The sequence below is a fragment of the Schistocerca gregaria genome, chromosome 7 (genome assembly GCF_023897955.1).
Source record: "Schistocerca gregaria isolate iqSchGreg1 chromosome 7, iqSchGreg1.2, whole genome shotgun sequence".
Classification (NCBI taxonomy): domain Eukaryota; kingdom Metazoa; phylum Arthropoda; class Insecta; order Orthoptera; family Acrididae; genus Schistocerca; species Schistocerca gregaria.
The window spans coordinates 396,223,529-396,345,424 of record NC_064926.1 but is presented as its reverse complement, the minus strand read 5'-3'; the positions used below and the strand labels follow the sequence as shown (position 1 = coordinate 396,345,424).

General features: G+C 43.6%; 1 protein-coding gene across 1 annotated transcript; it reads right to left on the bottom strand.

Annotated features, from left to right (window-relative positions):
- Window positions 1-6,359: 6,359 nt before the first annotated feature.
- On the bottom strand, window positions 6,360-92,129 carry LOC126281237 (endochitinase-like). The gene is made up of 10 exons (XM_049980009.1): window positions 91,933-92,129; window positions 70,879-71,020; window positions 51,550-51,719; window positions 50,044-50,209; window positions 42,755-42,977; window positions 33,492-33,615; window positions 33,226-33,399; window positions 11,683-11,761; window positions 11,364-11,575; window positions 6,360-6,900 (listed from the first exon to the last, which is right to left on the bottom strand). The coding sequence occupies exons 1-10, from the start codon at window positions 92,002-92,004 to the stop codon at window positions 6,730-6,732; spliced, it is 1,533 nt and encodes a 510-aa protein (XP_049835966.1). The 5' UTR covers window positions 92,005-92,129; the 3' UTR covers window positions 6,360-6,729.
- Window positions 92,130-121,896: the final 29,767 nt, after the last annotated feature.

The window sequence follows — 121,896 nt, the reverse complement described above, 5'->3', positions numbered from 1 at the left end:
AATCCAGAGCTGATAGAGAGCATCATGACTGATACAGGGATTAGTGATCACAAGGTTGTTGTAGCTAGGCTCAATACCATTTCTTCCAAATCCATCAGAAAAAAACGCAAAATAATTTTATTTAAAAAAGCGGATAAAGTGTCACTAGAAGCCTTCCTAAAAGACAATTTCCATTCCTTCCGAACTGACTATGCGAATGTAGACGAGATGTGGCTCAAATTCAAAGATATAGTAGCAACAGCAATTGAGATATTCATACCTCATAAATTGGTAAGAGATGGAACGGATCCCCCATGGTACACAAAAAAGGTCCGAACGCTGTTGCAGAGGCAACGGAAAAAGCATGCGAAGTTCAGAAGAACGCTAAATCCCGAAGATGGGCTAAAATTTACAGACGCGCGAAATTTGGCACGTACTTCGATGTGAGATGCCTTTAATAGGTTCCACAACGAAACATTGTCTCGAAATTTGGTAGAAAATCCGAAGAAATTCTGGTCATATGTAAAGTACACAAGCAGCAAGACGCAGTCAATACCTTCTCTGCGCAGTGCCGATGGTATTGTTATCGACGACTGTGCCGCTAAAGCGGAGTTATTGAACGCAGTTTTCCGAAATTCCTTCATCAGGGAAGACGAATGGAATATTCCAGAATTTGAAACACGAACATCTGCTAGCATGAGTTTCTTAGAAGTAGATACCTTAGGGGTTGCGAAGCAACTCAAATCACTTGATACGGGCAAGTCTTCAGGTCCAGATTGTATACCGATTAGGTTCCTTTCAGATTACGCTGATACTATAGCTCCCTACTTAGCACTCATATACAACCACTCGCTCACCGATAGATCTGTACCTACAGATTGGAAAATTGTGCAGGTCGCACCAGTGTTCAAGAAGGGTAGTAGGAGTAATCCATTTAACTACAGACCTATATCATTGATGTTGGTTTGCAGTAGGGTTTTGGAGCATATACTGTATTCAAACATTATGAATCACCTCGAAGGGAATGATCTATTGACACGTAATCAGCATGGCTTCAGAAAACATCACTCTTGTGCAACGCAGCTAGCTCTTTATTCGCACGAAGTAATGGCCGCTATCGACAGGGGATCTCAAGTTGATTCCGTATTTCTAGATTTCCGGAAAGCTTTTGACACCGTTCCTCACAAGCAACTTCTAATCAAGCTGCGGAGCTATGGGGTATCATCTCAGTTGTGCGACTGGATTCGTGATTTCCTGTCAGGAAGGTCGGAGTTCGTAGTAATAGACGGCAAATCATCGAGTAAAACTGAAGTGATATCAGGTGTTCCCCAGGGAAGCGTCCTGGGACCTCTGCTGTTCCTGATCTATATAAATGACCTGGGTGACAATCTGAGAAGTTCTCTTAGATTGTTCGAAGATGATGCTGTAATTTACCGTCTAGTAAGGTCATCCGAAGACCAGTATCAGTTGCAAAGCGATTTAGAGAAGATTGCTGTATGGTGTGTCAGGTGGCAGTTGACACTAAATAACGAAAAGTGTGAGATGATCCACATGAGTTCCAAAAGAAATCCGTTGGAATTCGATTACTCGATAAATAGTACAATTCTCAAGGCTGTCAATTCAACTAAGTACCTGGGTGTTAAAATTACGAACAACTTCAGTTGGAAGGACCACACAGATAATATTGTTGGGAAGGCGAGCCAAAAGTTGTGTTTCATTGGCAGGACACTTAGAAGATGCAACAAGTCCACTAAAGAGACAGCTTACACTACACTCGTTCGTCCTCTGTTAGAATATTGCTGCGCGGTGTGGGATCCTTACCAGGTGGGACTGACGGAGGACACCGAAAGGGTGCAAAAAAGGGCAGCTCGTTTTGTATTATCACGTTATAGGGGAGAGAGTGTGGCAGATATGATACACGAGTTGGGATGGAAGTCATTACAGCATAGACGTTTTTCGTCGCGGCGAGACCTTTTTACGAAATTTCAGTCACCAACTTTCTCTTCCGAATGCGAAAATATTTTGTTGAGCCCAAAAAAATAAAATAAGAGAAATTAGAGCTCGAACAGAAAGGTTTAGGTGTTCGTTTTTCCCGCTCGCTGTTCGGGAGTGGAATAGTAGAGAGATAGTATGATTGTGGTTCGATGAACCCTCTGCCAAGCACTTAAATGTGAATTGCAGAGTAGTCATGTAGATGTAGATGTAGATGTAGATGTATATTCCAGAATATTTAGCGCTTACTATATTCATAGCTTATGGAAAGACCTTGTGAGTTAAACCATTTCTCTGCTGTTGTCATAGTGGTATAACTTCCTCCACTTTCTATTATTATCATATGGTAACAGAGCTAAAATTATTCTTATTCTTGTCTTTTCATATTCTACCTGTACATCATACATCTTTAAAATTTTCTTTGAAATGTTAATTTAGAGTTAAGTTTATTAACTAAGCTCATGGCTATCTTTGCAAACATACCAATGCAATTATTATTAAATAAACTCTAGACTACAAGATGTTGGTGTCATATTTCTTTTTTTAGTTTTATTTCTGGAAGAAGTGGTAGCAGAAGGTATAATATTAATAAAAGATAATACAATAGTCAAAAAAGATAGAAATTGTCCCAAAGAAACTTATGCAGAAATACAGAAGCAATTTAACTGGGACAGCTGGTTGTCATTTGTCCACCGAATTCACAAAGGATGCAAACTCTTCTGTGGGCTTAAATCTTTTAATCATATCTATATTGTATAAACTTTAATCTTGCCCTGTATCAGGGTCTCATTTCCTTCTTTAAATTCGAGTTATGATGAAAATCCCAATATAATACCAAATCCTTTATTTGAAAGTTTGGCACAGTAGCCTAAAGTTCTGACTCTTTTTTGTGTGCCTGTGCAATCAAATTCTCTTCTACCTTCTCGTGCAACCTTGTAACATTTCCTAGGCCAATTTGCCACATTTTAACATCCCCTCTGCAGAATGACAAACCCTAACTTATAATGTACTGGACCCCTTGGACTGTCTGGCACGGTAAGCAGTAGATTTACAGGTGTGCATGATAGGTCCTCTATGTGACTTAACTGTGCAGTGGCAGTGTAGTCAGCCTCCGCACTTTCTCTACCTGTAATCTTACATGCCCTTACTTGCAGTTCAGCTGATCGTATGTTACTTTGTTCCCTATGGATTCTGGATTAAATACCACTGTCAGATGCCAACTGCATTCGATCTTTGTCACTATCAGGTTAATCGCATTTGTGATTGTATTATTATAATTCACTCAGCTGCTACATGAGTCTTTTAGTGCACAGGGCCAGGATCTTGTATTACTGATGCCAGGGAATTCAATTTTTTACTTACACTTGCTGCGTGGGATTAGCTGAGTGGTCTAAGGCGCTGCAGACATGGACTGTGAGGCTGATCCCGGCAGAAGTTCGAGTCCTCCCTCAGGCAAGGGTGTGTGTGTTTGTCCTTAGGATAATTTAGGTTAAGTAGTGTGTAAGCTTAGGGGCTGATGACTTTAGCTGTTAAGTCCCATAAGACTTCACAGACATTTGAACATTTTTACTTACATTTGATACCCCACATAAAAAAAAGCATGATCATAACCATGTGGTTATAAGTATCATTGGCAGAAAGCAAAAACAGAATTGCAACAGCAGGAGCGAGCACAGCAGCTAACTTACTGTATTCAATAACTGTAGTGTTGTTGCACACAATAAGCTCTGCTCTGTTACCTTTTTGCATATATGCCTCAGTTATTGTGACATATTAAGATAAACATTCATTCACAGTCAAAATAACTTCATTACCTAGGCGAACGTTACTTTGCCTTGGTCTTATTCAGATGTAGCCAAAAAGCAAAGCTTACTTTCTAAGCTTGCAGGAGCACAACTGCCAGCCATCCGTACTGTTCCCCGGTTGAGTAGCTAGCCCTCGACTATGGCGTGCTGTGTGCCCTTCTCCCCCACTAAACCGCTAGTGACATCAGCCACCATCTTTTCCCTTAAAACAGACACATGTTACTTTATACTTTCCCTGATGATTTTTGCACATTTGATTACACTTTCCTGCAAATTTTACTCTGTCTCTCTGCTCCAAATTAAAGTTTTTTCAACCAAATTACTTTTTTACCCTTCAGCAGCCTCTGGTCAGACCAGTACACCTTCTCCATCCCCAAGGGGTGTCCACCTGTGGATGCTGCGTCATATTTCTAAGCTATGACTGAATTTTCTGTGTCCTTCCACCTTCACATTCTTGCAAGTCACCGTGCTGGCCTACTGCACCCAACTCTGCTTGTATCATAACCCTTCAGCACAATACATCCGAATACATTATGGGTATGAACAGTGATCATGTGTTACAAATATTTACTATTAAAAACTGCCTTGATCACAATTTATTTATTACGGTGCCACATCAACATTTGTATAGTCATGTGGGACTAATTCCATGGGAGCTCAGCATGCAGACAAGGGAGACAATTCATGAGTAACAGTGTTTCGGGAATGATCTTAGGCTTGTTAACTAAGTGGAGGTGCTGAAGGATTTATGAGTGTTATATGTTGGTCCACCAATGACAGTAATCTGTGCATGCAATGCATTTCTGACTTGGTAGGTTGCACTATCAGCTGGTCTCACAGGGCACCAAATCAGCCAGACTGCGGCTGGCTTGCGATGTCACATGCCTCTGAAGTGGCTGAAGGCTCAAGCTGTGAACTGTTAGGGTGAATTGTGTGGGTTGCTGGTAATTGAGGAGCCTGTGAACAGTCCCTCTTTGTAAGCAAAACCACAATTGGAGGTCATGGTAGTTGAAAGGTGGGGTGGGAGAGGAGTGTAAGCATCAAGACCGCTGTGATCCCTTTGTGTTGCTTGCCTGTTTAAGATTTGTTTCTAGGAAGGAATGGAAGTACTGTTCTTTCCTTGTAGATGTAATGTTGCCTGTATTAAATTTGGACCTACTCATTCCTTGTCTGCTGTGTGTCAGAGACCTGTTTTAGTTGCAATAAGAGATTTTTGATGAAAGTAACAATGTTGTAAGAGATACTATTTTATTATATACTTTTTATACATTGTTAATACAGCTTGAGATGAATAAGGCATTATCATTAAAATACATTCTTTTCTTTTTTTTCCTAGATCAGTTATACTTAGACCTGCTCTTAATGTGATAACAATGATTACACTGTGACCTCAACACCTCCTGACTGCATTGAAAAATCGTGAATTTTTGTTGTTGATACTAAGGGTTGACAGACAGTAGAACTGTTCTGACTATGTGTCCAGTCTTCCATGAGGTTAACAAAAGTACTCTATTGTGGGATGAAATGAAGTTCTTTTTAAGACCTGTGCTATACAGTTCCATATGTTTCAGTAATAAGTGCCTTGCAACATGTACACAACACTACCCTAGTATTAACTAGATTCTGCATTGGCCTGTATGCAGGGTGAAAAAGGCAATCTGAGCGCTGCCTATTGCCATGCATCTTATCAGTTTAGCAAAAACCATTACACAGCAAATGTAATCGGAATTGGTGGTAGAGGATGCTTGGTTTCGTAATGTATAAACTATAAGTTGGGTGGAAGGATTATGTCATATCAGCACTTCAATAGGGAGAAGTCTATGCACTCTAGAGACATTGTACCAATTCTCACAGTCAATGGCAGGAAGCATATTTAAAAAACTGATATGGATGCAGTGGGGACATAAGAAACCCACCTAAAGTAGATCTGTTTGACATTGAAATGTACCAGCAGCCTGCACTCTTGCAATGGCCTTCTGTAGGTGACTCGACTACATAATAGCTAATGGATTCAGCTAAAACTTTTTTTTTAACAGAATGGAAATGTGTAACTATCTAACATCTGGCAGCAATGTTTAAATCTTCTTCAGCTAAAAAGAACCTGCAAGTTCGAATTGAGTGACGTAACCACTGTAACACTTCACTTAGTAATGTTCTTGAATCATTGACTGATGACACAGGTAATTCAATGTAGAGGATTCAAAGCTTCCTTTGTGATTAGCACACAGTTTTAATAATTTCAGTAGGTATCCTTAATTTAAACAGCTAGTTAAACTATAGTAGTAACTGTATAACATCATAATGCACATATGCTGCCTTGATACTAAGAAAATGAGATATGAGATGATACCTTTGTAATTAGTGTTCATGTCACATCAGAGTTATTGATTCTACTTCAAAGATGTGCAGTGATTTCACTTTCATTTGACTCTTTTCTCATTAATCAAATTTTTATTTGTCTGTTGTGATTGTGGTAACATGGAGGAAAAGGATCAATTATATATGTAATGAAGGTGTCATCTTGACACTCATATGAAGGGTAATAGGGAAAAAATATAAATCTAAGAGTGTTGTTCCACCAAGTACCTCAATATGATTTCATTGTTTCAGAATTGTTCCATTTTATAAAATGTGACTGAAATGGACTGAATTACTCATAATTTATAATCTGATTTAAATGTTTGGTTTTGACTTACATAATATGCACATGCATACTCAAAACTATGGCTATTGTCCTTATAATATATATAATATACTGAAACAATGTTCATTTATTGACATTTTAAAGCACTGAAATACAGTGAAATTGGAAGTTTAATTTGATTCACATTTTTCAGAACTGGCAACAGCACTTTAACTGCTATCATTGTCTAGTTTCATTGAGAGATATCATTCCTAAACTGTTTCAAAGTAAATATTTTTTGTTGGCGCATGTTTTTTGAAACTACACATTTTATGCTGTAGTGGACAAGTTTAATTCTTCATTACGTTCTGTTGTGGCATTACAACTGAGTGCCTCCTGAGTTTCATTTGCAGTGCTTTCAGAAACCTCAAGTGAACCATTCTGTGAAAGTTTTGGCTGCTGTCGTTTCCTTTTGCAGTTGAGATCCAGCATCATGTCAGACTGAAAAATTTAACACAATTTTAATAAAATTTTGTAACAATGTATAGACTGTTTACCATGTGCATGAGAGAATGTTTTAGTAAATGAAAGAATATGTTACTCAGAGAGCAAAGAGGAAAACTGAACAATACGTTATGACCAATTTTTTATGGTGTTTTCTTCATTTCTATCTTCCTGGTAAACAATGAATATGAATTAAATATCATTAAAAGCTTTATCAGTGGGATAATGAAGGCGCTTGAGTGCAGCTGATGGCATGTTGTGATTGATGAGGTGACCTTTTATGATGACTGAAGCTCCCTTGGATTGTAGATGCATACCTCCTTGTGATGCCCAGTGCATTGTTTATTGACTTAGTGTGAAACTCTTAATGATATGAAATATGCAACAGCATGCTTATAAGACAATGAGAAAACAGTAAAGTATTTACAATAATATCAGGAAAATGATAGACCACTACTCACTGTATAGATGACACACTGAGTTGCAGCCAGGCACAACGAAAAGACTTTTACATGTTATAGCTTTTGGCCAAATCCTTCTTCAGCAAAGAAAATACACAGACATTTACACAAGCAAGCACATTTTCTGCACATCTGGCTACTACCATGAGCAGCTCCAACCAGTGGGTGCAGATCAAAGGCAAACTTCTTGTTTTCCACTGATACTTTTGTCTTTGCACCTTGTTGGCTCATATTATGATATACCTGGACACTTAAGAATGAGATAAAGTTACTTTTACTTTAATTTTGCAATGCATTAAACCTGCATTTCCTCATTCTTGTAGCCATCTCCTCCAATTATAAATTGTGTTCATGTTTAAAGGTTACTTGATTCACGATATTTTAGCTGATCTGTTATTCATGACACTTTTTACAGTGACAGTAGGAGGAGGAGTTTAGTGTTTAACGTCTGTCAACAATGAGGTCTTTGGAGATGGAGCACAAGCTCGGATTAGGAAAGGATGGTGAAGGAAATTGACTGTGCCATTTCAAAGGAACTGGCTCAGCATTGGCCTTACGTAATTTAGGGAAATCATGGAAAACCTAAATCAGGATTGCTGAATGCTGGTTTGAAGAGTCATCCTCCCGAATTCAAGCCCAGAGTGCTAACCACTGCAATATCTTGCTCGGCAGAGTGATAGGCATTATTCTTTTATTTAGGGGTTCTTAGAGGACTACAACTATTTACTTTTCCAGTTTTGTATCATTCATGACATACTAAGTTAGTACAGCAAGATACTTGCACATGTTTAACACTTCACAAGGAAACTTAAGGCCTAACCTACCATGTATTATGTGAATAAGTGGCATAAAGACACTTGATCTGACATAATTACATTTTCTTGGAGACGTATGAGTCTCAACTTCATCTCTGGTAAGGATAGAAGGTGATCTAATAAATTAAAATTTGTGACACAGCCGAGACTTGAACCGAGGTCTCCTGCTTGCTAGGCAGATGGGCTAACCACTACAACATCATAGCACTGGGACTACCACTGCTGTACATACTACTGTAGCCTAGTGCCCTCCCTGAAGATATGAACTGAAGTTTGTGTTAAGGAGAACACTGGACTAAGGTAGTTCATGCAGTAGTGGTAGCCACAATGCTGTGGTGGTGTAGTGGTTAGCACATCTGCTTACTAAGTAGAAGACGTGGCTTCGGCCGAGGCACAAATTTCAATTCATTGCTCCTATCCTTATCAAAAACAGATATACCACATGCACCACACTCTGGTGTGTTCTCTAACTGGAGAAAAAATTGATACACTAAAGAACAGTGCAGTATCCGAATGCATGTTAAGAACACTACAATTCAGGTTTGTGCATGGGAGGAACTACTGCATAGCTGAGCAGTAGATTTTTACCAGCTGAAATTTTTTCTCCTTTCTTTCATCTGCTCCTCCTTCCATCGAGGGTACATTTAAAAAATCTCATTGTTTGCCATGTCATGCGTTCAGTATGTTTGGAAATGTGCTTTTTAGTTTTTATGGCTGTCTGTAGTGTCAATATATTCCATCTTCTTAAAAAATGGAATGCAGTTTTTTTGAAAAAGTCTCTATATATAAAAGGACGTGACTGACTGATTTAACTCATCATAGCCCAGTCCAAATTGTTAAGGATTGAAACTTGAAATTTGGGAAGGAAGTTGACCTTATACTGTAGGCATTATTTAGGATGGGATTTTTCAATTTTATACCCCTAAGGGGGTGAAAAGGGATGAAAGTTTTTTGAAAATACATCACAATTAACCCAGTTTTGAAGCTAGAACTATGAAATATGGGATTTGGTTTCTCAAAAAGAAATAAAAAATACCTGTTTCATCATATTTCTAATTCAGCCCCTAAGGGGGTGAAATAGTGGCTGATTTTTTAAAAATAAATCATTATTAAATAACCACTGAAGCATGTTTTAAGCTACATCTATGAAAATAGGTGTCTGAGTTCTTGGTAGGAATACTTGTTTCAGTGTTTTTTGAATCTCAAAAAAGTGTGTGTGTGTGTGTGGGGGGGGGGGGGGGGGTAGGAGGCTACAGGGCCTGACTGATTCACTGGCTCATCATCGCCCAGCCCAAACTGCTAAGGACAGAAACTAGAAATTTAGAGAAAGTGTTACCTTTTATTGTAAACATTGTTTGTGCATCTACATCTATATCTACATACATACTCTGCTAGCCACTGTACAGCAAATGGCAGAGGGTACCCTGTATCACATTAGTCATTTCCTTTCTTGTTCCACTCACTTAGTGAGGGAAAAATGGCTATCTCTATGCCTTCATATGAGCCCTAATTTCTCATATCTTATCTTCATGGCCCTTATGCAAAATGTATGTTGATGGCAATAGAATCGTTTTGCAGCCAGCTTCAAATGCTAGTTCTCTAAATTTTCTCTATAGTGTTTCTTGAAGAGAATGTCACCTTCCCTCCAGGGATTCTCATTTGAGTTCCCGAAGCATGTCCATAATTCTTGTATGTTGTTTGATCCTACTGGAAACAAATAGAGCAGCTTGCCTCAGAATCATTTTGATGTCTTCCTTATATCCAACTTGGTACAGTTCCCAGACACTTGAGTAGCACTCAAGAATAGGCACATTAGCACCATATATGCAGTCTCCTTTAAAAATGGACCACAGTTTACCAAAATTCTCCCAAAAAACTGAAGTTGACCATTCGTCTTCGCTGCCACAATCCTCATATGCTCATTCCGTTTCATAGTGCCCTGCAACATTATGCCCAGACATTTAAATGATGTGACTGTGTCAAGCAGAATACTACTACTGCTGTGTCCGAACATTACAGATTTATCTTTCCTACACAACCATGTCATCTTTTCTACATTTAGAGCTAGTTCCCATTTGTTAAACCAACTACAAATGTGCGCTGCTGATATGTGGGCATAAGTTTCTTCATCTCAAGAAAATTTATTACATTTGAACTGAGAATGAGTTCAAGGATTCTGCAGCAAACTAATGTTTGGGATATTGGTCTGTAATTTTGTAGGTCCATTCTTTTATCTCATTACATGCAGAATCACCTGTGCTATTTCCAATCTCTTGGGACTTTATGCTGGGTGAGAGGTTTGCAGTAAATGCAAGCTAAATAAGTCACCAAAGCTATAGAGCAGTCTTTGTAAAACCAAACTGGGATTCCATCCAAACCCAACAACTTATTTTTTTCAGCTCTTTCAGTTATTTCTCTGTATCAGGGATGATTATTACTATGTCATCCGTATGGGAGTTCAATGGTCCAATGGCAGTACACTTGTAGAATTCTCGTGCATGAACTATTTTTCAAATGTGAAATTTAAAACTTTGGCTGTCATTTTGCTTTCTTCACCTGCCACACCAGATTGGTCAGTGAGTGACTGGATGAAAGCCTTAGACCTGCTTAGCAATTTTACATACTGTAGGAGCAGAATTTTCTCAGGTTCTCAGCCAGGGCTTTTGCTAAGGTGTGATGGTGGTGGTAGTAGTTGTATGCATTGCACTTATGTCTTTACACAGATGCATGAACCTCTGCTAAGCTCAAGAAGGGGCTTTTTGAAATTACACTCCTAAAAGGGGAGGAAAAAGGCGATGAAAGGTTTTTTTTAAAAATATGCATTATTAAGGCAAATTTGGAGCTATAACTAAGAAAATTGATTTTTGGTTTCACAGTGATTGCGCACACTGGAGCAATGGGCATAACAACATAAACATTTCATTAAATAAAAACAAAAAAAAAAACTGTGCAGATCATAAAGTCAATGTCAATGAAGCAACAGCACTAAACTAGACTGATTATAAAATAAATTATGAGTTTACCGTAACTGTGTTTGGTGAATCTTTGTAATAGACTTAGGAGAGGGGAATGAATCTTTCTGTAACAGTAATTGTCCCCAGTAGAGCAAAGAAGGAAAGAGAAAGGTATGAAAGCAAACAATTATACAGTAAGAATTATAGGAAGAAGAAAATGTATTACATACTTCCATAGTATTTGTTTTCTTTGATTCTGGAACCACATATTCCTTCATGTTGTTATGGAGAACACTAAGAAGAGGATTTGGTTCACCACATAGCCCTTGAAAATCATCTTCATCTATAGCCCACATCATAGCACCTGCATAGCCTTTATGTTTTATGAAGTTCATCTTTATTTGAAGGCTGTGGGGATTCTCATAGCCTACCCATGTTCTTCCTGCAATAGATGAATGAGCAATATGTAAAAATATGTTTTCTTCAAGTTACTACAGATAATGAAAAATCAATTTAATTACAAGAACTACCATTTAATGTTCAAATTACCTTTGTAAGCATATGGAACCATGCCATATTTGTCCCATTTCACAGTCCATTCACCAACATTCTGAATTTCATTACATATCTGAAATTTTAAACAGACAGTGAATAAAATTTGTGAAGGCATACTGTCCATTGTGGATACAGATTAAAATTTGGATGAATTTATGATAATGGTATAAAAGTGAAGCAATCAAAGAGTCAGTCTGAAGCATCTTTATTTAGGAAATTAATAATATAATAACTGCGTTGGACATGTTAACGCGCGCACCTTTGTGCCTGTGCCTGTGTGCTTTGCATGTGTTTACGGGTGCCACCAGTCCTTCTACCTAGTATTCTGAAAGTGTCTATGCGCAGACACAGCATAGATGTCTGCATGTAGACACGTTCAGAGTACCAGGTAGAAGAACTGGTGGCAGGCATAAACACGTTCAGAGCACACAGGGACAGATACAAAGATACGCACGTTAACACATCCAGAGCAGTTAAAGGTTTAAATAAGTAAAAATTATTTCTGAAAATACTTGGTGCATTTTCTTGAGCTGATTTCTGGCTTAATGTACTTTTATTAATTTAAATTTACAAAGGAGACACATAAGTTGAGAGGAAAGGGATATTAATGGTAATTGATCTGTTGAAAGTTTCAGTTTTCCTTACTGCATGATGCTCACAATTTGGAACACTGCACCATCAGCCATTGCTAGGTTCAGAACACATTCATGAATCAGATTGACAGGAATTATTTGTTACTCAGCACATTCATAAACAATACTTTCTCACACATGTTAAGTCTATTTTGAGTTGAGATCAGAGAGTACAATGCTTATTGGTGCCCTTTCTCCTGTTAATTAAATGTCTTATTTGTTTTCACATTAGCTCCAGGGGACAGGGCCCCACACAGGGTGTCCATTTTAACTGAAGACATTGAAATATCTCAAAAAATACACATTGAATCAAAAAGGTTATAATTCAAATTTGTTTGTCTCAGAGAGGGACATCCAATGGTTCCAGATTCAACCCCCAGTCCACCCCATGTGTAGGTGGTGGGAGGAAACTTTGAAATATTCAGTGGGAACCCCCACTATTTATTGCACGTAATGCTTCTACGGCAAAATCCGCAAATTTTTTGTCTGTAGCATTTTCTTCATTTCACCAAAGATGGCATTGTAATCAGAGAAATAGAAATGGGTACACAATCTTAATTTACAACTTGCTACTCAATGGCCCTTGCATAATCAGTGGCAATTGGACCCCACCTCGATGCTGCAAGGATAGGGCAGGGCAGTATTTCATAACTTCTAATTGGAAACCCCAATTGCAATGTTGTATTCCTCTGACAAATTGAACAGGGGGCTACTCAACGTGCCACTGTACCTGTGGCCCAATGTGAACGCTAATCTAATTTTCCAATTAGAGTATATGTTCAAATGTAGTACTGCCAACTTCAATACACTTGGTGATTTGCTTTTCAATTGACCACACTCAGGACAGAAGCTGATCAGCAGAATGCCATCACAGACGTTTCTGATGCAGTTGACCATATCTTCATGGCCTGTTGGCACTTACTGGAACACCTTATTGTTTAAATATCTCCACAGAAAGAAATCTGGCAATATCAAATCCAGTGACCTAGCATGCCAATTAATAGGGCCACCTCTGCCAATCTACTGACCAGTATAAACACGGTCTAAGTCCTTCCATGCTTAAATTGTGTAATGCTACCTTCATGCTGAAACTACATACATTGTCGAATGTCCAGAGCAACATCCTGAAGTAGTACCGGTAATTTCTATTCCAGAAATGTTCAATATTTGTGTCCATTCAGTGTGCTGTTGATAAAAATAGGACCAATGAGTTTGTTCCCCATGTTGCCACACTATATGTTAACCTATCAAGGAAGTTGATGATCAGCTTTCCATAACCAGTGGGGATTGTCTTCACTCTAGTAATGCATGTTATGCCACTTAATGCTACCATGGTCTGTGAATGTAGACTCATCAGAAAATAGTACCTCAGCAAAGAACTTCGGGTGTTGTTTGCATTTGTTGTTGTGCCTGTTCACAAAGCCCTACCCAGTTAAGGAAATTTGCACCATGAAGTTCTTGATGCAGTAACACAAGGTATGGCTGATACTTATGATGATGCAGTATTATGACGATTTTACCTATGGACATATCAGAATCACTTTGCAGTTGCTGGGCACTTATCCATGGGTTTTGATGCACTGCTGCTAGTACAGCCATTTCATTAGCTTATCCTGTAACATGTTTGCTTCATTTCCTATTGCTGGTCTGTTTGCTGCCATCAGTCATAGAGGCGTTCACAATCTTGTAAAATGACAAATGAGCTTTCTTTGGAAAATGCTCAGCATACAAGGCAACAGAAGCCTCAACATTTCTCCTACATTCTCCGTAAACCAGGATCATTTCATTGTTTTCCTCTGTGGTCCACTTTCAAGTCTGTTCTCCAACTGATAGGTAGGTGAGCAGGCAATGAACACAGTGCAAGTATTGTAATGTTTAGAGCCACTATCTGTTCTAAGTCTAAGCTCCAGTCACAGTGTACTGCCTAGTGTGATACATCTTAGTTTGCTACATGCGCATGGTGGTATGTTGAATAGTCAACTGTTTGATAGGATGCAATTTTGCCAATTGTGTTTCCAATTAGAAGTTATGAAATTCTGGCCTGTTCTACCCTCACAATGTGGAGGTGGAGTTCTACATGCCACTGGGTATTCATGAGCCATTGAGTAACATGTCTTAAATTACTATTGTGTACCCATTTCTGTTTCTCCGATTACATCACTATCTATGGTAAAATGAAGAAAATGTTTCGGACAAAACATATGTAGATGTTGCCTTGGATTTGACATTTGCAATAAAAAAATGAGGGTTCCCATTGATGATTTCGAAGTTGTCCCCCCTTCACACTACCAACGCACAGGGTGGAGTGGTGGGTTGAGTGTGGTGTCATTGGGTGTGCCCTTCGAGACAAACAAATTTGTTTGATCTGATGTGTAGTTTTCGATATATTTGTATTTCAATGTCTACAGTTAAAATTAACACCCTGTGTGTGTGTGTGTGTGTGTGTGTGTGTGTGTGTGTGTGTGTGTGTGTGTGTGTGTGTGTGTACTGACAGAAAGAAGTTGCAATACCAAAAGATTAATGTAGAGCGATAAAATTTCTGGAATACATTTCTCTTGGTAACATATTTAAGTGAGTAACATTGCAAGATTGCAGGATAATGCAAGTGCAAGATACACCTTTGCAAATATAAAATGCTGGTACTTTAATAACCAGTGTAACCACCAGAAAGTTGAATGCAAGCATGGAAATGCGCATGCATTGCATTGTAAAGGTGCCAGATGTCAGTTTGTGAGATGGAGTTCCAGGCCTGTTGCATCTGGTTAGTACAGGGACGGTTAATGCTATTTGTGGATGTTGCTGGTGTTGTTGTCCAATCATATTCTACATGTGCTTGATTGGAGACAAATCTGATCATCAAACAGGTCCAGTTGACATGTTGAGTCTCTGTAGATCATGGTAGGTTACAACAGCAATATGTGAGTGAGTGTTATCTTGTTGGAAAACACCCCCTGGTATGTTGTTCATGAATGGAAGAACAACAGGTCAGGTTACCAGATTGACATGCAGATTTGCAGTCAGTGTGTGAGGGATAACCACAAGAGTGCTCCTGCTCTAATATGAAAATGCACACCAGATCATAAATCCACGTGTAGGTCCATCATGCCTAGCACACAAACAGGTTGGATGCAGGCTCTCAACCAAGAAAAAGCCATCACTGGCACCGAGGCAAAACCAGATTATAGCAGAAAACACAACAGACCTCCACCCTGACCTCGAATAAGCTCTTGATTGACCACTGAAGTCGCAAATGATGGTGGTTTGAGGTTGGTGGAATTTACACTACAGGGCATCTGGCCTGGAATTGTTCTTGGAGTAACTGATTTGGGACAGTTTGTTGTCTCACTGTGGTGCTGACTGCTGCCCAAATTGCTGTTGCAGGTGTAGCAGGGTGCGCCAGATTCCTACTGTGTGACTTCCCTCTTGGTAGTGCCGTGTGACTTCCCTCTTGGTAGTGCCACGTGGCTGCCCAGAGTTCTTGCGGCCATACATTCTCCTGACCACTGCTGCGAGCAATTATGTACAGTGGGTACATCTGGCCAAGTCTTTCTGCAGTATCACAAAAGTTGCATTCAGCTTCTCATAGACCAATTATGTGACCCCATTCAAACTCTGTGGGTTGTTGATAATGGCGTCTTGGTCACCTTAAAGTTGTTCTTGACTAACATCAACTCATCATTCCAGTCTTATTCTAACCATAAGATCTTAGAAATTTCGAGAAATTAAAAACTGGATATTTTATATTGGATTACACATGGTCTGCAAACTTTTCTTGAGTGCATAGAGAGGGATGTGAGGAGTAAAGGAATCAAGCTTCATTCACCTGCTGTGGGGAGAAATGTGTCGTGGAGGGAGTGGGCCTTACATTCTTCAAACAATGCACTCATATTTTGCTCTGCATAGTGGCAATCTAACCTCATTTGGACGAGAGCTTTCTTTTTCCAAGAAGAAATAAGCCATTGCCCATGATGGTTCAGGAAGTATTTTAATATGCTTTCTAGCAGAGACAGAACAAAGCATTACAAAATGAAATGTTGTGTTCCAAAATGGCTACTGCAGTACTACTGCTTCTTTGATTGCTAACTTTGTTAGTGGATGGATTCAAAATGCTAGCAGCCTGATGTCTTCTAACTTTTAATGGTTTAGAATCAATGCACACATCATTCAAAAATGGTTTACAGATTTCATATACAGATAAGTATATTAGGTAAAATGTAGGAGTTCATTAGGGACTTCATAACATCTTGAATCATGTCTTTCGAACATCATTATCTGTCCTGAATGTACAGTCACCAAATTTGTGGAATACAATTTTGTAGTTACTACCCAGAGCGGTGGACGATACTGTTGCAGCGTTTCCCTACTCCCAAACATTTTACACTCATTTGCCACCTTTTCTTCTAATATTTTTGTTTAAGTAACCTAGTATATCTTCTAAAATATGTTAAAATCAGCCATCTTTGGTCGTTTAATGTCCTAATGCTTCATAGAGAACCAATAAATGCTGTCTGCTTTGCATCAACTGAGAACTGTTTCTCTCACTGTAGTTCCCCAGCGGAGGCATGCCTGCATCTCCCCTTGCGTGTTGGGTCCCACCCGCAAACCCACTATGAGGTAGTCGTTCCAAATGTTCTTGTTGTATTGCCATACTAATTTTCTCGCCTCCTGCAACGATAAATCGTTTCCACGCCACTAGCCAACGAGATTAACATCCTTGCCTCTAGGTTAGGCCGGTATTACACGATCAAATTTCTTTGTCAAAGATTTGATCAAAGATGTGATCAAATATTCTGTCAAATATATTTGACAAAGATCTTTGACGTAGCGCTAGAAGGGGTATTACACTTCATCAAATTTTTCGTCAAGGTTCAAGATGGCTGACAACAGCTTGTTATTAACCACAGCAGTTGCACGTACCGTAATTGCATTGTGTGCACATGCGGAAAAGAAGTGGGGGGAGGAACCGTACATACGAGGTTGACAGTCTAAAATTCCTGGGATTGCAACTTGATAATAAATTCAGTTGAGAGGAGCACACCACAGAACTGCAGAAACGCCTTAACAAATCTGTATTTGCAATTCGAGTGTTGGCAGACATAGGCAACATAAAAATGAAAAAGCTAGCATACTTTACCAACTTTCATTCCGTAATGTCATATAGTATAATATTTTGGGGTAAATCTTCAAGTCAAACAAAAGTTTTCAGAGTAAAAAAGCGTGTATTACGTATTATTTGTGAAGTAAACTCACGGACATCCTGCAGAAAACTTTTCAAAGAACTGGGTATACTAACTACTGCCTCTCAGTATATTTACTCCTTAATGAAATTTGTCCTAAATAATATATCTATTTTTCCAACAAACAACTCAGTTCGTACATACAATACCAGGAACAAAAATGATATGCACAAGGATTTAAAAGCACTTTTCTTTAGTTCAAAATGGGATCCACCCCTCAAGAACACGCATCTTCAATAATTTGCCAGCAAACATAAAAAAAATTTAGTTACAAATAAAGATCAGTTTAAAAGGAGCCTGAAAGACTTACTAGTGGCCAACTCCTTCTACTGCATTGACGATTTTTTTCATAGAAACAAATGATGTATTTATTCATACTATTAGTATTGTTATTTCAGCTTTAAAAAATTTGACATGTTCCACATTCACGAGGATATCCTCAGCACGGATCTATGGAACAAAAAACTAAAATAATCAGGGTGAAGCCGTGGGTTTTACGACGACACGATAAAAGCATTCAAGAAAACTTGTTAGGGGAGCTTACAGTGGAAGACGTCAAGTCGTACACCAGTTATTTAAGAATGGATGAGCATACATTTATGTATGTGCTCAGTGAAGTGTATCCTTATATCACGAAGCACAATATTCATTTAAGAACTGCTACATCTTCAGAAGACAGGCTCACTGTAACACTCCGATTATAGGTTATATATGTATTATCATCAGAAAAGTGACACTCTTCGTAAGCTATGATAAGTTAAATTTATTAGTAGGTAAACAGTCTGTAATAACACTTCAGTTATCGAAGTACACTACTGGCCAGTACAATTGCTACACCAAGAAGAAATGTCAATGATAAACAGGTATTCATTCGACAAATATATTATACTAGAACTGACACGTAATTACATTTTCACGCAATTTGGGTGCATAGATGCTGAGAAATCAGTACCCAGAATAACCACCTCTGGCCGTAATAACGGCCTTGATACGCCTGGGCATTGAGTCAAACAGAGCTTGAATGGCATGTACAGGTACAGCTGTCCATGCAGCTTCAACACGATACCACAGTTCATCAAGAGTAGTGACTGGCGTATTGAGACGAGCCAGTTGCTCGGTCACCATTGACCAGACGTTTTCAATTGGTGAGAGATCTGGAAAATGTGATGGCCAGGGCAGCAGTCGAACATTTTCTGTATCCAGAAAAGCCTGTACAGGACCTGCAACATGTAGTCGTGCATTATCCTACTGAAATGTAGGGTTTCGCAGGGAACGAATGAAGGGTAGAGCCACGGCTCGTAACACAGCTGAAATGTAACGTCCACTGTTCAAAGTGCCGTCAATGCGAACAAAAGGTGACCAAGACGTGTAACCAATGGCACCCCATACCATCACGCGGGGTGATACGCCAGAAAACGCTTCCAATTTGCGTTCACCGCGATGTCGCCAAACACGGATGCGACCATCATGATGCAGTAAACAGAAAAAATGACATTTTGCCATTCGTGCACCCAGGTTCGTCGTTTAGTACACCATCGCAGGCGCTCCTGTCTGTGATGCAGCGTCAAGGGTAATTGCAGCCATGGTCTCTGAGCTGATAGTCCATGCTGCTGCAAACTTCGTCGAACTGTTCGTGCAGATGGTTGTTGGCTTGCAAACGTCCCCATCTGTTGACTCAGGGATCGAGACGTGGCTGCACGATCCGTTACAGCGATGCGGATAAGATGATGCCTGTCATCTCGACTGCTAGTGATACGAGGCCGTAGGGATCCAGCACGGCGTTCCGTATTACCCTCCTGAACCCACCGATTCCCTATTCTGCTAACAGTCATTGGCTCTCGACCAACGCGAGCAGCAATGTCGCGATACGATAAACCGCAGTCACGATAGGCTACAATCCGACCTTTATCAAAGTCGGAAACGTGATGGTACGCATTTCTCCTCCTTACTCGAGGCATCACAAAAACGTTTCACCTGGCAACGCCGGTCAACTGCTGTTTGTGTATGAGAAAGCGGTTGGAATATTTCCTCATGTCAGCACGTTGCAGGTGTCGCTACCGGCGCCAACCTTGTGTGAATACTCTGAAAAGCTAATCATTTGCATATCCCAGCATCTTCTTTCTGCCGGTTAAATTTCGAGTCTGTAGCACGTCATCTTCGTGGTGTACCAATTTTAATGGCCAGTTGTGTACATGTCACTATACACTTCACGTCCTATACACCCGGAGTAAACTCTTCAACGCGACTGCTATGCTCGCAGGTTCGAATCCTGCCTCGGGCATGGATGTGTGTGATGTCCTTAGGTTAGTTAGGCTTAAGTAGTCCTACTTTCTAGGGGACTGATGACCCCAGAAGTTAAGTACCATAGTGCTCAGAGCCATTTGAATTAAACTCTTCAAACATTACTAACCCGCATTCTTTGTTCATATTACATTTAGAAATAATCGTCTTATCAGATCGCTTTTCAAATGGAAGCTGCCCTAATCTTTCGCTTGGTGCTGGTTAAGTAGTTGTAGCCCATACTGCTGGAGAAGTCTGGTATTTTCTCGAATGATGGCGATAGATCTAGAAGGTTCTTGCAGCGTCGAACAGGATACGCAACATGTTATGCCATCTGTGAGAATACCTGAGGCTGCACTTACATGTTGAGCTAACAGATGATGTTACTTCAGTACCTGAGTCAAGCTCGTAACAGTGTTTTGTGAAATCGGCACAAAATTGGGTCTTGTTGGTATTTCGAGACTAGAAGGTCCATAACGGTGACGTTCCCGATATATCTGGATGGAAGGCCACCCTACTTTTAGTACACATATGGATGACTAAACACATTTCCTTATTTAGTGTCAATTGCCACTTTTTGGAATGTACATGTATCTCCTCTAAATTATTTTACAGCTGGTTTTTTACATGTACATGGACGTCATTACTTTGCTATTCACAATAAAGTGCCTGGCACTGAACCACCTTCAAGCTGTCTCTCTACCGTTCCACTCTCGAACGGCGCATGGGAAAAACGAGCACTTCAGTTTTTCTGTTCGTGCCCCGATTTCTCTTATTTTATCATGATGATCATTTCTCCCTATGTAGGTGGGTGCCAAAAGAATGTTTTCACAATCGGAGGAGAATACTGGTGATTGAAATTTCATGAGAAGATCCTATCGCAACGAAAAACGCCTTTGTCTTACATCATACTGTCCGCTCACAGTGTTACCAACACTGATATTTTATCAACAGTCATGACCAATGTGGTTTGTCCAAAGAATTTTTACGGGGATAGAGTTTCGGAAGAAATTTTTCTCCTCGGGACAATTTCATGTTTTATTTTCGTCCACTGTAAATCGAGCTTAGTGTCAACATTGTGACAGATGGTAAATTGCCTCGACTGTAGTGACAGTGCACTGGTGGTGTTACTGTGGGTGCCATGTATTTGCTTATCACGTGTTATAAATTTTGTGGTGTTTCGAGGTGACAGTGTTATGGTGCTAGATAGTTTTCGAGGTACCGGTATTCTCGTATCTGCTTCATTATGGACTGTGAATAAGGCTTCATCACTGTAGTAGAGAATTAGTGAAAATGAATGTCGTAAATAGTTTACATGTTGGGGAGTTTTCCTAACGTTCAGGTGAGCAGAAACATACTGTAAAGGCACTCTGAAGACTATTACCATATTTGAATATTAAGCAAGTTATGAATGCCAGAAATCGATAGTTCAAGACAGCACTTGAAAGGGATCTACAGATGCATATATAAGATTACGCTGCAATTCACAATTAAATGCCTGGCAGATGGTTCATCGAACCACTTTCAAAATATTTCTGTAGCGCTCAACTCACGAACAATGAGCAGGAAAAACGAACTCTTACTTTTTTTTGCGAACTCTGATCTCTCTTATTTTATCGTGATGATAATTTATCCGTATGTAGGTGGACTCCAATAGAATACTTTCGCAGTCGGAGGAGAAAGTTCGTGATTGAAATTTCACGAGAAGCAACAAAAACCGCACTTGTTTTAATGATCTCCACTCCAGTTCACGATATTTCGCGTTAATACGAAACGAGCAGGGCTTCTTTGAACTTTTTCGATGTCCTCTGTCAGTCCCACTCTGCGGATCCCACACTACACAGCAGTAATTCAGAAGAGGGCGCAAAAGCGTAGTGTGAGGAGGCTTTTTAGTAGACGTTCTAAGTGTTCGGCTAATAAATCGCAGTTTTTGGTTTCCTTTGCCCACAACATTATCTGTGTGATAGTTCCAACTTAAGTTATTTGTAATTGTAGTCTCTTAAGTATTTAGTTGAATTTACAACCTTTAGATTTGTGTGATTTATCGTATAACCGAAATTTAGCAGATTCATTTTACTTAGAGATGCAGTACCTAACTGGGACCTCGTCGGGACACCCTGAGATGGGGTTGTAGAAATGAAGTAAAAAAAAGAATTTCATATAATTACTTTTATTTAGAACGCAATTAAATGGAACTTGTTGTGGCTCCCGCGCCTGGGTTCGATTCCCGGCGGGGTCAGGGATTTTCTCTGCCTCGTGATGACTTGGGTGTTGTGTGATGTCCTTAGGTTAGTTAGGTTTAAGTAGTTCTAAGGAGACTGATGACCATAGATGTTAAGTCCCATAGCCCTCAGAGCCTTGTTGTGGCAGAAGTGGTTGGTACACCATATTTTTCGGAAGATTTCACCTTTTTCAAAAAGCGTTTGCTTCCTTTTCAGCTATTTATAAAACTCCATTCAAGTCAACATGTAGTTAAGACTGGCATTGGGAGACTGTTCCCACAGTCCCTGGCAGCAGTGGCGCCGTGTGCGGAAATAGAAAACAAATACTTGAATAATTTTAGCAGTTGCCATTTCCGTTCAGGATTTTCGGTTTCCGTAAGAAAGTAAATCCGCCCTTCTTTCCCGAAGTGTTTAGAATTCCATTCTTCGGAGTCAAGCTTAGTTTTTAAAAAGCTCTTCGATACATATATTCCTGAAAACAATTTTCGCATGAAATCTTCACACCATTTTTAGTCAGGTACACAATCTATGGTTTCGGACAGTGTCATCCAATCAATACTTGATATTTATTAAAAGAAATGGCCCTTTTCTCTAGGTAATCAAACGATATGATTCAGATACCCGTTTTCTCTTTTTCAAATTTTGAAATCAAATTAATTACTTCTTGGTTAGGGTCCTTATTCTTTAATTTGTTCAAACTGGTTTTGTTTCGCATGGCAGTAAAATTGTCAGTCTTCCTTTCGCTGAGACATCTTTGAGTGTCGATTAATGTTTTCCTTATTGCAACTATCGAGACTTTATTCTACTCGACGCTATTCATATTTTCTTCAAACACAGCCAAGTTTGACTGCAGAAACACTATGTAAATTTCACTGATCGGAGTACTGAAAAAATCTGAAATTATTTTAGATGGCCTGTCTTTGGCGTCAAAAAATTGTTTTAGTGGAGTCCAGAGTTAAAAAATTTTCACGACACCGGGCATTAGTGACAACAACCTTGTTTCTGAATGCGGTAGAAGTGTCTGATGACTGACGTCAACGTATAAGCAGAACTCTTTCACCTTTTCTGTTCTTACCGTTTAAACTGAAAAACAATTTAATAATTTCCTTGATGATTACTTCAATGTCAACAGTTAAGACTCCAGCCGCGCTTGATGTAGTTTTGTGGAGAATATGGGCAGGGCATCCAACTCCAACATTTTTTCCTAGTTCTTCTTTAATTTGGTGATACACATTTCCTCTGGTCGTGTCGATGAAGCCCTTTAAAGTTGATATTTATTGTCTTCACAAAAAGGGAATAATTAATCTAATGGAATTTGCAGTTGTCTTAAAGTGTCTAGACAAAACTTTTCAATTGTCTCCGATGTTTCGTTATTCAGCGGTTCAAATTTAAACAGCTTGTGCTGGATTCTGTCAGTTTCAGTAAAGCACTGTAAAAGAACATCTTTTCAGCCTTGTGGTTCGATGCAGAGGTGCCTATGCCGCAAAATGAAACTTGCTGTATCTTCGTGAGTTGCTGAGATGAAACAGGTACAAGTGTCACACAAAAGACCACGCTTTTGTATAATCATCCGAAAAGTAACACTTTTCGTAAGCTATGATAAGATAAATTTATTAATCGGTAAACAGTCTACAATAACACATTAGTTACCGAAGTACATGTCACTATACACTTCACGTCCTATATACCCGGAGTAAACTCTTCAAACATTACTTTTTCAAATGGAAGCTGCCCGAATCTTCCGTGTAGCGCTGCTTAAATAGTTCTAGCCCCTACTACTGGAGAAGTCTGGTATTTTCTCGAATGATGGCGATAGATCTAGAAGGTGCTTGCAGCGTCGAACAAGATACGCAACATGTTATGCCATCTGTGAGAAGACCTGAGGCTGCACTTAAATGTTGAGCTAACAGATGGCGTTTCTTCAGTACCTGAGTCAATGTAGTAACAGTGTTTTGTGAAATCGGCACAGAATTGGGTCTTGTTAGTATTTCGGGACTAGAAGGTCCATAACCGTGACGTTCCCGATGTATCTGGATGGAAGGCAACCCTACTTATAGTACACATGTGGATGACTTCACACATTTCCTTATTTAGTGTCAATTGCCACTTTTTGCAATGTACATGTATCTCCTCTAAATTATTTTGCAGCTGGTTTTCTACATGTACATCTACGTTATTACTCTGCTATTCACAATAAAGTGCCTGGCACTGAACCACCTTCAAGCTGTCTCTCTACCGATCCACTTTCGAACGGCGCGTGGGAAAAACGAGCACTTCAGTTTTTCTGTGCGTGCCCCTATTTCTCTTATTTTATCATGATGTAGGTGGGTGCCAACAGAATGTTTTCGCAATCGGAGAAGAAAACTGGTAATTGAAATTTCATGAGAAGATCCCGTCGCAACGAGAAACGCATTTGTCTTAATAATAGCCATTCCAATTTATGTATCATGTCTGTGGCACTATCTCCCCTACTTCGCGATAACACAAAACGAGCTACCCTTCTTTGTACTTTTTCGATGTCGTCTGTCAAGCCCATCTGATGCGGATCCAACACTACGCAGCAATACTGCACAATAGAGCGAACAAGCGTGGCGTAAGCAGTGTCATTAGTAGTAGACCTGTTGCACCTTCTAAGTGTTCTGCCAATGAATCGCTGTCTTTGGTTGGCTCTACCCACAACATTATCTATGTGATCGTTCCAATTTAGGGTATTTGTAATTGTAATCCCTAAGTATTTAGTTGAATTTACAGCCTTCAGATTTCTGTGACTTATCGCGTAATCGAAATTTAGCGGATTTCTTTTAGTGTTCGTGTGAATAACTTCACATGTTTTTTTATTCAGAGTCAATTGCCTCACATGTTTCTTTATTCAGAGTCAATTGCCACTTCTCGCACCACACAAATATCTAAATCATTTTGCAATTCGTTTTGGTCATCTGATGACTTTAAAAGACGGTAAATGACAGTACTATCTGGAAACAATCTAAGACGGTTACTGAGATTGTCTCTTATGTCTTTAATATAGATCAGGAACAATAGAAGGCCTATAACACTTCCTTGGGGAACGCCGGATAGTATTTCTGTTTTACTCGATAACTTTCCGTCTATTACTACGAACTGTGACATTTCTGACAGGAAATCACGAATCCAGTCGCACAACTGAGGCGATATTCCACAGGCACGAAGTTTGGTTAGAAGACGCTTGTGAGCAACGGTGTCAAAGCCTTCTGGAAATCTAAAAATATGGAATCAATTTTACATCCCCTGTCGATAGCACTCATTACTTCATGAGTATAAAGAGCTAGTTGTGTTTCGCAAGAATGTTATTTTCTGAATCCGTGCTGACTACGTGTCAATAAATCGTTATCTTCGAGGTACTTCATAATGTTCGTATACAGTATATGTTCCAAAACCCTTCTGCAAATCGACGTTAGTGATATGGGCCTGTAATTCAATGGATTACTCCTACTTCCCTCTTTGGGTATTGATGTGACTTGATGGATGGATGGATATGGTGGAAATGGGCGCTCAACAGTGTAGTCTTTAGCGCCCGGACGGAAATAACAACGGACAAGTGTCACTAAAATGCAGCAAGTGCTAAAATAGGACTAAAATTAAAGGTGAAAGGCTACATAGGCAGTTTGCACGTCAACAGTTGCAAAGTGGAATGCAGCACATAAAGAGGATAACTGCAAGAGAAAGTAGGTGAAAGGGTTAAAATGAAACACATAGCACATGTTTGGAACTGGCTTATTACAAGTATAAAAGGAGTGGTAAGCCACTCGGCAACACACTAAAAATTCCAACCTAAAATTTTTGGCTGAAGGCCAGAAACATCACACTACCTTAAAACTTTCTTGACACTCGCCTCGTCATCGGCTAGAATCGAGGGCAGATCCCCACTGATATTAACTTCCGCCCTGACAGAACGATATAAATCACACTCAACTAAAATGTGGCGTACAGTGATTCGTACGCCACAGGCATCACACAGTGGGGGTTCTTCTCGCCGTAGTAAGAAGGCATGCGTAAGGGGACAGTGCCCTATGCGAAGACGTGTAAGGGTCACTTCGTCACGCCTAGGTGACCGGCACGAGGAACACAACGGCTGGATGGTGGGTTTCACCAATCGCAGCTTATTTTCCCTCACCGCCAGCCATTCCTCCTCTCACAATTGTATATACTTCCGCCGCAGCACAGAAACAATACCTTGCAAGGGAATAGAACATTTTGTCACTTCCGGTAATCTGCAGGCGTCCTTGGCAGCTCTATCAGCTTGTTCATTTCCCTGTATGCCCACATGCCCTGGCACCCAGCAAAAGGACACTTGCTTGCCCTGTCTTTGGAGGATGTACAGTCGGTCGTAAATCAGCTGTTCCAACTTCTCCGCTGGGTACAGATTCTGCAGTGACTGTAATGCGCTCATTGAGTCAGAGCAAATTATAAAGTTTTTGCCCTGAGTACACCGTATCTGCTCCAATGCCTTCAGGATCGCGTGAAGTTTTGCGGAAAAAACAGTGCATTCCTGGGGAAAGCGAATCCTGATGACACGTTCGGGGAACACTACTGAGCATCCAAGAGAGTCCCCCTGTTGGGATCCATCAGTGTATACAACTGTAAAATCATGATGCCTATCTAAAATGTTAAAAAATAAAGATTTGAAAGTAAAATCTGATGTACTATCTTTCTTAAAATTTGCCAAATCTAAAATCAGTCTGGGCCTCTGGAGGAGCCAAGGTGGGTATCTGCTCCAACCTCGACATAAAACATTAAAACCAGCCACACCCATCTCTAAAATGCAGTCCTTTGCACAAATCCCATAGGGCCTTGTTGCTCGTTGCCAGTTGCGAAAAAGCCTTTCCAGTGGAGGCTGAGCAACAGTGTGGTATGCAGGCGTGTATGGTGTGGATAATGTTTGATAGGCCTGGCGCACCATTAGTAGACGCCGCCGGAGGTGAAGTGGCGGTTCACCTGCCTCTGCACACAGACTCGGTATAGGGCTCGTTCTGAACGCCCCAGTGGCCAGCCGAATCCCCTCATGGTGCACCACATCCAACAGCTTCAAATAAGCGGGTCTTGCAGACCCATACACCGTGCATCCATAATCAAGCCGGGACCGCACGAAGGCTCTGTAAAACCGGAGCAGACAAGTCCTGTCTGCTCCCCATGTGAAGTGACTAAGACATTTTAAAATATACAGCGCCTTAAGAGACCGTTTTTTCAGTTCCTCAATGTGTGGCAGCCACGTAAGCTTAGAATCAAAAGTGAGGCCCAGAAACTTCACCGTGTCTTTAAAATTCAGAACGGTGTCCCTCATCCTCAACTCAGGCAAGTCAAAAATGGAACGAGAACGTTTAAAAAGAACACACACCGACTTATCAGTTGAAAACTGAAAACCACTCTTCTGTGCCATGTTGATGTGACTTGAGCAATTTTAGTTTTGATCATCCTATGACTTTACAAGACGGTAAACGACTGGATAATTGAAAATTATCTACGAGAGCAGGTCGGATTGTCTTCTATGTCATTAAATTAGACCAGGAGCAGCAGCGGGCCGATAACACTTCCTTGGAGAACGCCAGATATTATGTCTGTTGTTTCCATCAGTTATTACGAACTGTGATCTTTCTGAGAGGAAATTGCGAGTCCAGTCACACAATTGAGGCGATTCTCCACAGGCACGCAACTTTACTACAAGACGCTTGTAAGAAATGGTGTGGAAAGCCTTCTTGACATCTAAAAATATGGAATCAACTTCACATCCCTTGTCGATAGCAAAGATTGCTATTTTGTGAATCAGTGTTGACTGTACGCCAATGAATAGCTTTTTCGAGGTAATTCATAATGTTCGAAAACAGCATATATTCAAATCCTACTGCAAATCTACCTTAGTGATATGAGTCTGTAATTCAGCGGTTTATCCTTTTTCCTTTCTTGGGTATTTGTGTGACTGTGCACCTTTCAGATTATAGAAATTCTTCCAATCCATCTGTGGCATGACTCAGCAAACCAGTGTTTAATAGTATTAGTTAAAAACAGTCTTGGTTGCAATTTTAGTTTTTTTATTTATCAACTACGCGTTTCAAGTTATTTAAGCACCTTCAGGCTGATCTTAATTTGGTATTTAGGACAATCCATTAGAGAGTGTAGCTAAAGGGCATCGGCGAGTACATCAGGCCAACATCGCCTTCGTTAACCTCAGTAAATACTTTCCAGATGGACGTGAGTGACTCCAAGACTTGCATAACGCGTTCACGTTCACAGGAGCAAATAATAGAATATTCTTATTTTATCGCACAGTGAAGGTAATGACTGCATCTTGCCGCTGGTGTACTTTACATATGACCAAAATATTTTTTGGGTATTCTGACACATTTTGAGACAGAGTTTCGCTGTGGAAATCATTAAAAGCGTCTTTCATTGAAGTTTGCACTAAATTTCGAGCTTCTGCAAAACTTCGACAAACTTGGGGATTTTGAGTTCTTTTGAATTTGGCATGTTTTTTTCGATGCTTCTGCAATAGTTGTCTGACCCATTTTGCGTCCCTAGGGAGATCAGCACCATCTCTTATTAATTTATGTGGTATATATCTCTCAATTTCCGTTGATACTATTTCTTTGTATTCAAACCACAGCTGGTCTGTGCTTACATAGTTGGATCGGAAGGAGTGGGAATTGTTTCTTAGACAGGCGTCAAGCGAATTTGTATCTGCTTTTGAAATGGATTTACTTTGCGTTTATTTTTGGTGGTTTGGATGTTATGGTACTCAGTCTCGCAAGAACTGCCCTGTGGTCACTAATCCATGTATTCGTCTTGATGCCCTATTTGCTCACGATTATTTGGTGCTAAGAGGTTAAGTATACTTTCGCAACATTTACACTTTGAGTGAGATCCTTAACTAATTGTGGCCGGCCGGTGTGGCCTAGCGGTTCTAGGCACTACAGTCTGGAACCGCGCGACTGCTACGGTCGCAGGTTCGAATCCTGCCTCGGGCATGGATGTGTGTGATGTCCTTAGGTTAGTTAGGTTTAAGTAGTTCTAAGTTATAGGGAACTGATGACCTCCGAAGTTAAGTCCCATAGTGCTCAGAGCCATTTGAACCATTTTTTACCTAATTGTTTGACATAATTTTCTGAGAAAGCGTTAAATACAATTTCGGACGACGCTGTATGCCTACCGCCAGCTGCAAAACTGTATTTTGGCCTACATATCGAGGACAGATAGAAGTCATCACCGACTATAACTGTATGAGTGGAGTACCTATTTGAAATAAGACTCTGGTTTTCTTTGAACTTTTCAGCAAGAGTATCATTTGAGCGAGGGCATCGATAAAAAGAACCCATTAATTTATTCCACTTGTCATGTATAACCTCTACCCATACTAACTCACAGGAACACTACTTCAAATTCGCCACAAGATAAAGTACTTCCGACAACAATAACCACTCCCTACACCACCAACTGCATTTAATCTATCCTTCCTGATCATGCATAGGTTCTTTGAAAAAGTTTTGGCTGAAGTTACTTCTGGTCTTAGCAAGCTTTCCATACATGTAACAATTTGAGCTTCAGTGCCTTCTATTAGCGCTTGGAGCTCTGGTTCTTTCCAACACAGCTAAGACAGTTTACAAATTCAATACTAATTGTTGCCACATCTACCTTCGTATGTTTGCCCTGCACCCATTTAGACTGACGCCCTGTCTGTACTTTCCCGAGACCCTCTAACCTAAAAAAATCGCCCAGTCCCTTCCGCAGACCCCCTGCTGCCCGTACAGCTACTTCCTATTAAGTGGAACCCAGAAACACACCACCCAATCGCGCAGGTCAAAAATCTGTAGCCTACACTGTGCGCAGAACTGCCTGAGCCTATTATTCACAACCGCCACTAGGCTCTGTACAAAAGGACCACAGTTGGTTCTGTCGATAATGCTGCAATTGGTGAGCTTCGAATCCATCTCGTAAGTAAGACTGGCATTCCTTACACTTCAGCTAGCCACTCGCAACTGGAGAGAATCTCTTCAGATCTACAGCAGTACCAATGGTTGCTACTAACACAAGCCACTGTCCACAGTTTGCTGCACCCTGTGCTCTTCATGGCATCTGGAAGCGCCCTTTCCATGTGGAATGACCCCTCCTTCCTCCCAGTATGCACACAGAGTGCACACTGGTTTCCTTCCCCTCCTTGGCAGCCATAGCCCCAAGCGCTTAATGTTGGAGCTCCCAATTGCCACTAAACCTTGTGAGTGAGCAGACCTTGCAGGGTGAGGGGCTTCCTCTGGAACAGGGCTGCATCTGGCCCAGGGACTTCGTCAGCCAAAGATAGAGCCCGAAACCTGTTTGTCAGATTTCGAACACTAGAGAACGTAGCTACAGTGAAGGATGAAATCTGAGCCCTGTTTATCTGTGCAACTGGAAATTAAAACATCGTCGCGTCGAAATGTAATAAAAAAGACTCTGATCTGTATGTTGCTAATTTACTGTTGTGCATGAATTAAAGCGTCCAGACGGACTTTCGTGCTTAAATTTTTGATTGAAGTGGACTGGGGAATTTGTATCCTTAGGTTCAAAATGATCCAAATGTCTCTGAGCACAATGGAACTTAACATCTGAGGACAACAGTCCCCTAGAACTTAGAACTACTTAAACCTAACTAACATAAGGACATCACGCACATCCATGCCCTAGGCGACCGTAGTGGTCGCGCGGTTCCAGACTGAAGCACCTAGAACCGCTTGGCTATCCTTAGGTTTTCATTTCTTCAGATGAGGCCTGGTTCAGTCTGTCAATGTATATGGTCCCACAAAACATGCACCGTTATGCATCATAAAATACCCATCAGTACTTTGAAGAGCCGTTGCATAATCTCAAGACTGACGTTTGGTGCGCAGTGTGTGGTGTCCATATTGTAACATGACTCTTTCACCAAAATGTTAATGCTGACTGGTGTATCTAAAACCTGTTTAACCCTTATGTGGATCCACTAAAAAGTCATGAGCGACTGTATGGATATTTACAGCAAGGCGGGGCAACGGCACACACCGACTTGACAATATTGTCACACGTGCAAGAGGTGTTCGGTGAGGGGAGGACAATCAGAAGAGGCACTGCAATCTAGGGATGAGAAGAACCGACAGATGAAAACGGATACCGGTATTTTAGTTCTGAATAACGGGTATTTGTTTGGTCTCGGCTGTAACAGGCGTTTTTTAATTTTTTTTACTAATAACGAGGTAAATAAACGGAAATATCAATAGCCAGAGCACCAGTGTTAAAATTTTCAGATTTTTAGTAAATAATTTAAAAAAGTAATTTTTATTCCTAAAATTTCCATAGCCTTGAAATATTGCGTTATTGTGGTAAATAATGGCGACAGAAACAAACTACAAACATACGGCATAAGAGTTGGTATAGCACTGGACCAGTTGCCATGTGGCATGGCCTATTGGATCGTACGAATGTACATGCAGTGCGCCAGACTTTCCCGATCTGGTCTATATGGTAGTTTCACGGTGTCGACGTTGGGCGTTAGCTGTACCGCTGAGTCTGCAAGTATTTTACAAAGTGAGGTGCCAATGAAGTTCAATGCTTCATTTCCTTTAAAAGATTAAGAACGGGACGAGCAACAACTAAATTGCGACATCTGATAAGGAGAACACTTAAAGCTTAACATTTCATTCATGGTTTGCAATAAAAATAGGAAGTAGCTGATCTAATGCCTATAACTACGTAGAATGCCTGTATTTACTTGAAGCCGTTGAAAGCGGAGAAAGTCGCACGAAAATACGCTCTTCACTTAAAAGTTCTGGGCTTATAGGCCGTGGTCGGTGTGTAAAACTCTCCCCTGACGTTTCGTCTCCGTCTGCGGGATACATCCAGGAGGTAAAGCGGCGAACTGCAAAGAGAACTCGAGGAAGCGCTGATTATGTAGGCAGTATATGTAATTTACACGTCGATCACGGCCTATCAGCCCGGAAGTTTTAAGTGAAGACAATACCGACCGTGAAAGCCTACATTGAATCATGAATGAAAAATACAGGTTTTCAACCGTAGTTTTCACCTTTTAACGCTGACTGTAATGCCAAACGGTGGTATGATCTTCGACTGCAACATGATTTTTGAGTAGAGTTCCAAAACATTACAATCAATAGGAGAATACTGGTGATTTTTTGTGGTATTTAACCCCTCTCACTTTTCGAGAAAATCAGCAAATGGTCTTCTTTTATTTGCCTACGCATCTTGTAACTGAAAGAATCAAAAATTTTAATCTTTGTTCGATTTCTACGTTTATTGTAGGAAATAATTGAAATAAAAAACCGAAAATCAGTTATATCAGATACCGGCTATTTTGAGCGATTTTAACACTCAGGCTAAACTGGCGTTGAAAAAAACGATATAACCGAAACCCGATTTCTCAGCGATAATTTTTCAGTGCAATGTTCAATCTCCTGGCCACCTCGATCGCTGGCTATCCCCCCCCCCCCCTCCCGCTGCCACCCCCTTTTGTGATTTTTACCTGTGGGACGCAAATTGAAGGGTCAGCAGTACTCAAATGACACTCACACACTGGAAGAACAACAACAGACAACAGAATACTGAAAATGTTATTGCTGGCCGGCCTGAGTGGCCGAGTGGTTCTAGGCGCTACAGTCTGGAACTGCGCGACCGCTACGGTCGCAGGTTCAAATCCTTCCTCGGGCATGGATGCGTGTGTTGTCCTTAGGTTAGTTAGGTGTAAGTAGTTCCAAGTTCTAGGTGACTGATGACCTCCGAAGTTAAGTCCCATAGTGCTCTGAGCCATTTGAACCATTTTACTATTGCTGCTATTTCTCAGGCGCATCTCAGTTTGATGAAACGAGCACAGTGCCTCATCGACGTCAACAGAGGTCATTTTTATCTTCTGTCATGTTCATTAACAAAGGTCAGTCTCGCGTCAGTCTTACTGAAAATACTTTCTCGGCCAGTTTTATTAGTCCACCATGTACAATGACCGCGAAAAACTGTTTGTAGGATTAATTTGGGCTGTCTGCAGCGAAACAGCCCGTGGGCCACGGAGGGTAGCACTGAGCCCGATGCTTGCGTCTCACGAGGGTCGTCGCTAGTTCCTAATCAGTTCTGGTAACACTGTAACGTGACGTAGAGTGAAATGTGGAAGGTAGTGAAAATTACCTGGTAATAGCTCATTCCGCAGACGTCATTCCTGGTGCACGGAACGGTGCAAGCACCGGGAGAGTAGTCGGTGACGTTGGCACACAGTTTGTAGGCGTGGCCGTAGAATGGCACCCCCACGACGAGCTTGTCTGCAGGGCAGCCCAGTTGCTCCCACAGAAGTAAGCCGTCGTGCTGCAAGTTATCCATACATCCAGTACACTCAGGGCTTCACAAGAGCGAAGAATGAAAGCAAGAATGAAAGTGACCAAGAAGTATTCGCTTACCGTGTTTATTTTGGCGTAAGCTCCCGTGTCGTGGGGCCTCCGATAAAGAGGGCTGTGGACGTCAGCAAAGTGGTCCCACTCCCCACGTAAGTCGTAGGCCATGACGTGGACTGCGTCCACAATGCTATAAAGGAAGAGACAAGATGCTTGTATTTTGACGAGTGTAACTTTACAGCACAATCTAACTGAATATTTCTCGAATTCCTCCAGCCCCATTTCTGTATTAAAGAAACATAATAACCAGGATAGGGATAGAATTTTTAGGTGCGCCCCTTCTTCTTAGAGTAAATGAAAGCTCTTCGGAAATGCATCACACTATAAATTTTGCCTCTAGTTGCCCCTTTTCGCTTTTTTGGGACTTTTCTCCCTTTTCTCCACCAACCAAAACCACAATCCCTTTATTTTCCCAATTTTGTTTTACCGTAACTATTCAGTAATCTTCTTGAACGCATTTTATTATTTATGAGAGAAATGACTTGCGAATTTAGACATACTTGTAAGTGACTTCAAACCAGTATAAAATGTTTAACTTCCAATTAACGCCTCCTCAGCTTGCAGTGAAGTGCGAAAAGTAAGCCTCCCTATTTCAGTAAAAGTACACCAGCAACAATGGAGAATAACTATATTTACGTCAATGTTAATAGCCCGAAACACTGCAAATGACGATGAGTGCACTTCATTCCATCCTTCTAACTTCACCAGAATCAGATGCATGCGGTTCGTCAATGGATATCTGTTACTAAGTGGGTGTATTACTAGGTTTTTCCATTTTCTCAGTTCTCGATTTTTTTTATGGCTCAGGAACTCAAATAAGATTCCATAGAAACAGATGGAACTATTATGCGGTGAACTATTTGCGATTCAGGAATTTTGTTACATCAAAAGCACCAGCGAGATCGCATCCTGCTCTGAACATCGAAAGAACGAGACTCTTCAAACAAACAAACAAATCACAGGAACCTTTATTACGAAATGCATCTAAATAACGCTCTTCAAATATCCAAAATTTGAAGGAATTCAACATTGATTTGTATGCAGCTCTTACACAAGGAGAACTACCACTCAATAAGAGAAACCAACCAGCCTTGAAGGGATTTCTTCAAAAATGTCAAAGCTTGGTGAGAGTTCCGTAAGAAAAAAACTTAATGAAGCCCGTTTACCAAAAAACCATGGAAAGAGTCAAGGAGAAAGTGTCTGACTGCGATGCGAGAATCAGTCTGGATGAAACCATAGACTCAATGAAACTACAGGTTTTGAAAATTTTAGATTTCCCCTTGGCTGGGGACAAAATTAAGCCCGTGTTGTTAAAAATGTACGAGCTGCCAGTACAGTAATACAGCCAGTCTCGAACTTCCGTCAAAAACTGTGGGCTGTTGGTATCGAACCTATAAAAGTTCGTCTGGTGGTTACAGATCAGACTGTGTACATGGTTTCAGCTCTTAATCAACTGAAACCTTCATTTACTAAACTGAAGCATGGGCGTGATTGGTCCATGCCCTTCACAGGGTTTGTAAATCCAGCACGACATCGCAGAACAATTCATCCCTACCCTGAAGAATACTCTACTGAAAGCTCCGAGTCATGTTGTTGGTTACGGGCATATCACTGGTTTGCTCGTTGCAGTTTTCACGGTCATTACTCGCTGGGGAGCTGGGACTGAGTGTGATGCAACGCTGTGTGAGAATTTTGGCAAGATTAAAAAGATTGTGCTTCCTTTGGATCCAGACGATGCAGGTGTAATCTGAATGCCACAGAAACATCTGCTGTTGAAACAAATATTTAATTGCAGATAGCACTATTTTGCATTCATAGTTACAAGTAACTGAGTGCTGCTATTAAACTATTTGGAGGTCTTGAAAAGCAAAAACGATGGAAAATTTTTGCTTCCATGAGGGGGCAGTTAGATGGTTTTACCGAAGACGAACTTGCGTCTAGGCCTCAGAAAAATCCTGGTAATGAGGGAATTGCCTCATCTGTGGAGTTGCCATTCCGAGTGAATACAAATCCTCGCCCCACTAGCTTGTGTGTGTGTGTGTGTGTGTGTGTGTGTGTGTGTGTGTGTGTGTGTGTGTGTGTGTGTGCCTAAAGTACCTTTAGCATCTTCGAAGACATTCTATTTCCTAACAGAATCAGATTTCGCTTTAAAATGTAGAGATGCTTAATGTCTTGAAGTACAACAGCTTCGTGTTTTATTCCTTGTTCTAATGAGAGATGATCTGATGTACTAGTTTATAGCTCAATAAACCAGAATAGGAGAAAGAGAATTTGTTGAACTGATGGAGTAACTCAGCACCTTTTGTCCTTTTTTTACCTTATTTTAGTATCTCTTCCCTCCTTTTTTTCATCTGAAATTTGCAGCTAAAAATCCTAACTTGATTAATAACCACAGGTAGAGAAAGGCAATACCCAGGGAATTGCTTGAGTGGGTTGCGAATTTATAACGCCTGGATACAAGGTATCTGATAATACTAGGGTCCCAACTCCCTTAGGTCCGACCAATCTACACTGATGAGGAAATGAACCAAAACAGCAAATAATTAGTCACCCCCAAGAAGCATCGAATTAATGCCATGAAACACCGTTATCAGCCTTGCTTACGTTCTTAGTTTGGGAAGAAGCAGTTTCCACAAATTTCTTCATGTATGTAATATCCATCTGAAGCCAATCATTGGTGATTATATCTCGTATAGCTACAAAATCGCAGGGATGTCGATCGAACATTTGTCCTATGAATCCAAATAATCTGACACCTTCTGTAGGATAAAGACCGGCTGATTTAGAGAGCCAGTAGATGTTTGATTTGGGTGACTGAGTGAGTCTACCCAGCGTGTCTGGGCAGCGCTATGAAAACGTCTGTTACCGTGTTCGAGGACGGGAGTGTTCACAGCATACTCATCGTAAAGATGTAGTGGATTATTTGGTTGATTCGGGGGAGGGGACGAAACAGCGAGGTCATTGGTCCCATAGGATTAGGGAAGGACGGGGAAGGAAGTCGGCCGTGCTCTTTTATAGGAACCAACCCAGTACTTGCCTAAAGCGATTTAGGGAAATCACGGAAAACCTAAACCAGGATGCCGGTCGCGGGTTAGACACGTTATCCTCCCGAATGCGAGTCCAGTATGCTAACCACTGCGCCACCTCGCTCGATAAATATCTGCGAGAAAGGGCAACACTAGGTCACTGAAATCTTGAAATAGGCATTCTAGTTCATGTTCACGGTAACCTGAATGAATGCTCTCAAAATCTCACAACACCCCTCCACTCTGAACTGGACCGTTCACACTCGCTGGTCAAATTCCTCACTGAGCGTTCAGTACACTCGCCGCCCTGCGTACTCGTGGGGCCGCACACACCACGCATCTGTTCAGTTTCTGCATTTTTAGACACATTTAAGAGGTGCAGCATCATGTACCACTACGAGCAATAGCCATTTGGGAGGTAGGCAACTCTATATCTACACTACAATCTTCGGTAGGCAACTGGTTGAGATAGCGGTGCAGTCTGTTCCGAGACTGCATGGCAGATAATGTGACGATAGATCACTTGACTGCCTCTTTTCATGCGAACAGCCACTGGACCTTTGAACTTTCATTCTATCATAAATAACGAACGGTAAACAGTGCTGACACCACCATTCTACCAGCCTGAAAAATGTCGTACCGACCGCAATTCTGGTGAAATGTCGCGATGTACCGACTATTTCCGAGAATGACAAGCAAAACCGAGATGGGCCGATGCTAGCAGTTTTGCTGGCTGTGTCCGATCCTGATGCACTGTGTTCCAAAACGATAAGTGCACTCTTTGAAGGAACAACTGATATGAGAGGCGTCCGATAAGTAATGCATCACGTTTTTTTTTTTCTTAAAGCAGGTTGTTTTTATTCAGGATTGCTGTACACCATGTTATCACCCACTGTTTTGGCTAAAAAACCATATTTTTCTACATAAACTTCATTCAATGTGACGCCCTTACACCACGTTACTGGGAAAGCATGTATTCCCGCATGGTACCACACTACTAGTCGACTTCGGAACTAACGTTCCGCTGCTTCAGTAACCTCCCCATCGTCCACATACTGCCTCCCGTGGAGTGAAACAGTAATGGGGCTAAACAGATGGAAGTTGGAAGGTGCAACATCAGGGCTGTAGGGTGGATGAGGAAGAACAGTCCAACGAGGTTTCAGTTTCCTGAGGTTAACACAATTCACTTAAGACTTGATCGTTGCACCATGAGGGAAGACACCAAACAGAATAACTCCTTCAGAGTCCCAGAAGACCGTCGCCATAACTTTACCAACTGAGGGTGCGGCTTTGAAATTTTTCTTCGGAGGAGAGGTGATGGGGCGCTACTGCATGGAGTGCCGTTTTTTTCCGCTTCGAAGTCAGGAACCCATGTTTCATCACCTGGGACGATGTTCGAAAATAATTGTCACGATGAATGTCATAACGCGCAAGCAATTCCGCACAGATGATCCTTGCTTGCTCTTAATGGTCTTATGTTAGGCAGCGAGGAGTTCAACTGGTGGACGAGTGTATCAGCAGAACCAACAGACGCCCAGTTATGCAGCAAGATGTTTGATTGTGATTCAACAGTCACCTCGAAGGAGAGTGTCCGCACGTTCCAACACTGCAGAAATCGCAGCTGTGTGCGACCGGCTGGCATGCAGAAGATCGGACGGGTTTGCGCGACCTATTCGCGATGGTGTCACGCGCCTCGCCCAACAACTCACCGTGTTTTTATTCAGTGCCAGGTCTTCGTAGACAGTCTCAAAGTGTCTACGAATATCTGCGATGCTCTTGTTTGTCGACAGAAGAAATTCAATAACAGTTCTGCTTGAAACGCACCTCATTTACACAGGCCATTTGGAAGGCTACATAAGCGCCGCCCTCCATCTGAACTTAATGAGACTATATGGGCTGAAGCTGGGATATTCCACTATATCCCACAACAAATTCCGCATTTTGCAGCGGAAACTGATGGGGGAAAATATGTATTGCATTACTTATTGAAGGCCCCTCGTGTTTAGCCCAGTGGGCTTAATGACAGTGCAGAATACCAATTGCTTTGGTTTGGAATCACGATTTACAATTATTCGATTGAAATGGATTTGATACATGAAGGCTATTAGATGACATTTAGAACTAAAAACAAATCTTTCCTGTAAAATACAAGGTGTACAACTTTGCTCCCGCCGTTCTCTCGCCAACATTTGAGGCTTTAATGACACAAATTGGCTACACATGTATGATTCAAAGTATTTTCCATCGCTGGCCACTACTTTCTCCCATCTTACGGTCAGAGTACGAATCCCGCGTCGAAAAAATTGTTCATCTTTTGAAGCGATCCACGAATCGATCCAATTTGTGACCTCTTCACGAGATCGGAAGTGTTGGTCAGCGAGACCTTGCACCATTGATCTAAACAGGTGATAGAGGGACCAATATCTGGAGAATACGGCGGGTGGGGCAGGACTTCCTATTTTAAAGTTTCCAAATACGTTTTGACCTCTTTTGCAACGTGGGGTCGAGAGTTGTGCTCCAAAATCACTTTATCGTGTCTCTCGCTGTATTGCGGCCGTTTGTCTTTTAATACTCAAACGCATTAATTGCATTCAATAACGAGCACCTGTGATTGTTTCACTTTGTTTTAATACCTCACAGTACACGACTCCGGGCTGGTCCCACCAAATGCAGAGCATGATCTTGGAGCCGTGAATATATTCGGTTTGGCTGTCAACGTGGAAGCATGGCCGGGTTATCCCCATGATTTTTTGCGTTTGGGGTTATCGTAATGAACCCATTTTTCGTCCCAGGTTACAATGCGATGCAGAAATTCCTTCCGTTTTTGACTCTGGAGCAACTGTTCACAAACACAAAAAATGGTTCAAATGGCTCTGAGCACTACGGGACTTAACATCGATGGTCATCAGTCCTCTAGAACTTAGAACTACTTAAACTAAACTAACCTAAGGACAGCACATAACACCCAGCCATCACGAGGCAGAGAAAATCCCTGACCCCGCCGCGAATCGAACCTGGAAACCCGGGCGTGGGAAGCGAGAACGCTACCGCACGACCACGAGATGCGGGCTCACAAACACACAAACGCCGTTCAACGTCTGTTGGTTTCAGCTCACACGGGACCAAAGTTCCTTCTTTCTGAATCATGCCCACACCCTTTACACGTTTTGAAATGGCTTTTTGTGTCACTCCCACTAATCGTGCCAATTATTCTTGAGTTTGACGCGAGTCTTCACTCAGCAATGTCTCCAATTCTGCATCTTCGAAAACATTCTATCTTCCACCACTATTCCGGTCTACGACGTTAAAATCAACGTTCGTGTAGCGTTGAACCACTCACGACACGTTCTTTCACTAATAGCGTCCTTACCATACGTACTTGAGAGCATTCGATGAGACTCAGCCACTGTTTTCTTCATACTGAAACAAAACAGTAACACCTTGAGCAAATGACGAGAATAAGGCTCGTAAACTGGCAGTTTCAATCTAGAACAACTTTATGATGCAGACACAAATCGACTAATGTTTGAATGAGGTTATGTTGACCGAGGTCCAAGCTAACTGCCTGACGTCGGCGATCTGTTCCTTCCGACCTATCAGTTGTCCAATGAAAATCACGATATACCATGTGTGATGGATCAGTGAAACGAAGCACTCCCTCAGAGTGCTTTTACTGCACTATGACTGTTCGTAACGAGGTATTCCAATAAAAGATAATTTATTTTGTTTGTGCGTAAAACGTATTTTTGTTGTTGTGGTCTTCACTCCTGAGAGTGGTTTGACGCAGTTCTCCATGCTACTCTATCCTGTGCAAGCTTCTTCATCTCCCAGTACCTACTGCAACCTACATCCTTCTGAATCTGCTTAGTGTATTCATGTCTTGGTCTCCCTCTACGATTTTTGCCCTCCACGCTGCCCTCCAGTACTAAATTGATGCCTCAGAATATGTCCTACCAAGCGATTCTTTCTTCTAGTCAAGTTGTTCCCCAAATTTCTCTTCTCTCCAATTCTGTTCAATACCTCCTCATTAGTTATGTGATCTACCCATCTAATCTTCAGCATTCTTCTGTAGCACTACATTTCGAAAGCTTCTATTATCTTCTTGTCCAAACTATTTATCGTCCAAGTTTCACTTCCATATATGGCTACAATCCGTAAAACGTATACTGGCCATTAAAACTGCAATACCAGTAAGTCGTGCAAATATGGCCATTTTGTTTTGAATAAAATCATTATTAGGCCATGCATTATAAAACACTAAAGCAACTAAATTGCCGACGTCTCGGAAGACTTGCTGCGCTTCCATTCAGGACGGAATGCCCCATGCGTCTAGCTCTCACTACCATTCCGCGTTGAAAGTCTGTTGATTCCCGTCGTGCAGCCATAATCACATCGAAAACCTTTTCACAGGAATCAGCCGAGTACAAATGACAGCTCCATCAATGCACTGCCCTTTTGTACCTTGTGTGCGCGATTCTGCTCCCATCTGTATTTGTGCATATCGCTGTCCCATGACTCCTGTCATCTCACAAGGGAACCTCCCCATCGCACCCCCCTCAGATTTAGTTATAAGTTGGCACAGTGGATAGGCCTTGAAAAACTGAACACAGATCAATCGAGAAAACAGGAAGGAGGTGTGTGGAACTATGAAAAAATAAGCAAAATATACAAACTGAATAGTCCATGAGCAAGATAGGTAACATCAAGGATAATATGAACTCAGGAGCGCCGTGGTTAGCGTGAGCAGCTGCGGAAAGATAGGACCTTGGTTCAAGTCTTCCCTCGAGTGAAAAGTTTACTTTCTTTATTTTCGCAAAGTTATAATTTGTCCGTTTGTTCATTGACGTCTCTGTTCACTGTAATAAGTGTAGTGTATGTGTTTTGCGACCGCACCGCAAAACTGTGCCATTACAGACGAGAGGACGTGGCTCTCCAATGGGAACCGAAAACATTTGATCGCAACGTCATAGGTCAACTGATTCCTCCACAGGAAAACATGTCTGATATATTCTATACGACACTGGTGATGGCATGTGCGTCACATGACAGGAGTATGTTGTCGACCCACCTAACTAGAACACTTGGCGAATGGGTAAAAAGATTCTTCTACCTTGCCCGATTTAGGTTTTCTTGTGGATATGATAATCACTCCCAAAAAAAGTGACGAAGACGTAAGAGTTTGTCACATAAACTGCAACAAATGAATGCAACAGTTTCACAGTCGCGCAGTTTTCCCTGTGCTCTGTCAAAACGTACGATTTTAAAGTTTTCAAATTTTTCCGTGTGTAGACCGTCAAATCCTGCATGTCCAAGCAAATCTAAACATGTCACGGAATTTTGGAGAGCGAAGTTGATTATGTTTGAGTGCCTGAACTTTGATAATTGTCTGATAATAAAAAATATTAAACTTTTTACACGAGGGAAGACTTGAACCAAGGACCTCTCGTTCCACAGCTGCTCACGCTAAACATGTGACCACGGCACTCCTGAGCACACACCATCCTTAATGTTGCTTATTTTGCGTATGGACTACTCAGTTTGTATATTTTGCTTATTTTTTTCATAGTTCCACACAAATTCTTCCCGTTTTCTCGCTTGATCTGTGTTCAGTTTTTCAAGGCCTATCCACTGTGCCAACTTATAACTAAATCAGAGGGGGGGGGGGGGGTGCAATGGGGAGGTTCCCTTGTCAGTGTATACTCGCACGAGAATCGCAAGAACCTAACTGCCTCTGTCGGCTTGTGACATACGATGGCAGACATTTCATTTTACAGGAAGCACAACCAAATCGTCTGATACTAAAATGCTACTGCTGAATGAGAAAAGAGCTGCGTAATCTTGCCGTTCATAGGCAGTGCCGATGGCGTTCAAAATGGTTCAAATGGCTCTAAGCACTATGGGACTTAACATCTGAGGTCATCAGTCCCCTAGAACTTAGAACTGCTTAAACCTAACTTACCTAAGGACATCACACACACCCATGTCCGAGGCAGGATTCGAACCTGAGACCATAGCAGCAGCGCAGTTCCGGACTGAAGGGCCTAGAACCGCTCGGCCACAGCGGCCGGCTCGATGGCGTTACGCGTGTCTAGTTAGTAAGGGTGTGCTGAAATGCTGATCGTTTGCATTTCCAAGCAAGTAGTACGCCACATGTCAGATTGACGCTTGTTGCGTGCCACCTTCATGGCGCTGCAGTTTTGACGGCCAGCTAGGTACTAAGGCTGATAGCAGAGGAGAGAGAACCTGCAGAGCTGCGGCACGTGGAAGCCGTCGCGGAGTTTGTCCTCTGTGAGTGGCACCGCCATGGTCAGCTCCCAGCCCAGACCCTCCGCGTCGAAGGCGACCCGCAGCTCCTGCATGAAGCACAGGAAGTCGTCTTTGTCCTCTGGCACACCACCGCGCGGCGCATTGCCCGGGTACTCCCAGTCCACGTCGAAGCCGTCGAAGCCGTACCTGTGTAGGAAAGCTGAAACAACATGCGTGCTTCTCAAAAGCTGAACAGCGTAGATTCGTCGAAATACACTGACAGGAAAAAAAAAAAATCACAACATCAAAAACTAACTGAAGTGGAGTAACGTAATTTCGGGAGTTATTTGTCTAGGCAATATTCACTCATGCTCATAGATTAAGGATAATGCTGGTACATGGTGAAACAACGCTCTGGTGAGCGGTTTGCGGGTTTAAATCGCCTCGGGGTATGACCGTGCGGAGCATTTGACCTGCGGTCGTCGCACGGTGGCGCTGGCAGCAGTCCACATACGCAGAGGTGTGATGATGCATGTCAAGAGCACGGTGCAGCGAGTAATTGTACAGACGTGCTAACGGTGACTGTGTTTTCAAAATGGCTCAAAGAACGCAAATTGACGACGTTATGAGGGATAGAATACTAGGGCGAATGGAGGCTGGTCAAACACAGCAGGTCGTAGCACGGGCCCTCAGTGCCACAAAGTGTAATCTCAATATTGTGGCAACGATTCCAGCAGACAGGAAACGTATCCAGGTGCTACAGTACGGGACGTGAACCGTGTACAACACCACAAGAAGACCGGTATCTCACCATCAGTGCCCGCAGACGGTCACGGAGTACTGCAGGTAGCCTTGCTCGGGACCTTACCGCAGCCACTGGAACAGTTGTCTCCAGACACACAGTCTACAGACGACCAAACAGACATGGTTTATTCGCCCGGAGGCCTGCGAGGTGCATTCCACTGACCCCTGGTCACAGGAGAGCCCGTAGAGCCTGGTGTCAAGAACACAGTACATGGTCATTGGAATACTGGTCCCAGGTTATGTTCATGGACGTGTCCAGGTATAGTCTGAACAGTGATTCTCGCCGGGTTTTCATCTGCTGTGAACCACGAACCAGATACCAACCCCTTAATGTCCTTGAAAGGGACCTGTATGGAGGTCGTGGTTTGATGGTGGGGCCAGCTGGGGTGGCCAAGCGGTTCTAAGCGCTAGAGTCTGGAATCGCGCAACCACTACGGTCGCAGGTTCGAATCCTGCCTCGGGCATGGATGTGTGTGATGTCCTTAGGTTAGTTAGGTTTAAGTAGTTCTAAATTCTAGGGGACTGATGACCTCAGAAGTTAAATTCCATAGTGCTCAGAGCCATTGATGGTGTGGGGTGGGATTATGATTGGCGCGCATACACCCCTGCATGTCTTTGACAGAGGAACTGTAACAGGTCAGGTGTATCGGGATGTCATTTTGCACAAATATGTCCGCCTTTTCAGGGGTGAAATGGGTCCCACTTTCCTCCTGACAGCCCCACCGAGCTGCCGTCGTGGAGGAGTACCTTGAAACAGAAGATATCAGGCGAATGGAGTGGCCTGCCTGTTCTCCAAACCTAAACCCCATCGAGCACGTGTGGGATGCTCTCGGTAGATGTATCGCTGCACGTCTTCAAACCTCTAGGACAAATGGCTCTGAGCACTATGGGGCTTAACTTCTGAGGTCATCAATCCCCTAGGACTTAGAACTACTTAAACCTAACTAACCTAAGGACATCACACACATCCATGCCCGAGGCAGGATTCGAACCTGCGACCGTAGCGGTCGCGGGGTTCCAGACTGTAGCGCCTAGAGCCGCTCGGCCACTCCGGCAGGCCCCCTAGGACACTTCAGGAGCTCCGACAGGCACTGGTGCAAGAATGGAAGGCTATACCCCAGTAGTCCAGAGTATGCTAACCCGTTGTGCGGCCTGGGTATGTGTGCATGGTGATCATATCCCATATTGATGTTGGGGTATATGTGCAGAAAACAGTGGCGTTTTGTAACACATGTCTTTTGGGACGGTTTTATCAAGTTATCACCAATACTGTGGACTTTCAGATCTGTGTCGTGTGTGTTCCCCATGTGCCTATGCTATTAGCGCCAGTTTTGTGTAGTGCCACGTTAAGTGGCATTACATTCAGCAATTATCTTTAATTTATGAACACGAGTATTTAGTGATTTCGTCGTAAGACCACAGGTTAATGCAGGTGCAATATAAGCCATTGCAAATGTGAAATGTTGCTGCCTTAATAACCGATGTAAGCGCCAGAATATTGACTGCGAGCATGCAAACGTGCATGAGTTGTGTTGTACAGGTGCTGGATGTCAGTTTGGGGGATGGAGTTCCACGTCTGAACACTTAGTCGGTAAATACAGGGACGGTTAATGCCGCTTGTGGATGACTCTGGAGTTTTCTCCGATGATGTCCCATACGTGCTAGACTGGAGACAGATCTGGTGATCGATCAGGTCAAGGCAACATGTCGACAACGGTATGTGACAGTGTTATGATGTTGGTAAACACCCCATGGAATGCTATTCATGAATGGCAGAACAACACTAGACTGATGTAAAAATTTGCAGTCAGATTACGTGGCATAGTAACGAGAATGCTCCTGGTGTCATACGAAACTGCACTCCAAACCATAATTTCATAAATATGTCCAGTAACGCAGGGACAGGTTGGTGGCAGGCCCTTGAGCGGCCTCTTCCTGACCAACACATAACGATCACTGGCACAGAGGCAGAACCAGCTTTCATCATAAAACACAACGGACCTCCACGCTGCTCCCCAATGGTCTCTCGCTTGACTGCGCTGAAATAGCAAATGGCGGTAGTTTGGGTTCAGTGGAATGCACGCAACAGGGCGTCTAGCTCGAAGCTGTCCTTGAAGGAACCGATCTGTAACAGTTCGTTGTGTCATTGGTCCTTTAATAGCTGCTGCAGATGCAGTACGATGCGCCAGAGACATACGCCGAACATGATGGTCTTCCCAGTCGGTGGTGCAACGTAGTCGTCCAGAGCCCGGAGCCCTTGCGACCGTGCGTCCTCTTGACCTTCGCTACCAGCAACCATGTTCCGTGGGTACACGCCTGCCAAGTCTTTCTGCAATAATGCAGTGGGTATATCCTGCTTCTGATGTATTGCAAGCCCTCGTTCAAACTCAGTGGCGTCTTTGTGGACTTAAAGGCATTCTTGACTAACATCAGCTCACCACGTTCCATCTCATAGGTAACTAACGCTCACGACCGTTACAAGCGCGTATGTAAAGAAAACCTGAATTGCATCCTCATAGTGGCGATGCTTGCGCCACGTTTGTCACTAAAACGGAATAGACGTCAGCTTTCAGAAGTAGAACCATGCCTACGAACTTCCGTTTATGTCGCACAATTCCTCCTTAGTGTTGCAATTTTTTTCCGACAGTGTACTTAGTGCTTGAAAAAAAGTGCATCACTTTGCGTTATGAGTACTGCCCACCGCGGGACTGAATGTCACCTGGTGGTGTTGGAGGCATGTGGTGCGGTAAGGAAAATATATAAGCAGAGGAGGGACGGATAGAGAATCATTCCAGCGCCAATGTGGCATGAAATGGGAAAAATGCACTGATATACGTGACTTTAAGAAAAATGCAATTTGCAGTGTCCCGGTACCTAGTAAAAAGTCTCTCGGAATACGCGAAGCTAGCCTTTCGCATTCTATTGCCATGAGCACCTAAGATAAGTGGTTGAAAAGCACAGAAAACACGAGCTGGAGGCAACGTGTCGGATGTCTGCGCCTCATCACCGAACGTATAGGTGGGAGGCTTGCCGCCTCTCAGTTGTCGCGACAGAGTACAATGCTCGTGGAGACAAAAATGTGGTCTCGCGGTTCTAGGCGCGCAGTCCGGAACCGCGCGACTGCTACGGTCGCAGGTTCGAATCCTGCCTCGGGCATGGATGTGTGTGATGTCCTTAGGTTAGTTAGGTTTAAGTAGTTCTAAGTTCTAGGGAACTGATGACCACAGCTGTTAAGTCCCATAGTGCTCAGAGCCATTTGAACAAAAATGTTTTCGAGCACACCGTCCATTGCGCCTTGTGCACCGCAGCAGACGACCTGTACCTGTTCCCGAGTTGACCGAACGGCATCGTCAATACATCTACGTCCACATGGATACTCTGCAAATCACATTTAAGCGCCTGGCAGAGGGTTCATCGAACCACCTTCACAATTCTCTATTATTCCAATCTCGTATAGTGCGCAGAAAGAACGAACACCTATATCTCTCCGTACGAGCTCTGATTTCTCTTATTTTATCGTGGTGATTGCTTCTCCCTATGTAGGTCGGTGCCAACAAAATATTTTCGCATTCGGACGAGAAAGTTGGTGATTGCAATTTCGTAAGAAGATTCCGTCGAAACGAAAAACGCCTTTCTTTTAATGATGTCCAGCCCAAATCGTGTATCATTTCAGTGACACTCTCTCCCATATTTCGCTATAATACAGACGTGCTGCTCTTCTTTAAACTTTCTCGATGTACTCCGTCAGTCTTATCTGGTAAGGATCCCACACCGTGCAGCTGTATTCTAAAACAGGACGGACAAGCGTAGCGTAGGCAGTCTCCTTAGTAGATTTTCTAAGTGTCCTGCCAATAAAACGCCGTCTTTGGTTGGACTTCCCCCACAACATTTTCTATGTGTTCCTTCCATTTTCAGTTGTTCGTAATTGTAATACCTAGGTATTTAGTTGAATCTACTGCTTTTAGATTAAACTGATTTATCGTGTAACCGAAGTTTAACAGATTCCTTTTAGCACTGATGCCGATGACCTTACACTTTTCGTTATTTATGGTCAACTTCCAATTTTGGCACCATTCAGATATCTCTACTAAATCGTCTTGCAGTCTGTTTTGATATTCTGCTGACTTTATTAGTCGATAAACGACAGCATCATCTGCAAACAACCTAAGACGGCTGCTCAGATTGTCCCCGAAATCGTTTATATAGATGAGGAACAGCAAAGGGCTTATAACACTACATTGGGGAACACCAGAAAACACTTTTGTTTTACTCGATGACTTTCCGTCAATTACTACGAACTGTGACCTCTCTGACAGGAAGTTACAAATCCAGTCACATAACTGAGACGATATTCCGTAAACACCCAATTTCACTATAAGCCGCTTGTGTGGTACAATGTCAAAAGCCTTCAGGAAATCCAGAAATACGGAATCGATCTGAAATCCCTTTTCAATAGCACTCAACACTTCATGCCAATAAAGAGCTAGTTGTGTTTCACAAGAACGATGTTTTCTAAATCCATGTTGTCCAATAGACCGTTTTCTTCGAGGTAATTTATTATGTTCGAACACAATATATGTTCCAAAATCCTGCTGCTTTTCGACATTAACGATATTGGCCCGTAATTAAATGGATTACTCCTACAATCTTTCTTGAATATTGGTGTGACCTGTGTAACTTTCCAGTCTTTGGGTACGAATCTTTCGTCGAGCGAAGGGTTGTATATGATTGTTAAGCATGGAGCTAATGCATCAGCATACTATAAAAGGAACCTAATTGATGTACAGTCTGGACCAGAAGACCTGCTTTTATTAAGTGATTTAAGTTGCTTCACTACTCCGAGGGTATTTACTTCCTCGTTACTGATGTTGGCAGCTGTTCTTGATTCGAATTCTGGAATATTTACTTCGTCTTCTTTCGTGAACGCATTTCGGAAGGCTGCGTTTAGTAACTCTGCTTTGGCAGCACTGTCTTCGATAGTATCCCCATTTCTATCGTGCAGAAAAGGCACTGATTGTTTCTTACCGCTACATACTTCACATACGACCAGAATCTCTTTGGATTTTCTGCCAGGTTTCGACACAGTCAATTGCTAAGCAACTAACGCAGGATCATCGAGAATTGAGTATGTGTGGATCAACAGAAATGTCTCGGCAGGTAATATGAATCACATATCTTGTTATACCCAGCTGATGGATAAGTAAAAAAGGAAAAGAAGAAGAAGAAGAAGATTTGAGACATGCTGTGGGCGAGAAAGTAGCTTTAAATAAGCTTTAAGGACCCTCTCCTTCTCGACCATATATAAAATGTTATATTGGAGATTAACGTGTTTGGCTCTGGTCCTTCAAATGATATACTAGTCAGGGAAAGAGAAAGTCGTTGTTAACTTCTTTCTTCCTACATAAAAGAAGAAGGAAGACCCAAGCAGAAAAGATTGCAAGAGATTTTCATGTCGTCATTTTCACTAACAAATCATCGCCTCCAAACTATTCCTCTATTGTATTCAATACACAATGCTGCAAAATGTGCTCGTATCCTTCCGCTTTAGCGTTTTATTAAACTCAATAAGGGGAGCACACTTTAACCACTAAAACGCCCTCATACTCCTCCCACTCATCGACACTAAACTTTTGGCACTACTCGTGATGGGAGGTAACTTTCTCTAGGCCTTTGCTAAACCCGAACCCTTCAATCGGATTCGCACAGGTTATAGCGTGAGTCATCAAATCACTCGTTTCGAGTCATCCATTGTTCATGTGCGTAGCTCTTTACACCCCTACAAATGTTGCTTAGCCTTGACTTCACAAACGTTTGGCTCCCTTCCAGTGATTTCACGCGATGTTTTTTACAACCACCTAAGCATGCTCACCTGTCCCTGTCAGTCAGTGTAAGAAAACTGCCTGGTCTTAGTCCCCTCGTGTTCTCACTTCGCAATAACATCACCAAGAGCCGTCTTTATAAGGGTTGAAATGCCCCTGATAAATCTGTTATTCAGGCGATATCCAGTGACTAATCCTCGTTTGAAGGTACTGAGCTCTGCTGACTATCCCATTCTGCTGTTAACGCTTCTCTACTGACAATACAGTACTCCCTGTCCTTTTTCGCACTTGTGGGTCCGCCTCTCAACCTAGCAGTCAGTTCTGCATTACAAAGGGACGTCCAGATACTTTTGATCAGATATTGTACTAGTCTCCTTTAACTAAATCATCATTCAGTCCATTCTCTGATTCTCATTCCCCAACCCTCCACCCTCCCTTTTTGGCACAATAAGTCAAGGAAACCATTCGACTTCGGATAGGACATCAGTTGCATAGAGGGAGTGTACAACACGTCGTTACTTTCTGGATTGTATGACTGCAAAACAAATAAGTAGTGGCACAGGTAGTGGAATGCTCTCATCTGGCATCTGCCAACGATGGGCTGCTACTTCATTTGAAGGAAGACGGAATAAGTAAAGCGAGGAGAGACTCAGAACGGCTCACCGACGGCGCTGCGCACGAGGCTGGCCCTCCTGGCGGGGTCGCCCACCATGGCCGAGTAGTTGTGGCCGCCCTCGGCCCAACCTCCCAGCGCCACCTGCAGCCGCACGCCGGGAAACTCCTGCCTCAGCGCCGTGAAGTTCTCAAAGCCGCCGTCTTGCACGTCCAGCTGTTGGCAGACAAGCAAGCGCTTTGGGAAGTGCGGAGAAGTGCAGGCAGCACTTTAACTTAGCGCTATTCGCCATTTCAATTGCAATGTTGTTCAGAGCTTTCCTGATTTTACAACGAAAAAGAGAGGGGTTTCTGTAGCAAATGATTTCACAGCAATGAGACTAAACTAAATACCATGTTTCACGAAGTTTGGTGCTTCCACCCCCCACCCGTTGCCGCGCCTCTATCGCTGTATCCCTCCCTCTCTCCACCTCCACATCCTCCATCGTCAGGGCAATTTCTAGCACCTTCCCCTCCCGGATGTTGAACTTCACCATGACGTATACCCTTCCTTCCAACTCATACCTGAGGTTGTTCCACCCCCCCCCCCCTCCCCAGAGCCCTCCTTTTTCCTCTCCCCTCCTTCTCCCAGAGCGGATTTTTCTCCTTCCCTCCCTGAGACCCTACACCCCTTCCTCGACTGCTTCACTCCCATGTCCTTCCTTCCCTGGCCCTCTTCTGCGCACCCCCCCCCACCTGTCTCCCACATCCTCTCCCCTCCCTCCTTTCTTCTTCTCTCCTCCCTCACCTCCCCTACCTCCCTTCTTCCCTTCTCCCCTTCTCCTCCCCTCTGTTCATTCTTCCCTCCTCCCTCATCTGTATGCCCCTGGAGATCCTCTCTGTTTGCTCATTGTCATCAGTGTACTACATCAGTGTTGTGTTCAGTGCTGTTCTCCTGTTCGTCAAGTGCTGTGATTTTAATTGTGTGCTGGACTCGTACATAGTGTTATTCTCAGTGATTGTGATATTCCACGCCATCCGTCGATACTTTTATGATCCAGTGTGCGGTTTTGTTTTGTGTGTGCTAACTTTTTACGGTTTTTATCTCCATTTTAAAGACCCCCCTTTTTGGCTGTTCTCTTCCGTACTGTTGCCCATTTTTATACCTATTTTCTGCATCCTGTTATTTTAAATGCCTTCTTTGTATAATTACTGTCTTACGGCTGAAAAGCACCGCACATGTTGCTGCCATCCTGCTCCAGGGAAAAAAATAAAAAAGTTTGGTGCTATACTCGCTCTTGTTCTTGACCTGCATGAATGGTACAATAGACATTAGAGGCCTCTTCAACAACTCTGTTAAAGTGCCTAAATACTTCCATACCAAATATCACTAGCACAAAATAAACTCTGTCATCATTGGCTTTTGGTAACCCCTGTACTGTTCTGAATGGAAACTATTCTCGTGGCTTTTGGTGCTATGTTTTCGACCACTTCAGCTAAGTGAAGAACTTAACATAGACAGCGTGAAGATTTTGAGATTACCCATATGGGATGCTACTTTGCAGGCTGTGACCTTACCTTCTCGTCGAGTACTTGAAGCTCCCACGTGACGTTGTTGAGCCCGACGAACGAATAAATGATGTGTGTACACATATCTCCTGGAATGTCCTCGATGCCATACCGTAACCTCTTCCGGTACACAGCCCAGCTCTCGAAGTAGCAAGTGACGCGGCCACGGCGCTGACCACCTGGAAGTTACATGCCCTTATGTAATGGACGTGTAAGACAAAAACGTACTGGGAATAGACAAACACGATTCAGAGAGAACGAACTTAAAATTGGAGAGAGAGGTTCAGAAAATACGCTGCATAAAAACAGTTGCAACCAGAATAACAAGTCAAACTGCGATCATTGTTGTCAGGTAAGTAGTTGGTACCACAAATGTGAAATGATTAAACTTTCAACTTAGAGAGGACAAACATTTATTGTGCTGTACAACCACGAAACATATGTGTTGGCATGGCATTAGGCCCCCATAGTTGTGAATTCAGGCGTCCAGACGTCGCAGCATAGAACTGTAAAGGTCTGTGACGTAGTCCTGTGATGCTCCACCCCATGCTGCTTGCACCAGAGTACTCAGTTCTTGCAGATTGATGGGTGGACGTGGAGTCCCGTTGATACACTCCATGGCACTCTACAAATTCTCGATCGGCGAAAGATCAAGCGATGTGGCTGGCCATGGCAGAGAATCAACAGCTGGAAGGAAATCTCAGGATGTGGCAAAGGAATGATCAGCATTGCTCTGGTGAAATGGTGCGTGGGTGGGGGCGTTAACGAATGGCAGAGCCTCCTCCATGTACCATGCGGCTGTCACGGAGCCCATTAGGAACACTAACGGTGAATGGGCGCTGTTTATATCGCGTCTTACACCATCACACCAGGCTGGCAGCATGTGTTATGGAAGACTACAACCAGCTCTTCATAGCGCTTTCCACTGCACCTCCAAACAAGAAAATAGCGGTCGTCGCCTACAAACCTGAGATGGTACTCATGAGTAAAGATAACATGTTACCAATCTGGAGGCGCTATGTCCATCATACGCAACGCTGCAGGGTTGTAAATGGCAAGTGTCGTAATGGTTGGTACGCATCAAGCAACCACCTGCCAAAGATACTAGCACTTATGGGATGTTGCACAGCGGCAGGACAGACAGCTGAATGGCCTCTATCGTTGCTGTTGGATCTGTTCACTCATGGCACACGATCCGTCGGTCATCCCTCCTTGTGGTGCACATTAGACGTCCAGATCGTACATCTCATGCATGCGTTCCTTCCTGTATCCATTGGCGTTAACAGTGACCAATGGCTGTGTCCGTACGATTGGTGTGGTGCGCAATGCAAAATTGGAACACACAGCCTTCTACAGCCCCATCATGTGGGCCTTTAGGTCGTCTAACTCAGCAACCTGCTGTCGAACGTGTCACCTGGTCATAGCACTCGTTTAGGTGATGCTCTAGTGATGCTGGCCACTGTACTGGTAGCATGGCTGTTTGGGGCTCTCTTATATCAACCGTGGACACGATGTCACAGCTCCACTAACATTCACTGAGTGTGTGGCCAACTGTGCAAAAGTAATAATTGGCATATCTGATGGTGTACAACATGTCCACCCAGTTTTCAGTGGATCGGTCGTGTCCTTCTGTGTGCAGCTCTTATTATGACGGGCAGTGTAAGAGAACGAGATCCTTTCCAGAATAAAATTGGAAAAGTGACGCTAGTAGTTAAACATTCTGTTGACACATAAAAAGCGCTACAGTGTGTCAGGAAGTAAAGGAAAGACAATTATTCAGTTTCAAGCACTGGCGTCCCTTAACGCGTTTAATCCATCAAGAAGATTAGAAAGATCCATTTTATGTTCTTTCAGTGTTTCGCATAAACGTTCACTCTTTGCTCTGCCTGTGCCCTTAATGTTCAGTTGGGAAATTGATACTGAGGGTCCAATCTTACGATACTGGTGGACCTGAGAAGCACTTCTTCGAGTACCTTTCCTTTTTAATGCCTGACCCAGCTGTCTCTCTTAAACGGCGTTGCTCTCTTAGCACTACGTGGGTGACAGGTGCAGAGCAATAGAAGGTAAATGGTGTGGACATGTACAACAATGGCGAACGGCAAATCTAACATCACCTTTTGAGATCAGAGTCTTGAACCTTGCAGCACTCAAAAATAGCTAGATGCAATCCAACACGGGTTACTGACGTACAAAACTCAATTCCGGAATGTGGCAGCAAAATGAAAACTCGGAGCTATGCACTCCAGAAGAACTGCTTGGGACGCCAAAGACCTCATATCGTCAATTTTAGCTAATATGACAACGAAGTCTTTGGCGACGGAGTCCTTGCATAAAAAGTTCTCGGTTTACTTGCCGCATCAAATTAGGATAAATCCTGAGCTTTCGATGACTACCTCCGTATCTTCGTCAGGGGTAAAACGAAGATGATGGAGGTAGTCATAGAAAGCTCGGAATTTTATCCAAATTTGACGCGGCAAGTAAACCGAGAACTTTTTATGCATCAATTTTAGCTCTTTAATAGTCGGGAAACATTGCTGTTCAATTTGATTAAACAGTGCTCACACTAAAATAATTGGCACCCAGCTTCGTCAGGCAATGTGCATTATCACAGGGTGCATTCGTTCCACAAACAAGCAGTGGCTACCGGTTCTTGGTCATATTGTCGCATAAGAAGCTGAGTAGCACAGTCGCCGGAGTGTAGTGTATATGATACTAGGCTGTCGCATGTGAGTTCAAACCTCACCTAAACTGTGAAATTTTAATTTCTATACTCGATTCGAGTACATTCTAGAAGTATCCACAAATCGCAAGAATCATTGTCCCGGAATGTTCTATAGCAGTATATACAGGGTGATTCAAAAATGCATGTAAATATTTTAAGGGTGTATTTGTGAGGTAAATATAAGACAAAAATGTTCTATACAATTTTTGCTATACTTGGCTTATTACAGAGTTATGAACAAAACATGATAATACATTCAATACAACGTAAAGTATTTACTTCCCAGAGTTCACAGTTTAATTACAGTGCATTTGGACTAAAAACGCAAACTGGTAAATAAACGTGACGTAACAAACTGAAACAATTCCTCGCGAATACTGTATTACTTTAGTTCCTGTTGATTGAACTAAATCAATGCAAAATAACTAAGGAAAATACGTGAAGAATTTACAGACTGTACTGTACTGTATTTGCACAAATCTTAATGCAATGCATGTTCAAAATGCTGTCCCTGAACTTGCAGACAGACCCGTGCTCGTCGCCGCAATGATCTCTGTACATTACACAGTCCGTTCAACTCTCCACGAATAATTTCACAACCACCTTCAATTCTTTGTTGTAGCACTTCTCTGTTCGGTACTGCAGAAGAATACACCAATGTCTTTAGTCGGCCCCATAAATAAAAGTCTAAAGGGTTCAGGTCAGGTGATCTGGCTGGCCAAGCAATTGGTCCTCCGCGACCTATCCATCGATGTGGATACGCATCATTGAGGTACGCCCTTACGTTGCGGCTGTAATGGGCAGGAGCACCATCGTGCATAAACCACAAGGTGGCTCGTGTTGCAAGAGGGACATCCTGTAACAATCCAGGCAATTCCCCCTCCAAAAATTCGCGGTAAGCGTGCCCAGTCAGCCTTGGAGGTAGAACATGAGGTCCGAGTAAGTCATTCCCCACAATACCACACCAAATGTTTATGGAGAATTGATGTTGATATCCACGCACAATTCTCGCGCCAGGATTCTCGACAGCCCACTGGTGCATATTATGCGAATTGATTACACCCGAACGAGTAAACATGGCCTCATCTGTGAATAATATCCGCCGAATGAACATTGGATCATTCAAATGACGCTCTTGTAACCACTGGCAGAATTGCTGACGGCGAGGATAGTCTGCAGGTGTCAATTCGTGCACTTTGTGCAGGTGAAATGGATGCAACTGTTGTCTCCGAAGCAGCCGCCATTCAGTAGATTGTGGAAGTCGTACAGCTGCACTAATTTGTCTCGTACTGATGGCTGGATCTTGGTCTACCAGGTCCAAAACATGTTCCTCGACGTTCACTGCATGCTCAAGTGGTCGACCTGAATGTGGCCCAGGACGAATGCCATACTCCCGCATACGTGTGTCCACAGATACAAACGTCTGATGACTTGGTAACCGTCGTCTTGGAAACAGCTCACTGTACCTTCGTCTTGCTGCAAGTGCGTTTCCATCTGCTGCACCATACACAAGGTGCATATCAGCATACTCACTGTTTGAGTACATCATGTGCACGAAACCTGTAGCCTTCCGACGATGAATGAACGACAGGAAGTACGTTTCCGTTACCAACAACATCAGCGCCATCTTCTGTACAGTAGGAGTAAACAGCAATTGCAAACACAAGCAAACACTATTCATGCAGTTTCGAATCAACTGTTGGGAGATACGTATGTGCATTACGTACCAGAATATGGCATCCTGCTGCTTGCACTGACGTCGTTTTGATACGGACATGACTTTCGTATTTTAACGATAACTCTGGAATTAAACGTTTATGGAAAAACATTTATAGAACATTTTTGTCTTATATTTACCTCACAAATACACCCTTAAAATATTTACATGCATTTCTGAATCACCCTGTATACCGTATGTGTTCTGGCCGGAGGAAGTTCGCTCCGCGCTCTTGTATGTGCAAGTGCTGAATAAATCTTCGTTAAGTGAAGTTAGTGTTCGTCATTCGTCTACTCACACCTTCTTCTACGTGACAATATTCTGCCAGCATCCATAGGAAGATCACAGTCATTGCTGAGCTGCGTACAAGAATAAAAATCAACCAGAATTATAAACTCATTCAAAATTTTGATTAACAGAACAGCAGCGATTGAGATATAGAAAATCGTTGTGACACTTAGCAATCAGGTTGCAAAGCAGTCAGATCGGTATGTTAGATGCCTAGAACGATCAATAGCAGGAGCAAACTTTCTAGGTGCATCTCCAACTACTTAAAACTCCCTGGAAGCGACCAGAAAGTTTTCATTGGCCCCGGCGGCACTTGTACATGCTAAATAGGTGCAGAACTGGGCGGGGCAAATGTGGAGCGTTCCTGCACCAATGCAGATGGAAGTCCTTTCCTCAATGTGTCTGCCACGAAGTGCACAAAACCTTACATCATATAACATTGAATGTTTCCTCAGAGCATTCGAAAGGACGAGGGAAGATCTTCACAATTCGTCTGAAAAAGAAACTGATATTGCGTATTTCAGTATAGAAACGTATATATTTATAGTAAATAGTTATCTAATATTTTCTCCTGTCTTCATAAAATAAATAAATAGAACCTCTGTTGTGTGAGACTCAAACAAAAAGCGATACATAAAGAAAGAAGAGAAAACGAATGCGCTTACTCAACGAGAATACGAAATATTTCTTCAGATCGATGAAGTAGGCTACAATTATTGAGAATAACTTTACCCGTGAGATTGTATCGACGCTCAGTTTTAGCTTTCCCGAGAGTTCTCAGGAATGTTTACAGTCATCGAATAAAAAAAAAGAAGTCGTTACGCAGGAATGGCAGGCATAGTTGCAGTTCTGACAAGGAGGTTTGTTAACTTTAGGAACTGTACCGCAACTATCCGAATTATGGAATAGGAAGCATTAGGATTTTCCCCTGATACTATGCTTGGGGTGAAACTGAAGAGAGCATGGAATTTGGAAACAAGAATTGTGTAGACCTCCCTCACTGCAAACGAACGCATAGCCACAATCACAATTAGATAGGGAAGTAATCATAATTTGGAGTGCTTAGAGCGTTCTTTGCTTAAGTTTTTCGAAAGAACAGAGTAGAAGTAGCCAAATGTAGAACAACGTGTTAACGTGTTCCACAGTGACAACAATTTTGCTGACAGAGCAGACAAAACGAAGGCATTTGTTGAGAAGGCACGTATACAAATCTGCCATGGCGGCTTGAGGTCCCGCAGCTATCCTAGTGTGATTTTTTCTTCCATTCTTAAAAGTGAGTGAAGCTATCGGTGGATTTCACGTTCAGTGGGTCCACTAGCGCCCCGAACTTTAAGAACTGTACAGGGATAAGATTTGGAAGTAAAATAAAAAGATTACGTTCTCCTCTGGGACGTGCACAAATATTCAGTCCTTACATTGGGACAACGGAGAAGGAATACGTATCAGTAGAGCGTCCCCGCACAACTTTCGTTTTGACGATGACACTGCTCTGTTTACTTCTAATGAGGGCTGTAGTGTAACTTAAAGGGAGTTTGCCGACATCTGCAGCCAAACGAATGGATGGTCCATAGACTGTATTGAGATAAGTGGCGCAATATACTGAAGTGATAGAAGTCTTGGACTAACCGCCAATATCGTTTCGGGTCTCCTTTTGCCTGGTATAATACAGCAACTCGACGCAGCAGGGACTTAACAAGTCCTTGGAAGACCCCTGCAGAAATACGAGCCATGGTGTCTTTATAGCTGTTTGCAAATGCGGAAGTGTTGCCGGTACAAGATTTTGTGCACGAACCGACCTCTCGATTATGTCACATAAATGTTCGATGAGATTCATGTCAAGCGATGTGGGAGGCCAAATCAACAGCTCAAATTGCCCAGAATGTTCTTCAAACCAATCGCGAAAAACTGTGGCCTGCTAACATGCCTCATTGTCATCCATAAAAATTGTATCGTTGTTTGGAAACAGGAAGTCCACAAATGGCTCCAAATGGTCTCCAAGTAGCCGAACATAATCGTTGTCAGTCAGTGATTGGTTCTGTTGGACCAGAGGGCCCAGTTCATTCCACGGTATACAGCCCACACCATTATGGATGCAGCACAGTGAAACTTAGGTCCTTGGCTTCGCGATCTGCGCCACGTTCGAACCATACCATCAGCACTCACCAAGTGAAATCCTGACTCATTCGACCAGGTCACGGTTTAGGATCGAACCGATACGGTCACGAGACCACGAGAGGCCCTGCAGGCGTATCTTACTGTTACCAAAGGCATTCGCGGCAGTCGCCTGCTGCCATAGTCCGTTAACGCCGAATTTCGCCGCACCGTCCTTACGGATGCGTTCGTCGTACGTCCAATATGGATTTTTGTGGTTATTTCATGCAGTGTTGCTTATCTGTCAGCACTGAGAACTCTACAAAAACGCCGCTGCTCTCAATCGTTAAGTGAAGCCCGTCGGGCACTGCGTTGTCCACGGTGAGAGGGAATGCCTAAAATCTGGTATTCTCGGCACACTCTTGACACTGTGGATCTCAGAACATAGAATTCACTAACGATTTCCGAAACGAAATGTCCCATGCGTCGAGCTCCAACTACCTTTCCGCGTTCGAAGTCCGTTAATTCCCGTCGTGGTGCCATAATCACGTGGGAAACGTTTTTATATGAACCAAATGAGTACAAATGAGAGCTCCTCCAGTGCACTGCCCTTTTACATACCGTGTACGCGATACTACCGCCATTTGTATACGTGCATATCGCTATCCAATCACTTTTGTCACTTCAGTGAGGTAGGGCGGTGGACTAGCATTCGGGAGGACGGAGGTTCAAATCCCCTTCCGGCAATTCAGATTTATGTCTTCTGTGATTTACCTAACGCGTGGGTTGTTTCTTTGAAATGCACAAGGCCGATCCCATTCCTCACATTCCCACTGTCCGAACTTGGGCTCCGTCTGCAGCAACCTCTTCCTCAACGGAACATCAACCCTTACTCGTTCTTTTTTTCTGGCTATATTGAGTAAGGAAGTTCTTCTAAAATATAAGAAGAGACCCGGACGCCAACTTAATCACAATGGAAAATATGGAGGAGCAACAAGTGAAAGTCTCAACGATTTAATTTTCACTTTCGTTACTGTGAATATTTTAATAGTGCTAGAGAGATATTTAGCCTCTATATTCCAGGGAATGTTATTTAGAACTAGCTGCAATGGCCGACGCTGCCAGAGATGTTCAATATCTGGCACACAAAGTGACTGGCCCTGTGTGTTGTTGATAGTCACAAGGAATGCAAGCCGCATGTGAAACTGCAGTCGCTGTAATCGAAGGACATAAGTAAATCTCTGGGTATCAACAGAATGCGAGTACTGAATACGTCTTCATTTGCGGCATACCCATGTGGCCTCTATTACGTTCGGCAGTAGGTTCTTCAAAGCCAGCGTTTTCCGCTGCATATGTAACAATGGCAACTAATCAGTAAGTAAGAGTTTGCAATCATGTTTCTGTCAAATTCTCGAAATTTCGCTTGTCCTGCGATATAGTGACGTCTGATGGTACTGCCTCCAAGACGGTAACTGCCGCTGTAATTTATTCTCCCGATAGCAAATACAGAGATGTTACCACGATATAATTCATTTGTTAGACATTTAATTTTTCATTAATTTTCTTCGTTGTTTTATGAGACTGTAGAAATTTGAAGTAAATCGGCCAAGAATTTTCAACTAAATCTGTCAAGTACTTTTTGAGAATAGGGTGTTCATTTTAACTGAAGACAATGAAATATTTCGAAAACTACGCATCGGACCAAAAACAGTTATAATTCAGATTTGTATGTTTCGGAGGGGGACGTCCAATGATATTACACTCGAACTCCACCCCACCCCACCTCTCACCATGTGCGGGTGAGAGGCGAGAAGAAACTTTTGAAATCTTCAATGGGAACCCCGTTTTTTATTGCAGATTACGATTCTACGGCAAAATCTACATACGTTTTGTCTTAAGCATTTTCTTCACTTCGCCGCAGATGGCACTGTAACTGGAGGAATAGACATGGGCTACACAACCGTAATTTACCATATGCTACTCAATGGCCCTTTAATATACAATGGCACGTGGGACCCCACTTCCACGCTGCCAGGGTAGGACAGGCCAGTATTTCATGACTTCAAGTATATTTCATGGCCTCAACGTTTCTCCCATTTTCTTCATAAATCGGGATTGTTATAATTTTTTATTCTGTGTTTGCAACATCCATCGTCCACTTGCACGTCTGTTCTCCAAATGACAGGTAGGTGTGCAGGTAATAAACACTGCGCAATACTGCAATGTTCAGAGCGCTATCTGTACTACGCCTGCACGATACGTAAGCTCCGGAGCATTGTACTGCCTGTTATGATACTTCATAGTTTGTTACACGACCACGGTGGTGTGTCGCGTAGTCCGCTGTTCGATATGTAGGAGGAATACAACGTTGCGAATGGAGTTTCCCATTAGAGGTTATGAAATACTGGCCTCTCCTACCCTTGTAGCATGGAGGTTGGATTCCACGTGCCATAGGATATTCCAGTGCTATTGAGTAGCATGGTGTAATTTACTATTGTGTACCAATTTCTATTCCTCCGATTACAGCGTAATCTGCGGCGAAACGAAGAAAGTGCTCGAGACAAAACGTATCTACACTCCTGGAAATTGAAATAAGAACACCGTGAATTCATTGTCCCAGGAAGGAGAAACTTTATTGACACATTCCTGGGGTCAGATACATCACATGATCACACTGACAGAACAACAGGCACATAGACACAGGCAACAGAGCATGTACAATGTCGGCACTAGTACAGTGTATATCCACCTTTCGCAGCAATGCAGGCTGCTATTCTCCCATGGAGACGATCGTAGAGATGCTGGATGTAGTCCTGTGGAACGGCTTGCCATGCCATTTCCACCTGGCGCCTCAATTGGACCAGCGTTCGTGCTGGACGTGCAGACCGCGTGAGACGACGCTTCATCCAGTCCCAAACATGCTCAATGGGGGACAGATCCGGAGATCTTGCTGGCCAGGGTAGTTGACTTACACTTTCTAGAGTACATTGGGTGGCACGGGATACATGCGGACGTGTATTGTCCTGTTGGAACAGCAAGTTCCCTTGCCGGTCTAGGAATGGTAGAACGATGGGTTCGATGACGGTTTGGATGTACCGTGCACTATTCAGTGTCCCCTCGACGATCACCAGAGGTGTACGGCCAGTGTAGGAGATCGCTCCCCACACCATGATGCCGGGTGTTGGCCCTGTGTGCCTCGGTCGTATGCAGTCCTGATTGTGGCGCTCATCTGCACGGCGCCAAACACGCATACGACCATCATTGGCACCAAGGCAGAAGCGACTCTCATCGCTGAAGACGACACGTCTCCATTCGTCCCTCCATTCACGCCTGTCGCGACACCACTGGAGGCGGGCTGCACGATGTTGGGGCGTGAGCGGAAGACGACATAACGGTGTGTGGGACCGTAGCCCAGCTTCATGGAGACGGTTGCGAATGGTCCTCGCCGATACCCCAGGAGCAACAGTGTCCCTAATTTGCTGGGAAGTGGCGGTGCGGTCCCCTACGGCACTGCGTAGGATTCTACAGTCTTGGCGTGCATCCGTGCGTCGCTGCGGTCCGATCCCAGGTCGACGGGCACGTGCACCTTCCGCCGACCACTGGCGACAACATCGATGTACTGTGGAGACCTCACGCCCCACGTGTTGAGCAATTCGGCGGTACGTCCACCCGGCCTCCCGCATGCCCACTATAGGCCCTCGCTCAAAGTCCGTCAACTGCACATACGGTTCACGTCCACGCTGTCGCGGCATGCTACCAGTGTTAAAGACTGCGATGGAGCTCCGTATGCCACGGCAAACTGGCTGACACTGACGGCGGCGGTGCACAAATGCTGCGCAGCTAGCGCCATTCGACGGCCAACACAGCGGTTCCTTGTGTGTCCGCTGTGCCGTGCGTGTGATCATTGCTTGTACAGCCCTCTCGCAGTGTCCGGAGCAAGTATGGTGGGGCTGACACACCGGTGTCAATGTGTTCTTTTTTCCATTTCCAGGAGTGTAGATTTTGCCGTAGAATCGTAGTCTGCATTAAAAAAACGACCGTTCTCTCTGAAGACTTGAGACATCTCTGAAAGAACAGACCCTACGTATACAGGGTGAATCATCTACAACTATCACTGAAAATATTGCGGAAAAGGAAAGTGTTATTGATGTGCGGTTTTCAGAGAACGGGTTGGCAGTCAGGGACTCGTATTATTAGCCAATAAACGGGTTATAATAATACTTAGAGAGTATATTATTTGTTCAAACACACGCTTTGTTAAATTGAATGATGCGTATTGACATTAACGAACTAAAGTAAGGTAAATTAGAATGTCAGTGGTGTCGTTTACGAGATACTGTATTTTGAAAAGTTCCCACATGGGCACTTTCGCCATTCACCGTGCTTACTTGTTCCGTACGATGATGTTATGTTTTCTTACAGTGTGCTTGAGTGTACCCTGAGTGTATTGCGACTTGCTGGCCAGTGTGTGACAGTCCAAGGAATAGGTCGTTTGTGAGCGTTGGGATTTACCAACGTCCTCATGGTATATGGTGAATGTAGGGAGCATGCTTTTTTTTCTTGCACCTATATGACCCAGTGTATGTCAACCATCTCGGCAATTATTCATCAATCGCTTCAACCAGTTACGTGAAAGCGGTAGAGTAACACCTAGACAACGTCACAGAAGGAAACAGGTGACGACAGAAGAGGGGGAAAGTAATGTTCCTGCTGCAGTTGCAATTGATTCGCTCGTTAGGTCCTGTGAAATCGCACGAGAAAGTGGCGTGAGTCGGGCAACTGTCCCACGCATTCTCCATCGACATAGGTTCGGTTCCTATCACCTCTCTCCATCAAGAGCTGCATGAAAGGATTATGTAAAGATGTAAAGCGTGTTAACTTCTGTACATGGGTATTAAGAGAGGATACTCCAGATGCTCAAATAGCACACCCTCTTATAGTTCAATGCTTTTATCTTGGCGGTTCGCGCATGCCCGCCTAGACGCGGGAGATTGCTGCGTTGCCAGTTGTACGCGCCAAGAGAAGCAGAGCCATAGGTGTTGTTGTTGTTGTGGTCTTCAGTCCTGAGACTGGTTTGATGCAGCTCTCCATGCTGCTCTATCCTATGCAAGCCTCTTCATCTCCCAGTACCCTCTGCAACCTACATCCTTCTGAATCTGCGTAGTGTAGTCAACTCTTGGTCTCCCTCTACGATTTTTACCCTCCACGCTGCCCACCAATACTAAATTGGCGATCCCTTGATGCCTCAGAATATGTCCTACCAACCGATCCCTTCTTTTGGTCAAGTTGTGCACAAACTTCTCTTCTCCCCAATCCTATTCAATACTTCCTCATTAGTTATGTGATCTACCCATCTAATCTTCAGCATTCTTCTGTAGCACCACATTTCAAAAGCTTCTATTCCCTTCTTGTCCAAACTATTTATCGTCCATGTTTCACTTCGATACATGGCTACACTCCATAAAATACTTTCAGAAATGTCTTCCTGACACTAAAATCTATATTAGATGTTAACAAATTTCTCTTCTTCAGAAACGGTTTCCTTGCCATTGCCAGTCTACATTTTATATCCTCTCTAATTCGACCATCATTTATTTTGCTCCCCAAATAGGAAAACTCCTTTACTACTTTAAGTGTCTCATTTCCTAATCTAATACCCTCAACATCACCCGACTTAATTCGACTACATTCCTTTATCCTCGTTTTGCTTTTGTTGATGTTCATTTTATATCCTCCTTTCAAGACACTATCCATTCCGTTCAACTGCTCTTCCAAGGCCTTTGCTGTCTCTGACAGAATTACAATGTCGTCAGCAAACCTCAAAGCTTTTATTTCTTCACCATGGATTTTAATACCTACTCCGAATTTTTCTTTTGTTTCCTTCACTGCTTGCTCAATATACAGATTGAATAACATCGGGGTGAGGCTACAACCCTGTCTCACTCCCTTCCCAACCACTGCTGCCCTTTCATGTCCCTCAACTCTTATAACTGCCATCTGGTTTCTGTACAAATTGTAAATAGCCTTTCGCTCCCTCTATTTTACCCCTACCACCTTCAGAATTTGCAAGAGTATTCCAGCCAACATTGTCAAAAGCTTTCTCTAAGTCTACAAATTCTAGAAACGGAGGTTTGCCCTTCCTTAATCTAGCTTCTAAGATAAGTCGTAGGGTCAGTATTGCCTCACGTGTTCCAACATTTCTACGTAATCCAAACTGGTCTTCCCCGAGGTCGGATTCTACTAGTTTTTCCATTCGTCTGTAAAGAATTCGCATTAGTATTTTGCAGCTGTGATTTATTAAACGGATAGTTCGGTAATTTTCACGTCTATCAACACCTGCTGTCTTTGGGACTGGAATTATTATATTCTTCTTGAAGTCTGAGGGTATTTCGCCTGTCTCATACATCTTGCTCACCAGATGGTCGAGTTTTGTCAGGACTGGCTCTCCCAAGGCCGTCAGTAGTTCTAATGGAATGTTGTCTACTCCGGGGGCCTTGTTTCGACTCAGGTCTTTCAGTGCTCTGTCAAACTCTTCACGCAGTATCATATCTCCTATTTCATCTTTATCTACATCCTCTTCCACTTCCATAATATTTTCCTCAAGTACATCGCCCTTGTATAGACCCTCTATATACTCCTTCCACCTTTCTGCTTTCTCTTCTTTGCTTAGAACTGTGTTTCCATCTGAGCTCTTGATATTCATACAAGTGGTTCTCTTATCTCCAAAGGTTCTTTAATTTTCCTGTAGGCAGTATCTATCTTACCCCTAGTGAGATAAGCCTCTACATCCTTACATTTGTCCTCTAGCCATCCCTGCATAGCCATTTTGCACTTCCTGTCGATCTCATTTTTGAGACGTCTTTGTTCCTTTTTGCCTGCTTCATGTACTGCATTTTTATATTTTCTCCTTTCATCAATTAAATTCAATATTTCTTGTGTTACCCAAGGATTTCTACTAGCCCTCGTCTTTTTACCTACTTCATCCTCTGCTGCCTTCACTACTTCATCCCTCAAAGCTACCCATTCTTTTTCTACTGTGTTTCTTTCCCCCATTCCTGTCAATTGTTCCCTTATGCTCTCCTTGAAACTCTGTACAACCTCTGGTTCTTTCAGCTTATCCAGATCCCATGTCCTTAAATTCCCACCTTTTTGCAGCTTCTTCAGTTTTAATCTACAGGTCATAACCTATAGATTGTGGTCAGAGTCCACATCTGCCCCTGGAAATGTCTTACAATTTAAAACATGGTTCCTAAATCTCTGTCTTACCATTATATAATCTATCTGAAACCTGTCAGTATCTCGAGCCTTCTTCCATGTATACAGCCTTCTTTTATGATTCGTGAACCATGTGTTACCTATGATTAAGTTGTGCTTTGTGCAAAATTCTACCAGGCGGCTTCCTCTTTCATTTCTTTGCCCCAGTCCATATTCACCTACTATGTTTCCTTCTCTCCCTTTTCCTACTACCGAATTCCAGTCACCCATTACTGTTAAATTTTCGTCTCCCTTCACTATCTGAATAATTTCTTTTATTTCATCATATATTTCTTCAATTTCTTCGTCATCTGCAGAGGTAGTTGGCATATAAACTTGTACTACTGTAGTAGGTGTGGGCTTCGTATCTATCTTGGCCACAATAATGTGTTCACTACGCTGTTTGTTGTAGCTTACCCGCATTCCTATTTTCTTATTCATTATTAAACCTACTCCTGCAGTACCCCTATTTGATTTTGTGTTTATAAACCTGTAGTCACCTAACCAGAAGTCTTGTTCCTCCTGCTACCGAACTTCACTAATTCCCACTATATCTAACTTTAACCTATCCATTTCCCTTTTTAAATTTTCTAACCTACCTGCCCGATTAAGGGATCTGACATTCCACGCTCCGATCCGTAGAATGCCAGTTTTCTTTCTCCTGATAACATCCTCTTGAGTAGTCCCCGCCCAGAGATCCGAATGGGGGACTATTTTACCTCCGGTATGTTTTACCCAAGAGGACGCCATCATCATTTAATCATACAGTAAACCTGCTTGCCCTCGGGAAAAATTACAGCCGTAGTTTCCCCTTGCTTTCAGCCGTTCGCAGTACCAGCACAGCAAGGCCGTTTTGGTTATTGTTACAAGGCCAGATCAGTCAATCATCGAGACTGTTGCCCCTGCAACTACTGAAAAGGCTGCTGCCCCTCTTCAGGAACCACATGTTTGTCTGGCCTCTCAACAAATACCCCTCCGTTGTGGTTGAACGTACGGTACGGCTATCTGTGTCGCTGAGGCACGCAAGCCTCTCCACCAACGGTAAGGTCCATGGTTCATGGGGGTGGGGGGAGGGGGTGGGGGGAGGTTGGCGGGGGGGGGGGGGGGGGAGAGCCATGGTATAGTTCGCAAACTTACGTTTAGGGGGGAGCGCGCAGTTTATGAAGTAAAGCCACCACGGCCGCATTAACCCTTTCGCTGCTACAGAGAGGTATTCCCCGCATTCCCCGATGTGCGCGATTTTGTCATCATTGCACTGCTCGCCTGTGCAGATACATGGTGTTTCGACTGCTTTGACACACTTTATCATTCGATTTCGCAAAAGCTATTTGGCCCAAAAATTTCATTTTTACACATCTTCTTGACTGATACCTTCCCCCCATAAATGACTTAATTTTATTTCGACGTTCAATGCTGTTATTGTGCAGCATTAAATGTAGTAAACCACTGCACGAAATTTTGAAGAGTTTGCAGAGGTAAAAGTCCATAGCGTATACTTTCCGTATGGTTGATTTTAGTTGTCACTAGAAATTTCAAAAAATTACATTCAAACAAATAAAATTCATGAAGTAAGACACTTCGATATTCTTTTTAAATAAAAATATTAAATACCGATCAAGGTTTGAACTCAGAACGTTTCTGTTAGCAGCCATACACTTTAACCATTACACTAATGCAGGTTGTCGTTCAATACACCTACCGGAGGACTTTAAATATCACGTAAAATACCGACAAACACTGTTGGTATGATTATGAATTACTCACGTTTCGTCGGAGTACAATAAGAAATAAAACAATTACCGCTGTTCTTTATTGCGAAAAAGCCGTTAGTGAGAATGATACAAACACCTTTCCTTGCTATCACCTGAATTGGGAGGCTTATTGCTTGTTTGGTTTAATTAATTAATAGAATATGAAGCAATTGGTGTAAATAATGTTTTTCCAAACTTTCTATAAAAGAAAGTCTGCTAGCAACACATTGCTTTAGTTCAATTGCTTTATTTATGACCGAACGTTTCTAAAACTGACGACACTCGTCCGTGCTCTGCACTGCAGTCGAGCTCGGGCAACGTCGTTCTCTGTTCATTGGCTGCCTGTGTTTTGTGACGTCAGTTGCGTAGAACGAACCTAAACTCGGCCGCCGTTATAAATGACACGCACTTTAACAGACCATCTTCAAGGACGCTAGAAGACCAGGAAGAACCTATGGTACCAACATGATGGCTGTTCAACCCATAGCGTACGAAGTACTACAGCATTCCAGATCGTTGGACTGGACGCAGAGCACCTGCACGTTGGCTAGCCCGTTCCTCAGTTTTGATGCCTGTGGACATTTCTCTGTGGGGAAAGTAGAAAGGTAGTGTCTACAAGGACACACCAACTACATCCGATGATATGTACGATGTATTACTGCGGTGTGCGCTGAAATGCTAGCACGTGTGGAGCAGTCGTTCCAAACCAGACTGGAAGTGTGTATTGCCGCTGCCAGTGGTCATTTAGAAGACAACCTGTGATGGTCAGTTTTCTCGTTACAGGTCAGAATCCACATAACTAGCGTATGTACTTGTGTTATTCTTTAGTGTACGCTACCACAGGTATTGAACAAGTGTCGGTGTGGAAACTTCTCAAAATACGATATCTCGTAAACGACTCGCACTAGGGTCCTGCAACAAACATTACTGACATTCTGATTTACCCCATTTTTAGTTTGTTAATTTAAATAGGTAATTTCTATTAAAAATACATTTTCTGAATATTGTTACAATCTGTTTATTGGCTAAAAACACGAGCTCCTGGCTACCTATCCATTCTGTGAAAGCCGCACATAAAGAGCACTTCTCATTTCCGCAGTATTTGCGACGCAAATTTTAGGTGATTTACCCTGTATATGTCGTGTCAGTTCTTTCGGACATGTCTGAAAGAACAGACGCTACTTGTATACATAATCAAGGTGAGACGGCCAGTGATCTGTTTAGTGCAGATGTACATCGGGATCGAACTCTTAAAGGAATCGAGGAAATATCGCTAGTAACGAGGATAATGGGCAAGGGGTACTACATTAGTAGTGTGGGAGAACTTGAGAATTTGAATGTGAGGATAGGCGTGCTAGGGTAGTCCATGCAGTTGTAATGACGACTTTGTCTGTGTGGCTTAGGGGACAGAGTATCTGCCTAGCAAGCAGGAGGCCCACGCTCGAATCTTGGGCCGGTACAGATTTTCAACGTTCCATCTTGATTTCAATCAATGCCTACTCGCTGTCAGTGTCTGTAATTTCTTTGTGTCTTAAAATACCTTACATTCGTTGTACTTAGCTTTCTCGCAATTTCTGAAGCATTAGTTGTCGCTTTCTGCTGCAACAAATTGTGTACAAAACAGGCGTTCTCTATTCAAACAAGTGGCAGAACCAAAGACTCCACTAATTTTCGCTTTCACGCGCCATTGAGGCTATCTCTGTTTGCCTCCACAAGCCGGCCCGTGTGGACGAGCGGTTCTAGGCGCTTCAGTCTGGAACCGCGCGACCGCTATGGTCGCAGGTTCGAATTCTGTCTCGGGCATGGATGTGTGTGATGTCTTTAGGTTAGTTAGGTTTAAGTAGTTCTAAGTTCTAGGAGAGTGATGACCTCAGATGTTGAGTCCCATAGTGCTCAGAGCCATTTGAACCATTTGTCTCCACAAAATAGCCTTTACGTACCAAGGAGCGGCTGCTACGTCTCCATCCTACAGACCAGAGACACTATCAGGCAAGTGTTTGTGGGGTGGTGCAAGGGTAGATCTGCTATCGAAAAACGTGCACAACCGGCATTGTTTAAATTCTAGAATTTTCGCAATGTTAGGGCCTATATGTGATGGGAGATCCTGGCCCGCCATCTTAATCGGTCACCCTTCAGTGTGCATATTGAAATAATTGTTTAGGAGCTACTCGCTCTGCACAGCTGTTTCAATAATAGAGTAACATAGTAGCGCTCCCTAAATTCTTTACCAGTCGCAGATTTTTTTACATAAAGTGGTGGACGTTGCAGCTGTTTAAATTGGTCTGCCAATGCTCCAATTGTTTAATGAAAACTCTACAGTTCTTTAAATGATGGGCTATCCTTATAGTGGTCTTGGAGGCTGCTCTCACCACTACCCTCAAGACACTATCACCACACGTGGAAAACAGATGATATTTAAGAAATTTTGAAGATGACAGGCCTCGAATCCAGAAACATACGGGTTTTGAGACAAATGCGCTAGATGCATCTTGGATCTTGGTGGAAGCGTGACGTCATAGTGGGGGAGAGGTGGGAGTGTAAGGAGGGCGTGACCCTAATAAGCCTCTTACATTGATGTAGCCAGACCCAAACCTATCTTGGTGCCTACCTTCGACGAGCACTAACACTGTAGCCTGAAGAAGCCATATTGTTAATAGTTGCTTTAATCAGGCTGTTGAGGACATGTGTAACCATCTGTCTCACTGCTTTCTGTTTTAATGTTAAGGCCTTGAAGTCTTTGTAGAGGTTATTTTCGTCCTATTATTATGTTTGTGCTATTCACTGCTTTTTGAAAAGAAAGCCTTATTAGGAATGCAGTATTCTCTCTAGCCGCTTTTATGTCGTCTCGTTGCCTCTGTAGAGCTGTACCATGGGAAGCAAGGAGAGTGGGTTGGTTGGTGGCCAGTATTCTCGTTCTATAACACAAATTGCAGACAATTAATAAATAGGTTCTTTGTTCATAAACAAAGAGCTACTTAACTTTGGTTTCCATGTGCTGTGGTAGAAGCTCTCCTCTGTATAGTGCATGTAGCCTGAATCCTGTTAAAGTAGAAGCCCGCTATGTTCACTATAAGGGTGCAATGTGCTTCCTGCCTCTGTGCTAGAGACTAAGTCTGTGCCTCTGTCTCAGTGGTATGCTGTAACTCCATGGCGTACAGACTCAAACTAACTGGCGTAACAGACTAGAACTAGCTGGCTAAACTCGAACGAAATGCTTGACTAACTAGAACGAACTGGCCCTCCAGTCCGTAGTGGCTATCTTAAACACTGGCAGCTGAGAGAGTGTTGGCGGCGTGTTTCCAGCGAGTCTTGTCATTAGCCTGTATAGATAGTCTCGTAACCCCTATGCCACTTGGTGTGCTACCGCCAGCGTACACGAGTACAAGGAACAACAAAGGACAGTATGTATTGCGAATCAGTTGTCAAGTTTGATTACCACAAGAAGTAGCTTTTTATTTTTTATTTATTTTATTTATTCTTGAGAAGCTCGCCGATGAGTTTGTTAGGTGGTTTACCTGAGAGCACAGCAGCATTTTCGCTGCTAGAAGATTCCTCGTCGACAGAGTTAGTTGGTGACCCAGTGGAGGAGTCCAGTGGTGTTGTGTCTTCGTCACTGGCGGCAGCCAAGGCCAGCGCCACAGCCAAAAGGAGGCCGACCTGCAAACAATCGCCGCTTTTATGTGCTGCTTAACACAGGCGTCGCGATATAGTATAATGTATCATCTTCAGCGGCAATCATGGCTGCCACCATCAAACTAAACACACTGAAATCACGGGCAGTATTGGGACTGACGCTTTGTATGTCATCGACAAATCCTACAGCAATCGCTCTCCGACACATGCTTCTATTTGTAACTGCATCCTAGAACAATGTTATCTACCCAGGACAAAATGAACTGCTCCGCGGAAATCAGTATGGGTTCCGAGAACTTTGATGCGCAACTCAAATCACATTCTTCCACATGGTTTACCCAATACAATGGACTGGCGAAGCCAAGTTCATTCGATGTTTCTAGACTTTCGGTAAATGTTTGACTGAGTAGCATATCGACTTCTTCTATAAAAAATATGTGCCTGTGGGGTATACAACCAAGTTTTCAAAAGATTCAAAAATTTTGTGGTAGTCAAAACGAATAAAATCGTCCTCTTAAAATGCTGAAGCAATAGTGTGCCACAGGGGAGCGTAATAAGACAGTAACTGATTTACTACATATTACTGACTTCATTGATGGTGCAATTACCTAATTCCATTCAATTAAAACTGCAGTAATATGCAGTTACGTTCAAACAATTTGTGGGAATGCAGCCACGTGACATTTTCGGCAACCGCCGATACTCCGACAGGAGAACACTCACGTCAGGGACCAAGTCAGGAGAATATTGAGGGTGTGGCAGTAACTGGAACCCCATTTCAGCCATGGCTCGATGGCGCCGACTTTCCAAAATTTCTGTGGGTGCATATCAACGGCGGAGCGCCCGTGCTCTTCAAAGCCATTGTCTCAACAAACGAAACGATAACAATCCAGATCACATGAAAACAATTTCACTCAAATCTTAATCCACACCTCTACTATGTTTAAAAACTAACCATTGAGGTGGTTTGTTACAATCGGCTTCATTGTATCTCGGAGTATTCTTTATTGTTGCTCAATATTGGCAAACAGATACTTTAAAACAACTGTTGACAAATGAAGTGGGCATTTGTAGCGTGTCACTTGTAAGGAAGCATAAAAGCATGCTGAAAAGAAGTGTTTCCGTTCACGGTATGCCTTTGCCCTGGCCAAAGACCCACACTACCAGCCTTCTCATTTTCCACATTTCTTTCAGATACACCCTGCATACGGTGGTCTTGCACACCACATGGTCCACTACAGGACAAGTGTTAAGTTGCATGATGCTTTTAAATTGAGCCACGGTAATCAGAAACTTAACTAAAGCCTATACGATTTACTTTCAGTCCCAACGTGAAATTCATGTCCAAAATGCGGCCGCATATCTGTCATTTTCCAGTCCGCACTAAAGTCAAGCATGATCTTTACTCTGAGTTCTGTCTGAAGTCGGTCAATGTGAAACAAAACTGCACCCAGCAGAAGCTTTTCAGGAAACTGCTATCAGCAGAAATCTTTTCCTATGCTTTTCAAGCCTTACAGCTTTGATGGTAAGTGGTGCTTTGGAGACTTCGAGACAGCATGCTGCTTATCAAATGTTTGACTTGACTATTACACATATTTACTCCACGTTTCAGGTTAGACAGACATTAGGCTCGCACGCTCATAACGTTTGACCACACTGATCACATTATGAAGTTTCTAGAAGTAACTGCGACCTTAAAATTCACTCGATTGTCCACTTATGCCCCTCTTTCCTTTTCTTTGCACAATGTAAGCGTTCTCCACTCTTAAAAAGTGTTAATGAAATGTCATCAAACTGCGTTATAAATTGTCTCTGGGGCCAAAACTTTGTGTAGGAAGGGGCAAATGCTCAGGGAATTTTTCTGAAGACGTACTTCCACGTACTAAGATCATTTCAAAAATATATTAGGAGGCTTACAGCAGTTCTAATCATGAAGATATCTAACGAAACACAATCTGGTTAGATTCGACAGTCGTTCAGTAATACGCAGCCATAAAGAGTTAGATAGCCTACTTCTCAGTTACTTTGTCATTCCTGGACAAATGAACTTTGCACAAGCAATTAACCGATTTCATAAGAATGTTGTTCTTTTTAAGTAGTCGCCAGTGTGGAACTAAATTTACAAACCACGGAGGAAGCTCCTACGTTGGCCCCATAGTTTGTTGCAGTACAGCCCGAAAAATGCTTTGGTTCCGGCAACCATTTCGTAACAATACAGCAATGGCGCCGTTGAAGCTCATCAGAACAGTGATAGCGTACACTGTTCGATTGCTTTAGCAACCGAACTATTCCCAAACCGAAAGAAAATGTATTGCTCGCCACATATGCAATGACAGGGATTCAACAGCTACTTATGTGGAAATCTGTTCCATTTGGTTCCAAACCATAAGCCCACGATGGGCATTTTAGGTATACTTTGTAACGCTTACGACAAAATGGCGCAGCATCTAATGCTCTGCGTCCTTTTTTTGATCTCGCACTCTTATGACTAGGATATTTATTTTCGCAGCAAAGAAAAACACCATTTGTCGAGTATAGTTCTGTTAGCACGAAAATCACTGCTCTCAGATTGACACTCCGGTCTTCAGTGCTGTGGAAAATTTTGTACTTACTTACAAAAAGAAAAAAAAGTCGTTCAAATGGCTCTAAGCACTATGGGACTTAACATCTGAGAACATCAGTCCCCTAGAACTTAGAACTACTTAAACCTAATTAACCTAAGGACATCACACACATCCATACCGAGGCAGGATTTGAACCTGCGAACGTAGCAGTCGCGCTGTTCCGGACTGAAGCGCCTATAACCGCTCGGCCACCGTGTAATTACTTATCCTCGTCCATGCACTTCACCGTGGTTTGAAGTGTATGTACCTGTAGGAAAGTAATACATATCACCTGTCAGAATATGACACTACAAAGAGTTTCACGTTTTCTTCAAGAAGTTTGTCTTCCTAGCTTCCGGCCATCTGCTAATGGTAACCTGTGAGTGACCTTTTCACTCCTTGACTGATTCCTGCTGTTTGAGGAGTCATCTTGTGGAGTACAGGGAGAACATGGGTCTGACCATTCCTTATTCACTACAGCCTAACATTTAGTGGACACACACATGAGTTGATACAGTGATACTGATCACATGAACGAAAAAATCGGTGCTCAGTGTCAGGTGTATTGGTTACGTGTCGAGAAGAATATCGGAAAGATGTGAGCATTGTGGTGAACACAATACTGGATTAATACAATCTTCTGTGTTCTAGCCCATTTCGAGATAACCACGGGAGCATAACCGTATCGGCTTTGAGATATCGTTCCTACAGACTTCGTGGATTATGGCCGTAGATCCGGAATCAAATTACCCTCATGTCGTTAATATACATACTTTGTGAGATGAAACCTCTAGGTCACACTTTGTCTTCTACCTTCCGATACTGGCCTTCAGTTTACAATATTTGTTTTTCGTTTTCTGCAGTAGCGTAACTAAGTATCTTCAACATCCCGTTTTACACGTTTTAAGGTCAAAGGCAATCGATGTCAGTGTACTTCTTTGGCCAATGACACAGTCGACATGCAATTTACATCCGCTCCTGTTTGTTATTCTTGGATTGTGGGACTACTTGAGAGCTGTTGGCCATGCTTGTTGTTAGAGGCTCTAAACTATCGGCGATGCCCAGTCTCAGACATCGATGCTAAATTTTGAACTTTATTATTATTATTATTATTATTATTATTATTATTATTATTATTATGACTGGAATCCTTTTCATGATGACGACGTTTCATTTTTACATGTCGGGCTCTCTATTTGGACAAATTTTACTCTTAGTATTCACGTTCAAGATGCTATTATCACGAAAGAAACACGTTAAATATTTTCTGAAGTTTAGTCGCCTGTTTTCCAATACCACTAAGTGTTCAAGCTAAGCGATCTAAACGTTTTAAGCCTATGCTACGTCTCTTCTCATCATTGTGATGCAGTCAATTACAAATGCTGTGGTTCCAAGAAATCTCATCAGTCATGCCGAACAGCTTTATCTTAGTTGGTGTTGACGTAGGCATAAGCGTGCAAAAAACTTCTGCGAGTCGCCGCCGAAGAACGCGAGACTGGTTAGAGCGCTGCCTTCTGTCGCGAAGTGACCTTCATTGCGAGTTCGCTTGTTTCGTAGGCGCCACTTAGCAACCCTATGTCTGTGCATACAGACGTTACCTCTCAAACTCCCGTACTGTTTGCAAACAATGAGTACCTAGTGTTTCGGCTTCAATGCACGAAAAGTTGTCGTAAAGGACAAGAGGTTTCTAACGTCTGCTATCTGCAAGATTCTAACAACAGCTGTGAGTTTGCTGCTAAAAGCTGCCAGACGGAACTCAATACATTCCATCCCATAACTACCGTAATTTCCCACAACTGTGGTCCGGGCTCGTAAATGTGGTCCAAGCTGCCGTACACATGTTGCCTGCAGATCTTTTGTGCTGCAGTTGGAAGCCTAGTAGGTCCTGCGCTCTATGAAACCGCCAAATTACTAGATCGACGTACTTGGAATGTGTCAGCTGCTGTTGAAGTTTGTTGTGAAATTTTGATTTTGATTTTGTTGCAAACTTTCGCGTGTGGCCATAGCCAGAGAAGGAAATTTAAATATGCCTTGTAATGACGAGTCACATATTTTTAAGAATTTTACATTATATGATATTTGATAAAGACTTCAATTTTCAGACGTAACTATGGTCCACAATTTCCATCTATGGGGTGTTCAGTTTAAATTATTTTACGTTGTTGGTACGGTACGTAGGTACTTCAAGTTAAAATAGCTCTTTTTGATGCAAATTACGGGTGAGTAGCAGTAAATGATGAACAATAAACAGCTAAAGAGAATAGGTGGAAGTCATCACAGCCCTTATCCCGTTGATACATTGAACTTATATTTAAGAGAAATAATAGAAAACGCTGAGACAGTGGATAACGTCTAAAATTAAAGATTTTGACATTGGACATTTCAAATATGAGGGCGAAGTCTGGGCAGATAGAATCATTAAAGTTTGCAAAACTGGGGCAGAAGTGAGTTTCATGGAAAGAAATGCGCAGTTGTGGATTTGGCCGAACTAAAGGGTTCTTCTTATATACAAAGGAAATGACTGGTATTGGTGCAAGGTATCCTCTGCCATGCACCATACGGTGGCTGTGAAGTATGTATGTAGAATATGATGTAATTTGCAAGCTTACTGCCAATAAAAAAGTGTCGTTCACAATCTTCTATTGAACTCATATTCAACTGATTTTGCTACACATGCATGTACTGACGATGAGGGCTTAGTTTTATGATTTTTTGAGTTCCTAAAGTCAAATCTGAAACGTTACAGACAACGTCGTACTGTCGGACGACTCATTTAAATCTTGATTACAGCCGTATAGCATCACAGACGAAAATTTAATTCAAGTACTTTTTTTTACTCAGGAATATCTCTCCTGATTATTGTGGCAAAGGTCAACGTGTTAAAAATACTGACGACTTAACGTAGTCATTAGCAGATGTGCTTCAATTTGTAGACAGCTGGAGATCTGAGATACTGCAATACAATTTTCTCTTTGTACAATGACGGAAAAAATATCGCAACTCAAAGAAGGAGTTTTGCGACCCAAATGAAAGTTTACAGGCGTGTTCCTGCATCTAAATGATAGTATAGTGGTGCTAGCTGCTCCAGTACGAGGATTCACATCAGGTTTGCTTTAAATACATGCAGTAACGTTCGTGAACTTTAGTTGCCTTTGAGATTGGCCGTTGTGAGTTGATGTTGGTCAAGAATGCCTTTAAGGAGACAAAGGCGCCATTATCAACATGTCACTGAGTTTAAACGAGGTCGTGCAATAGAGCTACGAGAAGCTGGATGTTCCTTCTGCGATACTGCGGAAGAACTTGGTATGAATATAGTCGCTGCACGTCACATGGGTGTACGGTCACGAGAAGACCGGCTCCGGACAGCCGCTTGGCACTAACGAGAGGAAAGACCATCGTGTTCGGCGCATGGCTCTGGTGCATCTTGCTGCATCTGCAACAGCAACTAGAGCAGCAGTTGGCACCACAATGAAACCACGAACTGCCTCAAACTGGTTACTTCAAGGACATCTCCAAACCAAGTGCCCCTGTAGCGTGTATTGTACTGATTCCAAACGATCGCCATTTAAGACACTGGTGACGTCATTGGAGGTCAGCGTGGAATCTGTTGAGTTTTCTAATGAAAACTGGTTCTCCCTCGGTGTCAGTGATGACCGTGGGCTGGTTAGGAGGAGGCCATTTCAGGCTAGCCATCAACTTGTCTGCATGCTATACACACTGGAGCTACACCCAGAGTTGCGGTCTGAGGTGCGATTTCGTATGACAGCAGGAGTCCTCTCGTTGTTATCGCACACACCTGACGGCAAAATTGTACATCGGTCTGGTGATTCGAACTGTTGTGTTGATATTTTCATGAACAGGGTTCCAGTGGGTGTTTGCCATCAGGATACCGCTCGCCCACAACGCTGTTGTAACCGAACGTGCTCTGCAGAGTGTCGGTCTGTTACCTCGGCCTGCTGCCGGCCGCGGTGGTCTCGCGGTTCTAGGCGCGCAGTCCGGAACCGCGCGACTGCTACGGTCGCAGGTTCGAATCCTGCCTCGGGCATGGATGTGTGTGATGTCCTTAGGTTAGTTAGGTTTAAGTAGTTCTAAGTTCTAGGGGACTGATGGCCATAGCAGTTGAGTCCCATAGTGCTCAGAGCCATTTGAACCATTTTGAACCTCGGCCTGCTCGATCACCAGATCTTCTCCAATCGAGCACATATGGGACACGATCGGACGACAACTCCAGCTCCATCCACAAACAACGTTAACCGTCACTGTGTTGAGTGACCAAGTGCAACAGGCATGGAATTCTATACCACAAACTGACATCTGGCACTTGTACAACACAATGCATGCACGTCTGCATGTTTACATTCAGCGTACTGGCGGATACACCGATTATTAACGTATCAGCATCTCACATTCGTTAAAAGCAATCCAACCACATATCTACAAGCTACTCAGAAATTCCTCTGTGGAGTAGAAGTAGTTGTCGAGTGATTAATTTCAATCTGTTTTTAAAACTCTCATTATCTTCCAGTTGCCTTAATTCACAAGGCAGCTGATCAAATATTTTCATGGCTGGATACTTTGATTCTTTGTGTGAAAGAATAATGTTTTGACACAGTCTGACCTAATTAATTTAGAACCGAGGAAGTCATCCAAGTGCGCATATTATGATAGGAGCACTGTGTAATCCTACAACACCCGAATGATCTTGCATCCTAAAAAATTACCTGTAAAATGTATTTAGTCGTTATTACAAGGAGTAATTATTGTTACCATTAATAAAATCCTCAGTAATTCAAACATGGTGGCGTAAGTTTAAATACAGAATGCATCATAAAATAGCGCACAGTGTCGTGATAAGTGAGTAACGCCCATAAAATACGCTGCTGTGCAATACTTATTTTTGCATGATATGTACCTGCCAAATAACATAGCACGACGAAAGTTAGACCATACATAGAATGAACTGCTAGAGTATAGCGTAGTAGGTAACTGAAAGAAATACGCAATGTGACGAACAGAAATGACACTTTTATTCAAAGACAACAATTACACTAAAATCACTGCAATTCGTTAAGATCCCGTGTACTTTACAAAAGGCCGGACATGGTTTTTAACAGGGAGTGTGAGCACCACAGACGGTAATGCCTACTCTGCAACGTGTTCCCATGCTGGCCAAAAGGTTGCAAAGGAGCTCTTGTGCTAAGGCGTTGCATTCCTCTACCAGTGCTATTGAAAACTGTTGGATGGTCGTTGGTGCACATGAAAGTGGTGCAATGTGCAATACCCCCCAATACATGCCATACGCGCTCGATGGGACTTAAGTCGTGAAACGGGCAAGCCAGTCCATTCGCCGAATATTCCCTCGTTCCAAGAGCTGCTCTGCCTGCGCTGTTCGGTGCGGTCGCACGTTTTAATACACAAAAACGAAGTGAGATTCGAACTCACCCATGAACCGACGAACATGGGAAAGGAGTTCAATGTCAGCATAATGTTCACCGGCGAGTGTATCGTCTTCAACGATTTGGAGAACAGTACGTCCATGCAACATTATGCCTCCCCATATAACACCTGAACCTCCAAAACGACCATGTACGACAATTCTGGACGTACCCTCATTTGACGAGGTACGGGAACGCGTAATGCACTCAGGAACACTGGAATCACTCAACTCTTGCGAATACGTGGTTGTGACAATTTGAAAGGATGTTCAATGCAATGATCTCATAGGTTCAGTCGTAAGTGAGGCATGTGGTAGACTGTAGTTCATTGGTAGGATTCTCGGAAAATGCAGTGAGGCTACAAAGGAGAATGCTTACAAAAAATCTCGTGAGATCTATCCTATTTTTCACGTATGTGCTTCCCATCTCAAATAGGACTGATAGCTACACTAGACGTTTACTCGAATGGTTACAGTTTTGCCTGACCGACAGGAGAGGGTCGCGGAAATGCTGATAAACTTCAATTGGCCGACAGTTGAAAATAGGCGTCAGTTATCACACGGCTGACTACACTCCTGGAAATTGAAATAAGAACACCGTGAATTCATTGTCCCAGGAAGGGGAAACTTTATTGACACATTCCTGGGGTCAGATACATCACATGATCACACTGACAGAACCACAGGCACATAGACACAGGCAACAGAGCATGCACAATGTTGGCACTAGTACAGTGTATATCCACCTTTCGCAAAATGCAGGCTGCTATTCTCCCATGGAGACGATCGTTCAGATGCTGGATGAAGTCCTGTGGAACGGCTTGCCATGCCATTTCCACCTGGCACCTCAGTTGGACCAGCGTTCGTGCTGGACGAGCAGACCGCGTGAGACGACGCTTCATCCAGTCCCAAACATGCTCAATGGGGGACAGTTCCCTTGCCGGTCTAGGAATGGTAGAACGATGGGTTCGATGACGGTTTGGATGTACCGTGCACTATTCAGTGTCCCCTCGACGATCACCAGAGGTATACGGCCAGTGTAGGAGATCGCTCCCCACACCATGATGCCGGGTGTTGGCCCTGTGTGCCTCGGTCGTATGCAGTCCTGATTGTGGCGCTCTCCTGCACGGCGCCAAACACGCATACGACCATCATTGGCACCAAGGCAGAAGCGACTCTCATCGCTGAAGACGACACGTCTCCATTCGTCCCTCCATTCACGCCTGTCGCGACACCACTGGAGGCGGGCTGCACGATGTTGGGGCGTGAGCGGAAGACGGCCTAACGGTGTGCGGGACCGTAGCCCAGCTTCATGGAGACGGTTGCGAATGGTCCTCGCCGATACCCCAGGAGCAACAGTGTCCCTAATTTGCTGGGAAGTGGCGGTGCGGTCCCCTACGGCACTCGTAGGATCCTACGGTCTTGGCGTGCATCCGTGCGTCGCTGCGGTCCGGTCCCAGGTCGACGGGCACGTGCACCTTCCGCCGACCACTGGCGACAACATCGATGTACTGTGGAGACCTCACGCCCCACGTGTTGAGCAATTCGGCGGTACGTCCACCCTGCCTCCCGCATGCCCACTATACGCTCTCGCTCGAAGTCCGTCAACTGCACATACGGTTCACGTCCACGCTGTCGCGGCATGCTACCAGTGTTAAAGACTGCGATGGAGCTTCGTATGCCACGGCAAACTGGCTGACACTGACGGCGGCGGTGCCCAAATGCTGCGCAGCTAGCGCCATTCGACGGCCAACACCGCGGTTCCTGGTGTGTCCGCTGTGCCGTGCGTGTGATCATTGCTTGTACAGCCCTCTTGCAGTGTCCGGAGCAAGTATGGTGGGTCTGACACACCGGTGTCAATGTGTTCTTTTTTCCGTTTCCAGGAGTGTATTTATTCACCAATCAAGGTGACTCCTAAGTAGGCGAACATCAGGCTGATTTTCGAGCTAGTAGATCTTGCACAGAGCAAATAGAAACCTCAAGACCATCCCTCTATACCGGTGTCACGGAGCACAACCCTGGGTAGCCATTCTAGTGGACTTCGACAGACAGGCTCTCACCGCTACCGCACGAGAAGTGGACCTAGATGAGAAGACCACCAGTCTAGTGTGGGCCACTCTCAGGAACACCACCTTCGTAGTCAGATGCATAGATAATCTTTCTGAGTGTTTCACCATTCATATGGGAGTTACACAAGGTGACGGCCTCTCGTGCGTGCTATTCAGTTGCTCGCTGGAGAGGATTACAAGGGAATGGACTTGCACATTTCCATCAGGAACTGGAATGAAGACTGGATTCAAGAAAGATAACCTCAATGTACCCTGCATAGACTTTCTCTTGTTAGCTAACAATATAGAGGAGGCTACTCTTCAGCTACAGAGCTTACACAGCACAGCAGCTAAGACCGGTTCGAAGGTCAGTATCCAAAAAACTGTGTTCCTTAGTAACATAAAGGAAGTCCTACTGCAATTCGACTAGAAGGCCCCACCGTTCGTAAAGTCCCTGCAGTCAAATATCTAGGAGAGTGGATTTCAGCAAATGAGAGAGAAACTGGCAATAGATACCAGAAAACGAAGTTGGAAGTGGTTTACCACTACTGAAAGAGAATTTACATCTCCAATAACCTTAAACAACACAACTTAGCAGTAAGAACCTTCGTATTGTATGCCTTCCTGGATGTCTGTTGATGAACAGAAAGTGTCCACTCAGGAAACCGAGTTCAAGGAACGGAAAATCCCAAGGAGAACTCTAGCACCAATAAGAGAAGAAAAATGACGCCTACAGGATCAGACAACGGTGTGCTGTACTATCTTTAGGAAGACATACACAGCTCTTAGGAAGAGGCGACTGGCCTTCTATGGACGTTTGACCCACATGCACCTCAGCAGAGTTACGAATAGGAGCTTTACCACGACAGGTTGAGGGAGAGCGTCCAAGAAAAAAAGTATCACCACAGTGAAATCAGTCCTGGAGCATCTTGAAATTTCGCTAGAAACCATACGGAACAGTCCCAAATTCCGGCAGGTCACTCCACAAGGGATGGAAGCACAGAAACCAGCTGATCGAAGTGGACAGAGGAGAGAAAACTTGCTCATAGCGATAAAATGGAAGCTTTCTAGGCTAAGATGAAACAGAAGACCGTTGTAAATGAAACGGCCCGTAGGCGATTGCACAGAATCTTCCTATCGCTCACCGCAAGGTGACGAGCGTGCAGCGCCGTAGCTTAAAGGAGGAAAGGGCGGACCGCTCGATATATTTGTGGACGGACAAGTGAATGCGGATTGCAGTGCTTCGTCGAAGCTGAGTTTATGCCAGGGGTGAGGTGGTGTGGGGCCACAGTGTAATTTAAAACTAGTTGTACACAGCAGTGAAAGCCGAGCAGTGTAGTGTTATTAAACCGTCGTGCGCGGACTACATAGAGATAAGGCGTTCGACATGAAGGAAGTTCCTCGTTGCAGCGAGTCTAGTTGGCTGTTGTAACCATACTGGGCGGCGTCATTCGGTGATTCACTGATGGTGGAATGCGACCAGTGCTAACTGCCTTCAGTCGGTGTCACATTGGGAAGGCGTGTGCACTAATACAAACTTATTCTATGTTGTTGAGCAGAATTCAGCTTTGTTTCAGCATAATATGGGTGAGCACCCGCAAGTCTGTAAAACTTCATTCATTACCAGTGCTTTAATTGTTCAAATATATATTATATACTTAATTAAATTTCAAACAAATTAATTAACGTGAAACTTTCTTGAGACTCTCTCTCTCTCTCTCTCTCTCTCTCTCTCTCTCTCTCTCTCTCTCTCTGTGTGTGTGTGTGTGTGTGTGTGTGTGTGTGTGTGTGTGTGTGTGTGTGTGTGTGTGTGTGAAACTTCGAGAGGGTGTCTCACCTAACACTGCCATCTCAAATATCTCTGAACAACAACAGATATTAAAAAACTGCAGGGGCTTAGGAAACCAAATACTATGAGAAATTTTAAAACGAAAATAAATACTATTTTCAACACAAACATGTGTATTTTTAAATAGACACCCCGTATTATTTAATATGAAATCAATAGCATGAAAAATCACAAACATAATCGAGTTGGTTGCATCGCAATACATCAATTACACCCAGAGAAATTTCGAAGCGAAGTTGACTCTTGAAATGTACGAAGCGCACAGCTAGCGCACGTCCTGAGACTCTAGCGTGCACCTCACGCTGCCGGTAATCGTGATGTGATTGACGTACTACGTCAGTGGAGTGTTAATGTTTGGTGTGGTATTGTATGATAACACATCATTGGTCAATATTTCATTGATGGCACTCCTAAAGGGGGATACTTTAGCCCCTTCTTGAGCTGTACCTTAGCTGAACCGGTCCACCTCTTATAATGTGTCAAATAATGCGGTATCAAAATGATGGATGTCCTGCGCAAAATGTTTATTGTTGCGAAATCAGAACTAGAGACACAATTAATGATAACACACTTAGTTTCACGTTTCTAAACTTCATAAGTTCTGACATATATCGCTTGTAAAGTATAGCAACGGCGTCGCAGCTTCTGATGTAATGAATCGCCGGCCGCTGGTGGCCGAGCGGTTCTGGCGCTACAGTCTGGAACCGCGCGACCGCTACGGTCGCAGGTTCGAATCCTGCCTCGGGAATGGATGTGTGTGTTGTCCTTAGGTTAGTTAGGTTTAAGTAGTTCTAAGTTCTAGGGGACTTATGACCTCAGCAGTTGAGTCCCATTTTGCTCAGAGCCATTTTTTTTTTGTAATGAATCGCATGCAGTACTGTGCTCAGAGCAGGGGTTGCCTGCACTGGCGCCTGTATCCTGCCGTAAACATACCAATATCACCACGGCACGCTCTACCTTCAGTGTACAAGTGTCTGCTAATCTGGTCTGCTGAGCTGCTCTCATACTGTAACGTAATTCACATACGTTGCTACATTAAAACCTGTTTTCTTGTGGTTTGTTACATTTGCCGTCATCTAGTCGATATGCCGGCCTTGAGCGAGAAGAAAAACTTGTTATTATTTTAATTTATGGCGAATGTCACAGAAATGCAACCGCAGCTGTGAGACTGCATGCCGAACGCTACCCAGATCTGCGGTGTCCATCACGTCGAACCGTTGGCAACATATGCAAGATACTCACGGTAAGCTGGCCTCCCACAAAACGTCGACGTACGACGCCAGCGACTGGCAATGGAAACGAAATTGCTGTTCTGGGCTGCTGTAGCGCACAATCCTCAGGTGTGTGTGTGAGTGAGAAATTACACGAGGTGTAGGAATAAGTCACTGTAGTATGTGCAGAATCTTGCATCGGCATCGGTTTCATCCGTTCCATATCTCACCACACCAGGAACTGTACGGGAATTACTTTGAATCTCGCATTGCATTCTGTCGTTTTGCACTTCAGTAGTTGCAAGGTAATCTAGTATTCCTAAGCAATACGTTTTTTACGGACGAGGCTTCACTTACAAATCACGGTAATGTGAATCTGCGGAACATGCACTACTGGTCTGTGCAAAACCCCCACTGGCTTCGCCAATTGCTCATCAACGACAGTGGAGTGTCAGTGTTTGGTGCGGTATCATTACTAACTGTGTTGTAGGTCCCTATTTTTACCGTGGAACATTGAATGGACAGCGATATGCATCATTTCTTCAACACACACTAGCGCTCCTCATGAATGATCTAGGACTGGAAACTCGTCTATGAATGTGGTCCGAACAAGATGGCTCTGCCGCACACAGTGCAAAAGATGTCAGCGACTATCTAGGTGCGACATTTCCAAATAGGTGGATGGGGCGGGGAGGTAGTGTGCGATGGCCAGCGCGGTCCCCAGACCTGACGCCATTAGACTTCTTCCTCTGGGGCGCAGTGAGAGACAGTGTGTATCAAGAACTCCCAACGACAGTAGGAGATATGCAGCATCGTATTACTGCGGCGTGTGCGGCAATATCTATACAAACTCTACAATCTGTGCAACACTCTCGGTATTCGTCTGCAAACGTGTATTGATGAAAACGGAGGGCACTTCGAACATCTGTTGACGTGACACAGTTTCATTGGTGATGATGTGGGTGTATTTTCGATGCTGGAAGTAATGCAAAACAATACAGTTTCTGTGGGTGACAAAGCACTAGTGAATGTGTTTAGCAAAGGGAATTCAAGCTCTAATTGTAGCTCTAGTTGTCATTTCGCTGGAATAAACATACATTTACGATTTGGAAAACGTAAATTTGCGTTGGACGTGTTACTTGTTTATTTTTGTGGATTGTGCATACCTTCCCATTGTGTGAGCCCCTGACACAGGCAGCGTGAGGTGCACGCTTGAGTCTCAGGACGTGCGCTAGCTATGCGCTTCATTTATTTCAAGTGTCAACGTCCCTTCCCAATTTCTCTGGATGTGATTGACATATTGGGATGCAACCAAAGCCATTATTTTTGTGATTTTCAAGCTATTGATTGCATACGAAATAATAGGGAGTGTCCATTTAAAAATACACAAGTTTGTGTGGAAAATAGTATTTGTTTATGTTTTAAAACTTCGCATAGTATTTGGTTTCCTAAGCCCCTGCCGTACGTTCATGCTTGTGCAAAGCGCTTTTGAATATATAAGTTTTGCATTTTTTTATTTGTTTGAAATTTAATCCTCTATATACATATATAATGAACAATTAAAGCATTGGCAGTGAACAAAGTGCCAGTAGCAGGCTGCCTATCCAATCGCTTCGAGAGGCAACGTTAATTACATTTTTCGTGTATTTCAAATAGTTAATGAGCGAATATAAAAATTTAATATGCTGTCATAATCTATTAACTGAGGAAGTATAATCTTATGCTTGTCACAGTAAAAAAATGTGTCTACGCCTAGAGGCAGCGCTAACTCATTGCGCGCAAATACCCACATTATATTCACCCAGTATTCGAGAATGATAACACTTCCGACCAAATTTACACACACTTTCAAACTTACATACTTACCACACTTTTTCTCTCTGACACCGCTCACAAAGTGATGAAAGGAAAGAAGCTTATCGCTTACTATACATTTTCGCCGTTTATGCAGAAAAAATTTCTGCATGATGCATTATGTTTTTTACTTCTTTGGGCAGGTACTATGCTACAAAATTTCTTGAGAGTGAAATTTGATCAAATATTCATCATATTTCTTTGACAAAGACCTTTGAGGTGGTGCAGAAAGGGCTAATTACACTGTCATCAAATAATTCGTCATGGATCTTCCAGATTGATAACAGTTGAGAAACCACTATTTTTTATGTTGTTGGTTTCATAGTTCCCAGTCACTGAACGCGACTGATTTTTCCAACACGAATACTAAATGTAATGAAAGCACTATCCCTCCTCCTGTTAATGTTAACATCTAAAATGTGAATGTGGTGTAATGCACATAGTTCACAGTAGCCAAGTCCTAATTGTATCACTGAAAATGTCGTAGCTTGAGTAATTATTGTCACCTGATATGTTTAAGTTCAAAAGGAACTGATTTAGAGTATATCCGCCTGCTTGACAAGTACTTACTGAGGCTTTATGCTGATTATAATTCATTCGCGATTTCTCTTCGGATTTCAGACTCCTTTTAATACATTCAGAACGAGGCACGACTGTTACATTCTTGGACATTAGCTGCTATTTATTCTTATAATCCCGGGTTCGATTCCCGGCGGGGTCAGGGATTTTCTCTGCCTCGTGATGGCTGGGTGTTGTGTGATGTCCGTAAGTTCGTTAGGTTTAAGTAGTTCTAAGTTCTAGGGGACTGATGACCATAGCTGTTAAGTCCCATAGCGCTCAGAGCCATTAGAACCACTTTTTTTATTCTTATAAAAGATATTTTGGCCTTTTCCTTGTTTCTATGCCTTTTGTGCACCTATCAAGTTCATTCTTTCCAGCCTTTCTCTTCACTTTCAGTACCGGTGCTGCATCATTGGTGTATCGTATTGTGCTAATTTTCTGCCATTCACAAACAATACTTAAATTCCCTTTTCAATGAGCAAACAAAAATCCGTGGTGACAATGAATTTGCCTTAAATCTTCCCTGCTTTTGACTTCGTCCACAAATCTGTCAGTACAGACTATTCCAATTCGCTTTGAGGAATGAGTTTCCCTCTCCCTGCCTAGAAAAGGAAACAAAATATGTCATCCCATTTTATAAAAAGTCTTTCAATGTTTACAGTAACCTCCATAATACGACCACCTGCGCATTTCGAGTGTGTTCCTCCACTCCATGTACACAACACACAACAATTTTACAGTAGGTTTACACTGGGTGGTTACAATTAAAGCGTAGCTATTCGCAGATGTTCAGTGAGGGCTGTGACTATCGTATTACAGCGAAACTTCACAGCAATTCTAATAGATTAATGCAGAACCGATTTACTATAGTAAAAACAATAGTTCCAATTTTAGCTACCAGGTGCAAATCTGGCGCTCTGAATGGAAGAAAGACGTACAGAAATGATTCCATATGCAACGGATTGGGAGTGGGACGTGGGCAGAAAGGTTCGAACAAGTGATAAAGCCATTTTGTTGATTTTATTAGTTCAAATGGCTCTGAGCACTATGAAACTTAACTTCTGAGGCCATCAGTCGCCTAGAACTTAGAACTAATTAAACCTAACTAACCTAAGGACATCACAGACATCCATGCCCGCGGCAGGATTCGAACCTGCGACCGTAGCGGTCGCTCGGCTCCAGACTGTAGCGCCCAGAACCGCACGGCCACTTCGGCCGGCATTTTATTAGTAACTGCCGCTGAAAGAGTTTTTTTTCAATTTGAGCACCGGAAACGTCAGCGAGGTGTTGTGAAGTGCGAGCTTTGCACCTGGTGGCCAAAGTTGGAACTAATTTTTACCACTGTAAATTATTTCGCATTAACGCATTAGGGACTGCAACAAGCTTAGCTGCCATATGATAATTGCAGCTCACACTAAACCTCCGTAAACAGCTGTACTTCTGATATAACCACCCACTACACGTCAGCCGCTTGCAATAAACAGAAGATAATTGCTCTCTCTGATCAAATCTAAGGCAAGGCGTTAGCTTTGATGAAATAAATTTGACAAAAGGCAACAACTGCTAAAGCGTCCTATTACACTACATCAGATATATTCGGTCGTGCATAAGTTTCTAGCATTTCTGCATCATTTTCATAAAGACAACGGATACATATAACATGAGACTTTAGTCATCAATTTTGTATTACCCTTCACTATTTGCAACAGACGGACAACGTCGTAGCAAGTTTGCAACTTGGTGACTGTAGAAATCACGTTCAAAAATGGTCAAATGTGTGTGAAATCTTATGGGACTTAACTGCTAAGGTCATCAGTCCCTAAGCTTACACACTGCTTAACCTAATTTATCCTAAGGACTAACGCACACATCCGTGCCCGAGGGAGGACTCGAATCTCCGCCGGGACTAGCCTCATAGTCCATGACTGCAGCGCCCGAGACCGCTCGACTAATCCCGCGCGGCAGAAATCATGTGGTTACGAGGTGAAGAAATCGTCGAGCTGTGTTCAGAGCGCATTATCTTCCGGAGAGGAAGTTCCTTGAGGTTATTCGACTGAGCAGCATTACTTCACGCGACCTTTCTGGTCGTTGTTCTTGGACAGCGGCTTCAAGAGGTCTCAGTTGCCGAAAATCAATGTCAGTAGCGATGGCTACACCTTGGGGAAGCAATTCGTAGTAGTCCTGCATCACACCGTCGCTGTTCCAACACATTATCTTTTGTGGTTGCGTTCCAACTTTGTACAGGGAGTTGCTGCTTTGTTTAGACTCACTCATTTCTTTTTCTTATGTTACAATACAAACACGATTTTTCGTTATTGTCACAAACGACGGTACAGGATAGGTTCAAATGGCTCTGAGCACTATGGGACTTAACTTCAGAGGTCATCAGTCCCCTAGAATTTAGAACTACTTAAACCTAACTAACCTAAGGACATCACACACATCCATGCCCGAGGCAAGATTCGAACCTGCGACGGTAGCGGTCGCGCGGTTCCAGACTGTAACGCCTACAGGATAGGAATGGTCGGTATTGTTCAAGAGCCAGCCAATTGATGGATAGCAAGCACAGATGCACACATGGTCGTCTAATGATTTTTTTTTCTACTGTGGCTTAGAGCATGCGGCGTCCGCACACCCGATTTTTGACCTTTCTCCTTCGAATGAAAATGTCGGACGATGGTGGAATGATCATAGTTCATCACAGTTCTCTATTACAATGAAGTGAATCATTGTGGATTAAAGCGTTTAAACGTTGTTCGTCAAACCCCGAAGATCTTCCTGAATGCGGGTAGTCACTAGTATCAAAACTATCCTCCCTAAAATTGAGAAAATAATTTTCTTGCCGTGCTGTGTCCAGTGGCATTACGCCGATACACAGTGCAAACGTTCCTGGCTGCGTCGGCAGCTATTGCCCTTCTATTGAACCCAGACAGAAGAATATGTCTGAAATGTTCCATTTCTTCACTTTATTTCCCATTTTATAGTGTCCACAGCTCGCTTATTGTCTCTAAATGACAATATGTCAACTCAGATAGAACCAGTAGACTACCTTATTAATAAACGCATAGCAACAGGAATGCCACATGAAAACAGAAATGCTACTAACTTTTGCACCAACGTAATGTTTGACAAAACAGATTTGTGAAAGAAAGATGATGGTTAATACCGGCCTTCCTACTGACTCTTTGCAACACGTTTCACAGACAGTACCCACATATACCACCAAACGTACCTGCTAAATTATATCATTCTGCGACACATGATATAGGAGATGCGTTATAAACGTTGAAATATGTGAAAAAGTAGCCTTGCTTGAAATGGAGCAGAAATTGCCTAGACTACACTCATACTGTGTTTGATAGTGAGGGACTTAGTGGATTCCAGAAAACTTTAAACATAATTAGAACGTTTTTCTGAAGTTTTTCTCGCTTACAGGTTTAACATAAAGTCTTGGGTAATTTCGAAGAATGATTGCCTATCGAAGTCGTGGGGTCCAAACGACACATATCGAAGGTGCAATCGTAAACCGATTATGTGAGTCCAGTGCCGGGTGTTGTGATCATTTATTTGTGATCGTAATTTTTATCTGTTTTTCATCGTTCCCTTAGCTGCTCTAAATTACATATCTCCACGAATTGTTTGTGAGCTGCTAGGGAAACTGTGGTGTTTTTGACGTTTCTTCGGCGGATTCTCTCACACGGAAAAATGTAATCCCATGTTTATCCTGCGTAGAAAATTATTCGACTATTCGTCGTAAATATGGAGTACTACCACATGAGGGAAGAATGGACTCTGTAGACTAAGGTGGTGCGAAGTGTGTAAAACTTCGTAAGAACAGTTTCGATGCTGAAATACCGTTACAGTTTCATTGCGGACAGTGTGGAAAACGAACGAGTATCAGCAAGAATGCATGGTTCGACTGTGCCAAATTATCCATCCAGACCACCGTAATGGAATTTCACGTGGCCACAACACCGACGACAAGTGAAGTGCGGTGTCTTCTTTGGAATTGCTAGTAGTTTTATAACGCTTTTCTTTTGTCGTTGCTGCAATGACCACTGTAAACAGGGTAGCATTCATCTCACGCTATGTGATGAGAGCTCTACGTCATAGTGACGTAGGCACGCGTCATCATGAGAGTCACGAGTTGTCCTATCGACTGTTATGTGCATTTTGTATATATCGACTGTTGTGTGCGTCTTTAATCTGTGTTATTATTTATGTGCTTTCATTGTCCTATTGTCCGGTGTTGCTAGCGTTTACGTCGTTCTGAACATGGGCTCTATCGGAAATGAGAGAACTTTCGAGCAGATCCATGAAGATAGTCTGAAAGATTTCATTATCTATCTTAGTTGATTTCCAACAAAAAGGCAAAATTAAATTAAATGGAACTAGATAGTTTAATGTTTAATAGCAACATTCGGAATTATCTTCAGAACCACTTCAATTTCTCAGTTTAACGTTTCTGCCCACATGAATTATGTGCAATTCATTGGATTTTATAAAAATAGGAAACACTGTAATTTCTTCCTATTTCACTTTTTTACCCACATGATTTATTCAATATTAATCGGATTGAAAACATGACTACACACTTTTTTAACTTTCGTTATGGTTATGATTCCTTCATTCAGATATTCGTTACGTTGACGAAACACACAATAACATCCCACGTTCTTTGGATTGCAACTTAATAATTAATTACTTCACTTTTCTGTCCATACGATTTATCCACGATTCGTCGTATTTAAAAAGAATGACAAGCTTTTTTTGATTTCGTTATGGCTCCTTCGTTCAGACATTAATTATGTTCATGAAATACACAATAACATCGCAAATTGTTGGGATTACATTTAACAATTCATTCAGCTGGGATGAGCATATCACACAACTGCTGCCACTTCGTTTGTACACATGTATTTATATTTAGCTTTGACGTTATCGGTACAACTGCAAAGATCGATATACGTACTCATTTAGTCGATTTAGGTTATTTACGTCATGATGAAGTAGCGCTACGTCGTTATGACGTAGAGTTCTCCTCACCTAGCGTGAGATGAATGCTACCCCTGTAAACATACTCATAACACCCGCCACGGGAGTCGCACGTCGATTTACGATCGCACGTTCGATATGTATCGTCGGGACCCCGCGACTTCGATAGGCAATCATTCCTCGAAATCACGAAGTATTTAACACATTTACTCATTTTTAAAGCACTCAGAAGTTTGAAGCTGCTTTAAACGATAATGATCGATTCCTTAAGGAACTGGGATTTACTGGTTGGAGCGTATGGCAGTGATTTTGAAATACAGCAAAGATGAAAAGACGGCCAGGTAGCCGGTAGCGAGCGGCGTGTGGCGGCGGAGTACTGACCTGCGTAGCCGCGCGCATGCTGTCTGTTGGTAGCTGGCGACTGTGGACTGGCGCGGGCACGGCACGCCGCATCTCGGCCTCTGACGGCGCGTCAAACGCTCCCACAGTGCGCAAGCGCGCCAGCCGGCCGTTTAGCCACCGTCCGCCGAGGTCAAGGAACACCCGCCACCTGCCTTACGGTCGAGAGCGTTGCTACTGCCCAGGGGCAACCCAGGGAGCAGCAGAATCGCACACGCGTTACCCGTCCGACCGACCGGCAAAATGGACCTGTGTAGGTATTCTGACCGACCGACGAACTCTATTTGTCGGAATGTTGAGCGGTTAGCGCTACCGACAGCCGACAAACCTGGCCCCCCTCCCCCCTCCTACCACCACACTACCGCAACGAATTGTGCCGTGTGTAGTACTGTCGTGCCAAAGTAGCTACAAAAGTTCGTCTTTGGCCACTGCTCGTCGGTTTAAATGCTGTTCTAATATACGCGACAGAGAGTGAGGCGGACTACACTTTAAAGACAAAGTTTGTAGAGAATTTAAAGACTGCAGATATTTGTTGGAGACGTCGTGCGAGGATTACAGCAATATGGATGCAAGAGATTAAGCACTTTTTTCAAAGGTTCTGAAATGGTTTCGTGTGGCACATAGAATAAAAATGTAGACCTCTTGTACTTCTATTTTTAGGTTTTATTTTCGTTGCGTTCGTTGTTTTGCGGGAAGAGATCTAACAGCGAGGTCATCGGTCTCATAGGACTAGGGAAGGAAGTCGGCCGTGCCCTGTCAAAGGAACCATCCCGGCATTTGCCTAAAGCGATTTAGGGAAATCACGGAAAACCTAAATCAGGATGGCCGGACGCGGAATTGAACCGTCGTCATCCCGAATGCGAGTTCAGTGTGCTAAGCACAGCGCCACCTCGCTCGGTTTTTATTTTCGATATTTATCGGAAACGAAATTTAAAAACCAAAACATCGGCCTTCAATGGTTGTTAATTCATAAAATGTACTTGCTTCATTGTTGTGTTAGAAAAGAAGTCTTACCTACATCCAAGCCCTATGCTATGAAGAACAAAAGTGTCTTTTTTCCAGTTCTAACAGCTGCTAAATTCTTTACTTCTTATTTATCTGGTATTGTATTTACAAGAGGGTGTCTGCCACACCATGAGTAGTCTTACTTCTTAGAATTTGAAATGAGTTTCTTAAATTTACAGGTCATCTTTTATGCTACGTACATGAATTAATAAAGTTTACATGAAGGTCTTTTGAAACTTCCTGGCAGATTAAAACTGTGTGCCGGACCGAGACTCGAACTCGGGACCTTTGCCTTTCGCGGGCAAGTGCTCTACCAACTGAACTACCCAACCACGACTCACGCCCCGTCCTCACAGCTTTACTTCTGCCAGTATCTCGTCTCCTACCCTGCAAAATGCACTTGCCCGCGAAAGGCAAAGGTCCCGAGTTCGAGTCTCGGTCCGGCACACAGTTTTAATCTGCCAGGAAGTTTCATATCAGGGCACACTCCTCTGAAGAGTGAAAATCTCATTCTGGAAACATCCCCCAGGCTGTGGCTAAGCCATGTCTCCACAATATCCTTTCTTTCAGGAGTGTATAGTTCTGCAAGGTACGCAGGAGAGCTTCTGTAAAGTTTGGAAGGTTGGAGACGAGGTACTGGCAGAAGTAAAGCTGTGTGGACGGGGCGTGAGTCGTGCTTGGGTAGCTGCGTTGGTAGAGCACTTGCCCGCGAAAGGCAAAGGTCCCGAGTTCGAGTCTCGGTCCGGCACACAGTTTTAATCTGCCAGGAAGTTTCATATCAGCGCACACTCCGCTGCAGAGTGAAAATCTCATTCATGAAGGTCTTTTTTTTTCTTATTTTGGTTTACCATGATATATTTCCTTATTCAACTATAAATCACACTGTGGTTTTGAAGAATCATTTTAACTAACAATAGCACAGATACAACAGCATTGAGTTTGAGGCCCACTTAACTTCTGGCAGTGACTAGAAATCGTGAAGTTCTCATGCAGCTTACAGCCTCTCTCATGACTGAATTGTTTTTGTTAAGAAAGAAGTTTGATGATGTCCAGCTCCATAATACACGACTCATCCCATTACGAAAATTGGTTCCCAGCTGCTCAAGGAAAAGAACGTGGGCGAACTCCTTTCTGTGAATGAGCCAGTTATCTGCTCTTAGTTTTCGTTATACAGACGGAGAAGGGAAGAAAGGAAAGGAAACGGAGGCGATCACTTCTGTCAGCTGCATCGGGACATTACACGGAACCAGCGCTACGAGTGAAAATGTGTACCGGTCAGGGATTCGAACCCGGAGTCTCCTGCTTATTAGGCAAGTGCGTTAACTACTGCACCAGATGGGACACAGCGTTAGTGCAACTGCGCGGACTATCTTGGCCTACCTCAAGGCCAAGCCACACTCCCATCGAGCGGCGCCTGTCCACTTCCTCCAAGTTCGCTACTCTGAGATTCCCCCAGGAGATCGGGCGTATTAGTGCATCTGCACTGAAGAAGGTGGATTTCTAGCTCAGCTGGCGTATCAATTACATGAATGCGTGGAGTCTGTTCTTTCGCGCGTGTCCGAAAGAACAGATACCATGCATTCATATAATCACAATTTTCTGTTGACTTTTTTTTGTCTTGTTACCTCTAAAACAACCAAGGCAAAACGTCAGTTTTTGTTTCTGTGTAAAACCAAGCGGGATCTCGTAGAGCATAAACTCAAGGTACATAAGGTAAACAGATGACAACAAAAGGACGCTGATCACTGTCGGTCGCGACGGCTGTAGGCTGCCACTAAATTGGTTGTTCAAATGGCTCTAAGCACTATGGGACTTAACATCTGAGGTCATCAGTCCCCTAGACTTAGAACTACTTAAACCTAACTAACCTAAGGACATCACACACATCGATGCCCGAGACAGGATTCGAACCTGCGACCGTAGCAGCAGAGCAGTTCCGGACTGAAGCGCCTAGAACCGCTCGGCCACAATGGCCGGCCTAAATTGGTGGGTCAGCCGATATATTGTTGCGTGTGTAGGGGCCTCGCGGAGTCTACGTCCATTGCATCCAACGTCACGTGACTATGCTAGCCGTAAAGTTTGAAAGTCATTGGATCATTGGTACAGAGAGATCCCATTCAACAGTATCACGAATCTTGTATACACGACTAAAGTACACCCACGTTGTCGGCGGCTCTCGTACTGCATGCTGATATTGGCAATTCGTTGACACTGGCCTTAGCCAAGCAGGTGATGATATACAGTAACCAATGACAATAGCTAAATCTAATGACTTCTTTTGGCAGTAGGCACAAACTGATTACATATTTTTGTTTTCGGTATGGAGTGCGCCAGATTAGCTTTTAGTGATGTGGTTTTATGAATTTTAAGTTTTCTCTCTGATTTTCGGATTTCTTTAGTGACTGTAAAAACCCAGATGTGCTCGCACCTAAGCCTGAGGCCTAGGTCAGGTTGGAATACGCTGCTCGTGGGTTGGCGAAGCCAACGAATCTCAACACGAAAGCGTTTATAATACACTCCTGGAAATTGAAATAAGAACACCGTGAATTCATTGTCCCAGGAAGGGGAAACTTTATTGACACATTCCTGGGGTCAGATACATCACATGATCACACTGACAGAACCACAGGCACATAGACACAGGCAACAGAGCATGCACAATGTTGGCACTAGTACAGTGTATATCCACCTTTCGCAGCAATGCAGGCTGCTATTCTCCCATGGATACGATCGTAGAGATGCTGGATGTAGTCCTGTGGAACGGCTTGCCATGCCATTTCCACATGGCGCCTCAGTTCGACCAGCGTCCGTGCTGGACGTGCAGACCGCGTGAGACGACGCTTCATCCAGTCCCAAACATTCTCAATGGGGGACAGATCCGGAGATCTTGCTGGCCAGGGTAGTTGACTTACACCTTCTAGAGCACGTTGGGTGGCACGGGATACATGCGGACGTGCATTGTCCTGTCGGAACAGCAAGTTCCCTTGCCGGTCTAGGAATGGTAGAACGATGGGTTCGATGACGGTTTGGATGTACCGTGCACTATTCAGTGTCCCCTCGACGATCACCAGAGGTGTACGGCCAGTGTAGGAGATCGCTCCCCACACCATGATGCCAGGTGTTGACCCTGTGTGCCTCGGTCGTATGCAGTCCTTATTGTGGCGTTCACCTGCACGGCGCCAAACACGCATACGACCATCATTGGCACCAAGGCAGAAGCGACTGTCATCGCTGAAGACGACACGTCTCCATTCGTCCCTCCATTCACGCCTGTCGCAGCACCACTGGAGGCGGGCTGCACGATGTTGGGGCGTGAGCGGAAGACGGCCTAACGGTGTGCGGGACCGTAGCCCAGCTTCATGGAGACGGTTGCGAATGGTCCTCGCCGATACCCCAGGAGCAACAGTGTCCCTAATTTGCTGGGAAGTGGCGGTGCGGTTCCCTACGGCACTGCGTAGGATCCTACGGTCTTGGCGTGTATCCGTGCGTCGCTCCGGTCCGGTCCCAGGTCGACGGGCACGTGCACCTTCCGCCGACCACTGGCGACAACATCGATGTACTGTGGAGACCTCACGCCCCACGTGTTGAGAAATTCGGCGGCACGTCCACCCGGCCTCCCGCATGCCCACTATACGCCCTCTCTCAAAGTCCGTCAACTGCACATACGGTTCACGACCACGCTGTCGCGGCATGCTACCAGTGTTAAAGACTGCGATGGAGCTCCGTATGCCACGGCAAACTGGCTGACACTGACGGCGGCGGTGCACAAATGCTGCGCAGCTAGCGCCATTCGACGGCCAACACCGCGGTTCCTGGTGTGTCCGCTGTGCCGTGCGTGTGATCATTGCTTGTACAGCCCTCTCGCAGTGTCCGGAGCAAGTATGGTGGGTCTGACACACCGGTGTCAATGTGTTCTTTTTTCCATTTCCAGGAGTGTATTACTGATATTTAAAAAAAATGTAACATTATATTTATCGCTTTTGCTGGTGATAAGCTTCTGAAATGCTAAAATGATGCATAGAAAATTTTTACTTGTGGATAATGAAATTCTATATCCCACCAACCTGCATCAGATTTCCATCAGACCGACGGGAGGCGGCCAGAGTGTCCGAGTGGTTCTAGGCGCCTCAGTCCGGAACCGCGCTGCTGCTACGGTCGCAGTTTCGAATCCTGCCTAGGGCATGGATGTGTGTGATGTCCTTAGGATAGTTAGGTTTAAGTAGTTCTAAGTTCTAGGGGACTGATGATCTCAGATGTTAAGTCCCATAGTGCTCAGAGCCATTTGAACCATTTTGAACCGACGAGAACGCAGACCGACGGCATTGTTTAGAGGCCTGTGACCGACCTCAAAATTATGCAGTTTGCGTAATTACATTGCCCGGATACTGATAGAAACGACCGGTAAAAGAGATCTCAGGGACGCTGAAATAAAAGTTTGATAAAGTAATTGCCGATGGAAGACTAGGAGCGTTCGGCGGTGGCCACCAAACAATTCGTCGGCATCTCTTCTTCGCTGCTACCTGAAAAAGTTCTAAAATGCAGCATAATAGTTTGATATATGGAATTAATGAAAAAGGGTAGTAGATTGTTAATTTAAACACGGCTATTGTAATTAAATTAGCGTAACTATTTAATCAAAAGTTATAGATACAAGAGCAACACTTACATTTCGTGAAACAGCGGTCGAAAACAAACGAAAGAGAAAGCTCACAGCTCCTGCTTTTATATAATTCAAAAACAAATTACGGCGACTGCCTTTTCGACATTCTTTAGCCGGCAGCTGTGGACGAGCGGTTCTAGGAGCCTAAGTCGGGAACCTTGCTGCTGCGACGGTCGCAGGTTCGATTCCTGCCTCGGGCATGGATGTGTGTGCTGTCCTTAGGTTAGTTAGGTTTAAGTACTTCTAAGTCTAGGGGACTGATGGCCTCACATGTTAAGTCGCATTGTGCTTAGAGCCATTTGAACCATTTTGATCATTCTTTAGCGGAACAGCAAAAGAATCCATTCTTTACATTAAATCGTGACCTTTTATCCTTACTTTATAGATTTATTTACACAGGGAAAATTAATTCTTAATGTATTTTAGCCTTAATTAAAAAAATTCTAGCATATTCTATTAATTGTTTAAAAAAGCAACATTTCACGTTATTGCCATAAAACACTGCTGTATACAGTGGCTCCACGTATACTTTCGTGATTGCAATAATCTACTTGCATATCTTATTTCAGATTCTGCGGAGAATTCCAACCATTTGATTAAATTATAAATTAATTAGTTAAATAATTAATTATAAATTAATGGAAAATATACCAGATAACTATATTTACGAACAATTGAAAATTACTAACGACAACCTCATTACACATTTAAGTCTGACTCATGATTCATCGGACCAACCGTTACAAATAGCAGCAAGCAAAGGGAAAAACAGCCGACACAGTAAGAGCACTTTTATCTCTATACGCGATTCACTGGCGTCGTAACAACTTGCATTCGATACCTGGAATAAACGTGGGTTAAAGCTTTGAAGAGATTAGTACAAAGCCCTTTCGCTTATATGCTCGTTCCAATTCTTTTCACAGGTCAAGAATTGCTGTATCTACTTTCCTTGATCCGTGACTCCCAGAATCTCGTTTGAGAAAACCGCTAGTTGGGTTTAGTTTGACCATTGTTTCAGGAATCAAGCTGGTTGCCGTGGAGACGATTACTCTATTCGGTTAGCCCCCGTTAAGTTACAAATAAAATACTTAATAGCTAAAGAAGAGTTATAGAAATACTGCGACAGACACTGCAATATTTTTTTAGATTTTGTACTGATGTTTATGGTATTTGTTAATATCTGTTTCGATGAATTATGCTGCAGGAGCATGCAGAAGTGAAACTTCGAATTTGAAGCTAAATTGCCGATTTATCGTACTTTGAAATATTTTTCAGAGAGAAAATTCTTTCGATTGTAGCCTCTGGTACAATGCTTTTAATCTTCGTTCATCCGTAGAGAAACTAAAATATTGCTCGCACGTAATCATCCACCACGTTATAGGTACTACTCGTAGTAACAACTACTTTAAAATGTGCTTAATGGCTTGGTGATCTATGTAATCCGGAGGAAGTGATTCAGACTACCACATATAACTCTTACCTGTAGATGAAAAATGCTCGGAATGTGTATACTTTGAACGGCTTGACAAGCAGCGCACTTCTACACCTCCGAGTTGATATATGAAGCCACACAAATCAACCCTTCAGTATAAACTCTTTGTTATACTGTGTCTCGATATTTTCCAACCTATAAAGCACCTCTTACCAGTTTCATAACTGTAAGCACACCTTTGTGGTAATGACCTGTATAAAGTAAGTTTCTCTCCTTTGACGTATTTCGATTTGCATCTGTCGCACCGTAAATTGTTCGCTAATAAATAAATGTGTAAGAACAGGTCACGGCTGCTTAGTATTATATTTCCGCTCATAGCACAAAATGTAAACAGAAAGCGTTATATAAAAGTTATATAACGATCCCAGTTTGATGTTGGTGATCTACGCAATACACAATGTTCAGTTCACAGATATGCCTACTCTACTGGGCAGCTAAGAAAGTCAGCCGATTGCTATTACAGGCTTCTGAGACTGGTGATTGTTTCTAGTCGAAAGGGACGCTACTTCCAGATAATGGGAGTGGCGGCGATGTTTCAATAGGAAACCACAGAACGATAGCACTAGGAGGAAGTTTTGTCGGTAGGGACTTGCTACAAACCGGAACTGTAAACACTGTACGCTCTGAAATAACAATTTTTCTGAACTGCAAAGAGCATTGTACGAACCCGGAAAGAACAAATGCCTAGGTATGCTGAGATACTGGATCTCTTGCTGTCAACAAGCCAAGGAGAGGAGCCGGAAAGAAATTAGTACACTTGGTAAGACGACGTTGATTTTGATCCGGTGGCTTCTTATGCCACCTAGGAGATGGTAGATGTGGTGACAGTAGTTTCTACGTCGTCTGCCAACAATAGCGTAGTGGCATAGCTACCAGAGCGTCACCTATGTCTACCCTTTAATAGGGAATGCTCACAACCAGGAATGCTCAGTGTTGTGCAGATGTGTATAGCAGGCAACCATGGCAGGGAGACACACTCGTCTTCCTACAGCCAACTGACCGAGTTTGATAGGGGTCAAATTGTGGCCTTCCCAGTGGAGGTATGGTCCATTCGGAGAATCGCCAGACATGTTGGAGGTGCTGCATCAGTTGCGCAACGATGCTGGAATCAATTGTCACGTGAACATTCTCACACCTGTAGACGAGGTTCTGGACGTGCACGCAGCACAGACGCACGCCAGTACCGTCGTTTTGTAAGGGAAGCAGCAGCTACTACAGTACAGATAAGAGGGCTTGTGAGTTGCGAACCGGCTATTAGCAGTGCGGCTACAAGCACGCATACCTCTAGGCCACTTTTGATTCACGCTACAGCATCGACGTGCACGGCTGGACTGCCGCCGTCAAGGGTCACTTGGAAGACGGAATGGCGTGCAGTGATCTTCAGCGATGAAAGCTGATTCTGCCTGCACGCAAGTGATGGTCGTTTGCGCACACGACGTAGATCTGGTGAGCGCGTGGAATGCATTCGTCCAAGACACACTAGCCCCACACCAGGGCTGTGCTACAACTCACATTCATCCTTGGTGTTAATGGAAGGGACGCTTTGTGCAAAATGTTTGAGAGCCGTTCTTTTGCCGCTTAGCAACAGCAAGGTGATGCGTGGTTCCAAGAGAATAATGTTCGCCCGCACACTTCCCCTGAAACTCAACGTGCTTTGCAAGATACGCAGCAACTTTCCTGGCTAGCACGATGTCCAGATTGGTCTCCAATCAAGCACGTTTTGGATAGGATGGGACTCGTGCGCCTTTTCAACCAACTGTTACAACCTACGAGAACAGGTCGAGCAGCCGTTGGATAGCGTATCCCAGGACAGTATTCGCCATTTCCACAGTTGACTGGATACCAGAGTCAGCGCCTGCGTTGCCGCCCATGGAAGTTATACCACGCGCTACTTGGTACCTTAAAACCACTTGTGCTGTTCACCTGTAAATGTAATCATCTGATGTACTCCATATGCATTATTGCAACAATGCAACGTGAGTGAATTGGAAACTTGTAAAAGGGTGTATTAATTTTTCTTCCGGCAGTGTGTATAAATTTTGTCATTTGCTTTTTCCGTTAGTGTTTAACCCGTTGAGTTAGCAGCTCTGCTGTGCTCAAGTTTTGACAAGTTTATTTTATTTAGCTTTGCGGCCGGATGCTCTTTCCCCACCGCAGTCCTCAGGTACCTAAGGCAGGGAAGTCTTGTGTGCCCCTGTCAGTGAACTATGTAAACTTTGTTCTGTGAGTATTGATCGTATTTTAATTGAAAGTGTACCGTAGTATCTGAGGCGCGAAGTGGGGTCCAGCCCAGCATAAAAACCATTCTCATAGTGGCTGGTGCACCACACACGTTCGTCAATATGCCGCTCGAGTCCGATCCGTGTCTGGCTCACCTTACAGTCTCACAAGCTTGCGAGCTCCGCAGTACGCTATACGACAGCCCTTGAATGGAATTCATGCAACAGCGTACGTGCCAGCACATTTTGAAAAGAACTTCTGAAGAATGCTAGAGCGGATGGGTGTGGAAAATATCACTCAATTATTATATATCACATTCATCAAAAGTATTCATAGAACTACTTTATGGAGGAATGGAAAACAAAATTTAAAACGGATTCTGAGAGAGCCAGTCTGGTTTTGGGGGAAGCAGAGGCAATCGAAAAGCATTTGTTGCAGTGAATGTAACAATAAAATGGTTCAAATGGCTCTGAGAACTATGGGACTTAACATCTGAGGTCGAAGGCCCTAGAACTTAGAACTACTTAAACTTAACTAACCTAGGGACATCACAAACATCCATGCCTGACGCAGGATTCGAACAGGCGACCGTAGCCGTCGCGCGGTTCCAGACTGAAGTGCCTAGAACCGCTCGGTCACAGAGGCCGGCGCATGTAACAATACCCTGAGGTGATAAAAGTCACGAGATACCTCCTAATATCGCATCGGACCTCCTTTTCCCCGGCGTAGTGCAGCAACTCGAGGTGGCATAGACTCTACAAGTCGTTGGAAGTCCCTGCAGAAATACTGAGCCACGTTCCCTCTATAGCCGTCCATAATTACGAAGTGTTGCCCTGCAGGATGTAGTACACAAACTGACCTCTCGATTACGCCCCATAGATGTTCTGTGAGATTCACGTTGAGCGACCTGTGTGGCCGAATGATGCATTTGAATTGTCCAGAATGTTCTTCAAACCAGTCGCGAACAGATGTGACCCAGTGACATGGTGCAGTGTTATCCACAGAAATTCCATCCTTGTTTGGGAACATAAAGTCCATGAATGGTTCAAATGTCTCTAAGCAGTTTGGGACTTAACACCTGACGTCATCGGGTCCCCTACACTTAGAACTACTTAAACCTAACCAACCTATCACACACATCCATGCCCGAGGCAGGATTCGAACCTGCTACCGTATCAGCAGCGCAGTTCCGCACTGAAGCGCCTAGAACCATTCGACCACAGCGGCCGGCCCTCCATGAATGGCTGTGAATGGTCTCCAAGAAGCCGAATATTACCGTTTCCCGTCAGTGGTCCATGTAAACACAGCCGACACCGTTATTGAGCCTCCACCACCTTGCAGTGTCTTGTTGACAACCTAAGTCCATGGCTTCGGTGGGCTGCCCCACCCTCGAACCCTACCATCAGTTCTTACCAATAGAAATCGAAACACATCTGACCAGTCTACAGTTTTCCAGTAGCGTAGCAGCCAACAGATGTGGTCACGACTCCAGGAGAGGCGCTACAGCCCGCAGCTCGTGGTCGTGCGGTGGCGTTCTCGCTTCACGCGCCCGGGTTCCTGGGTTCGATTCCCGGCGGGGACAGGGATTTTCTCTGCCTCGTGATGGCTAGGTGTTGTGTGATGTCGTTAGGTTTAAGTAGCGCTAAGTTCTAAGGGAATGATGAACATAGATGTTAAGTCCCACAGTGCTCCGAGCCATTTTTAGAGGCGCTGCAGATGATGTCGTGCTGTTAGCAAAAGGCCATAGCAGCAAATTTCACCGCAATGTCCTAACGGGTGCGTTCGTCGCACGTCCCACATTGTTTTCTGCTGTTATTTCACGCACTGCTGCTTGCCAGGCAGGGGCAACTCTGCGCCAACGCCGATGCTCTCGCTCGTTACGTGAAAGCCTTCGCTCACTGCGTTGTCCGTGCTCAGAGGTATTGGCTGAAATGTGGTGTTCTCGGCGCACTCTTGACACTGTGGATATAGGAATACTGAATTCCCTAACGATTTCCGGAATAGAATGTCCCATGTGTCTAGCTCCAACTACCATTCTGCGGCGTTAAATCTGTTAATCCCCGTCGTGTGACCATAATCACATTAGAAATCTTTACATATGAATCACCTGAGTGCAAATGACAGCTCCGGCAATGGACTGCCGTTTTATACTTTGTGTAACGCCGTACTACCCCCGTCTGTACGTGTACACTTCGCTAACCCATGATTTTTGCCACATCAGTGTAAAACAAACAAACAAGGAAAGGTACTTTGCATGCATAGATTTGCAGAAGGTTTTTGATAATGAGGAAGGGAATGAATCTTTTTCGGTTCGTAGACAGTCTGGTATCAAAACACTCTTCGTTTGCAGCACAATTGATCGGCCATCATTAACGGAATAGCACAAGAGACAAAAATTTGGAAAGGAATAAGGGAGGATCGTTCGTCGTCACCGCTGATATTTAATTTATGTATTGGAGAGGCACAGAGTGAAGTAAAATGGCGATGTGGGACCCATTTCTCATAGACAGAAGGTAAGCATGATATGGCTTGCGTTTGCTACATCGGTAGTCATCAAAACTGAACAGATATTCTAACGGCTGATTCATGAAATAGAATATGTGCTAGCTGGTCATTATAATACGCGCATAAACAAAACGCAGCACTCAGGTATCGATGTGCGCAGCAGGTGGAAATTCTGGGTGGCTAAGCATAAAACTTGGATAAGATACTCCTGAAGAGGTGAACGAATTTTGCTCTCTCGGAAGTAGAATACGTGAATTAGGAAAATGGAATAAAGTCAGAGCAACAATGACTGAATAAGGCGAAATGGCTTTCCATAAAATAAACGGCTACTAAATTCCAAACACATAATCCTTGAGACAGTAAAAATATTCATGGAGCACAGCTCTGTATAGGTGGAGAACGTGGGAAATGGGGAAGACAGACTTTTGAAATATTATGATACATGGTCCTGTTCATGACCAGGTGGATAAATCGAGTAAGGAATGAAGATCTCCTCCATAGATCCATCAAGGAAAAATCCCAAACAAAGAACATATGAAACAAAAGGATAGAATTATTGGGCACATGCAGTGGGGTGACAAAAGTCATAAGATTGCGATATGCACATATACAGGTGGCGGAGGGAGGGAATCGCATTGGTGGCGTACATACACCATCTGATGGAAAGTATCACGACAGGCCGGTGTAATGCGCAGCTGACCACTAAATGTCACGAGAGGCAGACCAGTCAGTGTAAAAGCAGGCGGGAAGTATTGTGTTGTCAGCACAACTTCGATAACAGCAGAATGGTTCGAGCAGGAGAACTCACTGCCTTTGAAGGTGGACTAGTCGTTGGAGGTCACCTGAGTAACAGTCCGCCCCGATAGCTGAATGGTCAGTGTGACAGACTGCCCTCCTAAGGGGCCCGGGTTCGATTCCCGGGTTGGGGATTTTCCCTGGGTTCGGGACTTTCTCCGCTCAGGGACTGGGTGTTCTGTTGTCTTGATCATCATTTCATCCCCATCCGGCGCGCAGGTCGCCCAATGTGGCGTCGAATGTAATTAGACCTGCACCATGGCGGCCGGACCTGCCCCGTCAGGGGCCTGCCGGCCAATGACGCCAAACGCTCATTTCCATTTTTATCTGAGTAACAGTGCCACCGCAGACATTTCAACTCTTCTAAACATGCCCAAGTGGGGGCTGTTGATGATGTAGTTGTGAAAGTAGATATGCGAAGGAGTAACCACAGCTGAACCATGGCCATTGTACTGTATCTCCTGGGGTGGTCATAATTTGAAATATATAAATTCCATGTAGTGATAACTATTGTATAAATAACTGGCTATTATGCCAGAGATTAAACAAATGCATTGTGTTGCAATATATTCCATGGATATTCGAGATTATGTGACGGAACTTTTCTTTATGGTCTTCTTCTGTTCTTGGACTCTTAAGAGGAAAGAACGATTGTCTGAGGTTCATCTTGCTGCAACAGTCTATGTAAGTTGTCAACGAAACTAAATTATAGTTGTTCATGACTTAAAATTTGTGTACGGTATGTAATTATTTGTAAAGCTAAAGCTTTAGTGTCTTGAGTAGACGTGGCCTTCACGGTACATTGACCACTGTTAGGCGCCATACTAGAAAATAATTAGTAATTTTCTTTCAGCTCATCTTCGGAACGTGCCGCCGGTTAGGACACTAAACTTTCTTTCAGATTCCACGAATTATGCGGCAAACTACGAATAATTTAATATGTTTCACTTTCAGATTTTCTCAAGGCTGCGAGATAACATTCCAGGCAGAAAGGCGTGGTCACAGGATTCTAGTTCTAGTATAAGATTTCATGTGCAAAAGATTGCGCTTGTTATCTTGATATTTGAGACGAAAACAGGATCTGGGGTTGTGGGTTTTATTACTTCACATTTAACTGACCTACGAAATATTATCTGGTGCTATAAGCACATGAGTTTTAATTATACTTTTGATATATGTTGAGGAATATCTGTGATAATTCAAGAGAGAGAGAATTAATTATTTATAATCCCCAAACCACCATGAGTACTGAGTTAGTTTCCTGATTGCTGATCTGCGTCGGGCTAAATTAAATTACATTACAAATGGTTCAAATGGCTCTAAGCACTATGGGACTTAACATATGAGGTCATCAGTCCCCTAGAGATAACATTCCAGGCAGAAAGACTAACCTAAGGACATCACACACATCCATGCGCGAGGAAGGATTCGAACCTGCGACCGTGGCGATCGCGCGGATCCAGACTGAAGCGCCTAGAACCGCTCGGCCACACCGGGCGGCTTACATTACACTGTTCATAGCATTATTATTATTATTATTATTTACATTTTATGGCCTTCATTGGACCACTCTAGCCAACTTTATACAACGAATTTTTCAGTTTCCTGTCAGCCCAGTACTTCTTCATTCTCTCGGATCTCATCCTTCTTTCCTATTGTCTGATTGTTGATTCTCGTTTGCAGTCTGTTTTGTTTGTCTGTGAGTTTCCTGATTTTATCAGTTTTGTTTCTTAGATCTTCCATTGTAATCTGTAGCTCATCCATATCTTCCTTTATGTCTGTAATCCACTTAATGTTGCACTTACTATTCCATAATTTTTCTATTATTCTCAGGATGATCCTCTTCTCTGATGTTTTGATTAGAAGTCCGAAAAATGTTCATAGCATTGTTAGGGTTATTTGTCTTTTGTTTTGACGTCACTTTATTAAAAGCTATAAAAAAGCACTCCGTCTTCAGGCCACGAGTGGCCTACCGGGACTATCCGACCGCCGTGTTATCCTCAGTGGAGGATGCGGATAGGAGAGGCGTGGGGTCAGCACACCGCTCTCCCGGTCGTTATGATGGTGTTCTTGACCGAAGCCGCTACTATTCGGTCGAGTAGTTCCTCAATTGGCATCAAGAGGCTGTGTGCACCCCGAGAAATGGCAACAGCGCATGGTGGCCTGGATGATCACCCAACCAAGTGCCGACCAAGCCCGATAGCGCTTAACTTCGGTGATCTCATGGGAACCGGTGTAACCACTGCGGCAAGGCCGTTGCCATTAAAAGCTATCAAAGCATATATAAGATAAAATAAATGAAATTACACCATGTAGACCTCACATACAGGGAGCGTCGAGCATTGCGGAGTGTGGTTGTGTCCACCTAGCACAATGACTGTGGAGTAGTTGATCAACGCTAAGAGATGCACAGGTGGTCTAAAGAGCGAGGGCACTGGATAGTGGATGACTGGAAAAATTTGAATTGGTGAATCGTACTGCACACTGTGACAATCCCATGAAAGGGTTTACAGTTGGTAAATGCCTGGAAAATGTTACCTGCCATCGTATGGAGAACCAACAGTGAAGTAGGAGAAGGTGGTGGTAAGGAATGGGAGTGATCCTCGTGGTTGCGGTGTGGTACCCTCATTGCATTTGAAGATAACGCTACATTCGGAAGTATATGAACACCCAGAAACAAAACAGCGTTTGTGAGGCAATAGTTTCTGGATAATGACATTCCTGAAACAGAATGACCTCCCTAGACTCCCGACCTGAACCCAGCAGAACAGCTTTGGAATGGACTAGAAAGTCTACTTCGCTCGAAACCCCTGCATCCAACGTTACTGACTTCTCTGATTTTGGCTGTTGAGGAAGAACAGGCTGTCATTCCTGCACAACCATTTACATACCTCAATACCTGTAGTGTTCAAGCTGTCATTCAGGTGGAGGTTGGATATCTTGTGTAGGCTACTGTGGGAATCAGCACAGATGCAAACAAGGGAGGAGAGAAGTTGTGACGGCCAGTGGCAAGAATCCAAAATGATCTGCACATAACAATTTCAAATTAATAGAACACTATTTATAAAAAGGAAAGAAACATTACTTAACCCCTTCCGTTATGAGGTGGCTCGATGTGCTTCCTGAGCATTCTACATGAGATTACTTTTACACACTATTACTACTCACAGAACCCAAGCTAAACATTCTCTTCCTATTACTCAGCACCGACGCCCTCGAAGCTTGCGACCGAACTGGGCCCGACCAGCGATGGGTGGCTGGTCAAGTCAGCCTTGACAGGGGGCGCTGAACTCTTGTCTTCCTGGAGGTGTGGCGTTGCCTGCTTTTTCTACAGGCGTGCAGATCAACTCCTTCTCTGTGTCGTTTCGCGGAGCTACGCTGGTCGGTGTGCAGTCGAAGCTTTACGACCTTACAGGACACACCCTACAATGAAGTACACTAATAAGTTACCGGATACCTTCGATCAGATAATGTATGAAACTAAAGGATGAAATAAGTGGGCACATATTACAAGAGTCATTACTGAAAGCTGTATGTGGGAGGATGACGGAAAGAGAAAATCGCATGGGACTCGTACATATGAGAACACAAGCGAGTGCGTGACTGAAGTGGGTTGCGACAGTTGCAATGGACTACGGGAGACAGCTGAGAGGAACGGGGACTAGTATCAACCTAACCCAACAATACTCTGAAATGTGGGGAGCACTCAGACAGCGGAATAAGGCACGGGACCACGGATCCAGAACCAGCCACTTGAGAGTTACAACTCAAAAGATTTTTTGACTCGCAGCAGGAGTTGACATTAATTGAGACCTATGGCACTAGAAACTAGTTTTTGCAGTGATAATTGCCAGTTTCCTGTGGATGCCTTTAAAAAACTGTTTCTGAAATAAACCTTTTTCAGCTGTATATGAACTTTTACAGGAACATGACTGGTTTCATGATTTCATATCACATCTTCAGTTGTACAAACGTCAGTGAAACCCGGTAATTAAGGAAAGCAGGATTGGGTTACGTTTGTGGACGGGGCCCGAATCAATTACTATTGGTTTGGTTTGCAATTCCACTATTTATTTTAATAAGTAATTTTTGAAAAGAAGCCAATGAGGTCGCAATCAGCCCTTTAAGGCACGTAACCACAATCACGGCTGAAGGCCTTTAACGCCAAAATGGTAACTATAAAAAGTTTAACAAATATACTGTCAAACGGTGAATGTCGTAGCGAAAGTTAACTAAAAACAAACAAACAACCGAACACCAAACAGGTGAGACAAATTATGGTAAGTTAATAATACAATAATAAAATAAAACACAAGGTCCAGTGACAGACGGTGCTTCAGGAATCGACCTCTGAGTAGGTCACACCAAAAACACTTTCGCGAGTGAAGAAAAGGCAGCCAAGAGTTGCATTCAGATCACAAGATGGTAACTCAGACTAGTGGCAGTCTAACGAGCGACTAATGATAATCTTGGTGAGGCCAACGTAGTGATTATTAAAAAAGGACCCAATAAGGACCCAGCTGAAGCTAAGTCCTACTGACCGATATGCCTATCAGACACCTTTGGGAAGTTATTTGAAAAATTGCTAGCTGATAGACTGACTGCACACCGAGTGCTGTGCGGGATGAGTGGCAGGCAGTTCGGCTATAGGCTGGGGCGATCGGCAACCGATGCAATCGCTCTGGCGGCCGAGGTCTGTGGCTCTACCCCGTACAAGTACGTTGTCGGCATCATGGTTGACATCAGTGGCGCCTTTCACAACCTGTGGTGGCCTTCGCTCTTCCCCTGCCTGTGGGAGAACGAGTGTCCAGGGCCGCTATATGGTTACCTGAGGAGCTATTGTGAAGGGCGGGAGGTCTGGCTACCATCCACTAGCGGCAGAGCTGGAAAAACCTTAACTAAGAGATGTCCCCAGGGTTCCGTCCTAGGTCCCCTGTTCTGGGATATCCACATGGAACCACTTCTAGACAGTTTGCAAAAGAGTGACGAGGTGCTAGAGGTGATAGCCTACGCAGATGACCTCCTTCTGCTGGTCGGCGGCCGGAGCCGCGAAGACATAGAACCAAAAATAGAAGGAGCTCTGTCAAAATTGCAACAATGTGTACTACTACTAAAATGTCAATTTCACCAACTGAATCAACATACCTATTGCTGAAAGGACAGCTAGTAAGAAACCCTACAGTTAGAATTGGGGGCTCCCCAGTTCTCAGACGACAAGAGACTCGCTACTTGGGTGTCATCATCGATGAAAAGTGGAACTTCGGAAGGCACATTAAGTCTGTAACCCAAAAAGCACTACAAGTACTTAATAACCTCATCTGCATAGGGCACAAAAGATTTCATCTTTCACCACACCTCATAAAGTTGTATCATAACAGTATACTAACTACAGTAGTGGGTTACGGATCGGGAGTCTGGGCGCACAGGCTCACAAGGGTGGTGCATGACATGACAGTGAGAAAAGTACAAAGGAACATGCTGTTAAGATCTGTGGGGACTTACAGAACATCCCCAGTGATAATGGGGCTCTGTTCTCTAGATATCAAAATACGGGAACAAGCAGCATGGTACCGGGTCAAGAAAGGGAACGACATGAAAATAGAGAACATACTGGGAGCTTTGGCTAGGGACAAGGGAGAAATACGAAGAAGGGGTGAGGACTTATGGTAGGAATCTTGGGAAATGGATGAACCTGGCAGAAGAACCTTCGGATTCTTGCCAAATGTTAAAGTAAGGTTAGGCATGAGGTATTTCGAACCAATCCGGGATCTAATACATTTTCTCACTGGTCATGGGCCATACTCGACATATCTATGTCGGTTTGGGAAAAGGGCTACACCTGAGTGTGACTGTGGCGCTTTGGAGTGTACTACCGACCATGTGGCTTACGAGTGCCCCCTTTTCGATGATGTAGCAGCTACATTAAGATAACAACTTCCAAACAACAACAATTACGACTTATTAAGACACGAAGAGACTTTCGAAACTGAACAATTTGGCAAATGAGGTATCACGAAAAGTTCTGACTGCATACCTGAGGGACTTTCGCGACTAGAAACAACTACTGAACGTGTCCTGGTACCCTAATCCTGTTCCGCCTGTGCGTGGACAGATCGACTTTTAGTTGGAATCCGCCACGTGCAGGGCTAGGGGGACTGGGGTACACCTATTCTCGACTAAGACAACACCGGATTTGACGTAGGTTAGTTAGTAGTTCGTAGCATTAGAAGTAGACACTAAATTGGGAACCTGCAGCGACAAGCAATTTTGGCCTGCCCAGTGTCAGGGCACGGTCATCGGGGTTAGGTCGGTGAGCGGGGCCTTCAAGTAGGTTTATATCTAGGCTGACACGCCTGTAACGCTGCACGCAGTTAGGATTACTAACAAGCAGGTAGGAAAATTAACAACTAGGTAGTAGTGTATAGATTAACAACCGTAGTCTGTCTATTAACATGTACCGTGTCACACTGTCTTAGCTCATAAAATAAATTAATTGTAACATTGTAATAACCGTAATAGCTGCTGACAACATATAATATTGTATTAACATTAGGACCCACTAATCACTAAGGTGGTGGGTTAATTTGTATAACTATTATAGTTAGTATGAAATAAAGATCTTTTTTAAAAAAAATCTTGGTGAGGCTAACAACACAAATGCAAGATGTAAATTTACGCCATAGCCGGAACCGGCGGTCTGGCCCGCAGAATACTGTACTTAGAGCGCCCGGAACAAGAATGAATGACTACCACTAAGGTAGAAGAAAGCCACCATCAAGAAGCTGTCAAACGTACACGCCTCACCGGACAGCGGCCGCCGCGCTGGATTAGCCGAGCGGTCTCAGGCGCTGCAGTCATGGACTGTGCGGCTGGTCCCAGCGGAGGTTCGTGTCCTCTCTCGAGCATGGGTGTATCTGTTTGTCTTTAGGATAATTTAGGTTAATTAGTGTGTAAGCTTAGGGACTGATGACCTTAGCAGTTAAGTCCCATAAGATTCCACACACTTTTCTTTTATTTATTTATTTTTTTTTTTTTTTTTACAGCGGTTGCAAGGCGAGGAAATGTACACAGCCGTTACATACACTAACACCAGGGCAGGTACTGTGGCGTTAGCGGCCACAATACAGAAAAATACCGCTGGTTGAACTTACCAATGTAAGAAGCTGAAAATAGTAAATAGTAATTAGAAGCTCAGGAAGGCTAATCAGATCCGCCTTCCCCAGGTACTCCACTCGCTGCTTTTCGCCTCGGCAACACTAAAAGCAGCAACACGAACCCAAGTCACTGGAGAATCGCGAGATTTCACAATGGTGGAGGTTTCTCTACGCGAATTGCAATGCACTCAACTTAAACATGCAGGATTCGGTTTCGACGAGGTCGTGCACCCTCGAGACCATTGCCCTTCGATCCAGCAGTCCATACACGTCGCCAGCAGTCCCTGCGTGTTGTCACTCTGCGTGGACCTCGCTGCTCCTGCGTCCCCAACCGAACTCCTCACTCACACCACACGGAAGAAGAACGAGGTCGCCCCAAAGCTAGGGCAGCAGAACTACAATCGATAAGCGCCGCTGCTGTCACTAGCGGACAGGCAACTCTTACGAAACCGAGTGGCGCCAGTGAACACGAGAAGAAGACAAACAACGCAACCATGCCAACTAAACGATACGGTCTGGCGGAAACCTACTCACGGCACCAACGCGAGCCGCAGCACGGCTCAGTCAGTAAAATATTTTAGCCCTGATACGGGAAGGAATGGACTCAGCCTTCTCAAAATAAAATACTGTCACCCAAAACAAGTAGGGCGTTGTGGTTCAGACTGACGAGTTGAAAAACTGACTTGTTAAAAGCGCGTTTACTTTGTACCAGGAAGCGGCGTATAGCAACCCTCCGACCGCCTCGCCGTGGAGGACGCCACTGCTAGCCAGTGTGGTCCTGTGTGTCAGGGAGGCCACTACCACCACCATACAAATAGCGGGGAAAGTTACAAATATTTAATTCTCCCTGTGGTGTCTTGATATAAGGATTATAGTTTTTATGAGAAGTGTATACAAATCTCTAAATAAAAGAATTCTTCGTATGACTTTTAAGAACTGATAAACAGTGAAATTAGTGAAACTTAATATTGTAAAATCTCAGGAAACTATGGGAAGATGTCCGCATTCGTTGTAACACTATATACACTGAAGCGCCAAAGAAACAGGTATAGGCATGCACATTCAAATACAGATATTTGTAAACAGACAGAATACGGCGCTGCGGTTGGCAATGCCTACATAAGCCAACAAGTATCTGGCGCAGTTCTTAGATCGGTTAGTGCTGCTACAATGGCAGGTTATCAAGATTTAAGTGAATTTGAACGTGGTGTTATAGTCGGCGCACGAGCGATGACACAGCAGCTCCGAGGTAGTGATGAAGTGGGGATTTTCCTGTACGACCACTTCACGAGCGTACCGTGAATATCAGGAATCCGGTAAAACATCAAATATCCGACATCGCTGCGGTCTGGAAAAGATCCTGCAAGAACCGGACCAACGACGACTGAAGAGAATCTTTCGACATGGGAAAAATGCAACCTTTCCGCAAATTGCTGCAGATTTCAATGCTGGGCCATCACCAAATGTCAGTGTGCGAACCATTTCACTATGGGCTTTCGGAGCCGAATGCCACTCGTGTACACTTGATGACAGCGCGAACCAAAGCTTAACGCCTCGCCCGGGCCCGTCAACACCGACACTGGACTGTTGAGTGGAAACATGTTGCTTCGTCGGACGAGTCTCGTTTCAAATTGTATCGAGCGGATGGACGTGTACGGGTATGGAAGAACCTCACGAATCCACGGACCCTGCATGTCAACAAGGCACTGTTCAAGCTGGTGGAGGCTCTGTAATGGCGTAGGGCGTGTGCAGTTTAAGTTATATAGGACTCCTGATACATCTAGATACGACTCCAATAGGTGACAAGTACGCAAGCGTCCTGTCTGATCGCCTACATCCATTCATGTCCATTGTGTATTCCAACGGACTTGGACAATTTCAGCAGCAGTATGCGATACCCCACACGTCCAGAATTGCTACAGAGTGACTCCAGGAACACTCTTCTGAGTTAAAACACTTCCGCTGGCCACCAAATACCCCAGACATGAACATTATTGAGCATATCTGGGATGCCTTGCAACGTGCTGATCAGAGGAGATCTCCATCCCCGTCTGTATTGCACGGACGTCCAGAACGTGGTCTGCTGGTGTAGGAATGTTCCACAGACCACTGCTGAAAGCAGTGACACACCATCGATACATTATGCCCAACATGTGCAGCAAGATGTCCATCCAGCTTGCTGCACTACCAGAGTATGGCTCGGTTTAAATGGCTGAAGCTATTCAACGGTAGTACGTACTTGTTGGTGGGTATCCTCGCACACAGAGGGCTCTCAGGCGATGACCGTAACAAATGAATCACAAACAATACAACCACTCAATATGCACATATTACACCCTGATATGTCATAGAGTGCACTGCATTTTTTCCAGTAGTGTAGATCGGTAGTCTGTACAGAAGTCACATCCACTATAATAGGGAATACTGCCAAGCTCTAATGCCACTGCTAATAATTCAACGGCGCTAATCAATAGCAGCAACAAGTGCACGATAACCTCAGCTTCCAGGCATGTTTGCGTGCCACGATTAATTTAGGTGTCCAGAACACCAAACTGACGTAATAGTGGAAATACGACCACCAAGCAAAGCTCGATTTCACGAAACGTGATTTCACTCCGCTCCGGAAAACGCATTCCAGCGCACATTGATGGCCTTCAGATTGAAGTTAGATAGTCAGACTCAAACGTAGAAGCGAACTCTAAAGAAGGTGGCCGACTTTGACACATACTACTTACGACTGTCTGTAACCACCCCCTGACCACTAGGTACCCACGCACCCTTGACTTTGACTTGGCATCGTACAGTCTACCATTGCGCTCTTCTACTTCCAATGACCCCAGGAAAGACATCAACCAGAAAATTGAAATAAGAACACCGTGAATTCATTGTCCCAGGAAGGGGAAACTTTATTGACACATTCCTGGGGTCAGATACATCACATGATCACACTGACAGAACCACAGGCACATAGACACAGGCAACAGAGCATGAACAATGTCGGCACTAGTACACTGTATATCCACCTTTCGCAGCAATACAGGCTGCTATTCTCCCATGGAGACGATCGTAGAGATGCTGGATGTAGTCCTGTGGAACGGCTTGCCATGCCATTTCCACCTGGCGCCTCAGTTGGACCAGCGTTCGTGCTGGACGTGCAGACCACATGAGACGACGCTTCATCCAGTCCCAAACATGCTCAATGGGGGACAGCTCCGGAGATCTTGCTGGCCAGGGTAGTTGACTTACACCTTCTAGAGCACGTTGGGTGGCACGGGATACATGCGGACGTGCATTGTCCTGTTGGAACAGCAAGTTCCCTTGCCGGTCTAGGAATGGTAGAACGATAGGTTCGATGACGGTTTGGATGTACCGTGCACTATTCAGTATCCCGTCGACGATCACCAGAGGTGTACGGCCAGTGTAGGAGATCGCTCCCCACACCATGATGCCAGGTGTTGGCCCTGTGTGCCTCGGTCGTATGCAGTCCTGATTGTGGCGCTCACCTGCACGACGCCAAACACGCATACGACCATCATTGGCACCAAGGCAGAAGCGACTCTTATCGCTGAAGACGACACGTCTCCATTCGTCCCTCCATTCACGCCTGTCGCGACACCACTGGAGGCGGGCTGCACGATGTTGGGGCGTGAGCGGAAGACGGCCTAACGGTGTGCGGGACCGTAGCCCAGCTTCATGGAGACGGTTGCGAATGGTCCTCGCCGATACCCCAGGAGCAACAGTGTCCCTAATTTGCTGGGAAGTGGCGGTGCGGTGCCCTACGGCACTGCGTAGGATCCTACGGTCTTGGCGTGCATCCGTGCGTCGCTGCGGTCCGTTCCCAGGTCGACGGGCACGTGCACCTTCCGCCGACCACTGGCGACAACATCGATGTACTGTGGACACCTCACGCCCCACGTGTTGAGCAATTCGGCGGTACGTCCACCCGGCCTCCCGCATGCCCACTATACGCCCTCGCTCAAAGTCCGTCAACTGCACATACGGTTCACGTCCACGCTGTCGCAGCATGCTACCAGTGTTAAAGACTGCGATGGAGCTCCGTATGCCACGGCAAACTGGCTGACACTGACGGCGGCGGTGCACAAATGCTGCGCAGCTAGCGCCATTCGACGGCCAACACCGCGGTTCCTGGTGTGTCCGCTGTGCCGTGCGTGTGATCATTGCTTGTACAGCCCTCTCGCTGTGTGCGGAGCAAGTATGGTGGGTCTGACACACCGGTATCAATGTGTTCTTTTTTCCATTTCCAGGAGTGTATAAATTGATTTGCTGACGATGCTGTTGCAACAGAGCAGCTGAAACGCTGGAAAATTGTAGCGAATGCACGCGGTCTGCACGTCCAGCACGAACGCTGGTCCAACTGAGGCGCCAGGTGGAAATGGCATGGCAAGCCGTTCCACAGGGCTACATCCAGCATCTCTACGATCGTCTCCATGGGAGAATAGCAGCCTGCATTGCTGCGAAAGTTGGATATACACTGTACTAGTGCCGACATTGTGCATGCTCTGTTGCCTGTGTCTATATGCCTGTGGTTCTGTCAGTGTGATCATGTGATGTATCTGACCCCGGGAATGTGTCAATGAAGTTTCCCCTTCCTGGGACAATGAATTCACGGTGTTCTTGTTTCAATTTCCAGGAGTGTATGTACAATTTTATTCATAACTACTTCAGTGGTTTCAGAAGACAACTATATGAAATCTAGAAGACATACAGAAAATAGATACATATCAGATACACAGATACATATCAGGAGCTGTAAACATGGTCAAAGAATTAGAAACTTTATCATTATGGGAGACTGGAATGAATCAGTGGGAGAGGCAGAGATAGCATTATAGTGGGATATCTTTTGGGCTTGAAGAAAGAAGTGAACAGGCATATAGACTGGTAGAATTCTGTACAGAACATCAATTACTAACATGTAACACGTGGTTTCAACGCCATACACGGACAAGGTATACATGGAAAGCCTCTGGAAAGGGGAAGAAATATCATTTCGACTTCTTTCTAGTCACACAAAGGCTCCAGAATCAAGTAAAAATCTTTAGAGGCTGCCGGACCCAGGCAAAGATAATGACCACAACATAGTTATAGGAGAATGTGATCTGAAGTTCAAAAAACTGAATAAAAGAACGTGTGAAAAATGGGATGTGACTAGATTAAGGACATATAACGAACAAACAGTCATATCTATAGTTATGAACAACACCAGAAATGTTGAAGAAAGATGCGGGTCCTTGAAAAGTAATATCCTGCTAGTAGCAAACGAAGTAGTTGGGAGACAGAAGGCAAAGCATAAAAAGGAATAGGTTACAGAAGGCATAATAACAAAAATAAATTTAAGATGTAAGCTAAAACAGGTCAACACTGAGGAAGAACAGAGGCAAAACAGAGCATTGAGGAGTCAAACAAGTATCAAGAAAGACTAAACAACGATTCTTGGAGGACCGGTGCAAAGAGATAAATGAAATGATCACGGCAGGAACTCTAGAATCTGCCTATAAATCAGTTAAACAGTTTTTTGGAAACAGGCTAATAAAATGCAGTAGAGTCCAAAATGAATGTGGAATAGTATTACATGAGCAGAAAGATATATTAAAAAGATAGAAACAATATCTTGAAAACCGGTATACAGGAAATAATAAAGATCTGGAAATGCAGAACGCTGAGAAGAACGAAACCGAAGAAGAGGGAGACAATACCTTGCGCGATGACTGCAACTTGCAATCAGACAGCTAAAACCTGGGGAAAGCCACTGGAGTTGATGATATACCAACAGAACTCATCAAGACTGCTGGAGAAAGGCTACATCAAGAACTGATCCAACTCATACAAGTTACATACAAAACAGGGGAGCTCCCAACAGACTTTAAGAAATATATCACAGTGCCGACACCAAAGAGAGCACCTGCAAACAGACATGAACAATATAGGGCCCTCAGTTTGGTAACACACCCCTCGAAGATCTTGACCTCTATCAGTCTAGGGCGGTGAGAAGGCAGGATAGCCACAAAGATCACGCCGAGAGGTTCTAGGCGCTTCAGTCTGGAGCCGCGCGACCTCTACGGTCGCAGGTTCGAATCCTGCCTCGGACAGGGATGTGTGTGATGTCCTTAGGTTAGTTAGGTTTAAGTAGTTCTATGTTCTGGGGGACTGATGACCTCAGATGTTAAGTCCCATAGTGCTCAGAGCCATTTGAACCATTTTTGAACAACGATCACAGACTACCAGTTTGACTTTAGAAGAGGTGTAGACTTACGAGAAGCAATACTCGACTTATGATTAAAAAAGCATTTCACAGGGCAGGCAGGTGACAGTATTTTAAGTTGCTGGAGAGTTTGGCATGAAGTATAAGGACAGAAGAGTGATGCAGAGACTATATAGAGAAGATCTGGTTGAACGTCAAGTAGAAACTGTTATTAAGTAGGTTGTACGACAGATCTGCTCCTTATCTCCTGACTTGTTCAATGGGTACATTAAGAGGGCAATAGATGAACCTAGGGAGACACTAGGAGCTATAAGATTAATTAAAATTATGGTAAGAAAATAAACATGCTGAAATTTGCTAATGATTTCGTAGTGTTAAGTGAAGATGAAGAACAGTTGGAAGCGATCCTGGCCCAGATGGAAAGGGGCCTCAACGCTTCCTATAATATGGAAATTAATAAATGTAAAACAAGAATCTTTGCTGTGAGCAGACAAAACACCACGTCCCAATGCTCATTTAAAAATGAGCGCCTGAAAACCGTCAAATCCTTTGACAACCTAGCTAATAAATATACATCAGACAGAACGTCAAGAAAGGATATTTGTAGCCAAATCACCAGGCAAAAGCTGCTTTTCACAAGAGACGAAACCTTTTCAGATCCAGAAAGGTGTCTAGAATGTGCTGCTGTATGGAAGTGAAACACTGACACTCTAAAAGGAGTAAAACATAAAATACCAGCCTTCTAGATGTAGTGCTACCACAGAATGCTCATGATTTCCTGGGCAGATAAGATACAAATAGAAGAGGTGCTCCACGGAGCGGAGGAAGAGAAGCCTTGTCCCCTGAAGGTAATCGAACACAGAAGGGACACATGGGTCGGCCATTTGCTGAGACATGATGATGGGGGGCGGCAGGTAGATTTATCATATTCGTCGCCGTTTGCAAGTGTCTGAAAACTATTTTTTCCGCCAGTCAGAAAGTGACGAAGAACATACTAACCGTTATTTCCAATCTGCTAGTCCACATTATTCTTGCGTCCACTGAAAGAAAATGTTCCTATTTGCTATTTACTCTGTGGGATCACGGGCTATGACTGTAAAGTTCTGAGTTCTAACTGATATTCTCTAATAGTTCACCTGTACAAACATAATAATATTCCTGATAATAATAATAATGTCCCTATCAGAAACGGCATTATTAGCATTTCAGAGGCGACCTCTACGGTTAGTTCCACGTAATATGGTCTATCGCCGTGACTCCCAATCATCAAAGTTAATTGCTCGCCACAAAAGCAGAAAATAATTTCAGCACTTGTCAACATTAAGGGAGGCAAACAAATGTTACGGCAGTGAAAACTAACCGATCCAGGACGGTATACAGTCCTTGCGAGTTCACTTCCTACTTTTACCGAAAACGCGCTCGGTAGCAGCCTGGTCGTGACACCATCTGAGGCACAGCGTACGCCATCGTTTGACTGACGTGGACAGATTGATAGCTTAATGCGAACAGCCTCCTGTTGCAGCCTCTACGGCTGTATTTATACCTGTACATGAGCAAAACGGATCGCCGAACGGAAGATCTATCAACTGGTGTAGGCGCAGGCAGCAGTATTTAAATGGCCAATATCTCAGACATGTATTAATTAATATCTCTGTTGTTTAATAAAGTGCAATCTTCATAATTTTTGCATAATTAAATTAGGTTTTCTCTAGTTACTGAAAAATTTTGAACTTGACTGCATTTAAACTCTGACGGCTAGAATTTAAAATGGAAAACAATAGAACAAGACCCCTGAACCACCTCTTTTAAGAGTCATTATATTGATTGTTATTTACACTAAAGTCTTGAGACTTGGAGCAGCGATATTATTTAATGAGTGTAATTAAATGCTGTAATTAGAACTTACTGACATAAATACAAATTATTCTTAATCTATTATGAATAATGTCGTTTTTGTCCCAAATTTAGTTTTTAGTAAATAACTTGAAAACTGATAGAGGTAGCTTAATGAAGTCACATAGTTAATGTTCTCATGTCAAACCAAGACCATATACGAATTTTCATCTTTAGGAGCCCAATATTTAGCGCATTTAATTTTTCGTAAAAACGCCGATTTGGACCAAAATATTTCTCCGATCAAGTTGAGACTTGTAACATTTCATTGTGACATACATTTGAACATTCTGAACAATTTTTAGCTTTCTAGCTGCATGAGTTACCGCCACTTATTTTTTTCTTAAAGTAATGTATTTACACTACTGGCCAGTCACTACTCTTGATGAACCGTGATATTGTGTTGAAGCTGCATGGGCAGCTGTACCTGTTCACGTCATCCAAGTTCTGTTTGACTCAATGCCCAGGCGTATCAAGGCCGATATTACGGCCAGAGGTGGTTGTTCTGGGTACTGATTTCCCAGGATCTGTGCACCCAAATTGCGTGAAAATGTAACCGCATGTCAGTTCTAGTATAATATATTTCTCCAATGAATACCCGTTTATCATCTGCTTTTCTTCTTGGTGCAGTAATTTTAATGGCCAGTAGTGTACATTTCCCGCAGCACACGCCAATGGTTGTCTGTCCGATGGAGCATAAAACACGAATCATCTGGAAAGACGACCTGCCGCCAATCTGTGGACGTACAGTTGCGGTACCGGCGTGTACATTACAGCCTTAATTGGTGAACAGCAGTCAGCATGGATGCATGAAGCAGGCGCCTGCTGTGGACGCCCACACGCAGCAACGTTCGGTGAACGGTCGCTGAGGAGACACTGTTGGTAGCGCCTTGGTTCATCTGGATGGTTATCTGCTCAACAATTAGACGTTCGTTCGTCATTGCACATCTACACAGCTGTCGTTCATCCCTGTCACATATAGCCCGTGTTGCACCCCAGTTGACTCAGTGCCTGTTTCGTATAGCAACATTTTGTTACACACGGTATATTTTAACCACACTGGCACGCGAACAGTTTACAAACTTAGCCGTTTTGGAAACGATTCCACCCATGATAAATCGCTCCGTTTCCATACCACGACAACGACTGTACTTGTTCCCCCCCTCCCCTCCCCCCCCCCCCCCCCCCCCGGCTGCATTCTGTCGTCTGTGAGTGGTTATTGAACGTTGACGCCGAACATAGCTGGCGGCCACATTAATGTGACTGTACCGCGTAATTCGATGCGACAGCAGAAAGCGGATGATGTAGCTACATCTGCCCCCTTGCGCAACTACGTCACGACACGTATTACGAATTTAAACTTAGAGAGCTGATGTGTGTCATTTCTCTGTACGTCTCTACAGTTTTTGCGCAGTGGTCTTCCGAGGCCCCAGAGATATTTACGAAAAACCATGTGTATTGTTAGCAGCAGCATTCCTATACCCCTTCTTTATAGTACGCCCGAAGTTTAGATTGGCACATAAGCTCGTAGCATTTGTGTTTTGCCGGCCGAAATGGCCGGGCAGTTCTAGGCGTTACAGTCTGGAACCGCGCGACCGCTACGGCCGCAGGTTCGAATCCTGCCTCGGGCATGGATGTGTGTGTCGTCCTTAGGTTAGTTAGGTTTAAGTAGTTCTAAGTTCTAGGGGACTGATGACCTCAGAAGTTAAGTCCCATACTGCTCAGAGCCATTTGAACAATTTGTGTTTTACATATTGGTATTATGGTTACTATTGGTTTATTTATCTTCTGCTGTTTTTTTATTTTTAGTTCACTGTTGCTATTGGAGTTTGCACGTTGTCACTGTCATTTGTAGATAGTGAGTGGAGCTGTGGACGCTAGGAAATGGAGTGCCATGTAGAGAAATCGGAACGTTTCCAGCATATCCCCCTGTTTGATCTCATTAGAGGGGAGACAGTAGCGGAGACAGACAGAAACATTTGCACTGTGTATGACACTG

Bases quoted from the DNA above. Each gene is read 5' to 3' on its own strand.
- LOC126281237 (XM_049980009.1), bottom strand. From the start codon at position 92,004: ATGCGGCGTGCCGTGCCCGCGCCAGTCCACAGTCGCCAGCTACCAACA. The intron at 50,210-51,549 runs GTAAGGTCACAG...GTCTGCCAACAG, and splicing joins TTCAAGTACTCGACGAGAAG to CTGGACGTGCAAGACGGCGG. The intron at 33,616-42,754 runs GTTCTCTCTCCT...CTTCCTTTATAG, and splicing joins CACGTGCCGCAGCTCTGCAG to CATTGTGGACGCAGTCCACG.